Consider the following 144,179-nt stretch of genomic DNA (forward strand, 5'->3'; position numbering starts at 1 on the left):
TTTTAATTCCACAATCTATTTTAGAATAATTATAACACTCAAAAGACTATATCATCTTTTCAAAGCTTGACAAAAAGTAAAAGGAAAAGTCACCATACCACAACAAACACTCAAAATGAAATATTTCAACTCAGAGATATGAATTCTTGATTGTACATGGCATAATGCTTTTTAAGTTGAACTTAATCTCAACTGTTGGATTAAAACATTAGCTTAACCTTGACCATCCGATGACATGATTCGAGCATGATTCATGCTTTATCATGAAAACTTCCATCAACATCTCCTTGGAAGGGAATGCTTACAAGTCTTCTAAAATATTGATCAACAACTCCTTGGCTGCAATATTCTCGAATAGCTCCACTTCCATTGCCTTGGCAAGCAAGTTTCTCTTTACACTTGTAATGATGTGGAGGACTAAACAAGGGCAATATGCAAGAAGTCTTTTACTTCGCTCATGCACTAATCTAGAGGGCTAAACACATGCCAAGAAAAGGATGATATTGCAGTTGTGAGTGCCAATTGACCTTGCTTAACTTGGTTCTAAATTTAGTTAATCATCAATACGTTCCTTCTTGTTCTAGATGTCACCTAGAAGAGTCAGCACTAGATTGATGGCCTCCCTCATGGGACATGATCCCTTGAGCCTATTCCTTATTTAAGATACACAAGAATATGCACCATGATGGCCTCCCTCATGGGACATGATCCCTTGAGCCTATTCCTTCTTTAAGATACACAAGAATATGCACCATGAAAGACGGCTCCACCATGGGACATTCACAAGCATTTCAGCCTATCCCTCTCCTACCTAGCACATCCGCCTGTGTTTTCCTTTTCCTCTCACAAGCTCATTTTCTCTCCTCTTCCTAGATCCACTTCCTTCTCATACTTAAGCTTTACTCCACCCAAGTTTTGATATTTCAGCCAAGAACTTGCTCCTTCATTCAAGATAATCATATGCAAGCTTTGCACACTCACACAAGTCTAAAATCTCAAGCAAATCGATAAACACATGCAAAAACCAACATGATAACAGCTCATAATAGAGCTAGAGCACTCACCAATACCATGGAGCAAGAAATACCAAGAGAGAAGTACCATAAGGAGCACCATAAGGAGAGTATTAAGAAGCACCCCATACAAGAGAGGGAAAGAGAACTGACAAGTTCAAAATAACATGTAAAGTTCCATTGAGTGTTGACTTATATACAACTTATTAAGTTATGGACATTCAAACTCGTCCAATGCTCAAAAACTCACTGAGATTGAATAATGTCTAGCTTTTGATGGCCTTAAAGCAAGTTATGAACCCAATGGTGGTGAGTGCATAACTCTTAGCAAGAAGGCGGCTTAATGCTTGTCTCAAATGAACATGCTAATAGTGTAAGAGACTGCTCAGACAAACGAGGAGCTTAGGTCATTAGTGCGATGCGAGGGATAGTATAGCTTGAGAAATTATATAGTGATGGCTAGATGCAGTAGTAAACCAAGTGTCAATTGAAGCTTTTATGCATTGTCATTCACCTTTTTAATTGACCTTGAATGTATACCTTTGAGAATTTTACTTGGGAGATGGAGGTACACTAGATCACCTATGCCAAAACTGGACATGCTCTTTAGCTTGTATCCTTGAAGCTTATACTTGTCTTGAGTCTACTCTAGAGTTTCGTGCATAATCTGAAGGAGGTCTTGTAGCTACTTGGCAAAATTCTTAGCTCTGTACCGGTCCCTTGAAGCCTAGAATGTTCACATGGGGGCTATGGAGCCATTGGCAATGATGGATGAAAATCAAGGCACACGTCAAAGTGAGGCTTCCAAGTGGAGGAGTGGGGGACTTAGTTATATGCATGCTACATGACATTATAGGGAAGATAGGTGGCCTATTGCTTAAACTTTTGTTGACAATAGATCCAAATGAGCTGGACCATGAATCTGTTGAAATGAGTGACCCCATGTTCCACGGGAACACGGAGTATGGAAGGAGGCCGGAAGCAATTAATGCGCGAGAGCAGGATTGTAGCCATGGGAACATAAAGACGCACATAGTTTTTCCATATTTTTGTGCCGAAGTGCAATGTAAATTGTTTTAGGCCAATGTGGGTTCTAAATGAGAGTTCTAAGTGTATTAAGCAAGGCTCACTTATGGGGTTGTCCGCCCATGTGTGAAAGAGGCCTAGAATAAGGGTTAGTGGCATCTCTATAAAAGAGATGTTAGCTAAAGAAAGGGGACGTTTTTGGCCATTCTCATAAGCTATTGAGTGAAGCTCTTGAGCTCTCAAGCTATGGCAACTCTCTAACTCTCTCTCTATTGTACTCTAATGAGCATCAAGCTCCAATGAGTATAGCTCCACTTCTTTCTCTTAATCTTTTTTAACATCATTGAAGTAGATTAATCTATGATTATTTGAATGCTTCTTTCTTTCTCTTGTGTATGATGCATGCTTGTAGTGTGTGTGTGTGTGTAGTCTCCATTGATGCAAGCTCTTGCCCACTTCATTGGCAATGAGTTATTCATGGATAGACTCTCTCTATCAGCTTGTGGGTTTGTGAATGTTACATTCTATGCTTGCTTAAGCTTGTGGGTTAGTAGATGCACGCTTATGGGTTTGCTAGCATTAGGGAAAGCTAAGCTTGTGGGTTAGTAGATGCACGCTTATGGGTTTGCTGGCATTAGGAAAAGCTAAGATTTCATCAATGTTTGAATGGGATTAAGAGATTGCCATGCATTGCTTGTTCTCTTGATTAGTGTAGTGGATTTAAGAGATTGAGAGATTGATTGAGGTGTTGAATGGTTGAATCGTCAAGTGGTGGTTCGTGTATGTGAGCTCTCCCTCAAGGGATAAGCCTTCATGCACTAATCGGGTCGAGTCCTCGGATTGACATTGTGTTTCTTAACACATTTGTTGATCGGTAGTACTCTATGAGCACTATATTGCACGGTAGAGAGAACCGCTCTACAGTGGTGTCGCTGCCGGGGAGCGAGTGCCTACATTAGTTGAGCACTATACATCCACTACCACTCCTTGTTAAGCTCCAATCGGTTGCAAAACTGTTGGATAGGAGAGCAGGCTTTGGGACTAATTTTGGTACTTATTTAAGACTAATCTGTTGTTAAATTCTCTTTATTTGTCTTGCAATTTGAGTGCGATTGGCTAGCTACGCTTCTCACTTGAGGTCAGGACAAGGATTCAACACACGGGAAGGATTGGAGGTAGGCGCTAAACCTGCCAATTTCAATTTGTGTGCGAAAGAGAGAGGCCTGTTTTTGCATTTCTGTCATTCTGTTTGAGGATAATTTTTACAATTTCAATTTTTTGTGTGTTCGTTTTATTTTTTGTTCTTAGCTTAGTTTAGTTCTCTGCATCTTTAATTTTGTGCATTTTAGTTCTCTGTTAAACCTGCACCTATAGAGAAACTGAAATCTGTACACACACATGAAGATTGAACATTTCGAATTCGTTGCAAATCTCACAGCTGCACACGCATTGAATTCGCTGCAAATCTCACAACTGCATTGAGTTCACTGCACACACACTTCAAAAAAGGAAAAAACTAATAATAATAAAAGAAGACGGTTGTGCGTGAACAGCGCATCGCGTGGAGAGACCCACACACCGCACCATAAAGACCACCACCACACTGGATAAGGGGGTGCAAAAAAAGGAAAAATTTTTCATTTTCTGTCTCGCAAAAAATTGGAGGTTATCTAACTTTTCGAGAGGAGTTAGAAAACACCCATCGTGTCGAAATTTCGGTCCCGAAACCATTTTCCCATAGTATGGGAAACTGGTAAATTTTAGGCGATTTTTTATCCTGAAAAATACGCTATTTTTTTGGCCTAATGTGTTCGAGGGGGTTCAAAATGGGTTCTGGCAAAGTTTGAGCCAACTTGAAAATTTTTGGATTTTTTGAAAAAAAAACCTTAAAATTTGACCTTATGCACTTGCGGTCAGGACGTCATATAGACACTGCCATAGGGTCTAGGACACCTTCTAGAGTACCTACGCAGGAAAGTGGGACCCAATCGGTAGAAAATTTGGCAGATATTACTGAAATCTTTTCCGAATCCCAATCTGATACCCTTTCCAAAACAACTAGCTCATTGTCTATGGACAATCTAGGGCCGTCAAATAGTCATCCCTTAGTCCCAAATAGGACACCCACAATATCTTTTCATCCATTTGAAGCCGACATCATGGGGTTACCACTCAATGTGAGACTTCAATATGTCTACACGAATGCTCAAGGAGCTGAGAAACATGTACATGGGTGGAGATGGTGTTCGCTCTACGAAGTCACCTATCATCCAGAGAATGTAGACAAATTAGGAGGACTCTCTAAGAGTGAGTTCCTAGACTTATCGAAGCCTTCCGGAGCAAGGGAGTCTAGAGATGATTGGCTCATTGAGCCGGACATGCCTGGACCATCCAATGCCCAGTCCTCAAAGCCACCCATAGATAATTTACTTTTTGTAGATCTAAATTTGGAAAGGGACACGAAAGGCAAGAGCAAAATGGGTCAGGGGACTGAGAACCAATGAGAGTTTGTACGACAAATTCCAGTGACAAAGGTCTTTCAAGATGACCCACTTCAAGAGGTCTATAATAAGGACTCTTTAGAAGGATATTATGCCACAACTAGATTGCCAGAGCTAGATCTTCCTCTAGCACTTGTGGTGGCAATCGAGAAGCTTGCAGGATACAAGAACCGAATCGTTGATAAATGGGCCAATGAATACCGAACCTTAGATTGGAAGGAGATTCGTGAGCTCACGTGGAGAGGACAACCATTATTCATGGAAGTGTTCTCAACTAATACAGCTAAACCAGGAGAGACAGCCTTTCTTGGAGAAACTGTTGCTCCTCCCCTACGAGAGTTCACTAGAGAGGGACCCTCAACATCAAAGTGGACCACTGCAAGTAGCCCAACTCTAGCACCAAGATATTATCCTACACCAAAAGTGCGACCACAGATCACACCACAGCAACGTTTATCTCACTACGACAATCGGAGGGTCGGGGAGCCAACTCGACCCTTGAAAACCCTTTAAAACCATTCCAGCCCTCCCCATAAATGCACCTCCTGAAATGCGGGTAATAAGATCTTTAGAGGGGGTTGATGAGGCAGGTAATAGGGGACCCACACCAATTTGGGATGCATGTGGACCATCTTACCAAAGAGAGGAACAGTTCCCACTGAGAGTGAGAGGCCGTAGGCCCGATGATGAGTATTCAAGACGAGTAAGACCATCAACGCTTCAGAAACTGGTAAAGAAGTACGAAGGGTCGGGAGATCCATATGACCATGTAGCAGCATTTAGGCAAGCAGTTCGAGCTGAGCAAGTGACTGACAAGCATACAAAAATTGAAGGGTCTGGGCTCACTCTTGAGGGAAAGGCCCTTGCTTGGTTTCAGGCACTAGAGGCTTCAGACAAGTCTTCTTTACGAGTTTTGGAAGAGAGATTCATTGCTGCTTTTTTCTTGATGGGGATTCAGCATGACACAGCAGCAAACATCTACTCTTTCAAGCAAGGCGAGACTGAGAGTGTTAGAGACTGTGTAAATAGGATGAAGCAGTACATTAATCGTTGCCCAGAAGATGAGAAGCCCACCCAGAGTCGATTAATTTCTCTCTTCTTAAAAGGACTCAAAAGTTCAACACTGCACACACATCTCTATGCAAAGAAGCATACAAATTTCAATGTGTTGCCATGATGCTATGGATTTCACAGATAACTTCAAATTCCAAGATGGTACTGGCCCTGAGGTGCAACCTAGAGATTAGTGGGGTGATAACCAAAGTTCAGGGTCTAGCGCACTAGTAAATCCAGACCACATAGCTAACCTAGTACTAAGGAGATTGGGACAAACCTATCGCCTACCCATGCAGCCACAACAACAACAGCAGGCACCGAATGAGGAGTGTACTACCTACAAGTCCTCATCTTTGTGGAGCATGTGGCGATAACCATAAAACCGAAGAATGTAATACCTTTTCTCCTCTAGTCACACAAACCAACCCACAAAGAAGTGGTGCCATGCCTGTGCTTGGAATTATACCCACACCACACAGGAACGTACTCGCATTGCAAGAATGAGACAAGAATGTGAGCAGCAAAGGGGTGCAGTGGTTCCACAAATGCATCAACAGTACACTAATTTTGAACATAAGCCTCCGATGGCACAAGAGCAAGCACGACCTGTACTTGGAGCTCAACCTCCTGCTCCTGGGATTGCTCCTGTGAGGTTTGTTGACTACTACGACAATTCAAATATGTGTAGAGACTTGGTAAACCCAAGCTATGTGGAGGAGGAATATGCATCATTCATCCAAGGAAAATCTCTTTGAAAGTCCCGCATATGCCAAGCATTGGCCGGGGGAACAAAATTCTTTGATGTTGCTAGGCGGCTACCAACCTAGGACTCCAGGCCCCTCAGGTCAATGGTAGCAAAGGAAAGTAGAAGCCAAACTAATGGGCCCCTGTTATGAGTGCGGAGAACCCCATTGGGCTCGTGATTGTCCACATCACTCAAGGCAAGCAGCTCGATCCAATACAACAGTACCACAGTTTTCACCAATTGAAAGATATTGTCTAGGGTGTTGTGTAGAACACTTTCCAAAGGATTGTTTGCTGAAACCACATGAGGAAGGCACCTCTCAACCAAAGGTCTCACTCAACTTTGTAGAGGCAGTTCCATCGCCACCTTCATCAGAGAATGAGGATGTCGTGCCACTTAGAGTCATGACTAGATCACAGGACACGAAATGCCGAAATGCAGACTGATGAGACGCCTCGAACTAGGGATGCAAAGGCAAATCTAGTGGACAAGACCCTACATTCCAATAGAAAAAGGACCACTAGGAGGAGAACCGCAACAAGCAAACTAAGAGTGCATCCACTAGTTCTCAAGAAGTCTCTAAACAAAACATGAAGGATCAAGCTTTTACATCCCAAGAAGTGCATGCCTCAACCTGGGCCTAGTGCTAAACAATATGAGGCTAGTACAACGGAGGATAGTTCTGGGGGTTCTGTTTTTGTGGATAAGGTGAACGAGAATCTAGATGCCATCATTGATGCTCATAGAAGTCGCATTGCAGCTTTATCTAAGCTACCCAAGAAGCTTCAAGAATACCCAAACCCTCATGGTGAGGAGAAGATCAATCTAGTTGTACATCAGCAACTCATTAGGGAAGCTCAATCAATACTTGAGGGCCCACCTCCACCTATCCCTCGGGGCCCAACCTCTCTTAAGCCAACATTAGAAACCATACCAGAAGTGTCATCAAGTTGGGAAATGAAAAGTGAGTTGATCTCACAAGCTCATAGTAGCGAGAAGTCTACACCAATTGAAAAAGGCATTCTACCACCACCTAGTCTTGCCTTCCCATGCAATGATGAAGTTATTGATGCTAATGAGGGCATGGCAAATGAGATGTGGGCAGCAGTTCATGAGAAAGTTAATGAGAATATGTCCTCTATTATTTCACCTCCATTCTCCGAAGTGGATTTTACCAGGGGCACAAGAAACAACTTTAGACGCCCAAACATCCAGGAGGAAGTTCAAACAATTGTTTCTCCTAGAAGTAAGCATACAATGAAAACCTTACCATCTTATTTGGGATAGTATGAGAACTGTTCTCAAACCTTGAGGATACCCTCCATGCATAGAAGGTTGACAAAGGAGATGGATATGGGCATTGTGCAAGCTATTTTGTCAGCACCAGTGGCTTGTACCTTACCTTTGCTTGATTTGATAAAGCTTCGACCAGAGTTGTGGAATGATATTGCCACATGTTTGTTAGAGCAGGTATTGCTACAAAAGAGTCACCATCAATGTACTATACACCCTGAGACAAAGGGGGGGCCCTTTTTACGAGCGTAAAGTGTCGAGCGTGGCGAGCGAAGGAAAAAAAAAGGGCCATCATCATTGCAATATCCAAACTATGAACCTCAAGGAAGCTTGTATTTCCCTATGAATAAAGATAAAAAGTGCACATCAAAGAAAAAATTGAAATTTAAATCCATTACAAACATGACTTTAAAGAAGATCCCAAAAAGAAATACATTATAAGTTTCATTGCAGTATGAATAAAGACAAAGGAAGCTTATATTTCCCTACCCCTATGAATACAAGTAAAAAGTGCACATCAAAGAAAAATTGAAATTTAAATCTCTTAAAGTAAAAATTACATCGTCAAGCCACTAGCAGCAATGCTTGCTACAACTCATTGCAATTTGCGAACAACACCAAAAATTAAATACATTGAAGGAGTTCCAACATGGACTATGCGCAATACCAAAAAGTAAAAATTACATCATCAAGCAACTAGTCGCAAAGCTTGCTGCAACTCTCTTTTAGTGAGGGCTGCTTGGTGAATAAACTTTTGGTGATCCACATTCAAGTCCAGCTCATGCATATAAATAAAGTAAAGGTGTTTGCAAGGCATGTATCTTTTGCCTTTGCGATCTCGATTTTGAAAGTCATCGCATGTGCAAGAAGGAAAAGCTGAAACAGTAACCAAGTAGTTTTGTCCTTTCTTGATGCTTCCTTTAGTCGATAAAGTGTATTCAACATGCTCCTTTGGCACAACAACCCTACACCCATGAACAGTGCAAATAAGCTCTGCAGCCCTTTTGATTCTATCCCGCATTTCTTTGTTCACCACCCTGGCAACAATCACTAGCTTTCCATTGCGGTTCATGGGTCGCACATCAGCATCATCATGACTTGCAAGAGGAGTCCCTACTTGTTGATGTGCCTCTGCACTAATGTTCTTCAAATCAAAGCCTGCCTTTGACAATGCAGATATTTCTATAGAATCCAATGAAGTTCCAATTGCAACGGGCCACACAGCAGGTCTAGTACTTGGTTTCTCGATTACATTGTGAGAGGGCTCCCAGGTATGGTCAACATTACTTCCACAAAACCATACAAATTGTTTCCTGGTTCTAGAGGGGATTTCAATAAGTCCATCAAAAAATGGTGCTAGCACTCCTAGTAATCCTGCCCTACCTTTTTTATCAATAAGTTCATTACATTTTCGTTTCTCATTTCTCAAGTATCCTTGGCACCGCACCTTACTCCCTGGTGTTGTCCTTCTGATTGCCCACCTTGTTGAATGTATTTCCACCTCTCCCTCATTATGTACTTCCTGCAAAACATTGGCTGCACCGTGATGTTGTGTGTTGTAAGTGACATACTCATACTCTGGTCGGTGTGAATCTCCCTCTTTGATAGGATTCTTTAATACACCTCGTCTTTTTCGCCGAACAGACCTAGAATCACCATCTGCGGAGAGAGACCTATTGGCAGCCTCTAGCTCTACAGCAGCCTCATTTGTGAGATCAACAATTTCTCTTGCCGCAGGTGGGATTGCACTTGTTGAGGCCCGTCTCTTAAGTTTCTCCAATCTAGGACCACATCCAAGGTGGCCACCCTTAGGATAGCTATCATATTTTGACTGTTGGATTAGAGTATTCAAAAGGTCATTATAGCAAGCATGGTATAGGGAAATGTATTTCACCCCATCATTGGATGCCAGCCAACTCCCATGCATAGACTCCGCCAAGTTTGCTCTTGGAACAAGGTACTTTTCATCTCCCTCCATGGCCTGCATATTTGAACAAATTTAAACATAAGATAAATGAATCAAAATTACAATGCAGGAGTCAACTCCATATTAGATTTTCTAACCTTGACCATGTATTCACCCCAGTGAGCTACTCTTGCATGCCACCATATTAACCATGTTTGCAAAGCTAAGATATTGGTTTTGTCAGCATGACCTTCTTGCAACCATGTCCAAAGATTGTCCAATTCCTGCTCAGCAGCCTCCTCCGATGGTGCTGCTTTCCATGCATGACATCGTGACTTGAACTCCTCTTGGCTATGAGAGGGAATGCATTTTTTTGCATGATGCTGCATGCTTTGCTCCCAATGAAAGGAGCAAGACCTCTCTCTTCCAACCATGACATTTTCAGGGCCTCCATTAAAAACTGTCCTAACTGCTCGCCAATTAGCCTGAGCCTCATCAGCCATGAATCCCTTGAAACATGCCTTTTTGTAACCCTTTTTCTCCATAACCATATTCAACAATGTCCAAAATAAAATCTGGGACTCTGTGTCCTCGACCTTAAAATCCCCTATTGCAATGGTCTGCATCTCTCGCACGAATGGATTATATACATGGCAAGCCATGGTCGTCCAGTCATGCATTCTCTTCACAAAGTCAAAGAACACCCAACAGCCACCTAACTCACCTTTAGGCCTCATTTTATTAACCAACTCTACTCCATTACCTGGTCCTTGGGTTGACATTTTAAAGACATGACACCTTTCGAAGCTTGACAACTCTATCTGCCCAGGGAATGCAATACTCTGAAAGTAATTAAACATCAATTTTGATTTGAGCTTTAGCAGAGCCTCAAAGTCACCACATGGATGTCCAAAGTCAACTTGTGTGTCTCTCCTCCAACGTGATAACCTTCTGTTGTCGAGAGCAGGTGCTAGTTTTGCCAGCAAGACAAGTCTCTGTCAGACACTTTAACATCTCCTTCATGTTGTTGAAAAAGACAAGATTCCATGACAATCTCCTTTGCTAGTTTTAGTTGAAAAGATCTGGGTTTACCACCAATGTCTCTAGAAACCATTCTACTAACTCTTTCATGGACATTATCCAGAATTTGTTTAGAAACACCCCCTGCAACTGGATGCATGTGGTGGCCAATATGTATGACACCTCTAGACACCTTTCTACCTGCAATCTCATTGGGAAAACAAAGCACCAGCTTGCATGTACATTGACCGATGCAAGTTGGATATGACGTGCAATAAAAGCACTTAAGGCTTCCGAATCCTTCTGTTGTTGAGTCCTCTGGACAAACTCTTGTTAACCGACCAGTCCAATGCTTCTCATTTTTTACTTTAGATCGTTGCAAGCCAGTGCATAAGTTGTTAAGGCATTGTAAATGGCCACCACACTTTCTGTATCTCACTACTCCCTCAAATCCAGATATGTTGCTTGTCATCTCATTTGTCCAAGTATGCCCATCCAACTTGCTTTCCATGCCAATGGTTCTTGTTGAGGGATTTGCATAGGGCAGCTCGAACATTATATTCCCATCATATCTATTAGGTAGCTCTGACACTTGTTTTATTTCATTAGCTTGCATAAAAGTGTTTCTCAATGAGTTCCTCAATGGAAGATTTCTGAGTAATTGCACTATACTGACTGTAGCATCATCGTCTTCTTGAAATGTGTCACCTGTAATCCTCTTTTCAACTTCAAGATCTGTAAAATCTTCATCTTGAGAAGGGATGCATGGCACCTTATCTCCACGAACAATAAATACCTTTCCAAACTGAAAATCCAGGTGAAACATTACTTCTTGTTCTCTAAGGTAAGATGCAAGATCAAAATACAAGCCATCATCCGGATCACCAGATACTTGGTGAAGGTGGATGGATTCCTCTGTCAGGCCAAAATGTAAAGACAATTCTCTTTTGGACACCTCAACAAATCCAGCCATTGTTACGAACTCCATCTGATTGAGACCATTCTCATCCTGAACAATTGCTTTCTCCATTGTCAAGAACTCGTCGACCTGTTAGAGGCGACACTTCTTTTATAAAGAGTGTCCTTTTTATTTTTTGTTATGAGGCAAGATCTTTAATCAAATAATTATTATAAAAGGTTAAAAATAGCTATTATTTATAATATGTAGCATAAAGAGAATATATAACCGTATAAAACCAGGCAATCATGAATATAAGTTGTGCGTTAAACCCAACAAGTGTGTGTGTGTCATTCAAGCCGCCACCTCCTTTTTAAAGAGAGTTAAAGAGAGATTCTCTAGATCCGCTTACCAGAGGGGGGTTGGGCGAGTGGTTAAAGTGAATGGGTGGGTGAGTAAAGGACCTAGGTGCAACCTAGGTATCGAGGTATCGTCTGCCCTCTGTTGGGGTGGGTCAAGCTCTTGATGATTTGAGCGTTTAATTCGGGTAAATGACAGAACGCTCTAGATGACAGAACGCTCTAGAGAGAGTATGCTTGGGAGAGATGTACAGAGAGAACGAGTGCTCAATAGGGAGCCTACAAAGTATTAAGGCTAAATAATATCTCCGGAGAGACAGAGAGAGAGAGAGCCCATAGAAAGGAATTAAGGCTAGAGATTGATGGACGCGAGTGTGGGAGACCCTGGAAAGTGAACTCGGATTAGAGAGAGAGAGAGTTAGAGAGAGTTAGAGAGCCTTTTATTTGGGTAGGTGTGTGTGAGTTAGAGCGCCTTTTACTCGGGTGAGACCCTGGAAAGTGAACTCGGATTAGAGAGTTAGAGAGAGTTAGAGAGCCTTTAATTTGGGTGTGTGTGAGTTTGTTGACTCTAGTTCGTTGCATCTCCCCCTGAGCAATCTCTTCAGCAAGTTCGTTCATCTGCGCCCGAGCAAGTTCGCTCTCCCGAACATTGCCTTCAGCCTCTGCGCCCGAGCATTGTCTTCCGCCTCTGCGCCCGAGCATTCTCCCGAGCATTGCCTTCAGCCTCTGCGTGGGATGAGGAGATCAGTGGGCAGCACACATGAAGCGTGGGACAAGGAGATCAGTGGGCAGCAGCAAGGTATTTCGAGTCCATTTCGCCAGCGAAATAGTGTGTGTGTGTTTGTGAGCAAGGCGAAGAATATTAGTGTGTGTGTGTGTTTGTGCGCTCGCCTCCTTCTATCATGCCCTACCGCTCATCTATGGCGTAGACAACTCATGTATGGTGGATGTAACTTAGGCGTAGAGATATGGTGGGACAACAATGCGTATAGATATGGTGATCAACCAAAAACACACACCCACACTATTTCGCCAGCGAAATAGTGTTTGTGTGTGTTTTTGTGGTAACCAAAACTCACACACACACTATTTCGCCAGCGAAATAGTGTGTGTGAGTGTGTTTGTGTAGACAACATGCACTTTTGATGCGAGTCTAAACCTTGTGAGCCTAAACTTTGGTCACTTTCCTCTCATCTGATCAAGAATAAGAAAAGAACCTATGAGATAAATCTTGATTCCACCACTCAAGTCACAAAAGCCATAAACTAGGTTAATAAAACTTCATGAGAGGGAAATGTGAGCCATAAGACCATTCGATTGGGCAAGGCATTTGTCAGCAGTTTGTTGGGTGATGAATCGCAGAGCACATGAATTGAGTTTTTATAGACTTATTGGACATGTAGTTACATGGTGTATTTAAGACTCACTAGCATGGAAAGCTAGTCCATGCCTTGGGAATTCAAATACACGGGTAGCCTGTGTAGGGGCTCATTGAATCTATGATACTAGAGACAGACAAGCTAAGGATAGAGTTAACTCTAATCTTCACCTTGTTGGATGATGATGAATGACCATATGAAAGATGGCTCAAGAGGGGTAAAATTGGCAAAGAGAAATCAGAGTGTGCTCAGGCGTGCATGACACAATAAGGACCATACATGTGCTAAAATTAGGCAACCCTACCAAAGGGGGCTTGGCCGAGTGGTTAAAGTGAATGGGTGGGTGAGTAAAGGACCCAGGTTCAACCCCCGGGAGGTATCGTCTGCCCTCTGTCGGGGAGGGTATTGCCAAAAAAAAATTAGGCAAGCTTTCCAAGGTGTTGGGACACATGATCGCCGACATCAGAAGAACTGCCATTATGCCAGCACTGCAGCACCAATAGAAACATGCATGAGCATTGGAGGGATAGCTGATAGCTCATGAGGGCAAGTAGGGGCAAGATATGCCACAAGAGCAGTAAGTAACTGGCTACTACTGGGGAGGCGACTGCCTTCCCTATATTATGAGGGAAGGACTGCCTTATCTACGGACACTCACCAGAGCTATAGGAGTACAATTGTCAGAAAAGTTTGGACAATCAGAACTACACACACACACACACACACACATGCCTTTCCTCCCCTACGTCTACCCTAGAGTGTCCGCCGACTGTGATGATGGGTTCTACTAAGAACAGAAACTGGAGGATATACACTACAGGAAACCAAAAACACACACCCACACTATTTCGCCAGCGAAATAGTGTTTGTGTGTGTTTTTGTGGTAACAAAAACTCACACACCCACACTATTTCGCCAGCGAAATAGTGTGTGTGAGTGTGTTTGTGCGCTCGCATTTTCGTCCCGAGGCGTAGACAGCCTGCACTTTTGATGCAATAGAGGTGTGGCGGATCCAAATTACAGACAATCAAAAACACACACCCACACTATTTCGCCAGCGAAATAGTGTTTGTGTGTGTTTTTGTGGTAACGAAAACTCACACACCCACACTATTTCACCAGCGAAATAGTGTGTGTGAGTGTGTTTGTGCGCTCGCATTTTCGTCCCGAGGCGTAGACAGCCTGCACTTTTGATGCAATAGAGGTGTGGCGGATCCAAATTACAGACAATCAAAAACACACACCCACACTATTTCGCCAGCGAAATAGTGTTTGTGTGTGTTTTTGTAGTAGCCAAAACTCATACACACTATTTCGCCTTTTCATAGTTGCAAGATTATGTCGTGATGGCCAAGCTCAGAAGATTATCAAAAACACACACACACACTCATTGCAGATTATCAAAAACACACACACACACTATTTCGCCAGCGAAATAGTGTTTGTGTGTGTTTTTGTGGTAACTAAAACACACACATACACTATTTCGCCAGCGAAATAGTGTATGTGTGTGTTCTTGTGAGCATACCTATCTATCCTCCACTCAATGCAATGTGGAAACCTTCCCAACTTGGAGTACACATCCATCCTCCACTCAATGCAATGTGGAAAGGTATTTGTGATGAAGACTTTTTTGATTTGAATTGAAGGGCATGTGTAGAGCGGTGATGATGAAGACGAGAGAGGCAAAATATTTGCCTTAGGTAAACACTATTTCGCCAGCGAAATAGTATGTGTGTGTGTGTGTTTGTGAACAGGGCAAACACTATTTCGCATGTATGTGTTATGAAATTTTTCTTATGCCTTGAAATTTCCTCGTTTTGGTTCATTGAGGTGCATGAATGCCTTGAAATTTGTGAATTTGTCTTATGCAACTCTGAATGCATGTAATGTCAAGTGTTTTTCCATCCTTATGTATTTGGCGAAATAGTGTTGCAAAGAACAATGTCTTGTATAATCACTTGCTCTTAATGTCTTTTGTAGTCACCTGCTCTTGGAAAAAGGAAGACATCAACGGCCAAGAATGTGGGAAGAAAGCGAAAATCTCCACCTAGTGATGGCAGTGAAAAGACCATTGAAATGGCAGAGAGTGGTCAAGGGAGTCACATTCAAAAGGAAGTTAGCAAAGAAGCTAGAGACAAAGTTCTAACTGAGCCTTTCATACCGATTCAACAACATGTTGATGCTTCTAGTGACAAGGATGAGAAAGATGTGGATGATCTTATTCCACAATCCATCATCAAGCCACATGGGTCTGAGTTCATAGACAGCTTGGCACTTAATCAGGGTTCCATGCCTCCATTGATCCCTCTGTGTAGATGCTTGGTCAACGAGAGGGTGCGAGAGCTTCGAAAAGATCTCTCATTGTTAAAGAAGGTTTTTGAAGAGGAAGGATATTTGATGATGAAAGGTATGTTTGTTCTCTCCATAAATCTACCAGATGGCAGCACAAAGGATGTGGATGAAGATATCATGAAGACATGGGACAAAAACTGGCAGCTTATCAATGAAGAGTTTGAGGAGGAGATTGCATCTAAAGATGAGTGGTCTATGTTAAGTGGAAAGATGTTTTATGTTTGGGAGGGAAATCACAGGACCGCTTCTTGGCTTGAGAGCATCAAGGAGATGTATCGTAATGATAAGAAGAAACATGTTCGAGTTATGGCGCAATTCATTGTGCCTAATCAACAAGATGAGATGAGGCTTATCGCGCTGCACTTCAAAGAATAAACATGTGAGTATTACACATTTTGTAAATTCAACATTGTATTTATGGTTGTTTTGATTAGTTCTTATGGTTGTTTCTATTTATTTCATGAAGAATGAATGAAGAGGATATTGTAAAGACAAACCTCAAAGATTACTTATTCCATACAAGCACGGTTTGCTCTCTTGATCCATCTAATTTCACTGACTCCTTCACGGAAGAAGATAAGAGGTCGATGGAGAAGGCCAGGTCTAGGGAGGCACAATCTGGAAGGCGAGTTTGGTATCCTCTCACTCAAGCTATTCTTGGACCCATTGTATATGGGGTAAGTACTTAATAAAGGCGGTTAAGAATGTTACTTTGCTATCTTTGTCATTAAGTGTTTTTTTAATGGCTGTTATTTTTTGAAGAATAAATGGAAATCAGATTTAGAATTGGCAATTAAGAAGATTCCCTCAAGCTTGGCAAAGGATGAGCGTATTAAGGCTGAGACACTAGCTAGGAGGAGTGTCGTTAAATCCTATAATAGAAGGATGACACGGGTTTGTATCTTCTGCTTTTGGTTCTTTGGCATCACAAGCATTTCTTCTTCTAGTTCTTTTCTGTTGGTGGCACAAAATCTTTCGGTGGTAAATCCATCTAATTCAGAGGAGTGGTTCAATGTATTATGGAAGCTGCCCTTTGAGGATGAGAAGTTTAAGATCTCAATTGAGAAACTTTATGCCATTTCTAGTGCTGCTTGTTCCCAAAATCTCAAGCTGAAAATGTTAAAGATGTTAGGTGCAGATGAGAATTTTTGGCAGAGCTATGGTATGCCACTTGGAGATCACCACTACATTCCTTGGCTTGCAAAGGAGGTTTGGATGGATCAGGTATTGGAGGATGCCACACGACTTCTACACCAAGTGGTAGATTCTACTCAGGGGGTGAATAAGGTGGAGCTACCTGCCGATGTGCACATAGAGACTTATTTTGCAGATATTGTAAACCCGTTATAGAGGAGTGCTGTTTTATGAACTCCAGAAAGAGATGAGTGTGGCAACTCTGCCGGCCAAGCATGTGGATCTGAAAAACTCCTCAAGACGGTTGGTTTATAGGTAATTCTCTTTTTGCATTGTTTCTTGAAATCTTATGAACCGTGTTTATTTTTTAGTTGATTTATTATATCTCTTTTGTAGGTTTTTAATGCATCTAATAGCCAAGAAAACAATCAATGGTCTGCCTGACATATGCAAGGCTTGGGTTGTGATTTCTCCTCCAACCTATAGTATGTATACCTCTTCCATCTTTCGTGAAGGTAAAGATCCTAATGGAGTCTTTATCTTGACGGATTGGGAGAGAAAGCATTGCCCTTGGTGGATTGACATGAAGAAAGGAGAGTGCCTAGAGGAGGAGAAGGAGAGATACCTTCAACATTTAAAAGGAGAATGCAAATCTGATTCTGGGTCATCAGGCGAGATGTCAGAGGAGCAAAGGAAGAAAATGGAGGCAGAGTTGAAATCTATCAAAGAGAGAGAAGAGCTAGAGATGCATGCTTTGGGAAAAAACAAGGGGCGTCCCTCTCAAAAAAAGGGAGATGTAATAAAAGGTAACATTGGGTTATTCTGGATTGTATTTAAATATTTGTTTTTAATAGTTTTCTAGATTTTATTAATTTGTTTTTTTGTTGGACATACTATCTATAGACACCCGTAATTTGGAGAGTCCTATAGCACACAAGACAAGTACCAAGGGAGCTATGGTGTATGCTCCACTTTCTAGCTTTTTGTTTGTGGAGAAGCATGGAGTCAAAAATCATTCCAAGGTTTGGATTTACGATTACATAGTGCTTGGAAAAGAGTTTGCATCCGGAAACTTCAATGAGGGGTTTGCTTTTATGAGGGAGTTTTATGTGCGTTTGGGTGGAGGTCCAAAGATGAGAAATTCCAAGCCAAGTAGTTGGAGTGTTGACCTTACTTTCATTGATCTTCCTACTGGTAAAACTTTTTTAATGTATACTCCTTTTTTGTGATGGTGTTTGTGTAAAAGGAACTTGCTGACATACATGATTAATATGCAGGTTTGCCTATTCATGGGTTTCAAGGTATTCCACAATGGAATGTCCTTACAGATGACCACATGAAGTTCTCTCTATTGGTGGCATCATGTGTTATGGATGATATGGGATGGGTCTTAGTGTTTTGCTTCAGTTCTTCTCTTGTTTCTGTGGAGCGCTTTGCAAAGCGTACAAGCTTGGAGTTAGGTTTCAGATGGATTATGGAGAGCTGTGAGTCATTATCTCTACTACAAAAGCATGGACATATGCAAAAGATTTAAGACTATTCACTTGAATGTTAATTCTTGCTATTTGTCATCTAATATTGTGTTGTTTTTTCTTTGTTGCCTGTATAGGTGAATGTATTTTATGCTTTCGCATTCCACAAGAGGGGAAAGGATCCTCCTTTCAATAGTGAGAGTGCATTAAAGGTTGAATGACACTTTCAGTACTTATTAGGAGTGCATTGAATTTAAATGATTGGAGGTTACTTTTGAATGTGATCACTTAATACTATGTGTATTTCAATTTGTAGGTGGGAAATATTTTGCACAGCAGGACCTCTCTTGTGAGATTATTGGTCATTACTTACCTTCAAGCAATAGAGCACGACGTGGTGGAAAAAGTGGTAGTTGGCGAGGGATTCTAGAGAGGAGTCCCTCTCATATGCTTATGTTTACTGAGGCTCTTTGCCCACGAACAGGTACAATATTGGAGTTGGGGGTTGGGACAGGGCCTATATTAAAGGCATCTATGCACACCGGTCGTGGTTGCTTGGTCATTGATAATGATGAGGAGATATGCAAGGATTACCTTTCACCATATATAGAGGAGATCTATGGCACAAAAAAGGTGGCAGACCTTGGAGAAAGTGACACATCCTCTGGTGATTATGAAGTGTATGATGCACCATCCGACTAGTAAGTAAAACATGCATGTCTTTCTATTACATTTTTCTTTTCTCTTTTTCTTTGATGTTGTCATGGAAGTTTAAAGTGAGTTACCATGTTATGCAGAGGCAATGGCAATACACATGACAAGCACCATATCGTATGATCGATCATTGGGACGGGAGAAACGTAGGAGAAGGTGTATTTTTCTTTATGATGAAGCAAATGAGAAGTAGTCTTTTGCATAGCGCTATTTTTGGATTATGTGGATTCATGCTTTCCTGTCCCCCCACACAGACTCATAGCTTCATTTTTTGAGCTTGATAGATGATGTATTACTTGACTCTTGTATTAGGTGGATTGTAGGTCTATGTCATAAAGGATTCACAAGCCATTCTCTTGTTTTGTTGGTACTTTTTGTAGCTTGATGATTAATGTTTTTCTGTAGCTTCATAAGATACATGAGTATGTTTGAGGCTAGAGATGTTAGAACCCTGAAATCATGCACATCGCATGAATTTGGTTCTCACTTGAACTAAAGAACAATGAACCTTCTTGTTGGCAACTTAGATGATTTAATATCACATTCATGGACCTTTACTAAAATTGCACATAGTCCTAGACATGATGAAATTTGCCCAATATATCTCTTAAATCCATCTATAATACTTTTGTTGATGATGCGTTTTTCAAAATTTTTCTCTGTATTGACTACAAACATGTAACAAGGACCTAATTGTTTGCCTATTTATTTCCTTTGATGCATCTTCCATGTGCACCTTGGTTGAGGGTGTCACACTTTGCACTAGCTCCATCTTTTCATGCATTGGATCATGTTGCTCTCTTGGACAATCCTATAGCCCCCTCTTCCCCCTTGGACTAGTCCATCACGTAGACTCACAAATTGGACTACCCTCTTTTTGAAGCTTCTTGTTTGTGCCACCTTACACTTTCTTATTGTCTTAAATACATATGACCTTAATTATTGATAGATGATGTCTTCTTCTTAAATTACAACCCTCCTTATCATTCATAGTAAAACTCAGCTTTTATCTTCTCATGAAGGAGCACTTCTTGAGTTTGGATATATGCAAGCTTTATGCATAAGTCTACCTATATGTGTGAGTAAGGTGTATATGTGAGATCCCATGTATCTAAGAATATTTAAAATGATGCTTTGGACAATCTTTAACAAACTAACCTTGTTGCATTCCAGTTCTATGTCATGACATGCCAGTTTGCATTCTTCTTTATTGTTATTAAACAACTCCAAGCAGCCAACCAGTTAAAGCATATTCTTGTGGCTCCTCTTTCAGGAGGTATTGTATTTCATAGGGAAATAAGGTTTTATTATTATCTCAGAATTGTTGCTCATAAAATACCCTTGCTCGCAACGCTCATTGGTTTACGCTCATTGTATTGACGCACCCGAGACAAAGCATGTTATGCCAGTTCCTATCAACAAAGTAGGAAAATTTTGTGAGGACGATCAGGGAAATGCTACCCTCCCATTAGAAGTGCAAAAAGTAGCTTCAACTGCAATACTTGATAGTGGTGCAGGAGTGGGCATTGTGACAAGGTCCATTTGGGAAAAGTGGGGCAAACCAGCTATTAGGAGTACAAGGATGCGCTTGTAGCTAGCAGATGGAAGCTTAGAACATCCCATTGGGCTGCTAGTAGAGAACATATTGGTCACCACATGTGGGATTGAATATGAGCACACCCTTGCAGTAGTGGATTTTGGAAAGCATCCAAACTATGAAGTGATATTGGGTAGACCATTCATGCGACAATTTCAAATGATTCAGGATTGGGGATACAATTATTTGTACCTCCGACATGATTATGTCATCACAAGGGTCAACCTAAAGAATCACTCATATCGTGATGTAACACGGTCTCCAATAGATGAGTTTGATTCTGCTTCATCTGAGGGCTCAAGTTACATTGTCAGATGGGCGAGAAGATCTGTGGATGTGTGGAGCCTCATGTAAGGATTTCAACACTGAAAGACTTAAGGGTAATCAAAGTGTATCAGATGAGGCATACATTCCACAACCCTTCCCTGAGCACTTAATTGATCCCCTAGAATGGAGTCATGTCCTTGCAACATTATCGACATGTGCTTTACCTAAACCAATTCAATTTTGTGACTCAGATGGATATGACATTATTCCTATACGAATGGTACAACCACATGACCTTCTAGATGATTTGTACTATGGGGTTGCATCCACAGCACTGCATGTAGAGGAAGCCTCAGTGGAGGATTTAACACTCAAATCGGCTAATGATGCTGATAAGGAAGACGAATGGGACTCTGATTTTGATGATGATGTGATAATCCCTGGAGGAAGAGTTAGGAAAGGCACGCCTACTCTTGAGAGGAAGGGAGGTTCAAATAGAGATCCCTCGAAGCCGACCAAAACGTAAATGCTGTAAGAGCCATAAGAGAATCCGTAAACAAGATGAGAGGGAACGACATGAGAGAATACAAAAAGAAAACGAGGAGTTTAAGAATGAACACTCTCGACCACCACCTCACTTCTCAGGAAAGAATGGATATCTATACTATGTCCAAGCACAAGATAGTATCAAAGACCAAGTAAAACGATCAGATGGATTCCAACTAGGAGAAAAGCTAAAAATTGTTAGCAAAAATCGCAAAAAAACAAAGAGACCAAAACAAAAACTCAAGTCTCAAACAGATTCAAAAGAGAGTGTCGAAAGTACAAAGATAAAGGTTGAACGAAAAACTTTGATGCAAGATTGCAAAAGAGAGCTCAAAACTGCATGGTCTTCAATTAGTGATGACTCAAGTGGACAAGAACAAGGTCTCAATGTTCCCCCCAACTTCACATAGTACACTCTTCAAGATCGGAAGATTGTTCTTCAACAGCCCATGCGACAAAAGCCAAGCATGCTAGGGGTTTCATATGATGGTCCAGAAGATGAAAAAAAAATTGATATCGCTAAGCCAGGAGAAGAGCCTCGCTATGTGTGGATTGCCACAGACTTGTCCTTAGATGAGGAGAAGTTATTAATTCAAACAATAAAGGAGTATCGTGATGTTTTTGCTTGGAGTTATAAAGACCTCAAAGGAGTTGATCCAAGCATATGTCAGCATACAATTCCATTGAGAGAGGATGCAAAGCCTTCCAAGCAACGTCCTTATACTTACAATGAGAATTTTGCACGAAAGATAAAAGAAGAAATAGACAAACTCTTAGAGGTAAAATTTATCTATGAAATTGAACACACTGAATGGGTATCCCTATTGTAGTGGTGCCCAAGAAAAATGGAAAACTTCGAGTATGTATAAACCTCAAGAAGGTAAATGCAGCTACAGTATGTGATCATTACCCACTTCCAATCACCACGGATCATGTTTTGGAACAAGTTGCAGGGAAAAAGGCATATAGTTTCTTGGATGGATTCTCCGGTTACAATCAAGTGTCAATTGATCCGAAGGATCAACACAAGACAGCCTTTGCTACTGAAGATGGCATCTTTTCCTATCGTGTTATGCCATTTGGTCTAACAAATGCACCTGCAACCTTTCAGCGGTTAATGAGTCATGTATTCAAGGAATACCTTAGGCTATTTCTTGAGATCTTCATGGATGATTTATGTGTTCACTCACAAGAGCGTGATGATCATATAGAACATCTCAGACTTGTGTTTCAAAAGTGTCAAGTTTATCGTATATGCTTGAATCCTGACAAGTGCAAATTCATGGTAAGACAAGGGAAAATTTTGGGCCATATTGTTTCTCGCAATGGGATTTCAACAGATATGGATAAAATTGATGTCATTGTCTCATTACCTCGGCCTATCAACCCTAAAGGGGTACAAATATTCATGGGACATTGTGGCTATTATCGTCGATTCATCTACATGTACGTTGTCCTAGCAAGACCATTATATGCTCTTCTTGTAAAGTTTAATTGGACTGACGAGTGTGAGGAATCCTTTGAAAAGTTGAAGCAAGCATTAGTGTCTGCACCCATCTTATGGGCACCAGATTGGAACCAAATCTTTCATGTCCATATTGATGCTTCAAACTTTGCAATTGGATGTATTTTGACTCAATCAAGAGAACATAATAAGGATTTCCCAATCTCATATGCTAGTCGACAGTTGAACAATGCTGAGAAGAATTACACCACAACCGAAAGAGAAGGTTTGTCCATGATATATGCAGTGAAAAAGTTTCGCCATTACCTTTTGGGGCAAACAAATTTATATTTTTTGTGGACCATCAAGCACTACTATATTTGGTGAATAAGCCTTGTGCAACTGGAAGGATTGTGAGAGGTGGTTTGTCATCCTTCTTGAGTTTGATTTTGAAGTGGCAGTCCGAAAAGGAACAACTCATCTTAGGGCAGATCATTTGTCTCGAATCACCTCTGGAGAAGCTCCTGTGGGTGTGGATGATGATATGTTAGATTCAACACTTTTCCTTGTAGAGACAGCTCCTAAATGGTCTGAACCCATCTTAGAAATTTTGACAAGTGGGCAGATACAACTAGCGGGTCCTAATGTGGACCTATGGCGACCATTCAAGTTAATCTCAGGGAGATTATATCGTCAGGGTAATGATGGAGTGTTGCGGCTTATACCTAACCCTGACCAATATGAGGAGATCTTGGAATGGGCACATGAGAGTATTGGTGGAATCCATGCATCAGCTACTACTTGTGTGCGACGTATAACTCAGGATGGGCAATGGTGGCCTACCATGCATGCGGATACTGAAAAATTTATTCGTAATTGTGCTTCATGCCAAATTCAACAACCAATTCATAATGTCACATTATTCCGAATTTCAACTACACCAAGTTGGAGTAAGTATATTGTGGACTATCTTCAGCATGGTCATACTGATCGAACAATTCCTAAATATCGAAAGCATGCTATTGAAGTTGAAGCGGCCAACTATATGCTGATAGAGGGCCAACTCTACAAGAGAGGAAAGGATGGCAACTTGCGCATGTGTGTATGTGAAGTTGACTACTTGAAAATCTTGACTCATGCACATGCAGGTGTTGGGGGTGGACACTTTTCGGGCAATACCACAGCTAAGTTGATTAGGTGGTCTGGGCTTTGGTGGCCAACCATACAAATGGATGCCGAAGAATATGTAAAACATTGTGACGATTGTCAAAGGACCAAACCTCCCATCACAAAGGACAATATGCCATTGCGGCCGCACACGTGCATTTGCCAAATGGGGTATTGATTTTGTCGATCCCATTAAACCTCCAACTCGTCACACGCATACCGAATATATTATAGTTGCAACTGACTATTTGACCAAATGGGTAGAGACAAAGGCTACAGTCAAAAATGATGCCAGAACGACAGCCAAGTTCTTGTATGAGTACGTGTTTACACGCTATGGCTTACCTATTGAAATCGTTAGTGATCAAGGTGTGCACTTTGTGAATGAGGTCATAGAGTTTTTACTTCAAGAATTTATGGTAATTCACAAGCGTTCTGCACCCTATCATCCCCAAACCAATGGTCAAGCTGAAAGTACAACAAGATTCTCTACACAACACTCACAAAGATTGTTGAGGGACATAGGACTGATTGGGAGCAAAAGTTGCACTCAGTTCTTTGGGCATATCGAACAGCCTATAAAACATCTATGGACACAACCCCATTTGAGCTTGCTTTTGGGCTAGATGCAATTCTTCCCATTGAATTTCTTGTACCTACTCTACGAGTTGCTAAACAATTGGAGTGGACTGGTCCATGAGCTTTCTCAACGCATTGATGAATTGGAAAAGCTTGATGAGACCCGCTTATTGGCGGTAATGGGGATGTATGCCGAGAAGAGGAGACAAAAGCAATGGTATGATCGAAATGTAACAACTAGCCGATTCAAAAAGGGGGACCTTGTGCTCTTGTACACACTTAAGAAGCATAAGTGAAAGCTCAAGAAACGTGGCCTAGGACCGTTTGTGATTAATGAGCTTACTCCAAGTGGTGCAGTGCGTTTAGAGACACTAGAAGGTGAGCAAATGCCTAACTTCATTAATGGAAGTCGTCTCAAGAAACACAATGAACCATTAACTGAAGCCATGCTTCAACAAATGCATGCTGCCCACACACGGAAAGAAGCACATGACCTACTTAAACGTTAGGCTCAAGAAGAAGCTAAAGCTAGAGTTACAAAAGCCAAGGAGCGTCGCAAGGCCTTTGTGTTGATCTTACAGTTGGCTACTGATGAACAATATGTCGATCCTTTCAATATTCATGTATGTCTTCATCTTCATGAGACTACCTACTTTGTCTCTGCCTGAATTGACTCTGGTGCAGATTATAATGTTCTCTCATTTGACACGTGTAGCCTTGGGACAACCAACACTTGTGCACATTCCTATTGACTTACGAAGCTTCTCAGGTGAAGATAACCCTATAGAGGGAAAATGTGTCATTATGATGTCCATTCAGGGTCACCAGATGTCAGTTCCCTTTTTTGTGGCTAGTAAGTCCAAGGCAGTGGTAGAGATTGTTCTTGGTCGATCACGGTTAAGTGCTACCAATTGTTCATTAGATTGAAAGAATAGACAATACAAATTGCAAATTGATTCTGATTGCATCTTGGGATCTGCTGCTCCACGAGTTTTATCATGTCAAAAGGGTGGTAGTTCTACCTTACACAACCCACTTTCAATATCTGCTCTTCAAGCTCCAAGACAAATGATGTGGATAATCGATGAGTCCTCAAGTGAAAGCCATGGCTGGCATGTTCCAACTACTCTAGTCACTGCTCAAAGAAGGCCAAGCAAGAAGAAATCGTCAATTTGGCTACCCAAAGATGCGTACAAACTTGTACCATCTAGCCTAGTTTTGCTAAACCTCCTAAAAAGAATATCTTTTCCAAGCCTAAGTCTCAGATTGTTACTCATTGGGTCCCAAAGCATGTTCTTAAAGCACAAGGCTATTATGAGGGTGCAACAGCACTTTGGCTTCCCAAATGTCATGGTTTGCTAGAGCCAGAAGTCTGTATCAATAAGATTCCCAAAGCCACTCTTGGTTTTTCATATCAGTGGGTGCAAAGGAAATCAACACGCTCTCTTCAAGATAGGATAGGTGGTAGTGATAGAACCTACAAATCTCCTTGTGTTGACCTTCCCCAAACATGTATTGAATCACTAGTTGTCAAAACTTCTCATTGTTACACACTTCCACCATCAACTTGTGTACCTAAGACAAATCCAACTTTACATGAGTCTCCTTTGAGCATAGATTCTAGCACTTCCTTCCCTAAATCCTCTTATCTTGCTCAAATTCCTCGACAATTACTATCCTTCCCACCTCTTAAGAAGGACATACCCAAAACCAAAGGTAAGGCATTAACACTACAATTGAAGCTCTTTGGTAGATCAATGTTTGAATAGTCTCACTTTTACTAATGTGGTTCCTTCTACCATTACAGGATTGTGTTCTTTTTGAGATGATCTTATCTACTTGTTTTTTATAGGGATTGTAATGCTGGATATGAGTATAAATTTTGAAGTTTCTAAATTTCATTGTTCTACGCCCAGATACCTCCTGATGGATACTTGGCGAGATACATGTCCACCATGCAGCATTGACCCTGATAGTACTCAACCTTAATATCGCAGGGGTTATAGTGCTCCTCCTTTTCAAACTCATTCTAGGTACTTTTATGCTCCCTTGGGTGAAATTTGCTGTGGGCATCACTTTGTCACTTTATTCTATCAACAGCATCATCCATTTTCACATTGTCAAGAGTGTGCACGACTCGTATTAGGGGAAGCTTCACACATTTGTTGGCTATGCCGCTCTTACTTTGTGTGTGAACAAGCTTTGGTGCTTGAGTTATTTTTGTAAAGTGAAAAAGCAAAGCCCTATTTTGTATGCATAACTATCCTCGGGCTATATATTGAATTCAATTCTCAAAATACTCATGTAGTGAAAGTAGAGCTACACACATGAGGGGGGAGATTGCACCCAATAGTGTGTCGATGGGGTGATGTTCTCTATTTTTTATGTTTTATGTTATGCTTTAATCCTATCAATTTGATTCAAGTCTATGCTTTGCTACTTTGATGTGTATGTGAGTTTGATTAATTCTTCAAGAAGTACATGAGGTCCCATGACATTATTCTATGTTAAGGAAGGTGATGTTCAACTACATGCTTTTAGTGATTTTGATTAGACTAAAGGTTATGACACATGAGTGTCCACTAGTGGCTTTTGCTTTCACCTTGGTGATTTATATATATCATGGCTTAGCAAAGAAGTAGTCGATATTGGCCACTTCGAGTTGTGAAGCGACTGTGGAGTGTGTATGGCTCATACACCTTTTCAAATCTTGGTGTTAACAGTAGTGCCCCCACCTCCATCTTCATACACCTTTTAGCAAATATTGGTGTTGACAGTAGTGCCCCCACCTCCATCTTCACCGTGATAGCCAAAGTGCATTAGCCATTGGAAAAGGAGCCTAATTTTTTATGCTCACACAAAGCACATTGAGGTGTATTATGTCAGGGAGAGGCTCATTTTTGCAAGAAAGATTAGCTTGGCTTATGCTCTACATACAACAATGTGGTAGATACGTTCACAATGGCTCTCTCATGAGAGAAATTTGAAGCTTTTAATAAAGCTTTGGGCTTATTTAGGGATTGATTAGCCCATCACATCCATTTACGTGTTCACATCACTACAGGGGAGATTTTTAGCCATTTATATGGTAATGATGTGTAGACATGGGCTTATTTGGGGATTAATCAGTCCATCGGATCCATGTACGTGTTCACATCATCCCTACTACAGGGGGGATTTGTAACCATTTATATGGTAATGATGTGTGGACATAGGCCAATAATGTATTGGGGCACTTTTTTCTCTTTAGCAGGTTTTTTCCCTCGAGCATATATATGCACTCTTATGAGTGTGGGTAAGTGACCTTATCATGTCACTTCACTTATACTTCACTCATTCTCATCAATCTACTTTGAGTGTTGTGCTTCCACCTATCTCTCCTTGCTTGCTACATATATGTGTGTGTTGCTACTTTGATCTCCACTCCAACAATTATGAGATTGGAAGTACAATTTCACATGTGGCACTTGTGAACTTAAACCACACCAACCACTAGCGAGCTCACTCTTACTCTCATTTTATCATCATGCAAGAAGCAGTCTTATTCCACTTAAAGAGATTTAATCTACTCTCATAAAGCTTAATCTTTTATGCAGAAGCAATCTCACAAAATTACATTTATGAAGGTTTCTACTACTCCCACAAGCTTAATCTTAATCACAATCTTGAGCTTAGTCTTAGTCTTAGTCTTAGTCACATATAACTCATAAAATGTAGAATCCAAAGACTAGAAAGTTGATCAACCATGGTAATATTCTATGAATCATATCACTCATCAATCTAGATCTTTTCTTAGTAATAAAATATAAACAAGAAAATACCAAATATCACATATAAAAGAAATCTTATTTCTTATCTTTCAATTTATAGTATCTTCCTTTCTTTTATTCTTCATTCCTTGGGATGTGTCTTACATATTGTATTGTGTATAGCACCACCTTTTTTTACATCTTGGCTTTCACATGCAAAATCGAAACAAAATGTAACCGCTTAAGTTTCTCTAGACATTTGCTCTATGCGCTCACGATGACAATTTTGTCAAAATTGGCATTGAGTTTCCAAAAATAATGTTTAATGAAAAAGTACACTATGTTTTTCATAGTGTAACTTGTATGCCATTTATAAGTTTACTTGGGTATTTCTATGCCCATAAATCATTTTTAGCACACAATATATAGTATATGGAATTCTTGCTAATTTCTTCTTTTTAAAAAACTTAAACAAATTTTAGATTCAATATCTCTTCATCCAAAGTTTCTTGAAATTACATCTTTAGTTTAAATATCTTAATCTCTAATGAATAAATTATAGAATTCACTAACAACAAAATGAAAATGAGACGTCACATTGGAGGACCTTTTTTTTGGCTTATGGGAAGGGTCAAATTGATTTATGCATCCCTCAATTTTGAGTCCTTGATCATCTTCTATAGGGAAGCTATATTGCCTCTAACACTTGTTCATAGGATGAATGTAAGAGTATAAATTTAGGCGTGGGGACAATAGCCACAGCTCTACCCGTGCGATGGCGAGCTCGAATTGTTTGAACTCTCTCTCTCTCTCTCTCTCTCTCTCTCTCTCTCTCTCTCTCTCTCTCTTGCAAGAAAGATGGTCTTACACTCTCAATTTTGAGTCCTTGATCATCTTCTATAAGGAAGTTGTATTGCTTCTAACACTTGTTCATAGGATGAATGTAAGGGTGTATAAATTTAGGCGTGGGGACAATAGCCACAGCTCTACCTGTTCAAGATGAATGTAAGGGTGTATAAATTTAGGCACGGGGACAATAGCCACAACTCTACCTATTCGACATGAGTTTGAATAATTCGAATGGAGCTCATCCCTCCCCTTACTCCACCAAGGGGTGGGTAAATAAAAGGGGGGTGAGTAAAAAATCATTGCAAATATGCACCCCAAATATTTTTGTAGGGTGCATTAATTAATAAGGCGAAGGATTTATTAAAATTGCGAAGCTTAATCAATAAGGGGAAGCGAAAGGGGCCGCAAGACACGTGTTGGAAGCTATTTGCATGCAAACGTGGCGTGTAAGCCCTTCGTTTTACACGTCTTCTCTTGTCTTTTTAATTCTGGTCGTGGTTGTCTGTCTTTCCCGTCTTTTGGAACCTGTGCTCGCGTTTGTGGTTGTTCGATATGCTTCGTGGCCATCTTCTGACGATGGTTCTAGCATAGTTGTGTGTTCGTGGCTGTTCGATATGCTTCCTGGCTGTCTTCCGAGGATGGTTCTAGCACAGTCGTGGAACCATGGTCGTGGTCATCTGTCTTTCTGATCTTCTGGAACCGGTGCTCGCGTTTGTGGCTATTCGATATGCTTCGTGGCCGTCTTCCGACGATGGTTCTAGCACAGTCGTGTGTTCGTGGCTGTTCAATATGCTTCCCGGCCGTCTTTCGAGACGATGGTTCTAGCACAGTCGTGTGTTCGTGGGGGCTGTTCGGAATGCTTTTTTGGTTGTAATATCTGCCTGCTATCTGGGTTTCTTGAGGCGTATAGAAAATACTGGACTTTTCTATTTCAGAGCAAGTTATGGTCTCATGCCCTATTTAATCACAGTCTGTCTTTTGTTGTTGTTCATTGTGCATGTTAGTTTAACAGTGTGTCTCTTGGTCTTCGTCATCATGCCTCCTAGAAAAAAAGCCATGCATGATATTAGCAATATCATGAAATTAGACCGTCGTCTGTTGTCTTTTGTTTGTATTGAATCTCTCCCATCATTTTAGTTTTTTAACCTTACATTCTACGATTTTTAAGCCTTACAAATATAATGTCAAAACGAATATACACCACCAAAAAAAATTAATTAATACATTCGTGTAAATATATATACACCACCAAAAAAAAAATTAATTAAAGCATTCCACAAAATGATGGGAGAGGACAATTTTGTCCTCATCACCCTTCATTGTTGGTCTTTGTAACATACTAGAGGTATCCACCACCACCCATATACACTCTCTCTCTCTCTCTCCCTCTCCCCCTATACACGCACACGCGCGAGGGCCTTTGATATTCCAGTCCAGCCTGTGTCTCTCAGCCCTTCGCCCTGAAGGGGTTTGGTGACTCCTGGAACCCTAGAAGAACAATGTCGCCCGCGAAATCTGATCCCGGTGCCAAAGATGGGGTTGTGGGCAAGGCCGCGGGCCTTCTGGTGTTGGGCGTCGTCGTTTGGAGCGCCTCCAAGTCCCTGGGGCCCCTCATCCTGAAGTCCAACCGCAAGTCCGAGGAGCGCTACGAGATCGTCAAAGGGGACACGCTCTTCTCTATCTCACAAAGAAATCAGGTACTCTCTAATCTCCTGATGTGAAACTTCGGTTTTCTTCTGTTTGTGACTGTTTATGCCATTTTTTCCCAGATTTTGATCATGGGTCTTCTTTTGCAAACCTCATTTTTAATGGGTTTGTGTGATTTCCTCCCACATTTTGATCATGGGTCTTCTTCTGCATGTGATTCCCCCCACATTTTTAACATGGGTTTTCTTTTGCAAACTAAACCTCATTGTTTATGGGTTTGTGTGATTTACCCCACATTTTGGTTTTGCAAACCTCTCTTGTTATCTGTTTGTGTGTGATTACCCCCCACATTTTGATCAGGGGTTTTCTTTTACATAGCCCTATCATAGCTCTATGTGCTGCATCCCCACATTTTTGAGCATATGCTTTCTTTTACATAGCCCTATCTATGTGTTATGCATCCCTACATTTTTGAACATATGTTTTCTTTTACATTGCTCTATCTACGTGTTATGCATCCCCACATTTTTGAACATATGTTTTCTTTCTCAGTATATTGATGAGTTTGTGTGATCATAGAATCAAAACCTCCCATTTGATGTGGGTTTTCTTTAGTGGAGTTCATCACACCGGGCCCTGTAGAATGAGCTTCCAAAGGGATGTGCATTGACTGAAGTGAGAGCTTAAGCTGAGAGATGGATTAAGCTTAATCAATGTCTTCATCTCCTTATTTGGACATGCATTTTCATATACACGAACTCCTTGTTAGTGGGTTTGTGTATCCAAAATTTGTCATTTGGTGTATTATTTGGAGTTGATTGCAATACAATCAGATAAGGGCAATTCATGCAATTCCATCCTGATTTTTAACATTGAGTTTTATATGATGGTTACTTTTTTCCGGGTGTAGTGTCACTGTGAAATATATGCAGAAATCCTTACTTTGAATATGGACATTTCCTCACACAGTCTATTGTAATTGGTTTTCTTGGTCTTGTCTCAGTGTGAAGCTGTATTTCAAACTTGTTATTTGGTGTATGATTCTAAAAAAAGCTGAGTTAATTGAATGTGTGTATGTGCTAGTGGGGGGGATGGGTGGGGATGTTCATGAGAACGGGTTTCTGTGCATTAAGCTTTTTGTGAATTTACCTTGTATGGGTTTTGTTGACCAAGGTTTTTGAAACCAATTGGATTTCTTTCATAGGGTGCTTCATGATATTAATATGGTTTTGTTTCTCTTGTTTTACTCTGCTAATTATAGGTTTCAGTGAAGGCTCTGAAAGCTGCTAATGGGTATTATGGAGATGACATTTATGCCGGTGATACAATTATCATACCCAAATGAAGTTGGAGGAGATCAAGCTTTATGTGTCTCCTGTAATTTATTGCATCAATGTACCTTTGCCTGTGTTCGTTAATTTGCTTTGAGCACTGGGGTCTTGTTGTTGGATTGCTTACCTTGTACATTTGGTAAATGCACCGGAGGGATTGCATGTTGTGGCAGAGAACTCAAAATTTAGTATTGGGTTTTTTTCCATAAATTTTTGCACTAGAAATATGCGGGACTCCTTTCTCAAGTACCTTGGAGCTCTTCTTCTGAAAAGTTTGGGTGTGGTTGAACTAACACGGTAGATTTTTGCAATTGTAACAAGGCTGCCATGAGCAATACAAACACCCATGTATGAGCTTGCCAAGCACCTAAGTGAGACGGTGAAAAGAAACATGTTTGTGTAAAATTTAATGAAATAGTTTTGCCTACTGGTAACCTTCCCAACCAAACCTAATTGCTAGAGGCAGTATGTGGGGGATGACATAGCTTCATTGCCTACTGGGAACCTTCCCAACCAAACCTAACCACCAGAGAGGCAGTACGTGGGAGACGATGTAGCTTCATTGAGACCATCTTACCCTTGTATTTTGTGCGACGTGCAGACTCTCCTTGTATATGATAGATGCACCATTGTGATAGGCCTACAGGATACAGCATTTGGGGAGAGAGAGAGAGTTAGTCCCTGTTTGCAACTTGTCTGTGGGTCTTTAGACTTTTTCCCAGCAACACACTTTGAAATAAGTACTCTGCTCTAATTTAAGTCATTGGTTTGTACCTCATTTTATGCAATCAGAACCAGTAGCATTCAAGTCTTTCTGTAATGTCCTTCTGTATTACACACTTTGCACTGGATGCCATACCTTGAATGTGCTTTCTGGAGAGTGCATGAATAAAAATGTAAGGTCTCATGATGTATAATTGGTGTCATGTGACGTGAACAGAACTATAAATAAGATTGTATGAGGAATGTTTTGTGTTTTAGAAGCTTTTGTTTTGAAGAGGCATGTTATGAAAGGTTGCTTTATATTGTGCTTGTTTTCAATGTTGTACCCTCGGCAGCTGTACTTGGCAAAGGGCCTTATATGTTTGTAAAATCTTTGGTCATTCAAAGTGGTGAAGTTTAATGTCTGGATGCTTCCCTATCCACTAGTCCTGATTGGAGAATTGTTGGTTTATGCGGAAAGCCTTATCAAGGAATGGTCACGTTCTCTTTTGGAGAGTAGCTTTTGACCAATCCGAAGGTTAATAAGAAAAATAGCTTCGCATATTGGGCTCCAATGGATGAGCTTGTGAGTAGTCCTGCTCTATTCAATGCTTTTTTCATCGAGTGATGTTATGATGATGCTGATTTCATAGGTGGTTTGAAGATTCGTCAGCAGACCAAGTTTGGAGGATACCTTTATCAATGCTAGTAATGTGTTCCCTAGAAGATCATGAGAGACCAAGATAAGTGATAGGTGGTAGTGAAGATCATGTTGGAAGGGAACCAATTTTTGTCACCCTTTAACCTGTGCTCCTTTGTCATCACTTGTCTTGTAGGTGATATTTAGTCTTTTATTTAGTGTAGGTGTAATTGTGGGTAGTTCATTAGCATGTGATTGCATAAATTGAAAGGAGATGATTATTGTTAACTATACTTGGCAATCTCAAGGAAAAAAGAGTTAGAACTATTCAAACTCGTGTTGGACGGGTAGAGCTCGCATAGAAGATGGCAACCATAGAGAAGGAAGAGATACAACTTGGCTTTGTAGATCTGCATCCTTTGCTTGCATGGCTTCTTTATCTCTTTTAGCTTGTGTGTTGGTAAAATTGGTGACCCATTGGATGTGCTCTTCCTATAGTTGTTCCTGGCCATATAAATCATGCAAGTGTAGAAGGGCTTTCCTCAGATGGCACCTCTCTTTGACCTAGTGTTTTAGGTAGATTTGAATTCTCTCAACTGAGTCACATAAAGAAAGAAGTGGGTAGATGGCATAAGAGTTATAATTCTCTCATTTGAAAGTTGCATAAAGAAAGAAATAGGTAGAGGGGATGAGAGTTGGATTTATCATGCTACCCACAAGAATTTCGTTCCATGAGACTTGATTCAAACACCTCGCTCTTGGTGTTGATACAATAGTTGGTTTTTTCATATAGCTTACCCAAACACCTGCATCAGATAGAGGTAAACAATCTATTTTTCTTCTTAGCCAATGTTTTCCCAAACACTTGTTTGTTAAGTCTTGCTTTCCTTGCAGTCTTTTGCATGAAGTCTTTGAGATTGCGTGCAAGCAGTTGGTAATGGAGATGTAGAAGATATAGAGGGTGTTTTGCAAATTGTCATGCTCAAGGCTTGGGAAAAAAAACGGCATTCTAGTGTATTTGTACGAGCTAAAATTAAGAAAAATTGGCTCAAATTTTAAGTAGCTTTTATTTAAAGGAATGGGTTTCCATATATTTTAGTTATAAAACCCAGCATATTGTAGAGATTTTGAAACAAAACCATATATTTTAGATTTTGAAACAAAACCCGGATAGATTTAAGATTTGTCTTTATTTTGATTGGTTAAAAAATGTTTTGTTTAAAAACATTGGTCATGCTTTTATTGAAATAGAACCGTGCTCATTTTAGAGAGGTTTTTTTGCTTGTTTTTTCAATCAATTACATGATGACAAGTGGCTCAATGCTATTATTTGATGGTTCTGTTGGCTTTCTGAATCAAAAATCACATGAACCGGCAATATTGACTTATTTGGGATTGGACAAGTGACTCAATGGAATTTTTTATTTTTTCAATCAAATCACATGATGACAAGTGGCTCAATGTAATGCCTTGCAATTTTCGGGATCCAAATTGCAAATAATAAAAGAGAATCCAAATGGGTTTCATACCCCTAGTTGAGATTAGGATTTGGAGAGGTCATCAAAGAGAGATTAGTTTCATATCAAGGGCATAAAAGTATAATGTGTCTTTTAAAAAGCATGAACATGTTAAACATGACACCGGAGTATGCTTGCAAGATAAGAATGCTTGGAAAAGGGGGGTTGGCATATGCTGTTTCATGCCTTAATTGCAAACTATCAAGTCCTGCCGGGATATTTTTGCATGCTTTTTGGATGATGTGTGGATACCTTTTCTTGCATCTGACTACAATGGGCATTGATGATTGAAAGAGAATCCAACAAAAACTTTGTTTTTGTTTATTACTATCATTATTATTATTTCTGGGGGGTAGTGGCTTAAAGATGAATTGCATATTTATTAGGTGATTTGTCGTCAAAGTAGGCACTTCTCATATTCATAAAGATGATAGAAATTCAAAATACCACTTTTAAATCTTTCAAAGATAGATTGCAAAGTTTTAATATGCTAACAAAATAACTTTCTATAATGGTGGTCTACAATCATGTCACACTTTCAAACATCAAGGATTCTAGCCAATTTGACAAAGAATTGAATGAGACACTACCAATATCTTCTATCCCATTCTTGAGGAGGGGGAGGGGGGGGGGGTGCACCTTGTAATTTTGAAATAAAAACCTATCCCAAATCTATGCAAGGATGTCACACAGCACTACAAAAAGGCACACACATCACTTACTCTTGTGCATTGAAATCCACTTCGCATGCTTGAGTGGTACCACAAATAAGATTGAAACCTTCTGGTGTTTGCTTTATTTCAAAAAGCTACACGAAAAAACTAGTTTGAATGCATTCCACAAACAATTCTTCACTAGAAACTGTGCAAAGTCCAAAGCATATGGGAAAATCCTAGGTATGAATCAGACTCTTCAATGCTATCCGGACAAAAATTGATGTGTACATCCATGTGAGAGCTTGCATAGATCCCTACTCGCCCCTGCAAATGGATGCTCGTATACAACCATCCAGGCAAGTAACTTTCAGCTATTTAACATTGAAATCAAATTTCTCTTCTAGATGACTAAGTGATGGTGGATACGTTGTTAAGGAGTTGCAGGTTTGCAACTGTGCAGATAACCTGGAGCCAACTTTCTGCTGCCTTGCAGACTCTCTGGCATTCTCAAATGTCAAGGACACACAGACACACACGGACAGGATGGAAGGATACATCAGCATGTTGTGGAAAACCAACAATTATAGAGCACACACCAATATGTTATGCAATGCACTGTGAAAAGGACACTCTTGAGCTTATACGAGGCAAATTACCCATATCCATGGAGCACTACTCTCATCATCAGATTCAATTTCCCTCAGCACCATCTCTATCTTGTCATAATAGCAAAAACTTGCTCAATCTTGTCCTAGCACATAGTTTAAACATGAACATCCATTACTTGAAATACAACTTGCAGGTGCATGGTACAATGGTGTTGCTCTTTCTTGACCTAAGAACTTCATGACTAAACATTCAGACCATTGAGAACACGAGCAAGCATTCACACCACTATTAGTGTTATTTTTAAAACTTTGCATTACAAAAGATCGAAACTGTACAAAGAAGGGAGGATTGCAAGAAGCATTTCCTCTACATATGCAAGTAATTTTTAAATGCAACTGAATCCATATGCAGATAAAAGCCTACAAAGTTTTGGGCAGGCAAGATTGCCCACCCTATCACTAGCCATGGCTGCAAGAATGTTCTTGAATAAGTATATGAAATGTCTTGGATTGCACTAACTTTTCCAGTTGATTATAACCATGGAAATCTTGTCCCAATCCGATTCTCGTCATAGCCATGTGAATTCATAGCTCTGTTCAAGGAACTGAAATGGGGAACATAGCCATTGTATCCAGTGCCAGAACTACCACTTGTTCGATCCCGGTGGATGCCACTACCCCACTCATGGCCAGTAGGAACATGAGAAGGGTAAATTCCAACCCTTCTTGCATTGTGGCCACCGCCTGCTGGGCCAAATCTTGCATCTTGAAATCGGCTGTTCCGAGACTGCTCCAAGTTGCTCATAGAACCTTGTGTTCTGAATTCTGGGAGCAAGTGCATCTGTGAGGGGTTAAGAGCAATCCCTGTGTCACTTGCTCCCCTGTTTGTTGAATACCTACCAGCAGCAGCCCCATGCAGAAAAGTCGAACCATCTCCATCCATCCACTGTCTATAGACTGGCCCCTCACGCATGCGAGAAGTATCTGGTAACATGCTTCCATGATGTGGCCACTCATGTGCCCTAGAGGAAGTTGTTAATGAGTATAAATCCTTGAGGAACCTTTTAACCAATAGAAAAACGTCCAATTGATGATTATAGTCACCACAAAGTTTACCCTCTCACCTGGGCACCATGGGTTGTGAGCTTTGCACATACATTCCTGAGGCATATGGTGGATCCAAATCCGGTGCAAGTGGTCTTGCAACCTCATTTGAAGGAGCACTCCATGGTCCCACTTCACGAGATGCAGCTGCCCACCCTGGATCAGAACCAGGATTTACTGGAGTGACTGTCTCACCAGATAAAAGCCATGGCATCCTTTGATGCTGTCTTTCATGTGTTGTCAAGTGTGGATCTAGATTGAACAATTATGCACATCATGAATATTACTAAAAATAAAACTAAAGCTGTAAATCTGTGTGATTTGCATGGGGGTGATAAATAGCACAATACTCACAGCTGTTTATTGAATAATCAGCCCCCCTGAAAAAGACCAATGTAAACACAAAGATAAGATCTTAGGCGCTAATGCTGTGATTAGAAAAATCATTAACATTCAAATAAAAGGCACCTTATGAAACAAACAAGTGCTACAATCTTAGAAATGTCTAATGATGACTCACCCATGTGAAACTGGGATCTGTTGGTATGAGCCTTGAGAAAGCCGCCTGGATGTTTGACTAAACTGCTAAACAGAGCAGAAAAATTAGTGCTCTCTATACCAACTGTAACTTTCAGTATGGCTAACTTAATTTAAACTAAGATAGTGCTATAAAATGCATCGTGGAAGCTAGGGGTTACTACACACTCTATGTATATCATTTCGGTAGTAAAGTTGAGGCATGCACAGATAATCATGTTACATCATGACAGCAAAGCCACACATCTTGATTTCATGGTTCCAGAAAGGGACATGATTCTCTAAGGAATTGAAGTGGTTGAATAGATTTGCGGTTGGACACGATTCTCTAGATGTCCCATGGAGGTACCCTTAGGGCCACTTTACATGTGTCAGCCTCCACTGGTTCATGTCTACTCACAGTGTTGCAATTATTAGTATTAATTTAGGTTAACACCTTAGGAAGCCAAGGGCCATGCACAGAGGCCCTTTTAAGGTCCCTTTTCACTTGTACCCCAGCCAAGCTCAAGTCTTCTGTAAAGATAAGGTTGTACCGAGGAAATTGGTGTGTGGAGTTAAAGTGCACTTGGACAAGGGATTATATATGATTGTGTGGTAAATGTTAGGACAAGGCATGTTCTTTCCTTGGGCTAGGCAGAGATGTAGAAAGTTTGGATCGTGGTGAATTAGAGACACTTGTGGATTTATTGCCAGCATTTGAGAAGGGGGAGGAGGAGCTCCCACCTCAAGAAGAGGATCCAGAATGTAGCTTGGGGGACCTCTTTGGGGAGGAGAAGCCAGCACAGCAGTTGGGTGTTTTCTCAGAAGAAGAGATGGGCTATTGACCCTGGGAAAGAGGCCTTCCTACCAGCCATTGCGAGAAGCACAAAGGATCATGGCACTGGCCTAGACGAGGCACAGGCAGTAGGCGCAACACATCTACAGTCGTGAGTGCAACCCAGCCCACGGGAGAGGTGCGAAAAGCCACAGGAACAGCGCTCTGTCCCTCATCACCCTGCTGCCATCCTCATTGCCAGCATAACCAATGTTAGGCTAGTTTCACCGTCCTCCTCTGGTTCATGTCTAATCACAGTGTTGTGATTATTAGTACTAACTAAGACTAACACCTTAGGAAGCCAAGGGCCATGCACATAGGCTCTTTTTAAGGTTGTACCCCAAGCTTCGCAAAGATAAGGTTGTACAAAGAAAATGGGTGTGGGTAGTTAAATTGCACTTGGACAGGGGATTATACATGACGATGCTCATGGTGGATGTAGCATTACTTTGAGTCTTCAATTGGATGCGTATGTAGAAATGGATATCTATGTGCATTGCGCCTGGGAAATGTTAGGACAAGGAACTAGAGGTTTTTCAGAATTCCATTGTCTTGTGGTTGTCAATGCTATGTGCTCTCGCTACGGGGCATGACAAGAGTGGATGCCAGGAGTCAATACGATAATGATGGTGTTTGTGGTTATAAGGAGGAGCGAGAATGTATATGGGTATAATTGTACATGATACCGTAGGCCCTCAAGGCCGCAATGTTTAGGGTATTGCACCCAATGCAAAATTTCTTGCACAATACCATTGGTTACAGGTTCCTGCAAGCCTCCTTACACACTAAGCAAGATGATGGAGGAGAAAACGGATAAGCAGACTAGAGAAGCTGTTACAGAGTGGTTTCATTCACCAGAGTCATTCTTCCTTTGTTGCACCAATCATGCACATGTAGCCTCTTTTTAAAAACAAAACACTTGAAATGTTCCTTTTGTGGCTATTAGTCTTCAAAAATTCTAAATGTGTTTCCCTGATTAGCAAGGAGCACTGACATTAGAACTTTCTTTAATGGAGGGTAAGTTTAAACTTTTTTAAGCTTTATGGTTGAGATGCAATATGGAACCATGCAATGATACTAGACCACTAGCACCACTTACCCTTCCATCATGTAGATAGGCCATATTATAATGTCTCCCAGCATAGTTGTCGAGATCTTCATCTAAACTAGCATTTCTCAGCAGATGCTGGTGCAGAAAGCAGCCACTGGCATATAACCACTGTCCTCCCTCCACTTGCCGGCAGTTTGGGCATTGCATGGATCCCTTTGCATTGAAAGCAGAACCAATACAATCTGAAAACCAATAAAACCTCTTGTGAGTTATACAGAAAGACACCAGCTAATATTGAAACGCAATCAAGTAAGGAAAAACAAATTGAAAATGAACTTTTAGAGGACAAAGGCCGACGCAAATCACAAAGCTTTTGAACCATAGGATAGGCATTACCAGAAAGAGGCAGCTTTTCAACAAAGAAAAGCACCCCCACCACAGATCAGCCCCACAACGAGCCGAATCAATGATATGCAGATGGAAGGTTCACCATCAAAACCCTTGTAGGAAGATATACACAGACATCTTTGTAACCTCATTCACACTGTGAGCTCTTGCATGGAAGTATGTGGCCAAACCATCTTCCTGGCAAATTTCACTCGCTTATAACTGTGTGTTCATTTTGCATTATCTTCTGGGAGATGCTGCATGTAAGACTGGTGCTGAAAGAGTGAACAGAAAGAAAGAAAGATATATTAACGTCTCCTGAAGGCCGAAATGGCCCATGAGACCAAAACAAGGTACAACTGATGATGATGATGTCTCATCATAACAAGTCTGAAAGAAAGAAAGAAAATAGTAACATCCTAAGAGAGCTAAGAGCTGAAAGCTGAACCGCTGAATCGTCGCGGTAAACTCCTCCGGTGGCGGGCAATGATGGCTCGAATTTGCCGATGGTGAGGGAGTCGTGGACGCGATCCTTGTGGTTGTGGGCGTCTTGCTCTACAGATGGCAATGGCTCTGTCTAGGGTGATTCCTTTGGAGGGTGGTCTGCTAGGTAAGCTTGTAGATGGGGGAGTAGAGGCTAGTGGAGTGCTGGCTCTGAAAAAATCTGTGTGAGGGCTCTCTGTCTAGGTGGCTTTGGTCCCACTGCCCTCCTGTCCCTCAATAGGCTCTCTCTGTGGCGTCTAAGCTCGAGTATGAAGAGCCCTAAGCACCTTTGGTCCTCAAAGTCCACGATCTGACGCAAAGGTCCAAAGCCTTCACGGAACAGGCAGTGGTACCTCCCTCAGATCTCATAGTTGAAAGTACAACGACATATATAGTGTTCCTCGGACTCCACCTCCTGATGGCAAAGCTGGCATATGCGGTCCTCTAGTGATATATCCTCATATCAACCTGTCTCTATGCTCAGCCGGTGTGTGAAGAGGTGCGAATCTGTCCAATAGCACTCCGAATACCATGTGAGAGGTGTGTGTCCATGTAAGCATGGCGTATAATAAACCCGTCCGAAGAGAGGTGTAGAAAATGACTATGGTAGTGTGCCATTTTCGTGCCCAACGGCTGCGGGGGCCTGACCCATGTCCTCTCTGTATCTAGTCTCACAATTCGATCCTCATCACCCGATTCAGCTCTGAATGGCTGAGATCTAAGAATGGGCAGTCCAGGCTGTAAGCAAAAGGCGGGAGTGCATCAATACTCAAGCCATGCAAGGCCAGCCATGTGCGCATCTGGGCATACCAACACTGGGTGTCTCCCTCATCTGCAAGCTGTTTGGAGGAAGTGAGTGCTAGGCGAGGGTATTTCTGCTGAGGGAGCTCCCATATTCTATGGGGAAAAGTAACTGCACAGAACAAAGCCTCAGTAACCACTGGGGTAGCCCCCATCTCTGCCCTGATGATCTGATGTGGTACAGATGACTTGCTCCGAATCATGCGTGCAATCATCATCACTAATGGCCTCTCCATATGCTGCCATCCCTCGTAATAGTCTCTCTCTGGTCCGTCTTGTCTTGCCAATGGCTTCCTCCTCCTATGGAAAAGACAAGGCCCCCTTATCTCCGCTTCATAGAGAAGTGTCGATGTAACCAGAGTGTCAAATAGCCATAGTGTTGTGCGTGGCGCCTGAAACTGTATGTCTGCGCACTGTCTTTCAAGTGCCCCCAAAGCTGCAAATCCTCGTGCTAGTCTAGCCTCTGCTGCCTCCCTCATAGAAAGCCGCAGCCCTCTGAAGGTCACCCCCAGGTACACATAGGATCTGACATACTCAACTGGATCTCCTCTAAACGTAAACTGCGTCTGTGTTCTAGTCACCCATGCTTGTGTGGTATTAAATGTCATAACCTTGGTTTTCCCAAGGTTCATTGTGAGATCTTTGTCAACACAAAAAGACTGCAATGCATCCAAGTGTCTCTGTAGTCCCTCAGGAGTGTCTGAGATAAGCACAATGTCATCTGCATATAGTAGGATGGGTATCAACACCCCAGCTAGGCTCGCCCCTAGGCCACCCAATCTATCCACACAGTCTCCTGAAATCTAGCGGAAGACTTATGCACACACAATCACACACCAGTGTAGATCTCAAGAACTCAAGCTTAATTATACAATAAAATATGTAATATGCAGTCACGGAAATACTAAATGATCAACTAGCAGGAAGATAAGCCCAAGACGACGGAGAACTCTGCTGTTCCTCAATCACTGACTGTTGCCTGCTGATCCTCACCTTCAAATGCATTGACCTTTCCTTCGGCTGTCCGATTGCTGTAGAAGGCTGAATATCTGATGATTTATGAGGGAGAGGGGCATGCCTATTTATAGGGTTCTTTGTGCTCTCTGTTAAGGGGTCGGCCCGTTCGTCCAATCATCTGATCAGCCCACAGCCTCGCCTGCATGATCCTCTACTGCCCAACCAGCAGGTGACTTGCAGCCCCCAACCAGCCCATCCTGTAGGCAACCAGTTCCTGGCCTGCCCACACTGCTCTTGGCCTGCCTACACTGTTGTGATGACCAGCTCGACCCGTTCAGTACCCCAGGCAGCCTATCCTGACAAAGGCTCTACTGAGTGGGCTCCGCTCTCTCCCCCAATTGCAGATGTCTCAATGTACGGGATCCAAATGGGTGCCACACACAAGAATTGAAAATTTCCAATCAGGTCGCACCCAAGAAACTGGATGTCCTAAGCACTCCCAGCACTTTGTGTCCTGATTTGAAGTTAACATTATGTCCTTGCCTCGTTAACACAACCACCTGTAAAATGCATCCCCAGACAAAACATCCAATTGAGTACCTCCTGATAAAGCGCCTCCCACTTGTCCAACAGTTCCTGATGAAGTATCGGCTGTTCATGAGAATCCTCCTTGGTACCTCGTGTTAAGAATTCTCCTCCAAAAAGTCACTGAAGCAGTTCCATCCACAGGTACGCCTGCTCCTATCGGATCACCAAAACCCTCTTTGATGAATCCAAAACAATTCTGCAGATGAAAAAAATCATCAAGGTATCTGCTATTTGCAAAATGATCAACTGGAACCTGTATCCCTTCCATGGCAATGCATTCTCAGACCAACATCCATCAATGCCATGCCGGATGTTGATGCGTGGTCTTCCCTATGGACACCCTCATGTGGAACATGCTTAAGGAAATAAGCTCCATGATACAAAGAGGAAAATGTTGCAGCCATTACTTCCAAGAAACCTGCTTTTGTATTTGGTGAAGACAACTGTCATGTCCTCTTGTGGTGCCATAGCAGCTGAAGAAACCACCAACGAAAGTGGAGACTCTCCACCTAACTCCTATGTTGGTTGTGAAGATTCCTCCCCACCAACATGGCTGGAAACTTTATTCTCCTGCAATTGTGGTCGAGGGGTACCCCTACCGGAAACTCCCACAGCTCTGCAAACTTTTGCATACACTGAGCACAAACTGGCACATGGTTCTCTGGATTACATATTGTGTGGTAGACTTGTGTCTATGAAGTGCAGTGAACAATAGAGGGAAAAAAGGACGTAAGTAATATTAACGTCTACAAAAAACCCTCTTCAAGTCAAGAGCTTGCCTTAGTGTCGTTTGGTCTTGCCTTACAGCTGCAAATGCAACTTCCTGATGTGGGTGCCCTAGCTTGTCTGTCGTGTCCTTGCTCTGTTGTCATACTAGAATGCTTCCTTTGCTAAGGGGGTGAAGGTAGCGCTTCCTTTGCCTAGATGGATGCAGGAGATAGCCTTCGCCATCATTTTCCCTCGCAAGAGGTGGTAGAGAAGAAGCTCAAGAGAGGGGGAAGCCTACACTCAATCCAACTTCCTAATGTGGGTGCCCTAGCTTGTCTGTCGCGTCCTTGCTCTGTTGTCATACCGGAATGCTAGCCTTCGCCATCATTCTCTCTCGCAAGAGGTGGTAGAGAAGAAGCTCAAGAGAGGGAGAAGCCTACATTCAATCCTATCTAGCAAGCAAACCATCAAGCTATGCAAAGATCCAACACAATACAAGAAAGCAAGAGTAGAGAGAAGAAGGAGAGCTCACAAGTATTCTATTGCAAGGGAATGAATTTGTATTGCTTCATGTCAAAATACAAATGAATAGATTTCACACAAAATAGTCCACTGGCACTAGTTCCAGTCTCTTAAGAAACTACGTACATGAAGTTGTCACTTTCCCATTTGGCACTAAGCTCACGCTACGGCTGCTTCTATAAAGTCCAACATCATCTTACAAAAAATGGGTTTCCACTACACGCAGGTAAGACGGCCAAGCACCTTATGGTGGATCGGGTGAGTGAAACCATGTTAACCAACGAAGTGGTTAACATACCCACATACTCGCGTCACCAAGATCGGGTAATACAAATGACTATCTTAAACACTAGGCCAGACACGTTAAATAGTCCATTGGCATTAGTTCTAGTCTTAAGCAACTATGTACATGAAGTTTTTCACTTCCCTATTTGGCATTATGCTCAAGGTAATAAAGTCTAGTGCCGTCTTACAGAAGATGGGTTTCTGCTACATGCGGGTAAGACGACCAAGCGCCTTACCATAGGTTGGGCAGGTGAAACCATGTTAAGCAACGAAGTGGTTAACATAGCCCCCTTCCTAATGGTGACCGTGTCTTTGCATCACCAAGCTCGGGTGGTGCAGATGCTATTGGTTCTAGAGTGGTGTGAATGGTCAAATGATATAGTCAATGAAGAGACTAGTCCCTTTGGGGCCTGTTAGAGAGAGAGTTTGGTTGGCCCTTGAGGTAGGAAGCATGTTGAGGCTGCATGCGGTGTAATGTGGATGTGAAAATGCATGATGCAAGGCCTCATCTCCGAGGTTGTGAGTTATTTGGGCCTGGACATTGAAAAGAGGGCCCGTGGTTTTAGTTTGCAGATTTAGGTGCCAAGACCATCTTCATTTGATTGGCAATGCTGTATGGGGATCCAGAATGGTGTGGCCTGGCGAGGTATAATTCCCAGATCTCATGGTGAAACTAGAGACTAGGGTGCTTTGTTGTTGCTTGTTGCACTTTGGTGGCAAGGTTCTTGTAAAGCTGGTTAAGGCAGTCAAAGAAGAGGCAAATAGTCCAATGGAGATCAGGAAATATTTGTTTACTTTGAAGATCATTAGAGGTTCCTCCAGATTCGAAGAGGATCCAGGCTGTCACATGAACTCTGCACTGTAGTGCATGGTGACAAGATGGCTCAGCATCAGTGCATCATTGTACATCAGTAGGACCCTTTTGGATATGATTTTGTCGTATGTCGTGGCCCCATTGTGAGCCCCAGTCTGGGACATGTCAAGCATGAGCTACGTAGGTCTTAGTGTGTGTCAATCAGTTAGTCAGTCAAGTCCCTTAACCCACTTGAAGAGAATCATTCATGCATGTAGAAGTCAGTTTAGAAGCCTTACGGTTTGCATTAGGTCATAGTCTACATTGCATATGATTCATCTCAGGTGCATATCCTTCCATTAGTATCTCTATCCCCTTTAGCCATAGCATTATAGCCCAGTCAGTAGCATTATAAACATTATATTCAGCATTATTAACCTATTTATCAAGTCGTGTAGCAAGTAGAGCTAGCCGACTTGCTCGAGCAAACCGACCAGCTCTACTCTTGCATATAAATACCTAACGATTTCATTCTTCATTCATTCATTCAAGCATTCAGCAATCAAATCATCAATCGATCAACATCCATGCTGAAGCGCATCATCCCTCTGCTCCTCTCTTGCAGAACATGCAACACATCTCAACCTGCATGATTAGGCCATCAAGTGATCAACATCCATGCTGAAGCACATCATCCCTCTGCTCCTCTCTTGCAGAAAACGCAACACATCTCAGCCTGCATCAAGCGATCAACATCCATGCTGAAGCGCATCATCCCTCTGCTCCTCTCTTTTAAGCTGGCCCCGTTTAGGCTGGAGTAAAGGAGGGTAGCATCTCATCGTTTTCTTCTCCATCCTTCCGGGTGAAGGAAAACGCATGCATAAACAGTCCCTCACAGCCATAGAACACTCCTCCAATTCAGTCCCTTCTCTCAGCCTCAGATTGGAGTCCTCCTATAGCCCCTTGGAAGAGTGCATCGGCATCGAGATTGGTCATCATTGGTGCTTCTACAGCACGATGCCTTTTATGCTGCTTTCCCATGCAACGAGATTGTTTCTACAGTGTTAACATTGTCACTTTCTCACACGTGATGTTTAGTGGGAGTGCCTTCTACACACTTGGCCAGTGTTGGCTTGTCCTCATGGTTTTGACATGTCACATGTACATTAGTTATTGTGGGATTATGCATCTTTACACTTGCCATACATGCCATTGATCATGGCATCGCTAAGAGTTTACCCATGCTCTCATAGCACTAGCTGATGCCCGCCTTGAGCTCCCACTTTTTCTCTTGATTTTCAGCTTTCCCCCATTGCTGAATTTTTATTTTTATCAGCCCTACCATTGCTGATTTTTCCTCATCGGACCCTCCATTGATGAGTTTACCTCTTGCAGCTTACATTGCATGTCTCACACACATGACTTCTAGATCTTGTTGCCTTTACACATGCGTATATCTGCTCCATATTCTTATGCTTATCACTGGTGCCGCTACAGAGCTATGCTTTGCTCCCTTGTTGTCATTGATGTGGATTACATGCAGTTCAATTTGGCATTTGGATGCTTACCTTGAGGGGGGGTATTATATTTACTTTCCTTACTGGAGGATTTTATAACACACCTTCTCCTATTGCAGCTTATGCGATGCCTCTTGATTTGATGCGATGTCCACACGATCTTTGACATGCATTTCCAGTGATGCATTTATGTACTACTGTGCGCTAGCTTTAGCACTATGACATTGGGGTTTTTCATCTTCCCCATCATATAGTGCTTGCTTTTTCCATTGGCACTGGAGTTCATCTTTGCCATCGTGATCTCTCTTGATCACTCTTACTGTGGAGCATACTGCAGGGTAGCATTCATAGCTTTATCACCCTGCTATGCGTTCACACCGTTCACTTGAGGGATGTTTGTTGGTCATGGTCATGTGCTCGGCCACTCCCGGCTAGTTTAGGTGTGAATGTAGATTACTCACGGGCATTTTTTCCCTGTGGTTGGACACAGATTGTTTTCCCTTGTGAACACACTTTTGTGTGTTGGGCACTTCGCCCTAGGCCTTTAGTACTTCATTCATGTACTTTCATTATGATTATCAAGTACGTTTTTCCAGTATCAAGTACGTTTTTCCAGCAGATCATCTCTCTCTCATGTTTGCTGTTCGAGGTTGTGTGTGTGTCTGTGTGCAGGCAAGCTACTCCCATACCCAACAATGGTTTCAGCTATTTGGTCAAGGAAAACTCTGGGCTCTTTCTTTGAAGCAAGAGGCTACTGACATTTGTGGTGTATTTGAGCTTGGTGGTGGCGGGTGCTTCTAAGTGGATCCTCATTGAGAGTCATTCTTCATTGTGACCCATCTAGCATCTCTACCGCCCTCGATTCACTGTTATAGTCGGGCTTGATAAAGTGTGGGATGAGAGGGAAATTCGGGCCCCATGGTTGTGATCAGAAGGCTTGGAGCCCAACCATGTCTAGAAAGGGTACTACTGGTAGTGACCTCGATATACTGTGCGCGCCAAGAAATATGCGTGGTGGGTTTTTGGATTGTCCAGTTAGATGCATTTGGACTTTCCGGGTGTATGTCTTTGGACTTTTCGGATGGGTCCTTGTAAGAAAACCCAGTCGTACCTGCTCTATCCACTCAATGGGGAGCCAAATAAGTAGTAAAAAAAGGGTTAAGAAAGTTACCTCACAAACCTATTCATCGCAGACCCATCAAGTTTATCGATGATGTCATCTTTGCACGGGGTTGGAAACCGGTTCTTGATAGTAAGCTTATTTAAAGCCCGGTAATCCACACACATACGGAAGGAACCATTCTTCTTTTGCACTAGCAAGACTAGTGAGCAATATGGCGAAGAGCTTGGCTGAACCAAACCTCGGTCCAAAAGCTCTATCACTTGTTTCATAATCTCCTCTTGTTGTGCTCTGCTTACCCTATATGGAGGTCTATTTGGCGGGGAGCTACATGGCACCAAATCAATGCGACGATCCTCGGGTCTCTTAGGAGGTAGCTCTCTTGGTAATGCATCTGCAAAGAAATCCTTGTATGCATTAAAAAATTTCAACCTTTCGCTTGTGAGAGTATCTACACATACAACATTACATTCAATCTTATCACAAATAAAAACAAGTACGCGAAAACACTCTTAGAAAACCACATGAGAAGCTTTTACCCTCCTTGGTATATTGCTCCCTTTGCTCAGGAGTGAGGCTAAACTTGTGCTTTTTCTGAGAGGCATCCTTTGACTATATATTTTCAGCCCTCCCACCACTCTTTACATCTTTCACAAAAGGTTTAGCATGCTATCCGCTCTTTTGTTGGTTATGACCAGCCCTCTCTTTGCCCTTGAACGCATGCTCTACTTTACCGGAACACTGCAATTTATGTTCCAATTACTCGGTGGCAAGAGCAGCTACTATATGGTCCTGCAAGGTAGCATTGTGGTGAATATCAAGACCGGACTTGTAGACCGGTTGAAGTCCAGACTTGAATTCCTTTTCTTTTTGGGCTCCCCCACAAACAAGAATGGCGAGACCTCCAAGTAGATCTTCCAAAACTTGTTTACATATGCCTACACGGACTCATTGTCCTTTTGCTCAATCTTATTGTAACATGTGGAAGCTTCGGGGGAGATTGATAACTTCAATGCTCAGAAATCAGCACACGTTTCACAACGAGAATAACGCACAAAACTGAAATAGATGTGCAGAAAAATAGAGAGAGAGAGGGAGAAGAGGACACAGTATTGGGTCCCAAATACCCTCTGTAGGGCCCCCACCATGGATGGTGTATTTGCTTTAATTAGAATGATGCAAAATCTGAAATAAAAGACTGAACCTGAACCTTCTTGGCTGAGGATAATCCTGAGGGTATTCGGGCCCCCACCATGGATGGTATATTTGCTTTTATTAGAATGATGCAAAATCTGAAATAAAAGACTGAACCTGAACCTTCTTGGCTGAGGATAATCCTCTGCCCTTGACTTGCAGAATCCACCCTTGCGTTAGCCTCTCTTTGGCTGTCCTGGTCCCTTGAGTGGCTTTAGCACTTGGTGAAATATGAGATGAATAGGACTAATTTATGCCTTGGGTTTATATACCCCTTCTAGGAGCAGGTCGGCTAGTTTTATCAGGGTTGGTGGACTTCTTTTCCCTCCACGACTTGCAAAAATAGCATTTAATGCTATTAAAATCCCACGTGTTCACACTACACTACTGGACTCGCCTGGCCGCCTTGTGGGCTGCTGTCCAGGCCAATGCAGGCTACTGGGCAGCCCCTGAGCACTGGCCGCCCACAGTCTTGGTTGCCCTACGGGCTAGCCGATCGGCTAGGCTGGCCCAAAGGCTAGTCGGCTGCTTGGCCAAGCCCTCTTGGGCTGGCCGACAGCCTGCCCAACCCCCCCTTGGGCTGGTGGGCAAGTCTTGGAGCCTTCCTGGCCCCCTTGGGGTGGCCCATAGCCTTCCCCGTGCCCATACCTTATGCATACCTACATCTACACAGCTGTCTGACATCTGGTCGCAGACCAAACATACAAAGCAACTGACATCATTCCAGAGGGAGACTTACAGTGCGGACTGGCACTACTTCATGTGCAGGACAATGCACACCTCACCTTGGACGCATGTGCAGGACAATGCACACTTGACCTTGGACGAATGGAGTGGAACCCCAGCTAACTCGTCCTGCACTGGGCTCACATGGGACCAGTTTTCCACCCCAGGTCGTCTTTCACTTCTGAAGGGATCGGGACCTGCAAATGGTTTTAACCAACTGACATGGAACACATCATGCATTGTTGAACTCGGAGGTAGCTTCAACTTCATTGAAACCTCGTTAATCTTTCTCTGGATGGGAAAAGGTTCGAAGCTCTTGAATGACAACCTTGGGCATCGCTTGCCCACTTGTTTCAACCTTTGCTTTAATCCGAAGAACCTTCCGAAAACTTCATATCCCTTTGGTCTTTGTTGGCCTGTCGAGTGTAGACCTCCTGCGCTTTAGCCAACCTGCCTTTTATTGACTCCAAAATCTCCTGGTAAGACTCCATCAATCTGTTCGCTTCAGGTACTGAAGACGAGGTTCTGGTCAAGAGCGACTCGAATGGTCTTCCAAATGCTGCCTCATATGGAGTCTTGCGAATAGCTGAAGAAAAAGAATCATTCAAAACATCTTGAACTAAAGGCAAATAAGATTCCCACTTACCTTGTTGATCATGGACATAACACTTCAGCACATCAAAGGCCAACTGGTTGTAGATTTCTATCTAACTGTCCGTCTGTCTGTGGGTGAAATGCACTGGAAAAATTCAATTTAGTATCAAAGTTATCAAACAATGCCCTCCAAAAATGACTGGTAAACTTGGCATCTCGGTCTGACACCGCATTGGTCGAGTTCTTGGAGCCAGAGGCTCCCGTGCTCTGTCCTAGAGAAGACCCCGTCTGGTTCTGGCCTTTTCTCCCCGAGGTCTTGGGAGTAGCGGGCTGGGAAGTTTTGGGCTTTCCGCCATTGTGCTTCATTTCCGCACTCTGTGCAAGCAAGAGTGCGTCTTCGAAGGTGGCTGGCCTAAACATACGCACCTCCCACTGGATTTGCGTGTCAAGGCCATACAGGAATTGCCCTTTCTTGTCCGTATTAGATAAGCCTAATTGCAAACATAATTTTGAAATTTTATTGGCAAACTGAAGGACTCGTTGTGCGTTCTGACACGCTCCCCTAAACTGGTCGCTCAAGGTAATGGGACAGTAGAAACCGTTGCTTAAGTTCACGGACAAACTTGTCCCAAACACAAGCTGCCATACCTAATCTGGTGTGGGCATGAGCCCAGTGGGTCCACCAAGGAATGGCCTCACCTTCCAAGTACCAACTAGCTAAGATCACCCTATCAGTATCATTTTTTCTAACTGCGGCAAAGTAAGCTTCAAATTGATACAATCATGAATAAAGAGTTGTGGAGTCGAGTTTACCATTATACTTACTGAAATTCATTTTCTCAGGAAAATGATTTGAGGAAGCCGTTGGTGTCAGTCTTGTGTCCAAAGCCGCAAGGTATCGCTCATGTTCCACGCGTCGCATGGCATCGTCTTCACGTTGTCGGATCTCCAATGCACGCATCTGCAACTCAAGCATCAAACTCAGCTGCGGTCGTGACCCTTCAAAAGGGTCCCTGTGTCAAGGATCTGGAATCTGGGAAACGGAGTGAGAGGGAGGAGGAGACGGAAAATGCGGAGCTGGAGAACGGGTGCGCTCTTCCAGAGCCAGTATCTGTGCCTTCTGCTCTTCCAACTTGGTACTCTGGTCTGCGATTGCTTGCATCATCTATTGGAACATCTCTTTTCCACTCATGCCTGATGCCGTAGCTGGACTGCCTGGTGCACTTTGGTCCCAAGGTTCTTAGTCTCTCTTGCCATTGTAGCTCGCCATAGCAGGAAAATGCAACTCCTTTCCAGAGCGCAATCTAACCATCCATTGTGTGTGGGGGAGACTTTCGAAGGCTGAAAACCAACCGTCCTTTGAGGGACAGGAGTCACTCCGAAAGGGGTGGTCCACCGGGGTGGTCCACCGGAGTCTGAAAACCAACCACCCGAGTGAGAAAAAAAATTTGGTTTCTTGCTGAATCTTTACACTTGAAGTAGGCTCTAATGCCACTATAACATGCGGAAGCTTCGGGGGAGATCGGTAACTTAAATGCTCAGAAATCAGCACACATTTCACGACGAGAATAACGCACAAAATTGAAATAGATGTGCAGAAAAATAGAGAGAAAGAAAGAAAGAAGAAAGAAACCTGTATTAACGTCTACTAGAGGCCCAACTCGACCTATGAGACAAATCAATGTACAACTGTCATCGTCCTCTGGATGTCCAGGGGAAAAAAAAAAAAAGAACAAAAAGAACATGAAATAAACTATGAAAGTACTGAACTAGTGGGGAGGGGTGTGATGGATGGAGCACTACTGCTAGAGGCTCAGTATGCAACCTATATGCATAGGGTATACAAGAATGCAATGTAGATCTGTCTAGCTCCAACCAGTACCATAATGGGGGTGTAATATGTGATACATAGGCAATGGCGAGGCAAAAATCCCTCGGAGCATGATCTCCGGGTGTGAGTGTAAGTGATCTAGTCGCTCTTGGATATGGTGCTGATGTCGAGCCCGTATCTCTGTGATCTCCCTCTGATGTAGTCTGGTAGCCTGGTGCTCTTGGTCTCCGTCTGGCTCGGAGGTCCTCTGCGCGTTGAAGTGTAACCCCCTCTTGTGTCCGGGTAGGCATTGGGATAGATCTCTGGAAGAAATCAGTGAGCTAGAGCTGTCGCCCACCTCTCTCTGTGGTATGAGTCCGTAGTAGTGCCTCTCTGTGGCGCTGTGTCTCTAGCAAGAACTGGCCAAATCTGCGCTGGTCTGCGGATTCCATGATCTGGCGGAGTGAGGGATGTCCCACTGAAGATGGTGGTGTATCTCTCTCTAATGTCACTATATGCTCTGCATCTGCATACATAATGCTCCTCACCCTCAACCTTCTCCTGGCATAGTCTGCATATCCTCTTTGCTCTAGGGATCCGTGCTACCCTGCCTGCCTCAATCTGAAGCTAGTGTGATGACACTCTGAGCTGGCCAATCGCCACTCGGGCCCGTTGAGATACCCATAAACTGATCTCTGTGGTATAGCATCTTCGGCGGTAGAGTCTGATTGGGTGTAATCCAAGTCTCCTGAGTGTATCGCTGCCATAAATCTTGTCGAAGGACTCTGTTCCTCTCACTGTGAGAGAGTTGGATGTGTGGTGCATGTATATCATACTGGAAAGGTGGCAGGGATCTATGTTAAGACCATGCTGAGTGAGCCACTGTATCATCTGTGAGTACCATGATCTCCTATCTCCACTCTTTGCAAGCTGCCTAGACGCCTCAAAAGCTCTATGTGTGAGTCGATCTGATGGCATATCTCTGATCCTCTGTATGAAGCAGATCGTCTGGAAGAGGGCCTCTACTAGCATAGGAGGTGCGGAAAACTCCGCTCGGACAATGTCATATGGGACGGAGGGTTTACTATGGATCATCCGTGAGAGCATGAGAATCAGAGGCCTCTCTATCTGAGACCATGTGGAGGTGGCGAGCCCAGGTGCCCATACTGTTGCAGCATACATCAAAGCAGGGTGACTAGTGTGTCAAACAACCACTCCTTCGTGCGGGGCTCTTGGAAGTGTGCCTGGTGACATTGTATCTCTAGCATGGCCAGAGCTGCATATCCTCGTGTGAGTCTATCCCTGGCTGCCTGTGTCATAGTAAATCTTCTTGGCGGAGTCGCAAATGTAATCCCCAAGTACACATATGAGTCTACCACCTCTACCTGTCCTCCTGCTAGTGTGAAGATGGCCTGTCGTCGAACCCGTGTCCTGAGGTGTGGAAAATCATGACCTTGGTTTTCCCAAGGTTCACTGTAAGTCCCCTCTGTGTGTGCAGAAGTCATCGAGTGCATGGAGATGATGCTGTAGTCCCATTTGCGACTCAGAGACCAAAATAATATCATCTGCATATAGCATAAAGTGGACTGTGGTACTTGAGAGTCTACCCCGTCCCCACCACCGTGAACAATGAAGTTAGCCACCTCATCAATGTATAACGCAAATAGTGTAGGAGAGAGTGGGCATCCTTGCTTCACACCTATGGTGCTAGCAATAACATCACATAGCCCCCCGGGACATTGTATGCGCCTGAGGACCTGCTCATATAAAGCATAGATGCCCCAAACCATCTCTGATGGGATCCCCAATGACTAGAGGTGCTGGAAGAGTCTCTCCCGTGGCACTGTGTCAAATGCTTTGCGAAAATCCACAAAGCAGCAGTATAATCTCCTCTCCCGTGCCCTAGCTTGATCAATCAGACATCTCAGAGTGAAAATATGGTCAATAGTGGAGAAAGCTCGTCAGAATCTAGCCTGCCTTGGTGCTCACAGTCCCTCCTTCTCTGCATATGAGCTCAACTCTGCCTCGAGCACTGCACCATAAAGTTTGGCCAATGTATGACCAATCATGATAGTCCTGTAGTTGCTGGGGTCTAGCATGTCTCCGGCTTTGTGGAGAGGCACGATGGTGTGCATAGTCCACTCAGCTGGTAGGCCCTCCACTAGTGCCCTATTAAAGAGGTGAGCAACAAAGGGTGCCAGTGTGTCAGCTGCATAAATAAGATGCTCACTCTGTATACCTGTGCGGTCAGCCGATCTCCCATGTTGTAACCAACGGATAGCTCTCTCTACCATCGAGGCGGTAAAGAAAGTAGAGATGGTGGTAGGACGGGACTCTTGTGGCTGTGGTATGGGCGGTTGCTGAGGGATATGGTAGAGGCTCTTTGCATGTGTGTGGATCCTCAATCGGGGCGGTAAAGAAAGTAGAGATGGTGGTAGGACGGGACTCTTGTGGCTGTGGTATGGGCGGTTGCTGAGGGATATGGTAGAGGCTCTTTGCATGTGTGTGGATCCTCAATCAGGGTACGAGGGCGAGGCTCTCTCATCCTGCGCCATTCGGTGGCTGTATCTCTGCTCATGAGTAGGTGGTATATATCCCAGTACTGTGCCTCCTCATATGCACGCCTCTTACTGCATGTGAGGGTTCTTATCTGTCGGCTCACCTGTCTCTGTGTAATGGTCCCCAGTGCTCTCTTGGCATGGAGGTGTCTGTATAGCTCTCTGCACTCATCATCATACCACCGATTCTGGGGCATGCTCCCAAGTCTATCTTTGTGTGCAATGTGTGTATGATGGGGGAAGCTGCGGGTGGCGGCCGTATGTAGTAGAGATGACAACTAAGTCGTGAGTGTGTCTAGAGGTGACAGGGGATCCATCTGGAGTAGCCCGTCATATACATGATGCTCATATATGTATGCCAGGTCATGGGTGAAGAAAGTGGTATGCGATGCCTGTGTGGACTGTGTGTGCTGGTGTGGAGCTCGCTAGTGACAGCAAGAGGTACATGTGATCCGCACCGATAGGACGGGGGGATGGTGAAAGATGTCACTGCTTGTGTGGTCTCCATGGACCCCATGATGTAGTCCACTGTGCTACCTCCCCCTGACCGTGGAAAGCATGTCAGTGCTCCTGAATCCTGCCACTATCTCATCCCATTATAAATAACGAGATGGTGTCGGGCTCCCAACTCAAGTAAGTGATGACCATATCTGGTGTTATCCGGCCCCATGTCCTCTGACACCCTGCAAGCTCCTGTGTCCACCTCTAGTGTGTGCATCACTTGGGGGTGCTCGAAATTATAAATGTCGCACTGTTGACTCTGTGTCCGTGCACTAAAGTTCCCCATAAGGAGAAAGAGGGAGAAGAGAACACAAGTATTGGGTCCAGAATACCCTCTGTAGGGCCCCCACCATGGATGGTGTATTTGCTTTTATTAGAATGATGCAAAATCTGAAATAAAAGATTGAACCTGAAACTTCTTGGCTGAGGATAATCCTCTACCCTTGACCTGCAGAATCCACCCTTGCGTTAGCTTCTCCTTGGCTGTCCTGGCCCCTTGAGTGGCTTCAGCACTTGGTGAAATATGAGATGAATAGGACTGATTTATGCCTTGGGTTTATATACCCCTTCTAGGAGCAGGTTGGCTGGTTTTATTAGGGTCGGTTGACGCTATTAAAATCCCACGTGTTCACACTACACTGCTGGAATGGCCTGGCCGCCTTGTGGGCTGCTGTCCAGGCCAACGCAGGCTGCTGGGCACAGCCCCTGGGCACTGGCTACCCTATGGGCTAGCCGACTGGCTGGGATGGCCCAAAAGCTAGTCAGCTGCCTGGCCAAGCCCTCTTGGGCTGGCCGACAGCCTGCCCAGTCCCTCCTTGGGCTGGTGGGCAAGTCCTCGGGCCTTCCTGGCCTCCTTGGGGTCGCCCATAGCCTTCCTCGTGCCCATACCTTATGCATACCTACATCTACACAGCTATCTGACATCTGGTCACAGACCAAACATACAGAGCAACTGACATCATTCCATACCCAATTCCTTCGCCATAGAATCCATAGTGTGTGCCACCATAGACTCCACCTTTGTGGCCTCCATAAGCTTGTGAACCTGCAGGTTATTATAGAGCATCTTGAGCTCTTCTTCCTCGGCATACAACTGCCTTTTGACATACTCAATCTCTACTTTCATTAATGATGTGTGAAAACATTGACTTATAAGAATTATAAGTCACTTTGATGAATAAATTTCCATGCTGCTCATGCTCTATAGCCATCTTTGAGGCCAAACTTTGCCAGTAAATGCTTCAGCTTTCTTTTGTGAAAAATCCCCGTTCTCACCTTGGTTTTGCTCTATGTATGGGCTTGCCCCAAAACATTGATAAAAATTGGTGAAGGGACCAAAATGGTGACATCCCCTCCGTCTTACAAAGCACTTGTCCGCAACTATATAAGCCTGATACCATTGAAATGTTCATCAAGTGTAGTAGATCCATTGCAAATCTATAATATTCCATAATCTGGGCATTGAAAGCATAAGTCCAGATCTAGGATCCGAAGTCAGATACGGGCACAAGAGCCAACCGTATTGAGAAAGAAACTTTAGCCATATCCCGATTCAACAACTTTGATAATAAGTAGACACAGGAACAAGAGCCAACTATGTTGAAAACATCCATAAATCCATAAGCAGCTTTGAGGCCTTGCAAAAACAAAATAAGCACAATACATAGCCACAAAAATATGTTGCCATGCAATTGCACCACTCCTATGATCCATACGCATGCCCAAGCCAAACATGCTTCACATGTCCATATGGTTCACCAAGGCAACGATCCTTCCATGAAACCATAGATGGTCGCCAAAAGGTTCCTCTTTCCTCTAGATTTTACTCACTAGGGTCACCAACCCTTCCATGAGTCCAGATACTAACTCACTAGAGTCACGAACTCTTGCATGAGTTCATAGGGTCACCAACCCTTAGTCACTTACTAGGGTCAACAACCCTTTGATGAGTCCATGAAATACCCACTGGACAAAGTCACCAACTCTTCCATGATTCCATGAGTTCAGATAGTGAGTAATCAGAGTCACCAACTCCTCTCACTAAATAGAGTCACCAACTCCTCTCACTAGACAGAGTCACCAACTCTTCCATGAGTCCAGATTCTCACTCACGAGAGTTACCAACTCTTCCATGAGTGCAGTATAACATAAGATAAGAATGAATCACAGGCATAAAGATCCTAAAACATGTCTGCAATAGATAGTTTTATAAGCATTTCGGCCGATAATAGAAATCCATAGAGAAATCATCGATCCATAAGATATCCATAAATCCACTACTGTATCCCGAATAAAAGGGAGGCAAAAACATACTCCTCCCAGTAGAGGGAGCCAAAGAGCTGTATATAAAGCCCAAGAATCCCCGAGCCAATGATAACCATATAGATGCACCAAACCATCGTATATGTATAAATCCTCTAGCAAAGATGTGCCATAAATATAGTCCATAGTCCTTGGACATATCCGTATAAAAAACCATATAAACTAGGCTTTTCAACCATTAGCAGTGTTTACCTGAAACAGTTCAAGGCAAACAACACACAATTCTCCTTGTACGGGTATACAAGGGTTAAGTGTCCAAAAACTCTTTCAACAAATTTCAAAAAGAAGCAACTTTGCAAAACTCGAAGTATACTTGGCTTTTTCTTTGTCAAGTTCGTCATGAAGCCAAAAGAAATATCTCCTTAGCATACACATAAGATATCTTGAGAGAGAGCTCCATGTAGTTACTTTATAATCCACAATAATCCATATGAAAAGAGTGTTGAACATGACCACATAAAGCCAACTCCATACTTCCAAGATAAATACTATGAGTCCATAAATCCTTAAACCAAGCTCTCTACTGCTCATGCTCTTGACACACGACTGCTTCCATAAGCTGAATAGCAAAACTATTGAAACTGGCCTTTGGTAGAAACCAAAGTGCTGTAGACTATAAGTCACCCAAACACAATTGTAATCCAGCAAATTAGATAGATAGAAAGGGAGCTAGAGTGCTCCTACACAAAAAGAACAATACCTGTTGGCCCCAAAGCTTGGCGCCCCTTTCGGTATTTCTTTATTCACATTCCATGGAAGAGTTTAACTAAATACATCATGGCCACTCATGGCTTTTACACATGCATGTCCAATCTGCCAATCCTTTGGTGTAATATGCAGCGCAAGTCTTTGTATTGGAAGATCCTGTCACACAAATGCTCACACCGTCTTCTGTATCCTGAGTTTCGTGAGTTTAGCAATCCACTTTAATACTTTAAACTTTAAAGAGATGAGAGAGCGATATATGATAATTGTACACCAGATAAGGTCCCAAATTGCCCACTGAAGGGCCCCCTATCCCGATAACGAGATAGTATTTGCTTTATTACTTTAGAGAGAATGACCGTGGACTAGATAAGCCAAACGCAAGATCTCGGAGGATCGGAAGCCTGGCTGAACTCTACACAGCTGTAGAAACATCTCAATGAACTGATCTCGAGCCTATGCACTCTTCCCAAGGGCATGAGGAAGGGATGCACACATGAGGCTGAGAAAAGAAGGTGGTGGACTATGCTATTTTGGGCCTGTGGATGTATTGTATGGCTGCGCCTATGGCTGTAGGGACTAGTGAACTGCTACGTTGGAGAACCAGGGTTGGCTGAAGCAAAACGCAAGTACTCCAAGGGCTGGATGAGACTAGTCTAGGGCTGAAGGCAAGGGTACTCCTAGGGCTGAGGAGGAAACTCTTAGCACACTGAAGACTGAATCCTGAACTAAGCCTTATGCAAGCCTATTTATACTAACTAGGGGCTGGTCAAGTTGGCTGGTCATAATTTAATAAACTTTATGTTTATAAATGACAATAAATGCTTAAATAAATACCATAAAATATGGAAAAAATACCAGATAAATCCTAGTAAATTCCCTAAGGCTTCTGGGATGTTCTAAATGATGCACAGGCATATGAATGCATATTTTATGCAAGATGCAGAGTGCTTTCTGATGCAAACCCTAAGACTTCTACTGACTCTATATGCATGAATGATTCTTTCCGAGTGGGTTAAGGGACTTGACTGACTGACTGACCCACTAAGGCTGAGGAATGACCTACGTAGCTCATGCTTGACTTATCCTAGACTGAGGGTGTACAATGGGGTCATGATGTACGACAAAGATCATCCTACTAGGTTCTAATAATGTACAAATGTTGCACTGCTGATGATGAGTCAGTTCGTCACCATGCACTAAGTGCAAAGTGCTCCCTCCAGCTTAGCTTGGTGGCAGGTTCATGGCTTCCAAGTAGTCCGCCAACAACTGGGGGTACTCCTGGAAGAACTCCTCGTCTAGCCATACGGCTTGTCCCCTTGTCCCCTCCACACATGGGGTTGTTTAAATAAAACCCTTGCCCCAAGTATGAACCTTAAACATATGTCTTGCTCACCGACCACCATGCTCACACTTATGCTGCACAAATTCACAGGGTCATGTGACATACCCCCCTCTTGAAAAATGGCATTGCATTTTGGTGATACAGCAAGACATCCAAAGCGGAATTACATTGATAACGAAGGTTGCCCAATACAGTTAGATATCAGCCATGTGATCCAACTAAAAGTGAAAAGTACACTATGGTACGATCAGCGTCCCAATCTCTCTGAGCCATGCATATGTAGCAACATTCATTGCAAACCAATGGTGTCCAAGTTGTATACCACTGTGAACCATACATAACCATAACATCCAATGTGACTAGTACACATATATCATAGAAGTCACATAAGCAGATGTACTGTCAGCTGCCAGTACCTTCGGGTGAGACAAAAGCTGCACCAAGCGACCTCTAGATGACATCTGAGCCTGTCTGTATCAAGGGAGCGGAGGTGCTACCCCCCTCTTGAGCATCAAGCAACGCTCCAGCCTATGCTCTGTTGAACCTGAATGAGCCGTAGCAAGAGTCGGCTCCAACTCAAAGGCATCAAGATAAAGCTGCAAAACCTGCGGTGAATCTGCTAAGTCACCCTCCTCCATCCACTTCACATCCATCGGTGAATAGTTCTTGAACTTCACAAGATAGCGATAGGAAACTTTACCTCATACCTTTCTTTCCTTATGTGCCAGTATTTGCTCGGGAATAAGAACCTCATCAAGTTCCTCCACTTCCGGCTGAGCCTCATCTGATACATCCTTAAGCACATCCCCATGGAAAGGTCTAAGTAGACTCACATGAAATGCATTGTGAATCCTCCAGTGATCTGGTAGCTTCAAACGATAGGCCACCTCACCGATCTTTTTCGATACCTGAAAAGGTCCATAATAGCGCATGCTCAACTTAGGGAATAAGCGCTCTTTACCCTTCATCTTTTTGAGCCTAGCTTTCTCAAATTGCAAAAGAACCTAGTCACCTAATGCAAACTCTATTGCACGCCTATGACGGTCTGTTGCCTTCTTTTGCTTTTGTTGAGTTTTTTGGAGTGCCAACTTAACTCTCCTATAAGCTTCATCCATGTTCTCCACACACTGGTCAGCTTGAAAGATCGTATCCTTTGTGTGCAAAATGGGTGGTACCTTCTTCTCTCCTTCAACAATCTCAAAAGGCACCTTGTCTGTCGAGGTATGGATGGTGTTGTTATAAGCGAACTCCACCGAAGGAAGATACTTTTCCCATTGTTGCTTGTGCTATGACACATAGCATTTGAGAGAATCTAACACTGTGGAATTAGCTTCTTCCGACTGCCCATCTATCTGTGGATGAAACGATGATGAAAACTTGAGAGTTGTACCCATGTTGTCAAACAACCCTCTCCAAAATAAACTTGCCATTCGTGGATCATGGTCACTAATGATAGACAAAGGCATGCCATGATACTTGAAGAGATTCGCCATGAAAACTGCACCATGTGATCAACTTTGATCTTCTTATGCACGGGAATGAAATGAGCCTGCTTTCTGAACCTACATATGATAGTCCAAATGTCATCATTCCCCGTTTGTGTCCTCGGAAGATCAAATATAAAATCCATGGCAATGCTCTCCCATGGTCTATTTGGAATAGGTAAAGGATGAAGTAACCCTGGTGTCTTCTAATAGTCAAACTTCACCTTCTGACATACGATGCATTGCCTAACAAAAGCATCAACATCTCTTCTCAAGATCGACCAATAAAAGAAAGCCTCAACTACTTTTATCATGACCTCAATGCCCCTATGACATGCATACGGTGGAGCATGACTTTCAATCATAACCCTGAGTCGTAACTACCTCGTAACACAGTCTACCATGCATCAACAAGAAGCCATCCCTGAGAGTATAATGATCATGCCGCTAACCCTCATACGTTTGATCATAGACCCTGCCAAAATCCTCATCCTGGGTATACTGCTCTTTCATCTCATCAAGCTCATGATGATAAGCAAGCGAAACTGCTGCCTGTGGCTTGCGTGACAAAGCATCTGCCACAACATTCTTTTTGCCTTCCGCATGTACAATTTGAAAGTGGAACATAGACAAAAAGTTGGCCCATCTCATATGCTTCTCAGAAAGTTTAGTTTTCGTGAGGAAATAACGCAAGGTCTGATGATCTGTCTTCACAGTGAAATCAGCCCCAAGCAAATAGTGTTTCCATGAAAGAGCATGAATTACATCCAACATCTCTTTCTCAAAGACCTTAAAATATTTCTCGGCATTCTGTAATATACACATGGTTGTTTCCATACAACGCATGATGGCATATCGTACGGAATACCGTACGATACGATACCGTACGTACTTGTACGGTTTTTTTTGGGGGGGGGGGGGGGGGGATAAGTAATGGTCTTTCTTTTGCTTATCTATGGCTATTTGAGCTTCCTCTGTACTATGATGCTTCCCCCCTTTCTAAAATACTCCATATATGGACTTGGAAATACCTAGGTTTATAAGTATTTTTTTAAAACACCGTATTTTATCGTACGATAAGAAATTTTTTAATATCGTACCGTATTTTTCCGTACGGTATCGTACCTAACAACTATGAATATATGCTGGTTATTTCCGCACGACGTACGACGGCATATCGTACAGAATACCATACATACTCATACAGATTTTTCTAGGAAAAAGTTCCCCTCCAAAAAAAAAAGTAAATTTTTTGGTAGGTAATGGTCTTTCTTTTGCTTATCTATGGCTGTTTGAGCTTCCTCTGTACTATGATGCTTCCCTCCTTTCTAAAATACTCCATATCTGGACTTGGAAATACCTAACTTTATAAGTATTTTTTTAAAACACCGTATTTTGTCATACGATAAGAAATTTTTTCATATCGCACCGTATTTTCCCATACGGTATCGTATCGTACGAACCGTACGGTATCGTACCTGACAACTATGAATATACGACTCTCATAGGCTATCACATGTCCTTCCTCCATGAGAACTGCCCCAATGCTGTTCCCACATGCATCACACTGGACAACAAAAGCCTTTCCGAGATCCGGTAGTACTAATACGGGATCCGAAGTAAGCTTTTCTTTAAGCTTCTTAAAGGCTGCAATTTTCCGATCAGCCCATCGAAACGGAGTTCCCTTCTTTGTTAAAGCATGAAGGGGCGAAGCAATCTCAGCAAAATACCGTATGTACTGCCTGTAATAGAAACACAATCCAAAAAAGCTGCGCACATCATGCACGGTCCTCAAATCTGGCCAATTGAGAATTACTTCTACTTTCGAAGGATCCATACGGACTCCATCTTTAGACACGATGTGTCCCGAGAAGTGTATTTCTTCCAAGAAGAACTCACTCTTCTTGCCATTTATGACCAACCTATGCTTCCCGAGTTCTTCAAACATTGTGGCCAAACGCTCCCTATGCTCCTCCTTTGAGCGTGAATGCACAATCATGTCATCAAAGAATGTGCCCACAAATGCTCTATGAGGCCTGCTTTTGTACTGGAGCTCTCCGAGGCTCTCCTTAGCTGGTCGAGTGGTGGAGAACCAGGTCCTTGCCACCATGTGGTACATTACTTCGTGTTGGGCCTTCTCCCGAGCATGTATTGGTTAGGTACAGCGGTTGATCCAGAACTTCTTGTGGGCCAGCAGTGATAGGAGGCCCGCCAGGGCCAAGGCGGCCTAGAGAGTGATCATTTAGCCACGATGTAGAGGGAGCGTTGGCATCATTGATCCCGCCATTTAGAGCCGTGCCTTGTTGGGCAAGCTGATTGTTAGAGGACTCCTTCCCCCGGTGGTGAGCCTTGGAAGGACTTTCTCTTGGCCCGGATTTCAGCCCGTACCCCGAGCCTAGGGGGCCCTAGCCGCAGAGCACTAGATGGATCTTCACTGAGACGAGGACCCGCGGATTTAGCCCAGCTTTTGAGGACAGATTAGCAACCAACCTACTCCAACCTTGGGATCTCACCTTAGGCTGGCCCTTAGGCAATTAGCTCGAATGGCCTCAAAGAAGCGTCTTTGGTAGCCCCTGATCTAGAACCCCTTGATCCGTTCACCCAGTGGCCATATGTTGGGGGGCAGACCTCATGTATCATGGGAAGCATTGAGCATAGGACCCGCTAGGTCCCTTGGAGATTGGCTTACACACGAGCACCTACCCCCGGAGGCACAAGAGACAGGCCTAGCAAGGATCAAGGGTAGAGACAAACTCAGCCTCAACATCGACTTTGCCATTCCCCAGGAGTGGCTGACACCTATCCCAGACCCGACCCCCCCACAGTGGCTAGGCATGTTGACTAGGTATGATATTCTCTCGGCTGTTCATGGCGCCGATGAGGGATGTGGTTTGCTTACTTTTTCTATTGGTCCCCATGTGGCAGATTAGAGAGATTAGAGTGCCCTTTGGAGGATTTCATTGGTTGTACCTTATAGAGGGTGAGAGTGATCGGATTTCATGCACATGAGTGGCACACATAGACCCCCCCACCGGCCAAGGTAGCCAGGGAGAGCCTCTAGCGGTTATGGATTTGGGAGAACCGGCCCTCACGCGCCTCCAGTGGGACCCGGGGGAGTGGACTTGGCATGATCCTGCTGATCGAGAGGAGACTGTGGATACCCCCTTTTTTGAAAAAAAAAATTTTGTCCAAAAGCTGGCCAACCAACATCCTCAGCATTATATATAAGCATGTAGTCATAATTCAGCAGATCATCAAGTTCATTCAGCAGTTAAGCACTTCATTCATTAGTAGAGCATATGTGGGGCCAACGGTCAACCCTTTTGGGGCTGACCATGTTAGCAGTCATCTCATGTCTGTACACTATGTCAGGGCCTCTGTCGTGGGTGTGCCCGCCCGTTTTAGTGTCTTCCCATCTTTCCTCACTCTCCGTGTATTTTTCCCTATTTTTTGGAGGTATGTTTGGGCTATCGGCTGCCTTCAGGTGCTGCCCGACATCTCTGGTGCTACCTGACCTATCCCTCAGTGCTGGCCGACTGCATGTTCTATGGCCGACTAACCTTTTTGCTGGCCATAAGCAGTCAGGGCTGTTGTCGGTTGTTTATGGGCTGGCCGACCAACAGCCTGGGGCCACATAAAATGGCCCCTTGCCCCCACACTCCACATTATATATTTCCGGGATTTCCTTTGGTGTATATAGCAGAGTTACAGAGCTTCTCTCTCTCTCTTTCATATGTGTCTTGCTCTCTATAGCAGTTGTCTTCGTTTTCACTGTGCATTCTGACATGGTATCAGAGCCCCAGGTGGCTTGAAGCTTGGAAACAGTGGGACGTCAAGGGTTTGCTGATTTGAGGTGCTGATTGGAGATTGTTCATAGTGGTTGAGTACTTTAGGTACAGTGCGGTATGGTACGTGTACGTAAAGTACACATCAAGATAAGTACTTTAAGTACGTTCATGTTTTTTACTATATGGGTGAAAGCATGAATAGGTGGAATAGTATTTGAGTTATATAGCTCCATCTCATAGCATAACTAAGGTGAGAATTGAAAAGTATCTTTTATTTTAAAATAATCTTTTAAGACTTAAAATATATTCAAATTTGGGACTGGTAAAATTATTTCTAGGAGTGGTGTCTTTTGCGCACGAACGACTCTCCCCTTTCCCTCGCCAAAGTTTCCCTCTCTTTTGTCTCATTCTCCTTGTCCTCCATAGCCAAGCTGCCATTCCTTCTCAACAGTGCTGTAATTCCCTGTCCTGCTCGGCTTCACGCTTGACGTCCAGGGCTCCAAGTTGTCAGGTAACTTACATGCATGTCCACAGAGGGCACTTTCATGGGTAGAGAGAAATGAAATGAAATGATATATTAACGTCTCTAAGAGGCCATAGTGGCCTATGAGACCAAAACTGAGAGTACATCTGAAGTTGGTGTCTCATCAAAGAGAACAACTAAATGAGACTAAAAAGTACAATAAACTGATTGTCCTATAGTTATAAAAACAGAACACAGAGAGAGAGAGAGAGACAGAGAGAGAGAGAGAGAGGGAGAGAGAGAGAGAGAAAGAAGAAACAAAGAAAGAAAAATATATTAACGTCTACGAGAGGCCAAAGTCGGCCTATGAGACAAAAAACAATACAACTGTGTTCTTCCAGTCATCGGAAGAAAAGAAAGAAAATAAAAAGTGTGCATGTGTCTGGATACAACTGTGAATCATCATGGATCGGTGGAGCCCATATACAAACAATATAAGGGGGGGTGGGGATGTGGATGGAGTGCTAAGGCAAGATGCATCTCTATATGCTGAAGGGGTAGTACAAGCATGCTATGCAAATCTATGTCTAACTCCATCCAGTGCCATAAGAGGGATATAAGATATCATACATCGCCGATGCTGAGGCTGTGAATGGCGTGAACATGTACGGTTGTACCCTGAGTCTGAATGAAAGCGACCTGTGTCTCCATCTGGTGTCTCATTCGGATAGCTGCTATCTCTCGGTGACGGAGTCGGGGTGCTCTATGTCCAGTCTGTCTAGGTCTCCTCCTGGCTCTCAATTCCTCTGCTCTCTGTGCGGTCACCCCACGTGGTACATCAGCTGGCACTGGCATAGCTCTCTAGAAGAAATCTGTGAGCTGGGACTGTCTCCCACCCCTAGTGGGAGCGGGTGTCTGGAGCAGTCTCTCTCGAGAACTATGAAGCTCTAGTAGTAGTCTGCCAAGCTGCCGCCGCTGGTCCGAGGCCTCCATCAACTGATGTAATGAAGAGTGCTCCTCAAACAATCCTGCATATCTATCTCTGACCCCCTGGTGGGCTCTACATCTACATACAAAGTGATCCTCAGTCTCCACCTCCTCGCGGCACAATCTGCATATCCGCTCAGCTCTGGGAACCCGTGCCGCTCTCCCAGCCTCCATCTCTAGCTGATGTGATGAGACTCGTAGCTGTCCAATAGCAACGCGAGAGCTGTGTGGCATGTATACATCCATGTACCGCGGTCGATGTATAAACCCATCCCCTGAGATGCTCATAAAGTGGTCTCTGTAATACAGCATCTTCGGTGGTAGTGGGCTCTCTGGTGCTGTCCATGTCTCCTGTATGTAGTGCTGCCATATGTCCTGTCTCATCACTCTGTTCCTCTCATTGAGAGAGAGGTAACCCCGTGGAGCAGACTGATCATACTGAAAAGGTGGCAACCGCTCGATGTCTATACCATGATGTGAGAACCACTGTAGCATCTGTGCATACCAAGATCCAGTGTGTCCAGCCTCGGCCAGCTGTCTGGATGCCTCAAAAGCTCGGCGGGATAATCTCTCCGTGGGCATCTCCCTCATCCTGTATATAAAGGAGATCGTCTGGAACAATGCCTCCACTGCCATAGGTGGTGCAGCGAACTCAGCTCGAACAATGTCGTGCGGGACGGATGGTTTGCTGCGTATCATCCTCGAGAGCATCAAGATCTGTGGTCTCTCCAGCTGTACCCATGTGGAGGCTGCAAGCCCTGGTGCCCAAACCGCTGCTGCATACATCAAGGCTGGTGTCACTAATGTATCAAAGAGCAACCCCTTCGTGCGGGGTTCCTGAAAATGTGCCTGATGACACTCACGCTCAAGGCCAGCAAGAGCTGCATATCCCCTAGTCACTCTGTCTCGGACTGCCTGAGCCATGGAGAAGCGTCCAGCTGAGCTAGTAAATGTGATGCCAAGGTAAACATAAGAGCTCACCACCTCGACCCGCTCTCCTGCTAATGTGAGAGTAGTGTGGCTCCTGACTGCGGGTGAAGTGTGGAAGATCATAACCTTGGTTTTCCCAAAGGTTCACGTGACCCCCTGCTGTGCGCAGAAGTCATCAAGAGCCACAAGGTGTCTTTGAAGCCCAACCTGCGTGTCGGATAACAAGACAATGTCATCAGCATAAAGCATAACATGGACAGTAATACCTGATAGCTCAACCCCAGAGCCTCCTCCCTGTGTGATGTAATCTACCACCTCATCAATATAGAGCCCAAAGAGCGTGGGGGAGAGCGGGCACCCCTGCTTCACACCAATGGTGCTAGCAACTGTGTCAGACAAGCCTCCTGGGCATCGAACTCTCCCAAAGACTTGCTCATATAGCCTGTATATGCCCCACATCATGTCGGAAGGTATGCCTAGTGTCTGTAGTCGCCGAAAGAGGCGCTCTCTGGGCACAATATCAAATGCCTTGCGGAAATCCACAAAGCAACAATAGAGCCGTTGCCTCCGTGCCTTGGCCTCATCAATCAGGCACCTCAATGTAAAAATGTGGTCGATGGTCGAGAAGGCTCGACGGAAGCCTGCCTAGCCTGCTTCTCTCAATCCCCCAACCTCTGCATGAGTGCTCAACTCTGCCTCCAAAACTGCCCCGTATAGTTTGGCCAATATATGGCCAATCATGATGGTCCTGTAGTTCCCAGGGTCTAGTACATCTCCCGCTTTATGGATTGGCACAATAGTGTGCATCGTCCACTCAGCCGGAAACCCCTCTGACACAGCTCTGTTGAAGAGATGAGCAAGAAATGGTGCCAATGTATCAACAGCATAGATGAGATGCTCTCCCTGTAATCCTGTATGATCTGTCGCCCGTCCATGTTGGAGTCGGCATATGGCCCTCCTAACCATAGGTGGGGTGAAGAAGGTGGAGACTGTGGAGCATGGCTCTGTGGGCTGTGGTATAGGGGGCTGTGCAGGCACATCATAAAGTCTCTCTGCATATGTCTGCCAGGTAGACATATGCAGAGAGACACACACACACACAGAGAGAGAGAGAGAGAGAGAGAGAGAGAGAGAGAGAGAGAGAGAGAGAGAGAGAGAGAGAAATGAAATGAAATGAAATGTTATATTAAGGTCTTTGAAAAGGCCAAAGTGACCTATGAGACTAAAGTTACAACCATGTGACATCTGATACACTGTCTGGAAAAGAAAAGAAAGAACTGAAGGTAAGTATCTAGCCCCACAATACATCAGTAGGGGACATCCGGAAGCAGCAACTAGGGAGAGAGAGAAGCATTTCTAGCCTCCATAAGCATTTCTAGCTCTTCAACATCAAAGTGCAGAGAGAGAGAGAGAGAGAGAGAGAGAGAGAGAGAGAGAGAAATGAAATGAAATGAAATGTTATATTAACGTCTTCAAAAGGCCAGAGAGAGAGAGAGAGAGAGAGAGAGAAAGAAAGAAAGAAAGATTTTATTAACGTCTTCCAAAAGACCGAACTCGGCCTATGAGACAAATCGGAGTACCTGTATGGGGTATCCTCTGTCATCCCAACAAAATGAAAAAGTACTGAACTAGAAAAAGCTGAATCTGGGTGTGCAATAAGTACAATGAGTGGTGAAGGGGATGGAGCTCTACTACTAGGAGAATGCAAAGCTATATGCATGGAGTATACAATCATGATATGCAACCTAGCTAGCTCCATCCTGTACCATACTGGGGGTATAAAATGGTATACATCAATGAAGGGGGTGTCCACAGCTCCCTGAAGAACATGCCTGGGTGTGCTCTGAAGCGAGCCAGTCGCTCCGCACCCTCTCTGTGAAACTGAGCTCTGATCTCTGTCATCTCTCTCTGGTATAGGTGTGGTGTCCGAAAGCCAGGTGTCCTCTGTCTCCTGCGAGCTCTAATCTCTGTCATCTCTCTCTGGTATAGGCGTGGTGTCCGAAAGCTAGGTGTCCATTGTCTCCTGCGGGCTCTGAGTGTCTCTGCTCTTTGGAGAGTAATTCCCTGCCGTGTAGGGGCTGGGAGTGGGGTGGATCTCTGAAAAAATGTAGTAATCTGTGTCTGTCGTCCCCCCTCTGGAGCTGTCTGAGCCTGTAATGATGTCTCTCTGTGGCGCTGTATGTCTAGAATGAATCTCCCCAGTATGCGCTGGTCTGCTGCCTCAAAGATCTGGCGTAGGGAATGTGGCTCTCTGAATAAAATGGGATATCTCTCTCTGATGGCTGTATATGCTCTGCATCTGCGTAGATAATGCTCCTCACTCTCCACCTCCTCTCTGCACAATCTGCATACCCTCTCCTCTCGGGGGATCCGTGCTGCTCTGCCAGTCTCAATCTCCAATCGGTGTGATGAAACTCTAAGCTGACCAATAGCCACTCGGGAGCCGTGTGGTAAAAAGCCCTCCATGTATCTAGGCCTCTCTATAAATCCATCATTAGTGATACTCATGAAGTGATCTCTGTAGTATAGCATCTTCGGTGGAAAAGGCTGTGTAGGCGATATCCATGTCTCTCATGTATAGAGCTGCCATAGATCCTGTCTCAATGTGGAGGTCATGGTTGCTTTGTGTAGGATGGTGAAAGCTTCTTCATCAAGGCTGGTGTCTCACAACTCCATCATCAAGAAAGTTGTGCCTCCTAAACAAATGAAGTTTTGTCACTATGCTGATGAGTTCCATCACGAGCGCGGGCTATCACTCAGCGGTATAGATCCCCGTACATTGTCTGGAAACAAAGCATTCTGGAGAAGGAGTGGGATGCAATGTTTACATGCCCAATGCCACTTCCAGGGAGCAATAAGAAGGTTAAGGCTTACCACGTTAGACCATAGTTTGCAGAGAAGCTCGTGCATCGTCACAAGGATGTCTATCAAGAGGGTCCATTTAGGTATGAAGTGGGCCAACTATTTGCAAAGGCCTTTGCGGGGTGGAGAATTGCCCCGCTGCCAGGATAGGTCCAACGAAGGAGATTTACACTATTGCATGGGCTCCATTTGCAGAACATGCCATGAAAAGCTCAGAGGAAAGGCACAATATTGAGAACAAGCGTAAGAGATGGGAAGATCAAATGAGTGGGAGAACAAGACAATCTCAATTGGAAGATGGAAGTACATGCTCCACCAAAACAGACAATGTAAGTGCAGGTGTACAAGCAGGGCATGTGACACTATTTGAAGATGAAGAGAAGCAACAGATACACAGCATGAAGAGATTTGTACAAGAGAGGTTACAGGTGGCAAGGTCAGCTGTTGAAGATGCGAGATCTCGAGTTGACATTGCCGTGCGCGACCTCCATAGGGTTGAGGGTGCCCAGCAGTCAAGTCTTCAGGGGGAGATTAGTTCCATGGAAGATCAGGCAACCCGTGACCGACTACTTGCTTTGATGTCTCAACTCCAGGCCAACCCTCTCAACAACATTGAGCAGTTAGAAGAAACTGTTCTCGAGGCAAAGGTAAGCCACTTGTCACCCAGTATCTGATAATGGGCTTTACATAGCGCAGAGCATAACACAACTTCAGTTGCTATTGTCTGTTACTATGTGTTATGTAATGCATCCCACTTGCATCTGTGCTATTGCATGCAGAATAGCAATCAAAAGCATATGTGCTATTTTGTGCTATATAGCACCAAGCTTCTATTTGCTTTTTTCTGCATGTTTGTGTTAACTAATGTATAGCACTTGTATGTCTACTATAGTCCTCAATGTGTGCTATATACTGCATTTCAGTAGAATGGAGTAACTGTCTGTTATTGTGTGCTAGCTAGCATTCTATAGCAGATTATTCACAAGCACTGTACTAGCATGTTTTCTATTGTCCGCTATTATAGTGCTATATAGCATAGAAGATCATACTAGTTATTGCATAGCATACTAGTATGTGCTATTAAGTGCTATCCTATGCTATATAGCATAGATGAGCATGTTTGCTATTGTCCACTAGCATGTGCTATCTAATGCTGTGCACTGGCATGTGTGTTATTGACTGCTATTATGTGCTATATAGCAGTCAGGAGATTTACAAGGTGATGCATATGTGCTATGGTGTGCTATGGGGTGCTATTCTTTGCTGCTGTCCACATGCATCTGTGCTATGGTGTATAGCAATTATTGCATAGCAATTGCATCTATGCTATTGCTTGCCATTCTGTGCTATGTAGCAACCAAGAGCATCCGTGTGATTATCCACTATTGTGTGCTATATAATGCATTGCACTGGCATGTGTGGTATTGCATGCTATTGTTTGCTATATAGCAGACATGAGTATACCAGTTATTGCATAGCACTTGCATCTGAGCTATTGCTTGCTATTCTATGCTATGTAGCAATCAAAAGCATATGTGATATTATCAACTTTTGTACAGGCATGTGTGGCATTGGCTGCTATTGTGTGTTATGTAGCAGCCACATTGCACTAGAATGTGGGTTTTTGGTTAGCTATTGTGTGCTATATACTGCATAGCACATTGAGTGCTTGTTGTACTTGTGTAAGATGCATTGACATAAATGTGCTATTATGAGCTATATTGCACATTCCACGTGGGATTGTCAAGCATTGCACTACTCCCATGCACTATACTAGCATGTTTGTCATTGTCTGCTATTGTGTGCTATTGAAGAGCTTTTGTGCTATTGGTTTGTGCTATGTGCTATATAATACATAGCACTAGCATGTACACTAATTGATTGTTCTTTCTTGTTTTTATAGACACTACTTGCTAAAACTGAGATGGAGTATGAAAGAGAGATCGGCTACCTAAACTTTTGTGGCAGCATGGATATGACATGTAAGACAAGAGTGCCGACTACAATCATGCCTCTCCCTCCATCTATTGTTGAGGGCAACCAACAAAGCACCATAGTTGGAGTGTGCACAGGGTGTGGGTGTCCATTTGATGATACTGCACTAGATGCCTTCTCACTGCCCTGTTGCCATGTCTACCACATGTTATGCTTTGCTCATGTCTGCAGAGAGTATGGTGCTTGTGTTGCAAGGGACTGCAACCAAGAAGTTTCTGCCAGGGCAAAGAGGATGATGGGCCAAAAGTAGACAATTGTAAAAAAAGAGCATAGTTCTGGTAAGTTAAAACATGGGTTTTATTGCATCATATTTTAAGATGTTGCATGCATTTTATATATCACATTGGATTTCCACGTACAGAGAAGGAAAAATTTGGGTTTGCACATGAAGTGACTGGGGAATGGACAAAGCACCTCTCCACTCAAGTCACTGTAAGCTCATTGACATCTTCAGATGAACATGTTGACCTGTAGAGTAATTCTCACATGCTGGCAAGGATAAGGTGGTTGGCTCGACAACTGTGGATGACCCGTTTACGCCACGTATGCAGCGGGCAAGTGAAGCTGAATCTACAATGGGCAACGATGCGGTCGATCAGTTGGTAGAGGACAGATGTGAGCCGAAGAGAAGAGTGACCCCGAAGCCAGCGAAGCCTACCCCAAAGCGGCAACGGTTAACCCCAAAGCCCCTAGGTGGTGATGAACTTGATGTCCCTCTTATCAACTATCTAAAGAAAAAAAAGCCCTCTGCAGAGCAGAAGTTGTATTCTAATGAGATGTCAAATGAGGCTCCTTAGCCATTTGACATCCATTTGTCTTCTTGTAGCCCAAAGGCATTGCCATAATTTGAATGAGTTTGTTTGATTTGGTATTCCATTTTTTTGCACAAGTGTATATTCCTTTGATGTTTTTTGCTCCTCCTTGCAACTTGCAATTTAAGTATTTGAGTAGAATGCAGTGATGTGTGTGTGTATGCTTACCTTCTGTGCATGTTGCAGGTGTTCCCCCTATTCCTAAATATGGGCAAAGATCCCGTTCAAGTGGCTCCAATGTCACGGCTACTCCTGTAAAAGCCACCGACAAGAAGGCTACTTTGAAAGATGCCTCCAAGGAGGCCATACCTGCAAGTCCTAAGGTTCCAAGTAGTAAAGTTAATGTGTTAGATGCAAGTAGTAAAGTTAATGTTCCCATGCAAGCAAACGCCTCCAAGGAGGCTATACTAGCTGATGACACAGGTGACAGTGTAGGATGTCAAAATGCACAGAATGCAGGCAGCAAATCCATTGACGACATCAAGTTTGATGCATATGTGTGTGATGGTGTTGATATGGCTACTGCTTTTTTGCATGTTGATGCACTTGTGGATGCTCTTATAGGTAAAATAACTGATGCATAGTCCGATGCATGTATGAATGGTTCTGTGGATGCGGCTGTGGCCAAGGATGTCATTGATATGAATGTGGATGCTGGTATTGGCAAGGATGCCATTGACCTCAATGTGGATTACAGTGTGAAGGACACCCCTGACTTGAATGAGGATTGCCATGTGGAGCCTGCTGACTCTAATGTTCAGATGCTAGCACATGCTACGACTTCCCCGCGAGCCCATGTCATTGGAGAGGCTATTGTGCAGGATGATATCTCAAAGGTTAGTGACTAGTTCGATGAGCAAGAGCATGTCGAGGCTATTGTGCAAGATGATATGTCACATGTTAGTGACCAGGTGGATGAGCAAGAGCATGTAGAGGCTACTATGAAGGACACCCCTGACTTGAATGAGGATTGCCATATGGAGCCTGCTGACTCTAATGTTCAGATGCAACATGTAACGACTTCCTCACAGGCCCATGTCATTGGAGAGGCTATTGTGCAGGATGATATCTCAAAGGTTAGTGACCAGTTTGATGAGCAAGAGCATGTCCAGGCTACTGTGCAAGATGATATCTCACATGTTAGTGACCAGGTGGATGAGCAAGGGCATGTAGAGGCTACTGTGCATGAGCAGCAAGATGACCAAGTGAATGACACACAACAGACTGATGACACTGTGCATGAGCAGCAACATGACCTTATAGTGCCTCCTCTGCGTACAAAGACCTGCTTGATATATTTATTGATAGGATCGTGCAGGACAGGTGCAAGACGGCTGACTTCAGCCTGAAGGACATCCCAGGTGTGCCTAGGTCTCCTGACAAAGAGAAACCAGTGTTCTTCAAGGACCTAGTGTTCTTCAAGGACCTGCATGATCTATGGCGCTATTACGGAGAATGGAATGAAGACAATACACTCATTGACGATAGACGATACAAAAGTTTACTAAATCCAGAAAATTGTTTTATTTGTCTGCCGACCTTTGAGCTAGAGGACACGGATGATAACCCCTTCTACCTCACTAGGACCCTTTTCCCGTGGCTGCTGAAATGGAGGCAAAGTGGGAGCCCACGGGAGTATACACGTACTCACTTGATTACTAATCCTAAGGACACCCTGTCTGCCTTCGTGATTAGGCACTTTAGTCGACAATAAGTAGATGATCTTTTTGTACAATGGCACTCCCGTACCTTTTTGTAATAGGATACCCTTATACGATATTGTGTACTCTGAAACCCTTTGTAATACAATTATCCGAATACTACAGTAATTTAAGTTTAATGCCTTGTTGCTTTTTTGAAGATCAGTCTAATATGTGCTATGATAGGTAGTGCTATATAGCACTATCCAGGTTCTATTGGCTCTGTTGTTTCTATGTAGTGGTACCAATTGTTCCTTAACTGGCTGCCTATGTCAAGTACAAGCACACAAGCTGTCACAGATGTGTGCTATACTGCAGTCCTATCTGACAACCATGTCAAACATCTAAGTGGTGACTACACCTATGTTGGCACTTGTGACAAAGACATGTATGCCATACATCACCTGTATGTGACAAAAATCACCTGCATGTCAAACTTCTCATCTGTGCTATATAGCACACATGTGTGTGCTATATTGCAGTCCTGTCTGACAACCATGTCAAACATCTAAGTGGTGACTACACCTATGTTGGCACTTGTGACAAAGACACGTGTGCCATACATCACTTGTATGTGACAAACATCACCTGCATGTCCACTAACTCATCTGTGCTATATAGCACAAATGTGTGCTATATTGCAATCATGTCTGACAACCATGTCAAACATCTAAGTGGTGACTACACCTATGTTGGCACTTGTGACAAAGACATGTGTGCCATAAATCACATGTATGTGATAGACATCACTTGCATGTCCACTAACTCATCTATGCTATATAGCACAGATGTGTGCTATATTGGAGTCCTGTCTGACAACCATGTCAAACATCTAACTGATGACTACACCTATGTTGGCACTTGTGACAAAGACATGTGTGCCATAAAGCACTTGGTGTCCCAACACAAGAAGGCAAAATAGGGTAGAATGCCATACTAGCATATGTCCACAAGAGTCACAAGGAGTAGCAATACCATAAAAACCTGCAGGATCGTCAGTATAGGGTAGAAAGGACAAGGAATTAAAAATTCAATTAACTCCCATTGCCACACGTAATAAGGCAATATTCAATAGAAAAGAGACAACCAGACCTCTTACTTCAAAAAGAGATCAATGTAGTAAGGTACAACATCTAACAACATGCTGCACATCAGGGAGCAAATCCAAATAGACGACAGGGGTTCTATAAGACTAAGCAAAAATTTGCACACCACCACCACTATACTAATCCAGTTATAGCATGGATAATGAAAAGGTAGCCAGTACCCAATGATGACCAACTCAACTTTATAATGAAAACTTTACAAAAACAAAACAAGTAAGCTGTCAAGATTAGTATTTTCAAAGATACCAAGCCTGCATACAACATTTCGCCTATACCTCATAAGGCATGGCATGGTATATAGACTCATGGATCGATGGGGACAAGTAGTAAGTCCTAGAGACAACATCCACCAAAGGCATGTCAAACTTGATCGCTCTAACAAGATGGGAGTACATGTGGCTGACACCCATGTTGTCAAGCAAGGTATAGTGTTGGGGATTGTCTTTGTTTTGTTCGTAATAGTACCTTGTAATCACATAAGTGCCTCTCGCAAATCTGTTCCCCCATGCATCTCTGAGAGATTTCTCAGTCAAATACCTTGTCTTAACACATTTAAGAATATAGAAGTCCACACCTTCACCATTCTGCTCCTCTACATTCATAGCATAATTGTCTCCCTCAAGGATGAGCTGATTGAGCATATCCTGTCCTCCTTCGAACATAGCAGTATCAGCTGTGGTTTAAGTGTAATGTGTTCCCATTTTTTAACATAGGCCTTGTTGTAGCAAGACCTCCACTTCCTTCTAGCTTTGTGAATTCTCCGACAACCAGATGCTTGATGGACAACACCTTTCGTTTCCTTGTTTCACCATTCTTGTTTTGAACTTGAACATCTTCAAAGACTTGAACTGCAACTATTTTTGTTGTCGCTTGATGTTCACATGGACAAAAGGGAATATTCTTCACACCACATTTATCACATTTGCCCATAAGACATTCGTACCTGTGAAATGCTGAATCCTGATTCTTTGCACATACACATCATTCCCATAGTTTTGTTATCCTAGACAATGAGTGCTTTGAAGCCGCACATTTGCCACAAAGCACAGCTTTTCTGCAAATGTCACAGGCACATGAACATGACCTCCCATGAAAACCAGTAGCATCGGAACGTAGTTGATTGTTGTTCCGATCTTTTAGCTTTCTTACAAACCATGGTTTGAGCTTCTCAAAAGACCTCTGCCCAATCTTCACTATTGGGTGGGTCTCTCTGAACTGTAGGAAATACTCTGTTTGTTGATAACACATATGCATTAGTTGTCAATGTCCTAAAGTAACTCAAAACTGTAAGCTATATAGCATACTAGCATATGATAATACTGTGTGATATGCATTGTATAGTGCAATAGCAAAGAAATGCTTCTGCTATGCATTATATACCACATAGTAGAGACAAATAACACAGAATCTTTTCAATAGCACACAACAGCTGACAATGACAAACATGCTATGCAGTATATAGCACACAATAGCTGGAAAAAAAAACACATTGTAGTGCAATACCTTACATAGCGCACATTAAAAACATGTGCAAGTGCTATGGACTATGTATCACATACTAGCAAACAATAGTAGATATATTCTTGGCTGCTATATAGCACACAATAGAAGACAATGACAAACATGCTAGTATAGTGCATGGGAGTAGTGCAATACTTGACAATCAATCCCACATGGAATGTGCAATATAGCTCATAATAGCACATTTATGTCAATGCATCTTACACAAGTACAACAAGCACTCAATGTGCTATGCAGTATATAGGACACAATAGCTGACCAAAAACACACATTCTAGTACAACAAGCACTCAATGTGCTATGCAGTATATAGCACACAATAGCTGACCAAAAACACACATTCTAGTGCAATGCATTACATAGCACACATATGAAGACAACAGCACATGTGCAAGTGCTATGGCTTATGTAACACATACTAGTAGACAATAGCAGATGTATTCTTGGCTGCTATATAACACAATAGCAGTCATGCTAGTACAAAAGTTGATAATAGCACATATGCTTTTGATTGTTGCTATATAGCATAGAATAGCAAGCAATAGCACAGATGCAAGTGCTATGCAATAACTGGTATACTCTTGGATGCTATATAGCAAACAATAGCAATCAATACCACACATGCCAGTGCAATGCATTATACAGCACACAATGGTGGATAATAGCACAGATGCTCTTGGTTGCTACATAGCACATAATGGCACATAATGGCAAGCAATAGCACAGATGCAACTGCTATGCAATAACTCGTATACACCATAGCACAAATGCATGTGGACTGCAACAAAGAATAGCACCCCATAGCACACCATAGCACAGATGCATCACCTTGTGAATCTCCTAACTGCTATATAGCACACAATAGCAGTCAATAACACACATGCCAATGCACAGCATTAGATAGCACATGCTAGTGGACAATAGCAAACATGCTTATTGTGCCATATAGCATAGGATAGCACTTAATAGCACATACTAGTACGCTATGCAATAACTAGTATGATCTTCTATGCTATATAGCACCATAATAGCAGACAATAGCAAACATGCTACTAGAGTGCTTGTGAATAATTTGCTATAGAATGCTGGTTAGCACACAATAGCAGAGAGTTACCCCATTCTACTGAAATGCAGTATATAGTACACATTGAGGACTATAGCAGACATACAAGTGCTATAAATTAGTTAACACAAACAAGCAGAAAAAAGCAAATAAAAGCCTAGTGCTTTATAGCACAAAATAGCACATCTGCTTTTGATTGCTATTTTGAATGCAATAGCACAGATGCAAGTGGGATGCATTACATAACACATAGGAACAGACGATAGCAACGGAAGTTAAGACTGTGACTCCTTATTACCTGAGATTCATCTAGCAAGTGCACTGGATGCTCAATGTATTGCTTGCGGCCAATACGTCGTTGAACGATGTCTTTCTTGTTTGGAGAAACCCTGGTCTACTCTGTCCAAAACTTGACAACTATCTCCTTCACCTCATCATCTAACTTGCCATTCATTGATTGTCTCTTACATAAGTCCAATGGTAGCATGCTTGAAGCGCCAACCACACGAGCGAGAAAAAATTTCTGGTTTCTTGCTGAATCTTTACACTTGAAGTAGGCTCTGATACCACTGTAACATGCAGAAGCTTTGGGGGAGATCGGTAACTTCAATGCTCAGAAATCAGTAAACTTGTCATGACGAAATTAACGCACAAAACTGAATGTAGATGTGCAGAAAAATAGAGAGAGAGAGAGAGAGAGAGCGAGAGAGAGAGAGAGAGAAAGAAAGAAAGAAAGATATATTAACGTCTACGAGAGGCCAAAGTCGGCCTATGAGACAAAAAATAATACAACTGTGTTCTTCCGGTCATTGGAAGAAAAGAAACAAAAGAAAAAGTGTGCATGTGTCTGGATACAACTGTGAATCATCATGGATCGGTGGAGCCCATATACAAACAATATAAGGGGGGTGGGGATGTGGATGGAGTGCTAAGGCAAGATGCATCTCTATATGCTGAAGGGGTAGTACAAGCATGCTATGCAAATCTATGTCTAACTCCATCCAGTGCCATAAGAGGGATATAAGATATCATACATCGCCGATGCTGAGGCTGTGAATGGCATGAACATGTACCCTGAGTCTGAATGAAAGCGAGCTCGCTTCTCCTGTGTCTCCATCTCGTGTCTCATTCGGATAGCTGCTATCTCTCGGTGACGGAGTCGGGGTGCTCTATGTCCAGTCTGTCTAGGTCTCCTCCTGGCTCTCAGTTCCTCTGCTCTCTGTGCGGTCACCCCACGTGGTACATCAGCTGGCACAGGCATAGCTCTCTAGAAGAAATCTGTGAGCTGGGACTGTCTCCCACCCCTAGTGGGAGCGGGTGTCTGGAGCAGTCTCTCTCGAGAACTATGAAGCTCTAGTAGTAGTCTGCCAAGCTGTCGCTGGTCCGAGGCCTCCATCAACTGATGTAGTGAAGAGTGCTCCTCAAACAATTATCTCTGACCCCCTGGTGGGCTCTACATCTACATACAAAGTGATCCTCAGTCTCCACCTCCTCGCGGCACAATCTGCATATCCGCTCAGCTCTAGGAACCCGTGCCGCTCTCCCAGCCTCTATCTCTAGCTGATGTGATGAGACTCACAGCTGTCCAATAGCAACACGAGAGCTGTGTGGCATGTATACATCCATGTACCGCGGTCGATGTATAAACCCATCCCCTGAGATGCTCATAAAGTGGTCTCTGTAATACAGCATCTTCGGTGGTAGTGGGCTCTCTGGTGCTGTCCATGTCTCCTGTATGTAGTGCTGCCATATGTCTTGTCTCATCACTCTGTTCCTCTCATTGAGAGAGAGGTAACCCCGTGGAGCAGACTGATCATACTGAAAAGGTGGCAACCGCTCAATGTCTATACCATGATGTGAGAACCACTGTAGCATCTGTGCATACCAAGATCCAGTGTGTCCAGCCTCGGCCAGCTGTCTGGATGCCTCAAAAGCTCGGCGGGATAATCTCTCTGTGGGCATCTCCCTCATCCTGTATATAAAGGAGATCGTCTGGAACAATGCCTCCACTGCCATAGGTGGTGTAGCAAACTCAGCTCGAACAATGTCGTGCGGGACGGATGGTTTGCTACGTATCATCCTCGAGAGCATCAAGATCTGTGGTCTCTCCAGCTGTACCCATGTGGAGGCTGCAAGTCCTGGTGCCCAAACCGCTGCTGCATACATCAAGGCTGGTGTCACTAATGTATCAAAGAGCAACCCCTTCGTGCGGGGTTCCTGAAAATGTGCCTGATGACACTCACGCTCAAGGCCAGCAAGAGCTGCATATCCCCTAGTCACTCTGTCTCGGACTGCCTGAGCCATGGAGAAGCGTCCAACTGAGCTAGTAAATGTGATGCCAAGGTAAACATAAGAGCTCACCACCTCGACCCGCCCTCCTGCTAATGTGAGAGTAGTGTGGCTCCTGACTGCGGGTGAAGTGTGGAAGATCATAACCTTGGTTTTTTCCCAAAGGTTCACCTGACCCCCTGCTGTGCGCAGAAGTCATCAAGAGCCACAAGGTGTCTTTGAAGCCCAACCTGCGTGTCGGATACCAAGACGATGTCATCAGCATAAAGCATAACATGGACAGTAATACCTGATAGCTCAACCCCAGAGCCTCCTCCCTGTGTGATGTAATCGACCACCTCATCAATATAGAGCCCAAAGAGCGTGGGGGAGAGCGGGCACCCCTGCTTCACTCCAATGGTGCTAGCAACTGTGTCGGACAAGCCTCCTGGGCATCGGACTCTCCCAAAGACCTGCTCATATAGCCTGTATATGCCCCACATCATGTCTGAAGGTATGCCTAGTGTCTGTAGTCGCCGAAAGAGGCGCTCTCTGGGCACAGTATCAAATGCCTTGCGAAAATCCACAAAGCAACAATAGAGCCGTTGCCTCCGTGCCTTGGCCTCATCAATCAGGCACCTCAATGTAAAAATGTGGTCGATGGTCGAGAAGGCTCGACGGAAGCCTGCCTGGCCTGCTGCTCTCAATCCCCCAACCTCTGCATGAGTGCTCAGCTCTGCCTCCAAAACTGCCCCGTATACTTTGGCCAATATATGGCCAATCATGATGGTCCTATAGTTCCCGGGGTCTAGTACATCTCCCGCTTTATGGATCGGCACAATAGTGTGCATCGTCCACTCAGCCGGAAACCCCTCTGACACAGCTCTATTGAAGAGATGAGCAAGAAATGGTGCCAATGTATCAATAGCATAGATGAGATGCTCTCCCTGTAATCCTGTATGATCTGTCGCCCGTCCATGTTGGAGTCGGCATATGGCCCTCCTAAGGCATGGCTCTGTGGGCTGTGGTATAGGGGGCTGTGTAGGCACATCATAAAGTCTCTCTACATATGTCTGCCAAGTCTGAGGATCGGCAATAGGTGTGGGAGGACGGGGCTCTCTGAGTCTCCTCCAAGCAGCAGAGCAGCATCTCTGCTCATGAGCATGTGATATGTGTCCCAGTACTGAGCCTCCTCATAAGCTCGCCGCTTACGGCGGGTGAGAGTGTGCATCCTCCTGCCTGCCTGCCTCCGGGTGATCTCCCCGCGAGCCCTCTGCACTCGGAGACTACGGTAAAGGTTTCTGCATTCATCATCATACCATCGGTTCTGGGGCATGCTCCCAGATGTAGGTGGCCGTCCTGTCTGTATGTGGTATGGGAAACTCCTCACGGCTGCGGAGTGCAGTACATGTGAGAGCTGGGAGGTGAGCATGGCCATGGGTGCCGATGGATCTAAGGCAAATAGCTGATCATGAACATGATAGTCGTACACCTCGGCTAGGTCCTGAGTGAAGTGAAAAATAGTGCGTGGTGGCTGTATGATGGGTGGGTGGGTCTCCAATAAGCTCCTGAAAGTGAGGGATAGGTATGTATGATCCGCCCCAATGGGGCATGGTGGTACGGTGAAGTGAGACACCATATCTGCTGCCTCCCGGGATCCCATCACATAATCCACTGTACTACTACCGCCTCCCACTGGAAAGCAAGTCAACCCACCTGAATCGGGCCACCGAGTCATCCCGTTATAAATAACGAGATGGTGTCGGGCCCCAAGCTCCAGCAAATGTTGCCCATATCCAGTGCTGTCAGCTCCTCCATCAGCGGAGATCCGAGTGGTCCCTGTATCCTCTGTAGCTAGCGGCTCTAGTCTCGGGGGATCCTCAAAGTCATAGATCTCGCACTGCCTGCTCTGAGTCCGTGCATTGAAGTCCCCCATCAAGAAGACTTCTCCCAGTGTCGAATAGTGTAAGATCTCCTCAGATAAGACAGAGTATGGAGACTCACTAGCCTCTCCTCCACCTGGCTCCTCGGTGGTGGCAAACCGCGACCCCTTCGGAGGAAAGTAGCAAAGGGCGATATAAATCCATCTGGTCTCCGAGAGGCGTAAGCTAATCCACATGTATCTCGCCTCCGAGTCTCGTGCTACGACTCGAACATGCTCATGTAACCCATGCCTGAAAAGCACTGCAATACCTCCTAAACCTCGGAAGGTGGCCTGTCTCATCCCCTATCGGTGAGCTGACTCGCACTGATAACCCTCAACCCGTGGTAAGCCCCTCTCCGGGCTTTCATGTGTCTCTGTCATCAAGATGATATCCCGGCCCTCCATCACCTCCTCAAGTCTCCCTAGATGTGTCCATAGGACTCCATTACAGTTCCAAATTGCTATGTGAATCTCTTTGTCTTCATGTTGTTTCCTCCGTGTCTCATAGGCCAGATGGCGCTATTCGACCCTCTTCCCATCAATGGAGATGTGACCGATGCAACTGGAGCACAGAAGATTATGCATGCCGAAGATCAAGGCGGCACGCAAAGAAGGGAAGAAGGCACATTATAGGGCATGTGAGGTCATCATCGAAGTAGATGGGGTCCCCTGGCAAGCTCCTCAAGATAGCCCGTCTTCTCATAAAGCTCATCCTACTCTCCTCGTCCGGGAACTGTAGCACTAAGGCCTTGCCTTTGGTGGAGTCCTTTGGGGTTGTCCTCCATACTCTAGTGAATGGGAGCGGCTCATCCTCCTTTAGTCCTACCTTGGTACATAGGTTCCGCCCGTCAATCTCGGGCGTGGAGGTAGTGCTCTCTGGTATCCCTGTGACTCGGATGTTGAGGCGCCGGATCCGTCGCATCTTCTCTTCATCAAGAGTAGAGTGCATCATGTGTACATCTTCTTGTACCTCCTTCTTGATGTTCTTCTTCATCACTTGTACATCTTCTTGCACCTCCTTTTTGATGTTCTTCTTCATCACTTCTACCCATCCTTCGCGGGCCGCCTCCATTTTCCCCTCGATTGTGTGGGTAAGGGTTTTGGTGACCTCTTCTTTGATTACCTCTTTGTCCACCTCAAGAGTCTCTCCTTCCTCCCGTGGAGAGAGAGAGAGGGAGAAGAGGACACAGTATTGGGTCCCGAATAACCTTTGTAGGGCCCCCACCACGGATGGTGTATTTGCTTTTATTAGAATGATGCAAAACTGAAACAAAAGACTAAACCTGAACCTTGTTGGCTAAGGAGAATCCTCTGCCCTTGAAGAAAGTGCAAGACCACTTCTTGCTACCCCCCTTTCCAAATGCTGCATTCTTGGTCACGTATTTCCATAGAGGCTCAGGAGCATGAGGTGCTTTTGGCTCGAAAGGTGTGATAAGAGGGACTGCAGATGAAGAGGGAGAAGAGAACATGGTTGCAAGAAAGAAGTTAGGAAAAGAGAGGGGCTCTTTTTCTTGTAAGCTTTAAATTTTGCTCTGATTCAAGTTGCTTGGAACAGAGGCACTCAGGGACAGAGGCTACCTTGATGCATTTGCATTTCAAAGCTCTATGGCGAAAAGCATCTGGGAGAGAGAGATGGTATTTAGGATTGAGGGGGCACTTGCAAAAGGCTCAAAAATGACACTCCTAGGTACACAGTTAAAGCAAAGGCAAGGAGGCTGGGGAGCACAATTCAAGCAAAGGCAAGGAGTCACTCCAAAAAAAAAAACGGTTTTTGACACTCCTTTAGGAGTCTCCTCAGGTTGCATGGAGGACGAAGGCAGAGATAGAGTAGAGAGAACATTGAGATAGAGGGAACACAAACTGTGTACTTGTGTATTGTGTACAAAGGATTTGAGAAATCATTTTTCTTAAAAAAAAGGCACCCAAAAAAAAATTAATGGACCTTGGAAAAAAAAAGCCAAAAAAAGGCCCCTGTTGAAAAACAAGCTCGTTTTTTTTTTTTAATTCTTTTCATAAACTACAACAAAAACGGGCCACTTTATAAGTGGCCCTTGTTTTTTCTTTTAATGCACTGCAACAAAACGGGCCACGCCCAAGGTCAAAAACCGGTTTTTTTTTTTTTGGGAGTAAAAATTTGCCATTTCCTAAGCATTTCCCATGCCACGAAACATAGCCCTTCCACAGAAACGCCGAAACGGCGTTTCCTATTCCAACACACACGTTCCCTGCAACCCAGATTGTCAGTGCATGAGGTTTGCAAGACTGGCTTCCGGGTGGAGTTTGAGGAGCGTTCTGTTGCTCTACGAGACCGAGAGACTGGCCAAGTTGTTTGGGAAGGCAGAGTGGAGAATGGTATATACAAACTCTCAGCACTCTCCTCATTGACAAGCTCTCAAATTGGTGACTTGTGGCACTTTCGGTTTGGCCACTTGAATGTGGATGCGTTGCGACGAGCTTTCCGAGACCAGATAGTGGTTGGCTTGCCAAATGCTAGCAGTAGGTAGGGATGCCGTAGTTCTTGCATTCGTGTAAGCAGCACAGGGAATCTTTTCTGAAGCAGGCTTCTAGGCGGGCTTCAAAACCTTTGGAGTTGGTACACACTGACTTGTGTGGACCTATGCAGACGCCATCCTTGGGAGGTTCTTTGTATTTCATGCTGCTTGATGATTGCAGTAGATTCACTTTCTTTCACAGAAGGACCAAGCTTTTGCTCGGTTCAAGGAGTGGCATGTGATGGTGGAGAAAGAGTCTGGCTTGCAGATAAAGCCTCTTAGGGCTGACAAAGGAGGAGAGTTTTCTTCCAATGCATTCATGCGGTTTTGTGCAAAACATGGCATCAAGCGGGAGCTAGCCAATACAGGTTTGCCTTCAGAGAATGGAGTAGTTGAGCGTAAGAACAGGACTCTGGTGGAGATGGCGAGGACGAAGCTAAAGCATTGTGATCTTCCTTGTCCACTTTGGGGAGAGGCTGTGGCTACGGCTATCCATATTCTCAACCGTTCTCCGACGACTTCAGTACTTCCTAACATGACTCCCTTTGAGGTGTATTTTGGCAAGAAACCAGATGTTTCCCATTTCCGTGTCTTTAGGAGTGATACATATGTTCACATTCCAAAGAAGCAGAGGGGGAAGCTTGAGTCAAAGTCCCAAAAGCTTATTTTTGTGAGATATAACTCTCTTTCCAAGGGATACAGGTTGTATGATCTAGAGAGGAACGAGGTCGTCGTCAGCAGAGATGTGGTTTTTGATGAGCATGTTCAAATTTCCACTATTGATGAGCCGCCACTTCTTGGAGACCCAGATAATTTTGATGATGATTCCCAGTCAATTATTCCAACTGGACAGCCACAGTCAGTTGAGGAGGTTGAACCCGCAACTGGAGTTGAGCCTCCGCAGCAGTAGGAGACTCCGCGTTCTGTCCGGGTACCCAAGTGGTGGTTAGACACCCTTCGGGAGTCGAGGTTACAGAGCTTCCCTCCGAATGGACCACAGAGGACGGACCTCGAAGATTGCATAGAGTTCGAGACAAAAGTCATTCAGCGGAGCTCTTACAAGTAAACTATGCTTTGATGTCTCGTATCATGCAGGACAAAGAGCCCACTTCCGTCAAGGAAGCCCTTGCACAGGATACTTGAAGGAAAGCCATGCAGGTGGAATTGGATGCCATAGAGAAGAATAAAACTTGGGAGTTGGTTCAGAGGCCATCAAAACGATCTGTCATTGGTGTCAAGTGGGTCTTTAAGACCAAGTATACCTCAGATGGGTCGGTGGACAAACACAAAGCCAAACTTGTGGCTAAGGGTTATGCTCAGCGGCCAGGCATCGGCTATGAGGATACCTTTGCATCGACAGCAAGGATGACCATGATTCGGACCGTTCTTGCCCTTGCTTCTTCTCAGTGGTGACCCGTATTTCAAATGGATGTGAAATTTGCATTCCTTAATGGTGACCTGCAGGAGGAGGTGTATGTTGAGCAGCCTCCAGGCTTTGAGGTTCTAGGATCAAAGGGGATGGTTTACAGGTTGCAAAAGACCTTGTATGGTCTTAAGCAGGCTCCCAGGGCTTGGAATCAGAAGATTGGTTCCTTCTTTCTACGGACTAGATTTCAGAGATCAATTGTAGATCCTAACTTGTATCTCTTTCGGGAATGCGGCATGGTTACGTTGATCATCCTTTGTGGATGACATCATTCTCACTGGCGGTCATGTGGAGCACATTGCAGTGACGAAGGCTGCCTTGTCAAAGGAGTTTGAGATGACCGATTTAGGCTTACTCCACTTCTTCTTGGGATTGGAGATCTGGCAGACCCAGAGGGGGTTCTTTGTCTCTCAGCAATGGTGGTTGGAGTGACTCAGATTGGGGAGGAGATCCAGACACGAGGAGATCTACATCAGGCTACAGTTTTACCCTCGGCTCAGGAGCTGTTTCATGGAGCAGCAAGAGGCAGCCAACTATTGCCTTGTCGTCTACAGAGGCAGAGTACCGGGCTGCTTGTGGTGCTACTTGCAAGGTTGTGTGGCTGCGGAGGCTGATTGGCGAGATTGGGTTTCCACACAAGGAGCCCACGATCATCCAGTGCAATTGCCAGAGCTGTATGGCTATTGCTCGGAACCCGGTCTTCCATGCCCGGACCAAGCACATAGAGTTAGTGATTGGTGGAGACATTGGGAGAGTGATGGAATCCTCCCCACTGTCACTTCGGCCCTCGCTCGGGTGGCCGAGATTCCATCCCTTCGCATTTATATTGCCTCGTCAGAGACAGTGCCTCAAGTCATATCCCTTCCTTGCCTCTGCGGAGACCCCGTTCTACAGAGTAGTCTCAAGCCACCTAGGCCAATGCTTCATATGCAGGCAAATGGGACATCTCACTAGAGCCTGTCCTCATCGCCAATTCAGGAGATCACATCCGGTGGTGTCCCCCCCCCCCGGTGGGGTCCCAGCTCAGATCATCCTTAGGGGGCCGGGAGAGATGCAGGCCCTTAGGCAGCAAAGCACCAAGACCCGACTGCACAGCAGCAGACCGCGGACAACTCCGCTGCCAAAGAGTGGCAGACCGTTGGCCTGCGCCAAGGCCGCCAGCAGACTTCCACAGCTAAGTGCACTCCAGGCTGGCAAATTACAAGAGGATTTGGCTTTGTCAGAGAACCGTTTCGAGCATTTATCACAGCATCCACCCGTTGGCGATGCCCCCCCAAGTCACTTCGAGGGTCCCACCTTGGGCCCCCGCCGGTCTGAGGCCGTTACCCTCTCGAGATTCCACCTTAGCTTCTTAGATTCCAGTGAGGCCAACTGGCCCCACTGAGCCCCTGGCAAGCCCCTCCCCTCACCCTCCCTCTCTGGTGGAACACTCCTTGTAAGCCAAATTTGCCATAAACAAGAAAAATGAAAGCATGTATCAAACAATATATCTAATGATGATGTCATCTCAACATAGAGCCTTTCCAACAACTCCCTACCTCTCACTGAAGTGAAGCGATCTCGAAACTGGTGTTCCGGTTCCACGCGCGTCACTGGTGTGCTTGGACTAGCACCTCGATTGTAGCCTCACGGTGATGGAAATGCTGAAAACGAAGAACTGGCACTGGAGGTCACTCTAGGGCACAAAACCAAGCAAGGCAACAGTAGAGTCGTAGATGAATTCCTATCACGTAAACATCAATGGAATGTCATGGGCACAAACAAGTATTAAGTGTCACAAGCACTCTGCACTGTAGTGCATGGTGTGACAAGATGGCTCATCATCAGTGAAACAATGTACAGCAGTAGAATCCTTTAGGATTTGATATTTGTTGTACACTGTGACCCATTGTAATCCTCAATCCAAGATATGTCAAGCACAAGCTACGTAGGTCATTCCTCAGTCTTAGTCCATCAGTCAATCAGTCAAGTCCCTTAACCCACTTGGAGAGAATCATTCATTCCTATAGACTCAGTAGAAGCCTTAGGGTTCGCATCAGAGCATGGTTACATATTCCATATCATTCATCCCATATGCACATAGACCACCTAAACCATTGCAGAAGCCTTACAATATCATCCAATATTTTTACCATATTTTATAGCATTTTTTACATTATTTTTCCAGCATTTATTACCATTATTCCATTTATCAAGTCGTGTAGCTTTATTGAGCCAGTCGGCCAGCTTCACAGACAGACGACCAGCCCCTAAAATGCATATAAATAGCATTGATTCACATCATTCCAACATCATCCCTTAAGCGTTTCAGTCTTCAGCCTCGTGGAGCTTCATCGCTTGAGCATATAGAGCATACATCAACAAAACGCATCAGCCCATATTCAACCAAGGAAGGAAGTGCTTCAGCACCTGCGTTTTAAGCCTTCATGTAGAAGCATCCATACATATCATCGTTTTGCCACAGCCCTTGCATTCATTCATTCATTTTCAGCATATACACACAGCCTAGAACAGTCCCAATCAGCCCCTTCTCTCAGCCTCAGATTTGCAGCCTTCCTACATTCAATTGGAAGAGTGCATAGGCTTGAGATCGGTCATCATTGGTGCTTCTATAGCCGTGTATAGTTCAGCCCGACTCTTGGTCTTTCAAAGGTCTTGTGTTTGGCTTACCTACAATCCCAAGTCAGCCCTTGATTCATTCTCTTCAAAGATAATAAAGCAAATACTCCTAGCAATAGGAGGGGCCCTTGAGGGGGTGATTTGGGACCCGATAAGGTGTATAGATCTCTCTCTCTCTCTCTCTCTCTCTCTCTCTCTCTCTCTCTCTCTCTCTCTTAAAGTTTGAAGTGATAAAAGTGGATTACTAAAGACTCCCAAAACTCTGGATAAAGAAGGCGGTGTGAGACTTTGTGTGATAGGATCCTTCATTACACATAATTCTGCTCCATGTTACATCGGTATCAGATTCAGCTTGTCCACACACACCGCATCCTAGCGTGAGAGCATCCTTTGATGGTCATAATTTGCTCCGACGCGACCATCGACTTCAATAACATGTCTACAGAGGAGAGTACACATCAACAAGAAGACGTCTCCCCCGAAGGAGACCTTGGCTCTTCCGCCTACTACAGATACCATAGCTCTACTCCGAGCATAGAACCAGCTTCTTATGGAGCTTCTCCTTACTCTTGGAGGCAACCACAGCAAAACCCACTCCTTCAGTTACCCCCGACTTCATCACCCTCTTCTTTTAGATAGAACAACAACGACGAGAGGATGAAGCCAGACGGCGAGAAGAAAAAGCAGATAGACAAGACTATGATTAAGCCCAACGCAAGCTTGAAGAAGACTGGCTCGATTGAGAGCGCATGTTACTCGAACACCAATGGAAAAAGGAGGCCTTGCATCTGAAGTATCAACACCTCTCTTCAGTTTCCCCACCCATAGGTGCCACTAGCTAGAATCCCGCGACATCGACAATTGTCATCCGAACTCAACCGAATTTTAGTAAGTATGATGGTAAGTGTGATCATTTAGCTGTCAATCAATTTATTCATCAATTTAATGCTTATTTTCCGGGAATAGAAGCATTCTTGGCATCCCATTGATTTCTCATCTCTAGGCCCAACGAGCTATCCGCAAGGGAGCAGAAGCAGCATTGATTTATGTTCGTGCTCAAACAGCCTCTACCTCATCGGTAGCGGCCATCTCATCTTCATCTCCAATCCCACAGTTAGCAGACCTCCTGTCTAGACACCAGGACATTATGCTTAGGGACGATCTCCTGCCCAGTCTCCCCCCATCCCATCCTGAGGACCATCATATCAATTTGGTCCTTGGATCAGAACCTCCTAGCAAGTTCCCCTATCGTCTTTCCAAGACTTTAGAGGGCGAGCTAGAAAAGCAGTTATCTGAGCTCCTCTGAGCCGGATTCGTTCGGCCATCTTCCTCACCATTTGTTGCACCCATCCTATTTGTCCAAAAGGAGGACATGTCTACACGCCTTTGTGTAGACTATATGGCATTAAACAAACTCACCATTAAGAATAAGTTTCCTATGCCAAGGATTGAGTACATTTTGGAGTGTTTAGACGGTGCAAATTTAATCACTAAGATCAACCTCAAGAGTGGTTACTATCAAGTCCGCATTTTTAAAGTTGACATTACAAAAACAGCTTTCTAGACAGAGCGTGGTCACTACAAGTTCGTAGTCATGCCCTTTGGGTTACCAATGCACCCGCCACATTCAATAAAATGCTTGCTAGGATTTTCGCAATCCTCATTGGTAAGTATGTTTTCATATTTCTTGATGACATACTTATATTCTAAGCCACTGCAAAGCGGCATGAGAAAGATGTGGAGAAAGTCTTGCAACTTTTGCGAGATAATGGGCTTTACATAAATGCCAAAAAGTCTATCTTACAAAGGTTCAATACTTGGGCTATATTATCGGTTTTGCTGGGATTCGATTAGACCTCTCAAAGGTTCATGAGATCTTAGATTGGGACATCCCTTAAACCGCCCAAGAGATCCGTTCTTTCGTAGGTCTTTGCCAAGCCTACAGCACCCATGTTCACCAGTTTTTCAACCTTGGAGCACCTCTCACCGACTTGCTCAAGGGGGTGAAAACTCGTAGACAAAAAGTCACAGTCACAATCAAGGCGCTTGATGCATTTCGTGCACTCCAGAAAGTAGCCTCAGAAGCGCATGTTCTCAAGTTAGCATCTTGGGATGAACCTTCTGAAGTTATTACCAATGCCAGCAATGTTACCATAGGTGCACTTCTTCAGCAAGACAATAGACCCGTGGCCTACTATAGTAGAAAGTTGGATGTCGCCGAAAAGAATTATTCGGTTTATGAGAAAGATCTTTTGGATGTGATCACAACGCTCAAACATTGGAAGCCTTTTCTTTATGGATAAGTTTTCACAGTCAAAACAGACCACCAAGCACTTAAGTGGCTTCAGACCATGCCAAGTGCCCAATGGAGTGATCGGCAAGCCAGATGAGATGGAATCAGATCTTCCAACAATTTGGAGAAATGATGGAGTACATCCCTGGTAAGCATAACCCAATCGCAGATGCTCTTAGTCGAAAGACCAACATCCAGACCATGCAAGAGTCTACAATTCTTGAAATCACTGGGAAAGACTTAGATAGCATGAAAGATCAGTATCTCAATTCCAATACAGTTTGGCTCTCACTTCTGAGCCTGGCCATTACTCAATGCAGAACGGTTGGTTGTTCTACAAGAACCGCCTCTGTGTCATTCGGAAAAAGCGAGCAGCTCTTCTCCATGATGCCCACAACTCCTTGGTTGGAGACCATAGAGATATCAACAGTACTCTTGAGAAATTGGAACGGTCCTTTTATTGGCCAAAAATGAGACATGATGTTTATTCACATGTTCAAGCCTGTAAGATTGTCAAAAAGTTAAGATTCCACATACGAGAAAGGTTGGGTTACTTCAACCTTTGTCTATCCCTAACGGACCTTTCATCGACATTTCTATGGGCTTTGTAGGGCCTCTACCAGCATCCATTGGATCTCGTAACACTCAATGTTTTACCATTGTGGATCGCTTTAGTAAATTCTGCATGCTCATCCCATGCAAGCATACCGCCATAGTTGAGGATGTAGCCCACCTTTTTCTCAAGCATTGGTCCCCCCTTTGTGGTTTACCTAGCACCATTACATCAGACAGGGATTCCAAGTTCACCTCGCATTTCTAGAGGACATTATTCGAGAACTTTGGGACCAAGTTACATTTGTCTCGTGCATTTCATCCACAGCTATACGGCCAGACAGAAATCTATAACCAGTTGGCCTTTGATGTTCTCAAGTCATACTGTCATGACCAGTAATCCAAATGGGAACATTATCTTCCATTGGTCCAAGCCATCTTGAACCCCGTATGAGGTAGCCTTTGGTCGCCATTTCTCTTCTCTTTTGATGAGAATGGTGTCTCTATCTCTTGAGGCTAACAAAACAACGGAAGCATTTTCCGAAATCATTGAGTCAATTAAAGACTGCTTGACCAAAGCCCAGGAAGCTTATAGCAGACAGGCAAATAAGTCTAGACGAGATATCCACTTCAAGGAAGGAGATTGGGTCTATTTGCGCATAATGAAATAGAGATTGAAACAAGTGACCAAACGTTATCCCAAGCTTTCTTTTCGTAGTTTTGGACCCTCTTCTATAGTTGAAAAGATAAGTGACTTCTCCATGAAATTGAAGTTGCCTGACAATTCGACAATGCATGATGTTTTCCATGCTTCTTGGCTAAAACCATATGTTAGACTAGAAGTGTTTGATGTTTCAGATGAACAGCAGCCAGACGTGGTAGACGAACCAGAAGTCATTGAGCCTGAGCAGATCGTTGAAAGCATGGTTCCGATCGAAGACTCCGCCAATTCTATACGAAGTTCCAAGATCGAGGTATCCACGAAGCAATTTGGCTAGACAAAGAGTTCTTTCAAGAGTACCCAAATGAACAGCAGCCAGATGTGGTAGACGAATCAGAAGTCATTGAGCCTGAGCAGATCTTTCTTCACCATTGGAAGCATGGTTCCGAACGAAGACTCCGTCAGTTCCATACGAAGTTCCGAGATCAAGGTACCCACGAAGCAGTTTGGCTAGACAAAGAGTTCTTTCAAGAGTACTTCCAGTTGTTGGCGGACTACTTGGAAGCCATGAACCTGTCGCCAAGCTAAGCAGGAGGGAATGTCACATGATCTCTGTACTGTAATGCATGGTGACAAGATGGCTCATCATAAGTGCAACACTGTACAGTAGTAAAACCCTTTAGAATTTGATATTTGTCGTACACCGTGACCCCATTGTAATCCTTAATCCAGGATATGTCAAGTGCAAGCTACGTAGGTCATTCCTCAGTCTTAGAGAGTCAGTCAGTCAGTCAAGTCCCTTAACCCACTTAGAGAGAATCATTCATTCATATAGACTCAGTAGAAGCCTTAGGGTTTTGCATCAGAGCATGACCGCATATTGCATATCATTCATCCCATATGCGCATAGACCACCTAAACCATTGTAGAAGCCTTAGAATATCATCAAGTATTTTTACCATATTTTATAGCATTTTTTACATTATTTTTCCAGCATTTATTACCATTATTCCATTTATTGAGCCAGTCGGCCAGCTTCACAGACAGCCGACCAGCCCCTAAAGTGCATATAAATAGCATTGATTCACATCATTCCATGTTCATCCCTTAAGCATTTCAATCTTCAGCCTCTTGAAGCTTCATCACTTGAGCACATAGAGCATACATCAACAAAACGCATCAGCCCATATTCAGCCACGGAAGGAAGCGCTTCAGTACCTGCGTTTTCAGCCTTCATGCAGAATTCAGCATCCATACATATCATCGTTTTGCTACAGCCTATTGGTGAAGGTAAAACGCATTCATTCCTTCATTTTTAGCATATACACAGCCTAGAACAGTCCCAATCAGCCCCTTCTCTCAACCTCAGATTTGCAGCCTTCCTACATTCCATTGGAAGAGTGCATAGGCTTGAGATCGGTCATCATTGGTGCTTCTACAACCGTGTGCAGTTCAGTCCGACTCTTGGTCTTTCAAAGGTCTTGCATTTGGCTTATCTACAATCCCAAGTAAGTCCAGTCCTTGATTCATTCTCTTCAAAGATAATAAAGCAAATACTCCTAGCAATAGGAGGGGGCCCTTCAGTGGGTAATTTGGGACCCAATAAGATGTCCAGATCTCTCTCTCTCTCTCTCTCTCTCTCTCTTAGAGTATGAAGTGATAAAAAGTGGATTGCTAAAGACTTGTGAAACTCAGGATAAAGAAGGCGGTGTGAGACTTTGTGTGATAGGATCCTTCATTACGCATAATTCCGCTCCATGTTACATTAAGGATGCCCGGAACAGCCCTAAAACAGCTTGACCAGCTCTCAAAAGGGGGTTGACCAACTCAAAACAAGCCGTCCACCAGCAAGGGCTCATCAGGGGCAGCACAAGGAGGTCGTACAGTAGCCAGCTAATGATGTGGCAGCCAGGTTGCCCTTTTGATAAGGATCACGGATATGTGCTCTATTTTACAAATGGATGAGTGCAGCGGCATAGCCTCGTATATGAGCAAAAACGTTGGAGAGCTTGTGTAGAGAAGATAGTGACCAAGCTTGCAAAGCAAGAGAAAGGAATCATGCATGCTCACTTGAGTGCCCACACCCCAACTTTGCCACTTGAAACCCTAAAAATATGAAAGGGCTTGCTTTCTTCTTCGCCTCATATTACCAATGCTCGCCATCTTGCCAATTACTCTTCTAAGGTACAAACCCCTTTGGGACTTTCACCTTAATCCTTCAATTAATGCCTCTAAGCATCCCCTTAGGCCTTTCTAATTAACATTGGCCACCCTACGCATTAACTAAGCTCTCTACACTCCCAATTACATGCCTGCCCTAGCTGAATTCCATCAATACAAAACGTGTAAATTGTAATAGATTTCTAGACCCTTAGAGGTGTGCCCCATAGCAAAGGCAAGGGCCACAACCATGATATGTACTTGACTTCATCAGCCCTTAGGAGGGGCGTTTAAAAAAACACTTCAAACTTTATTTTACCACTTGTGTAGCCTTCTTCAAACTAGCTAGCCAACAAAGAAAGACGCCCCATGAGAATCACCATTTCCTTTATTAGATTGGCTATTGAACTCCTCTTTAATAATTAATATTTCAATCATTTAATAATAGCCTCTTAAAATCTAGCCATCTCCAACTTTACCATGAAGAACAAATTAGAAAATCCATGAAAATGCTTGCTTAATGTATTCTAGAAAATCACTAGTTTTGACATCCTAGTAGTCATTGACCAAGGTTTATGAAATGTGATGTTTCATGTTATACATGTAAAAGAAAAACAACCTTGATTTTCATGTAAATTTACTTGACAAATGCAACACTCTATTAAACCAATTCATTTTGAATTTGTTGCCCTTGAATTTTAGCATACTAACCACATCTTGACAAACAAATATAATGAAGAACTAATCATTAAAATTTGATGTGAATAAGCACCACACCAAAATATACGCTTCAATGTATAAAAAAGGTTTAATCTCAATTTCTTTACAAATTTCTATACATGTAATAACTTGAAAGTACACAGAGGTCCCTAACGTTGGTAAAGTTAGGAACTCAACTAGCTTATACTCACGTATATCTCCTCAACACATCATATGTTGCCTAGATACCAAACTAATAATACGTAGGGCCCCAAATCCTTGATCTTGAAGTACTTGTGAAACTATTCATTTGCAAAAGAATCCACAAAAAAAGTGAGGTCCAAGAAGTTTGTAAACGACCACATTAGCATATGCCATAGTCCCTCGTGGTAGCAAAGCATGATCCAAGTTGTTGGCCTCCACACGGACATGAGAAACGATCTCTTGAAAGAAAACCTGGAAGCTCACTTGGAGGTTTGACTGCGTGCAAGCATTTCTTTAAGTTCTTCAATTGTTGTCGAAGTTGACACTCGTAAAGAACATAGGATCTTTCAAGATGTGTGACGTTTGAGGTGCTCTCATAGAAGCTTGTGTGCCTTGAAACTCCTCAAGTCGCCATTCCCTTGAAACAATGATTAAATGAGACCTTGAAAATCCCCGACGCCACATTCAACTCACTCTATTCCAACCCCTGCAAACAAACACTTCCAGTTACTTACGCTTCCTGATAATTTCCATAAATGATTCGCTTTTTCAATCTTGTATAAATTGTCGCTCTATAATCAACCACATAGATAGAATAGGGTTATTATAGTCAAGCAAACCTAAAAAAGAGATCAATCTTCAAGAAATCAAGGAACTAAGGAACCAATGGCTACGGTCTCCGAGAGTAAATGCCACCAATCCAAGGAAACTGAACATGCCTCTACCAAAGAGTGGCCATTGCAAACATAAGCAGCATACAATTGGGCTATAAACATCGAGCAAATGTGCTCTCTTTCAAGAAATCAAGCAATTCCATAAATAAAATCATGATTGTGCACTCAAAGAGGACACATTATCAGTCCAAGTAAAATGGACTTGCCTCTACCAAATAGTGGCTACTCCGTACATGAGAAAGAAGCAAGCGGAAAATAAAGTGATGGACCACTAAAAGGACAATAAAAGGATTGCCTTCTACGTATATGTACATCTAGAGGTCCAAAATACTCCTTGATGGAAATCTTCAAGGATTGTAACTTAAAGACACCATGCATGAAAGTGAAAAGCTTCTCCAAAGAGGTCAGTGCCCTAAGCAACCATGGAGCCACATTTACAAATTCGAAAATGAGCTAGAATACCTAAAGTCAAATTATACAAGCACACATTTCAAAAGAGTTGCAAGAGAATTCAAAATTCCTTGTGTTGTTCCTTGAAATTCATCTCACACCCACCTCTACGTTTTCCTCATAGCTTTTTGTGGGACATGACAGCTCCAAAGACTTCAACAACTTTTGAAACAAACCCAAAGATTTGAATGCATATCTTATTGCAAGACCTACACTATTCATTCCAATTAAAAGAGAGGAAGCATGGAGGCGTATAGCATGGACCTCCTAGTTTCTCTCTTCCTTCAATTTGTTGTTTCTTGGATATCAGTATGCATCTCAAGTATAGAGGACATAACTAGGTTAAAACACAAGCCTTAATTAGACTAGATCACAAGAATGTCTAATTCAAGTGTGTGATTTCAACAATCAAATGCATACAATTAAGTAGAGTACTTAAAGCACAAAGAAGTAAGTAAAAATCCCAACAAATTTCTTAGGAATTCCATGCAATCTAGTTGCCCTAGCCAATAGAAGTGCAAGTCCTTAACAATTCCCACGAAATGCAGTGGCACTTCAAGCATGAAGAAGTGCAAAGTCCCAACAAATGATTATCCACACACACCAAAATAGAAACCTTCTTAATTTAAAAAAAAACAAGGCTAAGTCACTTAAGATCTTAGCAAAACAACAAATTCTTCTCCTCCGGCTCTAGTATGATCACATATCTATATGATATTGAGATTTTTCTCAACGAGATATGAAACTTACCAGTGAAAAGTTCATGTTATTTTCGAAACTAAACAAAAACCAAAGTGCGATCTCGACTCCATGAGAGCTACTCGTCACAATACTCAAAACGTCAAATCATCAACTCCATCATGCATGGCATACACTATGTGCTATGACATCCCCACTTACGTGATATGCACCCAAGGTTCATGCATAAAGATACGTCATCATAGTAAACCATCAAACTGAGTTTCTATCACTTCTCTGAAAAGGTGAAGGGCATGATGAAGACTAACACTACACATGCGCACGTACACACAACCACACACATTCACACATTAGCTAGTTGGGCAATTGCACTGCTTTACATAGAAAAAATGATGCAAACCAACTAGCCGCAACTTGAACAAAAACTTCAACAAAAATATACATATCTGTTAAAAACGCAAAAAGATATACCAAGAAAGTACTATCCAAGCTAAGCCACTATAAATAATTTGAAGCAAAAGCCATATTGCAAAATGGCCCTTTATCTTAAAACCTTTGTGAAAGGTTTCAAAAAACTTAGCACCTACCACTAAAATGATTGCAATTGCAAGGCATTCAGCATGAGTTTCAATGAAATAAGCTTTAGTTTTCTCCTTGTTGGTAAATCTAGCTTTACATAGTTTTCTCCTTGTTGGTAAATCTAGCTTTACGCATGCATTATCAAAAAGTTTCACTCACATTAAAAGCTTCTCTACCAAGCTTCCTAACAAGTGTACTTTTGGAGCCAATTCTACATCACTATTTTCCAAAAAGTTCACAATTTGGTTTTAGGCCCAATAAAGCAAGGCATGTTGTCCGAGAAACACAATCAAGTTTCCATGATACCCAAGCTCAAAAATAAAACAGAATTCCTATGGATACACTAGCTGATTCACATCAGCTACACTCCTAGCTTGTTGGGCACAGCAAAGACATACAGATTGTAATAGGACAGAAATCTTTAAGGTGCGTGTGAAGTTTACGTGCCTAAGCTTTGTTACAAGAAGTCTTCAACAAAATCATCCTCCATCTTCCAACAGCTTGAGCATTTGTTGGGAGAATGATGTGGACTCCCCCAAGTGAGAGGGTTCGAATTGGGCAAATTTATCTTGCAGTACACCTCGGGACAGCAGCCCTCTCTGCATCCATCACATCAGCGTTTTTTCTCCTACAGCACACCTCGGGACAGCAGCCCTCTCTGCATCCATCGCATCTGCGTTTTTCTCTTGCAGCACACCTCAGGACAGCAGCCACTCTCTGCTCATCATCATTCTCCATCGACTTGGGACAGCAGCCCTCTCTACTCGTCATCATTCTCCATCGACCTGGGACAGCAGCCATCTCTGCTCATCATCCATCGACATCAGGACAGCAGCCCTCTCTGCTCATCATCCATCGACTTGGGACAGCAGCCCTCTCTGCTCATCATCACCTGACGACATCAGGACAGCAGCCCTCTCTGCTCTTCACCACCCCTCAGGTACCACAGCACCCTTGTCATCAAAGCCTACACCACTACATTTCCACTACCCACTACAGACATCTACCACCTCGGAGTGCCTCTGCATCCACCGACACAAGCTTTCAACACCGACCACCTCTCGAAGTGCCTTCGCCTAAGATCGACGCAAGCCTTTGTCACCGACCGTGCTTCGGCTCCAACCTCGTCTCTGCTTCTTCACCGGTCTACTACTCAGTCAACTCACATCTGAGGGCCACTTATACAAGATTACATATTCACCATCATACATACAATCATTCATCCATTTCATGCTGTGTTGATTTGCTCTGATCTCTTGTACATATGGTTCTTTTGTCCTTTTTCCCTCACAACATGTACCAACATATAAACTAGGTCTTTCCCTCTCATTTCCCTTGTAGATGGTGTCCTTTCACACCAAATCTCCAAGGGGGAAAACCCAAAGGGAAAAAGTGTCCTTGGTTAGCCCATGTTCACATGTGTCACTACTCATATCATATATGCCAATAAATCCCCCTTGTAGTGCTAATGTGAACCTGTACAAGGTGGATAGCAAATCACTCTTTGTAGGAGAGTAAGCTCAAATCTTTGCGGAAAGCTTTAAACTTCTCTTGAGGCAACGCCTTCATGAACAGATCTACAACATTGTCCTGTGTAGCGCAGTAAGATAATGTGATCTCCCCTGCATGTATCCTCTCTCTGACATAATGATAATGAATCTCGATGTACTTAGTACGTGCATGAAACATTGGGTTTTGTGCCACGGCTATAGAACTATGACTACTGACTGTCAGGAAGTATGGTAGTGGGTGTCTGTTGACATTCACGAAGATCAACCATCAATCTCCTCAGCCATACACAATCTACTGTGGCTATAAAGACTGGCCTGTATTCAGCCTCACAAGTAGATGTGGCAACAGTGGGTTGCTTTTTGCTCAACCATGATATGCAAAAATGCCCCAAAAAGAAACAATTCCCATTGGTGGATTGTCGTGTATCATAGTCACACTTTCCATCCATGATGGACAGCCAATGCAACAACACATCTAATTGTCGCCATACGAGAAGTAGATGCGTAATCAATGCCCTTTTTTGGGCATACCCTTTGGCCACAAGCCTAGCCTTGTACTTGTCGATGGTGCAATCAGACTTTCTTTTCAACTTGTACACCCACTTTGTGCCAATTGACTTCTTGCCAGCAGGCAAGTCTACTAAATCCCCAGTGTTGTTTTTGTGGATAGAATCCATCTCATTTTGCATGGCTTTTACCCAATGCTCATCTTCATGAGCCTCTTCAAATGAATCTGGATCATCTACATCACAAAGTGTACTCATGCAACAAGCAACATCTGCATCACAAAGTATACTCATGCAAGCAACATCTGCATGTTCTCTTGCATTATGTGAACCAACTTGTGTCCTGCTACCAAACCCTCTTGTAAGGTACGGGGCAGCAAATGAGGCACAACTCTAGCCCCTTCCATTGCTGTCCGCTCTTCCTCTGCTGCTTCGTCTACATTTTGAGGTGTAATGAGCTCTTCCTCTGCTGCTTTGTCTACATTTTGAGGTGTAATGAGCTCATTTATGGGCTGATTTTGAGCACCCAGATGCTGTCCATTAGGCAAAGTTGATGGCTGATCTGATGTGCCATCAATTCCCAACGGGAGAAGTCCTTCAAACATGTTATGCGGACCTGAAGGTGGCTGTCCAAAAAATTCAGCCAATGGTCGGTCTGAATTTTCAGCAAACACAACGCCTCTGCTGTCCAAAATCCTGTGTGTGAAAGGACTAAAGAGACGGTAGTCCCAAAATAGTACAAAAATTTAAGAGTACTACTATCCTACGTAAGAATATTGCTTTAAGAATTTTCTTTCACAAAACATTGCATCCAACGTAGACAAAGCTAAAAAGTACTCTAGTTTGACATGCAAAAAATTCAAAGTACTCACAAGTATAAAATAGTACCAATTTTTCCTTGGTCAAAAGGAGTACTTTTTTAGACACCCTTCATCCTACTACCACTACTATAACCCACAAATCTGCACTTAAAAGGCTTTATCATCAAGCTTACCTCGCAATTGCTGAGGTACACGTGCATAAGCAATACATCCAAAAACTCTAAAGTGATCAACTTTAGATTTCCTCTCGTGCCAGCCTCATATGGCATTATGGTTTTCAATGCTCTGGTAGGACATCTACTCACAACACGTGTGGCACACATGATTGCCTCCATCCAAAATTTGTGAGGCAACCCTTTCCTTTTAACCATGCATCTAGCCATTTCCATCAATGACCTTGTCACCACAGTGCATGTTTTGCCTCGGTAGAAACCCTAACCCTAATTTTCAAGATTGTCAAAATGAAGATATGTTCGCGTTATCGGAAAGAGCTCATTGAGAGGAGCATTTTTGTGTCTTACAGCATCTTCAAATTAAAAGTGGTTTGAGAGATTTTTAGGAGGATAACTTTTTGCATAAAAAGTCAATAAAGTTGCTTTTTGGTTGCTTTTTAAAAGTGCTTTTTAAAAGCGAAACTTGCTTTAAAGCAAGGGAGCTGCCAAAACCTACATAAGCAAGGCTTGGGGAGGTCTTTGGACATAACAAATCACATGGATTCATAGAGTGAAGGCCAAAGAAGCTCTCGCTCTTGGATCTTGGGCGTGTGTGTGTGGGAGTGCTCTGGCTATTTGCTGTGGAAGTTCAGGCTGAAGTTGTAACGGCAGATCAACTTCTGGAATAGAAAGAAATACCCCAAGGGGCACCAATAGTTTTGGGATCAATGCAGTGTCTTGTGTAGGAGCCCTTTCTCTCTATTTTCTCTCTCGCTTCAAGTTTAAGTGATTTAAACTGTCTTTAAGCGCTTGTGTGGTGAAGTTTTTGTCTACCCCCCTTCAGTTTTATTGAAGGTTGGTTTCAAGGTTCTATTGTTGGGATCATGTCAACTTTCTCAAGGGGGCAAGCTCGTGATGGTCTGCACGCAAGCATGATGGGAAGAGATGAGAAAGAAGCCTAAGAAGAGAATTGGTTTCTCTTGGGAAAAAGCAAAGAGAATTCACATGGACCAAAGACACATGAAGATGCATAGTGAAGGCTTGTGAAGGCATGTGTAGATCAACCATGAGTATTCGAGTGGATAAATGTCAAAAAGCAAGGCTATTTTGACCAAAAGTTTCAGTTTAACAAAGTCAAAAAGTGGATCAAAGTGTATGGAAAGGTCGACTACATCAAGGTAATGGTGTGCATGTGGTTTGGAACAACTTGGGGCATGAGCACATGCAAAGGCAAGCATGTTTGACCAAGGTTGATCGGGAGTTGACCACGCTTCGACCGAGGGTTAACTAGTGTTTAACTCGATCGACAAGGGTGTCCAAGGGTGGACCAATGTTGTGTTGGTATCTTTTTACTTGGGTATGGTTGGAAAAAGATTGGGACGCTATCTTTACCATATGGTCTTGGATGTACTCATATTTGTGAATGGAAATATTTGTACATATGGAGCATCTTGCATATATATGTCCGCGATGATACTACTAATCATGGGTCTTGAGGGATGGCCATATTTTGGAGCAGTTCAGACATCACCTAGAAACATGTATATTGCATGGAGTGGATGCTTGGTTTTTGATGACACTTGTTATGTGTGTATCTTTCTTTGTGGTGTTCTGTTTCAAGTTAGCAGAACTTAAACATTCCGATTGCACTATGGAAAGCAATCGAGAACGACGCATTCTTTCAAGAAGGAGGTATGTCATCACAGTGCATGTTTTGCCTCGGTGAAAACCCTAACCCTAATTTTCAAGATTGTCAGAATGAAGATCTGTTCATGACATCGCGAAGAGCTCGTTGAGAGGAGCAACTTTGTCTCTTACATCATCTTCAAATTCAAAGTGATTTGAGAGATTTTTAGGAGGATGACTTTTTGTATAAAAAGTTGATAAAGTTGCTTTTCAGTTGCTTTTTAAAAGCAAGTTACTTTTTAAAAGGGCTTTTTAAAAGCAAAACTTGCTTTAAAGCAAGGGGATCGCCAAAACCTATATAAGCAAGGCTTGGGGAGGGCTTTGGGCATAACATATCACGTGGATTCATTGAGTGAAGGCCAGAGAAGCTATCACTCTTGGATCTTGAAAGTGTGTGTGTGTGTGTGTGTGTGTGTGTGGGAGCGCTCTAGCTACTTGCCGTGGAGATTCGGGCTGAAGTTGAAACAGCAGATCAACTTCTGGAATAGAAAGAAATACCGCAAGGAGTGCTAGTGGTTTTGGGACCAATGGAGCGTCTTGTGTAGGAGTGCTCTAGCTCCCTTTTGCTCTATTTTCTCTCTCTCTTCAAGTTTTGTGATCTAAACTATCTTTAAGCGCTTGTGTGTGGTAAAGTTTTTGTCTACCGCCCGTCAATTTTATTGAAGGCCGGTTTCAAACCTGTTCTTTCTTTCAGCAACACTATTTTGCTGAGGTGAATATGGCATCATGCATTGATGCTTTATGCCTTTTTCTGCCATAAAAGCTTTGAAAGCAATGGACATGTATTCCCTCCCTCAATCCGTAAGGAGGGTCTGCACTTTGCAACCTGTTTGATTTTCAGCTTGGCCACAAAATGTTGAAAACATGCAAATACAACAGATTTAGCTTTCAAGGGATACACCTAGGTCCCAAGCACATATGGAGTAGTCATTTATACATGCTTTCCGATAGATGGGTATCCGCATACGACCACACACATCAGTGAACAAGCTGTAATTTCCGGATAGTCCTTATTGATCCATATTTTGGAATGCATTTATGTCCATCTTACCCAATATGCACACTTCACATACATGTTTTGGTGGCAATTCTACATGAGGCATGTCCTGCACCATTTGATGCCTTTGCAATAGCATCAAACTGCCATAATTCACATGCCCAAACCTAGCATGCCACAATTTTGCCTCTTGCATGGAAGGTGTAAGAGTGGTAACCACATGAGCATCATGCTCTCTCCTGTCAAACCTATCAAGCTGATATAACCCATAGTTCAATGTGCCGGATGTGACTAATGCATAGCCACCTTCACGGTCTTTGGCTAAGTACCTGTTGTCCTCAAAGTTCACTGCATATCCTCTTTTAGCAAAAGAGGAGACGGACAACAAGTTCTTAATCCCACGCACATACAATACATCTAGAAGACATAAGTCTACACCATCTGCTGTTATGAGGATCACCTCACCAACACCCTGAACTGGATAAGAAGAATTGTTTGCACATGTTACCCATTTGCCTTCAAGGGCAGCCATAAGCTTCTTAAACAAATTCCTCTATGAGGTAACGTGTGTAGAAGCACCACTGTCAAAGTACCATGTGTCGTGTCTTTCATTGACACTGAGAGACATATGCTCTAATGATGCATCATAACTGCAAGTAAGAAAAGTCCACTCATCTTACACAAGATTTATTGACACATCATCTTTCACTGCAGGTGATGAAGAAGAATCTACAGCCATGCCACTTTCTTTTTTCTTCTCCTTTGCAAGCCGCTTTCTACACTCATTTAAATAGTGACTCCACTTTTTGCAGTAGCGACACTTGCCCTTTTTCTTGGGCTTGCCTCCATCATTTTTAGCCGTTTGTGAAGGCTGTCCTAAATCAACCTTTAGCTGAAAATTGCTTTTGGCTTTTCCTTTGCCCGTGCCTTGGGCAACAAAAGCCCCATCACTGCCACACATGACGGAAGATTCGGTCTTCCGATTCTGCTCCTCCTGTAGCAACAAACCAACCAGCTCTTCAAACCGGGTTTCCCCGCATAGATAGAGTGAGCAATGTGTGGAAGTTCAAGTAAGTTGTTGGCAGTGATATTTAAGTACGCATCTTTTAATTCCTTACCTAGGGAGAGAGTATGAATTAAAAGATGCTTCAATAGGTGCACCACAAAAAATTCAAGCAACCCAACAACCTTCTATATATATTAATTTTACATATAATGAAAAATTCCGGTTATTTCCCGAACTTAATAAAAACCAAAATGTGATCTTGACTCCACGAGAGTCTACTCACAAAACTCCATCACGCATAGCATAGACTGCATGCTGGAAGTGTAAGAGCAAACTCAACCATGATGAAGACTAACACAAAATAGAACACACACACACACACGTGCGTGCGCACTCATGGTAGCTAGTTGGGCAATTGCACCACTTTGGAAAGAAAGAATTAATATAAACTCGAGACAAACATACAGACGGAAAGCAGGTAATTTTGATACTTAATTGTATCATATGTGCTCTTGGACTTTACATGACTTTTCTTCCCCAAAAAATGAAGAACAACCTTTTTTAAATTGTAAAGAAAGAGATTACCTAGATGAAACAGGTGGCCACATTTGAGCCTGGCGACTGATCTATCACCAATGCTTTCAACAGCCTCCAAGCAAATTGAACACGATACACCGCCAGGAGAAGGAAAATGCTGCTTCTCTTTTGAAGTAGCCATCTCGCTCTGCTTCTCTTTTGAAGTAGCCATCTCTCTCTCTCTCTCTCTCTCTCTCTCTCTCTCACACACACACAGCGAAGACTCGAAGACCCAGGATTTGTGAAAACCTGTCTGTGATAAAGTTTTCCTGTCCCGTCCTGTATTCTGGGGTAATGCGTCCGTGCAAGAACTACAGAAAGTTCTGTAGGGTTTCCCTAGGGTAAGCCTCAGAAGTTCTCTTAGTCAGGCTTTGTCGCAGAAACTCTCTGTGTCAGAGTTAATCCATCCTGTCAGAAACTAGGATTTGCCCAGTCAATAAAACTCAAGAAGCACAGGTTTTTGAAACTCTGCTAGGGCTCGCAGAATTACAATGAAACGAAGTTTAGCAATCCTTGCAGAAGCTCGCTGCCATCGCTAGGGTTTCTGATCGTTTCCCAGATGTTAATGGCGTTATAGCCGTCATATACATATACATAATAAGAAGATTTCAAGAGATGCTACCGTGGCCCTCACGACCGACAAAATATGGAAATTTTACATAATTTTGATCCGACAAAATATGGAAATTTTACATAATTTTGATCCGACAAAACATGGAAAATTTACAAAAACCTTGAAATATAAAATTTTGGCATAATTGAAAGATTTTGTGTTCGTGATGTTAGACAGGAACGTGTGTTAGACTTCAAAAGAAGTCACTAGTTTGGCCATCTAGATGCTCCGTAGGAAGCAGTGTAGGGTTCACAAGAAGGATGAGCAAAAGAGCTACAAAACATTCAATTGTAGTGCAAGAACTTGACCAATGAGCACCCACCACATCTTGCAATTTTTGACATTAATGGTGCTTCAAAAATATTGTGCTAGCTTTACTTGTAGATTAATTTGAAACTACTAGCCCTAGCCTCTAAACCGGGGATAGTAACGCGCTACAACTCTAGTGAGGTTTCGCGGGTGCTCTCCTTTTAGCTCCATTATTTCCTAATTGCACATGTCTTTATACACTCTTGGAGAGCATGTCATTGAAGCATGCCATTGCTATAGAGTGGATAATGACAATCACATACACAAGTGGTTAGAGCTTAATCTATGATATTGATGCCATAGTTGTTTCAAACCCTTTATGGGAAGGAGGGAGCACCCAATGTATCATCCTGGGATAAAGCACATTGAGGTGCATTACCATTTCGTGAAGGAGAAGGTTCTAGCAACAAGTGATGGGGATTTGGTGTATGTTAGCACAGAGGATCATGCAGCTGATACCTTCACAAAGGCATTGGGTATAAAGAGGCTTCGTAGGTTCAGGAGCTTACTTGGAATGAAAAGTATGGAGTTGGCTCAAGAAGGAGTGTTGATATATCGAGCTCAACTAGTGTGGAATATGGGTGACATGCCAGGATGACAACTCCACACTTATACCACTAGCATAGGTTGGTGAGATTATGGGTGATATATCGCTAGTGGTTTACAAGCTATGTGATAGCCACTTTGGTTCATTAGAGTTATACCATAGTAAAGCGCTTTATGATCTCAACAATAAAACTAGCAAACTGACATTGGCCTCTCCAGCTTTCCACCTAGACAAGTCCCTCACTATAGACCCTATCCCTCACAAAACACACAAATATATACACCTGCTGCAACTAACCTCATCAAGGCCAACCCTCTAGATACATCTCAAGATGAAGGGACAATGGTGGGTGCAAGCTTGGCCCATCGTATGACCCATTTCGTGGAGAGTCCTCGACCTTGCAAGTACCTCCCTTGAGCTTTCCATGCCTACATCCTCCTTGGCTTTGACTCTAATACCTACATCCTCATGGCTTTGACTCCAATTCCACACCATAACCTCGCCCTGGCTAATGTATTTATCAACAAGCATCCCATCTCTAGGCATCACGCTATAAGATCTGGGAATAATACCCTATCATGCCAAGATATCCCGGACCTCCATCTACCCATGCTCATTTTTCCATAGAGCCATGGCACTCGTTCCACAAAACACAGGGTATGGTCTGCTTCTACCAACTCCCGCATGTTGAAGGATCCACACCACTTTTGTATAACCAATGGAGGCTCGACATGAAGAACCTCTACATCACCTATCACTTTCCATGTTGCCTTTGACAAGCTGCCTGCCATTAGGGCTACCCAAAGCTTCACATCTAGATGTGGATTGGTCCTAAACTAACCACTTAACCTTGTCATCACTGAAAGAAAGGTGCATCTAGATTAACCTAGATTAGCCTAGGATTATCTTAATTAGGTTGGATTAAGGAAAGCTAGAGAGATTAACACTAAGCAATATGGAAAGTGTAATGAGTATCACAATTTGTCAAAGGTCAAAATGTTCAAAGGTACCATACTCCTAGAGCACATTATTGGAAGCTCACGGTTAGCCCTCTATTAAAAATCAACTTGAAAGAAATACTCAAGCTTAAAAGAGAAGTAAGCTATGCACGCGACACAAGAATGGGTTAAATCTCCCCCACCATGAGAGTGGCTCACGTCCCCTTCATGGTGTATTTAAATATATTTCCTTGTACAAAAAGCAAGAGCCAAAAATATATGTAGCCAAAAATATGGATCTCCACATTGGGCTTGCATAAGCCTAAATACGAAAATGTGAACACTCTAAGGTTCACTCATAAAATAGAACTAATGTACATCAAAATGTTGTAGATAAAATATCACTGCCAATGTAGAATAAATAATAAATAATCGCCACGCGCCATGCGTCAATAGATTTCCGTCGAAGCAAGCCCAATGGATCCATGCACATCCCACATAGTAACCCTGCCCCACTGATCTGCACTGACATTCACAATATAAGCTCAAAATATGTGACAAGTTAGAGGTGATCAGTATCGCTTGCACATAAAATAAATATCCATCAAATAAATCCATAAATTACAAATAATGTGAATAATTCCAATATTCCTCCCTGGTGAAAAGCAACTATCCTCAGTTTAGTAACTATCCTCAGTTGCTAAACATGCAAAACCTCAAAGTCGGTACCTTTGCATATTTAAACAACTACGTGCAATACCTCAATTTGGTGACCTTTGCACGAAAGGAAATAGAAATTCAAAATATCCATCACAGAAATCCATAATATCAAAACCTCGTACAATACCTCAATTCGGCGACCTTTGCAGCATGGAAAAAATAACCATGTGTGATACCTCAAATCGGTGACCTTTACACATACCATTGCCAAATACCAAAAGAAACTGAGAATTGTGTGATACCTCAAATCGGTGACCTTTACACACATCAATATCAAATACCAAAGTAAACTGCCATCGTGTGATACCTCAAATTGGTGACCTTTACACGATTACACTGGTCTCAGTACCAAGAGTAAAATTCACTGCAACTATCTGTGAAAGGAGTTGATCAGGGGGCAGAGTGTGTAGCAAGGGCCTGGTCTGGAATCCACTGAGATTCTTCTACAGAATGATTTTTGTACTTAACCAAATATCTGACATAAACATTTCCATTGCGAGTTGTAGTTTGCTCACGATTAAGAATTGCTTTTAGAACTAAAAATTTTGTATCAGCCTCTAGGAGAGGTGGGTCATCATAAATGGGGGTAGAAGGTGGTGTACCTTTAAAGAGTCTGATTAGACTAATGTGAAAGGAATTATGAATATTCCAATGGTCAAGAAGAGACAAACGATAAGCATTGTCATTGATCTTAGCTGTTATTTGAAAAGGCCCATAAAATTGTGGAGATAATTTAATGATGTTTCTCAACAGACTTTAGTCTTCGCTTTTCTATGCGAAGCCAAATTATATCATTTTATTCAAAAGTCTTTGGTCTTCTATACGTATTAGCGTGTTTAGTGTAAGCTTGTTGAGTCTTAAGAATAGACTCATGAGCTTTAGCCAAAATTCGGTTATGAGTCACGGCAAAATCATCGGCCCCGCCGCCGCCGCTGGAACTTCATGAGAAAGTCTAGTAATTGGAGTTGGAAGTTTCTTACCAACCATAGACAATCGCAAAAGGAGATTTGCTAGTGGTTGTATGAGGTGTGTTATTATATGCAAATTGCAAAAGATGCAAATACTAATCCCAATTTGCAGGAGATGAGATAGTGTAAGACCTCAAAAGATCTAGAATAGTGCTGTTTGTGGCCTCAGTTTGTCCATTGCTTTTTGGATGATATGTAGAACTAAAATCAATCTTTGTGCCTAAGTTTGAAAACAATGCCATCCAAAAATGATTACAAAATCGAGAATCACGATCTGAAATAATGACTTTAGGTAATCCATGATTTGTGAAGACAGTTTTGATAAACAATTGTGCAGCATGTGAAGCATTCAATGTTTTACGACATGCAATGAAATACTCTTGCTTACTAAACCTGTCCACAATTATCCATATCATATCATTTCGAGAAGATGTGGTAGGTAAACTAGTTATAAAGTCCATAGAAATTTCTTTCCATGGTGCCGCCGGAAATAGGTAAAGGCATGAGTAGCCCATACTGTTTCCTTTAGTGTCTTTTAACTCATTGTTGACATATCACACATTCCGATACAAAAGAAGCAACATCATGTTTTAAGTGTGGCCACCAATAAAAATATTCTTCTATGGTGCGAAGAGTAGTGAGAATGCCACGATGACCAACATATGGGGGACGATGCATCTCTTCAAGAATAAAAGATCTATAATGAAGTGTAATGCATAAACACTTTTGAAAGAAAATGAAACCATAATTATATGTATAATAATGAAGAGACAACTAATTATTAGTTTCTAACTTATGCCAAACATCAGAAAAATGAGGATCTATAACATATGAATCACGCATACCATGCAAAGAATGAATGTCAAGCACTGAAATGTTAGAAATAGAAGGTTGTCGACTAAGTGCATCAGCCACTACATTCTCTTTACCATGTTGATATTGGATAAGAGGATGAAAACTCTGAATAAAAGATACCCATTTAATATGATGGTCTGAGATAAGAGGTTGATTAAGAAGATATCTAATACTTTGTCTGTCGGTCTTAATCATAAACTCAGAACCCATAAGATAATGTTTCCACATGCGTAAGGCATGGATAACTGCTAATAATTCCTTGTCGTATGTACTATATGAAAGTTCAGAAGGTGTCAATTTCCTATTCTCATAAGCCAAAGGATGTCCATCCTACATGAGGACTGCATCGATTCCTAAGCCACTAGCATCAATGATTGACTACTAGGAATAACGTTCGAATAAAGTCTAGAAGTTGGAGGATAGGGGCATGACTCAACAAATATTTGAGTCTATTAAATGATTTTTGTTGGCTTTCACCCCATTGAAAAGCTAGACCTTTCGTAAGCAACATTGTCGAAGGAAGTGCTATCAATGAGAAATTACGAACAAACTTTCTATAAAAACCAGCCAAACCAAGAAAAGATCTAACTTCTTTAACACATGTTGGAGTAGGCCAAGTCTTAATGACTTTTACCTTTTTTGGATCAACTTTGATACCTTCGACTTAAACAATGTGGCCTAAGTATTCAATTTCATCTTGGAAAAAGAGACTTTTATTCAGATTAGCATAAGGTTGATTTTCTTTAAGAAGATTAAACACTAATGCAAGATGCTCTTCATGTTCAGCATGATTCTTACTAAAGACAAGAAAATCATCAAAGAAAATAATGACGCAATTATGATGGTCAAGAAATATACGATTCATCATGCGTGCAAAAGTAGCAGGTGCATTGGTTAGAACGAAAGGCAAAACCAAAAATTCATAATGTGATCAGTTTGAGTTCTATAAATATCAGAACTAGTCATTCTAACTTGATGATATCTAGATTTCAAATCAATTTTACTAAAGACAGATGCAACTTTAAGCTTGTCTAGAAAATCATCAACTTCATTGTGACCTTATTAAGAGCTCTATAATCAATACACATGTGGTAAGTCTTATTTTTCTTTTCAAGAAGAAGAACAAGTGCACCAAAAGGAGAACTACTAGGTCGAATAAGTTTCTTATCTAATAATGATCAAATTTGGTGTTCTATTTCTTTTTGTTGAAGAGGATTTGTACGATAAGGAGCTCTATGAGGTGGTTGGCTACCCAGAATAATCTCTATAGCATGGTCTTCAAGACATGAAAGAGGTAAGGTAGGAGGTTAATCATCTACAAAATAATCTTAAAACTTAGCCCCATGAATGTTTGTTGAGAGGAAGTGAGATTATTTTCATATGCTTGCACTTCATTAACTAAAATCATGCATGTATGTGATTGTTTCCGAAGTGCACATTTAGCTTGGGTATGGGATAGTAATGGATACATCTCAAGAGAACAATCACCAATGAATTGCATGAGAGTACCATTATGTGTGAAATCCATAGTATGCATGGAATAATCAATATGTATAACAAGAAGGATGAATCTCCAAATGCAACCTACCAACTGCCTTTTCATACCATCGTGCAAAATAGTGATATCATTGCCATTAATAGATCCTTTCATACTTACGAAGCAAAGAGTGAGGAGTGATTGAAGTACCTGGTGCCAATTCGCTTTGCGTACCCACTTCTTCATTGTTAAGTTGTTCTTCCGTCTAATCCGAAGCCGTATAAGTTGTTCTTCCGTCTAATCCGAAGCCGTATCACCATCACCATCGTAGTATGTGTCGTCTTCGATATTGTGAAGTTGTGCCACTTGAGTAGAACAAAAGGTACACTTGTCGGCTCAATGTCCCACTCGATGACACTTGAAGCATGTAGGCACATTATTGCCCTAACAAGGTTGGGCAGGGTGAGGAGTGGAGGGCGAGGAGTGGGTGCATTACTATTGTGACTAGAATTGGGTTTAGGGTGTACATTGCTTGGGTTGGTAGTATTAAAATTGTTCTTTACATTTGAATTGGAAAAAGTGCATGCATTATTACTACCATTACCATTATTACCATTCCATGGACGTCGTCGTTGTGATGAAGGAGATTGATAAATTGGAGGGCGTCGAAAAGAAGATCTAAAACTTTGATTCCCCACAAAAGAAGATTCTCAATTGGGTGGAGAAGTATCCTGACCCTGCAAGGTAATTGACGAGGCAAACCTTTCTTGCACTCGGAATCATGAGCAAGAGAGATTGCATCATCAAGAGAAGTTGGCTTGAACATGTTCACATCCGCTTGAATAGTTGTCTCAAGACCATCTTCATACTTTTGTTGGAGTGACTCTTCAGGAACATCCTCGAGCATACAAAGCATAAGAAGTGATTGCCAAAATCTCTCCGTGTATTGAGAAACTATATCCTGATCTGTCATGCGGAGAAGATTCCATGCGTGGAATTGTGGAGGAAGAAAAGCAGACTTGAATTTGTCTTGGAATTGATCCCAAGTGAGAGGCTTGGTAGGACCCATGCGAAGTGTGTTCCACCACAAAGAAGCTCGATCACTCAAATGATTAGTAGCACACTTTATTTTATCTTCCTCGAAAAACCATTCACTAGTAAAATAATCATCAAATCGAGTCAACCAAGAAAGAACTAGATGACCATCCTTTTTATCATCAAATTTGGAGAACGTGGATGTGTGAATGCTGATCTTGGAGTCCTTGTGATTCCATTGCGAGTCGAAAACAGATTTGAGAATATTGCTCAAGCGATCATCTTCAGGAGGCATGACATCAGGAGATTCCTCACATGACCACATTGGCGTTTGCGTTGTTCTTCAAGTTGCATCTCGTGTAGAAGAATGCGCTCCTCCATATAGTAGGAACGGGAAGAGGTGACACATTTGATATGGTTGGTGGTTGAGGCCATCATCAAAATCTATGACTGTAGATGCTTGGTAGAAATCAGGGATGGAGCGGGAAGAGGTGACACATTTGATATGGTTTGTGGTTGAGGCCATCATCAAAATCTATGGCTGTAGATGCTTGGTAGAAATCAAGGATGGAGCGGAAACAAAGATTGGAAAAAATATACCCCCTTTCAAAAGATATATATATATATATATATATATATATATATATATATATATATATGTTTTTTAAAATTACTTCTTCTTTTTCTTTTTCTTTTTCTTCTTCTTCTTCTTCTTCTTCTTCTGTTTTTCTACTTCTTCTCTCTCCTTCTTCTTCTTTTTCCCTCTTCTCTTCTCTCTCTACTTCTTCTTTTTCCCTCTTCTCTTCTTCTCTCTCCTTCTTCTTCTCTTCTCTCTTAGTTTTTTTATTCTTCTCATCATCACTGGCTCACCACAAAGCGCTAAGCAACCCTTAAATAATCCCACATAGCGTCGAGTGGAGAGAAGGAGTCAGGTATAAAGGCAAGAATAATCACCTCTTTGTCTTTTTCTCTTATGAGACACCCACATTGGTGTGTGGGGAGGTGGAGTTCGTCAGTGCGCGTTTGCTCGTCCGTCCACCGGAGTCTGAATCGCATTGCCACTCATCGCTGTTGCCGTTGCTTCTTGTCGGTGTTATTGCCAGTGATTGGGCTTGCTGGTGCCAGCGCTTCTTGTCGGTGTTGTTATTGGTGGTCGCTCGCTGTCGACCCTTGCGGCGGCGGCCGGTTGGCTGTATTAGCTACCTCTTATGCTCGCTTGTATCTGGTGTGGTCGGTAGCCCGTGTGATCGCTAGTGATGACTGGTGCTCTGTCCACTGTGTGGCAGCGCATACTGTAGACAAAGAGTTAGGCAGTTGTTATATGTACATTATGTGTGCTATGTTATATACACATTATGTGTGCATATACTAGGAGGCTAACCCACATTAGGCTTGTGAGCATGGGAGCATGGGAACAAGCTCTAGTGGAGCATGGGTTAGGACTAACCTTAAGGGTTAAGGTTAGGGTCAGGCATCCAGGGGTCACACATGAGAAATGGAAAGTCAAGAGTCACTTGAGGGCCCTCCTATATAATAGGGGCATGGGGCACACTCAAGGGAGCTTGGGGAGCTTGGAGGCTTGTAGGCTTATGCTATGGTCTCTTGTGTAGAGGTCCATATCTATTCATCTACCATTTCACACTTTAGCTACATGCTATTAGATTGGAGTTATACCTCTTAATGGTATGGGACATCAAGGTAGAGGTATGATGTATTTCATTTATTATTCATGTGTGCATCCCTTGGGCTCGGGGGTGGTTGGGTGGTTGAGTTTATGCCTGATTTATGCATGTTTATGCATAACAATTATCTAGAGAGATCTTAGGGTTTTAACAGTGGTATTAGAGTAATCTCTATTTAATTGTTGTTGATTTCTTTTAGTAAATTTTAATATTTACTAATAAAATGTTATTTTTTGTTGATTTGTATTGATTAATTGCACGTGGATCATCTATTTGGTGATTGGAACGTGTGTTACTACAATTCAATGGACGAATCGACGTTGCGGGGGAATACCGTGAGTTAATGCTATTTTTTCTTATTTTTTTATGGTTAAAATCAAGCATTAATGGATTTTTTTTTCAAAAATACCATAAAGTTTATGGTGGATATTTTTATTAGAATGGATTCCTTGAATTTCTAGATTTTTTAAGAAATTTTTCCTAATTTTTTAGGAATTTTTTGAGCTTTTTTTGATTTAAAATGTATTTTTATACATTTTTTACGGGTTTTTTCGCGGGAATGCGATCAAATTTCTATCAATTTTCTATTGAAATTCAGTGGGGACAGCGTGTTGATGCATGAAATGCTCTCCCGTGTGCGTGGGACTCTCTCCGCCTCTCAAATCTGATTTTTCCTTCTTTTTTCGGTGAGAATCTCTTAAAGATGATTTTTTTAAACAATAATCATAATTAATGTTAATTATGATTAAAAAGTTTAATTAAAAACTTAATCATGGATTAAGTTAATCTCTTTGATTAAGAGAGAGAGAGAGAGAAGAGATTGGAGGTGAAGGATTGAAATGGAGAGGAAAGGGAGGAGAGAAATGAGAAGAGAGAGTCCCTCTCTCTCTCACAGTCTTATGTGCAGGCGACGGGAGGGGGGGCTGCGCATAGCCGGCGGAAAAAAACACCCCCCCTAAAAAATCAAAATCCTATATAAGCTAATAAAGCTTATTTTTTTTATTTTTTTAAAAATAAGTTTTTTAATTAAAAAAAAGCTTTTTGATAATATTTTAGAAAAAAGCTTAGAAAAAGCCTGAAAAATTCAAAAAATTTGGAATTTGAGATTAAAAAATCTCTGAAAATTTTTTGGAAATTTTTTATTGTAAATTTTTGGCTTTTCATCTTCCAGAAAACCTTTGGCTTTCCATTTTCCCGAAACCTTTTGGCTTTCCGAATTCCGGAAAAACTTTTGACCTTTCGTATTCCGGAAACTTTTGACCTTTCACATTCCGATTTTTTTTGTCTTTTCATTTTCCCAAAACTTTTGGCTTTCCGTATTCTGGGAAAACCGTTGGAATTTCGAATTTTTTTGACCGTTCATATTCTAAATGCGTTCTGGGTAATTTAAAAATTTTAAAAAATTCCTAAAAATTAGTAAAAAATTAGACAAAGGTTATTTTTAATTTCGAAAAAATGTGGGGTTGGTGTTTGGCATGTGGTGTGCCCATTCGGGTGCCTGTGACCATTCAAATTCCTTTAAAAATATATTTTTTGATCCAAAAAATTAGAAAAATCCATTAAAATTGTAAATTTTCATTGGATTTGAGAATTGTCGACCGAAATTGGAAATTTCGTGAACGATGGGATTCTCAGGAAAAATTAGGAATATTCTGAAATTAATTTTTAAAAATCCTAAAAATTGGTATTTTTTAAAATATCAATGGTATTTTGGCAAATTAAATTGCTAAAAATTTTCTGGAAAAATATAGGTTTGGAATGCCATAAGATAGGTTTGGTGGAATTCAAAATTATTATATTTTGAGGCCCTATAAAATTAGAAAAAATTAAGAAAAAATCATGATAATTATTTTTCTCGAGAATTTAATATTTTTGAATGTTGAAGTATGTTTTCTCGTGTGCTGACATTAGATAGATGCGGGTTATTTGCATATTATTAATACGATTATACCTCGTATTAATAGATATTTATGTTTGGATTAATTCTAAACGATGTATTCATGATTTTTTACCATTGTTTAGCCATTCTTTTTGGACATGTTCCTTAATTTCTTTTGATGGCTATAATTTTCGTTCAAAGTGTGTTTCACCTTTGACACTTTTTCATGATAATTTATTTTGCACTTATTTAAGTGTGGATTGTGCTTAATTTCTTATGCCTAAGACAAATTCTATCATGGGTTAATTGATCGGTTTGTTTGGTGGATGTTTGGATGTTTTCCAAGTTTTATATAGACTCATCAGGTTCTACCTAGATCACTTGTGTCTAAGGGTTTTTTATTGAGTGTTACACACATGTGTTTCACTTTCTTACTTTGGAGTTTTATTTGAACAACACAATGTTCATATACTCCGGATTGATGAGTTGGCCACCAATTTTAATGCTTCTTTTGGCATGATTTATGTCCATTAGATGGTATGCATTAATTTTTATGATCAACTATGGTTTTCATGGATTCGAGAAGCTTCTATGCTTTTATCCATGGTTTATAAGGATCTTTTGATCTTTTGAATAATTACATGTGCTTTGAAGGTAGCATTTGCCTTTGTTTTTTGCACATAATTTTGGAGAATATTTCTTATACTCTTGTATACATTCCAACTCGGATATCTAGTTGCTTATGTATCTAGGTGAGTTATTTTTCTACCCTAACTTTATTGTGTTTTGGGTAGTTATCATTAGAAAGGCGCCAATAATTCAAAATTCTTTTCTAATGATGTACTCGATAAGGGTTATTGCTTGATGTAGTCTCAGGTATATAGAGACAGGTTTTAGTATGTGAAAGTCTGGATAAGGCCATCTTATTCCTTTTATACAGGATTTTATTCATATTTTCCTAGACGGCATACTAGGGAGTTTCAAATTATTAAGGTATGTATGGGTGGTATCATGGTGGTATGGGACGCTAGTGATCCCTCACATATATTATCTTATGGGATAATTTGGGCTCAAGATTGTTGCTTTGCTTACATCACTTAGCATGTTGTCCTCAACATTCAAAGACAATCTTATTTTCTAAATTCACTAGAAGTTATAGTGTGGGCATTCTCTAGATAAATTTCTTTTATATATAGCCTGCATGTTTTGATGAGGGTAATCTCGTCGGCATTTTCACTTGTTAAAATCTCTTTCTTTAGAGTTCAAACAAGTTTATCTTGTTGTGTTCGGATAAGGAAATTTGGATTCTTCCTTTGTTGGCATTTCTTTCTCTAGTTTTGTACTTTAGGTGATTTATATAGTCAACCTGATTGTTTAACGGATGGACATATGTAACTCATCAAGACGTTGATGACTCTCTATGTTGATATGGGTAACTTGAAACGTCGATTATTCCGTATGTAGATGTGGGTATGTCGGGGCGCCGATGAATCCCTGGTTTTTGCTGTTATAATGCCATGCTTTCCTACTTTATTCCGAAAGGTTTACAACAAGGAAGTTACTTTGAATGTGAATTTCTCTGATCATCCGCAGTCTGATGGGCAAACAGAGTGCATGAATCAGATTATAGTGTATATGCTTCGTGCATATGTCTCTAGAAAATTATCATATTAGGAAATATTTCGATGATGGAATTTGCCTATAACAGTTTTAAATATACGGCTATTGGTTTTAGTCCGTATATACTTATGTATGGGTATTAACCCAGGGCACCTATTGATGTCGGTCTTAAGGACATCGAGCTTGATGCATTGAGGGATTTCTTGCGAGATATGCAGGAAATGCTGATCGAAGCTTGGGATTCTATCAGGAGTGCTCATGATAGGGCATGGTTTTATGCTGATAGGGGACGCTCATCTCGGTCTTTTGAACTAGGAACGTTGGTTTATTTTAATGTTCCTAAAGATTTTCAGACTTTGTCAATGGGAAAATGCTCGGATTTATCTCCTAGATATTGTGGTCCATTTCGAGTTATGCATCGGATTGGCACGATTGCGTAAGAACTAAAACTACCTCCAATTGTTAGAGTTCATCCAGTCTTTCATATCAATCGATTGAAAGGGAAACTGGGAGGTGAGGATAACAGAGTTACTCCTCAAGAACTTGTTGAAGTCGAAGATTTATCCTATGTTCCACATGAACCTGATATGGTACATGAATTCAGGGAAAGGAAACTTTGTAGAGTTGACTTATCCTTGAGGTTAAAATTAGGTGGAAAGATAGGGAAATTGAAGATTCGACTTGGGAGTCGGTTGAGATTGTTCAGTGTAGTTCTCCTTCTTTTCATTGCAAGAGTGCAATGTTTTGAGAGAGGGGAAGTATGTTATATTTACATTATGTGTGCTATGTTATATACACATTATGTGTGCATATACTAGGAGGCTAACCCACATTAGGCTTGTGAGCATGGGAGCATGGGAACAAGCTCTAGTGGAGCATGGGTTAGGACTAACCTTAAGGGTTAAGGTTAGGGTTAGGCATCCAAGGGTCACACATAAGAAATGGAAAGTCAAGAGTCACTTGAGGGCCCTTTTATATAATAGGGGCATGGGGCACACTCAAGGGAGCTTGGGGAGCTTGGAGGCTTGTAGGCTTATGCTATGGTCTCTTGTGTAGAGGTCCATATCTATTCATCTACCATTTCACACTTTAGCTACATGCTATTGGATTGGAGTTATACCTCTTGATGGTATGGTACATCAAGGTAGAGGTATGATGTATTTCATTTATTATTCATGTGTGCATCCCTTGGGCTCGGGGGTGGTTGGGAGTTTATGCCTGATTTATGCATGTTTATGCATAACAATTATCTAGAGAGATCTTAGGGTTTTAACAGCAGTGCTCTGACAACTTGTGTCACCCACAGGTTTCGTGCTAGCGGCTCTCACCTTCACGTAAAGGACAGTAGTCCTAGGGCCGTCTAAGTGCCCAATACACAACTTTTTTCTTATTTTTGACAAGAAAGTACGCGGCATAATTCGATGTGTTTCCTGGCTCTCTGGCTCTTATACCAATATTGGAAGCTCACGGTTGGCCCTTTATTAAAATCAACTTGAAAGAAATACTCAAGCTCAAAATAGAAGAAAGCTATGCACGCGACACAAGAATGAGTTAAATCTCCCTCACCACATGAGAGTGGCTCACATCCCCTTCATGGTGTATTTAAATATATTTCCTTGTACAAAAAGCAAGAGCCAAAAATATGAATCTCCACATTGGGTTTGCATAAGCCTAAATATAAGAATGCGAACACTCTCTAAGGTTCACTCATAAAATAGAACTAATGTATATCAAAATGTTGCACACTAATGTGCACATAAAATATCACTGCCACTGTCAAATAAATAATCGCCACGCGCTATGTGTCAATAGATTTCCGTCAAAGCAAGCCCAATGGATCCATGCACATCCTGCATAGTAACCCTGCCATTGATCTGTTGACATTCACAGTATAAGCTCAAAATATGTGACAAGTTAGAGGTGATCAGTCTCGCTTGCACATAAAATAAATATCCATCAAATAAATCCATAAATTCCAAATAATGTGAATAATTCCAACACACATGCCTTTTATAGTTCCAAGGCCCATGTGCCCTAATCCCATATGTAAATGACCCTACGCCCATATGCCTAGGCTCATCCCATGTGCATGTGCATCCTAAGAACACTTTGTTACAAACCATTCCCTCCTAACATGATTTCATCCTCGAAATAAAAGGGTGGTCATGCACAAAACAAATGCAAAAGCTATATACAATGAACTAAATACATGACCAAGTGTCACCATCGCAGAGCACCAACCAACACATATATCTCATGACCCCTGGGATCAAATGGAAAAGATAAAGGACTCCTGTCGATGATGAGGCTATCTATGCAACCGCATGGATCGAAAGGAAATCTAAGGCGTGCAAAATCCAAGGCAATGGTCCCACGATAATCTGGTGTAAGTGGAAAGGATAAGGAACCATTGTCGATGACGAAGCTAGTCAAGTATCCTCCAGGATTAAATGGAAAAGACAATAGTGTCGCCCCGAAGATGAGGTAATCCACACAAGTGTGATGACATAGATGGAATGTAAATCCAAACTGGGTAGACTCCAAAGCAATGGCTCTCGAATTGCCTGGATCGAATGGAAAATGTAGAGAGCCAATGTCAGTGTCGTGATCCTGGATCAAACGGATAGGTACCCATGTTGTTGATGAACTCGCTATAACTCCTCCTCGGTCAAATGGATACCCGAAGTGTAGACCATCTAACCATGGAACAAATGTGTGACCACCTAGATCGAGAAGGAAGTATCTAAGATCCTCGTCCAAAGTAAAATGTCCACCAGAAATATCATCAAATTTCATGGTCCAAATAGCCTTTCAGGTGAGAATCTGGATGTGATGCATGTAAAACCACATAATGCACCATATAATCAGATACCATGCATCCCAAAATCCAAAAGTAAATGCCCTGGCTCCAAATAAAATAGGATCGTGTCGACATTCGTAGAAGCCAAAAGAACACATCTCAAGGTTGGCATCATGTGAGGGTAAGAGTGAACCAATGCTGTCATCCCACTCAAAATGTCAAAAACATGATCCACTACATCAATAGGTATATGGACATGAGCCAAAACATGCACTGCCTCCTCATGTGCAAAACCTCTATGTGTGTATAATGATCTAAGGTATCAATATACTCATCAACATCATCATAATCATCACTAATGAAAAATGAAGAGGTATCCTCACATGAAAGATAAATGGTATCATCCCCTAAAACATCATCTATGACATCTCCAAGGTATTTTATTGTGCAAACACTGAGTACTTGCTTGAGTCTTTTTAGGACCTCATATGAGTAAGATGGCAATGGTGACACATTAAGGTTTTCATAGATTTATGGGGTTATTCCATTTGCATGTCGTGCTTGCTCTAAACTACTTTTCAGCATCTCTTGCTTGCTTGTTGAGCCCCACAAAGCTTTGATGCTTTTGTTGCACTCCAGTGGTGTTACAAACCATTATCTGAGAGTTGTTATAGCTCAATGAAGAGACTATGTGAGAGCTTGTTTGCTGCTGTCTCACAAGAGCTCAATTAGCTCAATGATGCATGCTGGTGTTGAGTAGACTGCTCAGTCTTGTGCATGATGATGTTCTACAAAGTTGGCCACTTAAAGCTCAATGATGCCACAAGATCCAAGTTGCAAATTGTTTGCCTTCTCAATGAATCTTTGTACTATTTCTTATACACCAAGTTTGAAGATTGAAGATCTGTAATAATTTTCAAGAGATCTTTACACTCAAGAAACCTTGTATGCAAGTTAAGAGAACCTTGTGGTGTATGGAGCACACTGGCTCATACTTGTGGACTGGGTTCAATTCCCAGCAAGGCCATACTTTGCAAACACACTGTTAATCAACAAATGTTCTGAATTTTTGCACTCGAAATTGTAAAGCTTGTACACTTTTGTATCAACTATTCATCAACATACTCTTTGTATAATATTGGTGCTCAAATCTCTAATAGAACAACATGCTATACATTTCTTGATGAAAATGTGTTAGAATGTTGTAATCCAAGATATGTGCTTGCAAACATTGTCTTCTCGACACTTATCTTGATGTCTTTACTTGTAATACATCAAGATTTATACTAATATGTGTAGATTTGTATTACTACAATAGATTTATAATCTTTGTCCAACTTCTTTGCAAGAAAGTGACAAGATTTGAAAGATTTGTTCAAAAATCACTTAATGTTCTGTTTTGCATCAAGATTTGATTTTAGCACAATAAACTTTGCATAATCTGTAAATTGCTCTGTTCTGCATTGTAGATTTGTAATACAATTATATTTGCAGTATAATCTTCAACTCTGTTCTTGAATCTACACAGTAAACTATATTCTATACACTTCTTGAAATTGCACCAAGCTTTTGCACACTTTCTTGAGACTGCACCAATCTTGCACACTTTCTTGAAAATCTATACCAAACTGCATACATAAAATCTTGAAATTTGCAGCAGTTTTGCATAACTCTACACTATAACCTTGATTCTCTGCACAACAATCTTCTTCTTGCAATCTTTCTCTAAGAATTTGAAGATTTGACAATCTAGGGTTTGATCTTGAAGAAATAAGGGCTTAAAAGGATTGATATTTGAAACTGTAGGCTCTCTTAGCAAGATAATGTAAGAAAATCCCTCAATATTGGTTACTAAAATCTATGTAAACCCTAATTTTGAAATTTCAAAAAATCAAGATCAAGAAGGTCAAGAAGTTTAAGAAATTAAACAGTAAAGTGGATCAGGGTTCTGAAAATAGTGATTAATACAAATTTAAAATTGATTAACACAAATTTCATTGCTAATCTTTGTCAAAACAAGAAATTAGCAAATATAAAAACTGTGTAAAAATCAATTCATGATCAAGATAATGTATTCTGAAAAACTAGATTAACAGTAATCCAAAAATGATTATTACTAATCAAGATCAAGAAAATATATTCTAAAAATTAGATTAAGTATAATCTAAAAATGATTATCGCTAATCACTCTCTAACCAAGGATCTAAGCCAAGAGCTCTGATACCAATGAAAGAAAGGTACATCTAGATCAACTTGGATTAGCCTAGGATTATCATAATTAGATTAGATTAAGAAAATCTAGAGAGATTAACACTAAGCAATATAGAAAGTGTAATGAGTATCACAAGTTGTCAGAGGTCAAAAGGTTCAAAAGATACCATACTCTTAGAGCACATGCCTTTTATAGTCCCAAGGCCCATGTGCCCTAATCCCACATGTAAATGATCCTAAGCCCATCCCATGTGCATGTGCATCCTAAGAACACTTTGTTATAATCGCCAACTCCATGGCATATCTCCCAAAAGATCCACACTATCCACTTCTCGACAGTAGTTTCACGATCGACTTGGGTGACACAAGGACGTGGTCATCATTTTAGGAAGGGGGGTATGTTAACCTTGCTTGTATGCTTTTGAATTCATGCTTGCTAGATGGATGTATGCTTGAATCGGTTTGATTGTATGCTTTGCTCTTTGGTTAACTTTTTCTTCCAGCCTTTTGTGAGAGAGAACTATCACTGTGAAGGATCATCTCTCCTCCATCTAGGCATTAAGAGCTCTCCCTTCACCCTCTTTGATTAGCTTCTTCTTCCTCTACCTTTTGTGTGGAAAAGCTATGCTATTTATGGCTCCAAGGGCTAAATTTATTAATATGATTTAAATACCGCGTGTAGGAGGGGAGTTACACACTTCAGGGGGGAGATTGCACCCAGTCTTGTGTTCTTGATCTTTCATGCTTTTGATTCATGCTCTTGATTTATGCCATGATGTTATGGTTTAATTTCTTTTATTATTGAATTTGTGGAATAATTTAATCTCCATGTACCATGGTCCTGTAAAGTAAGAGTGGTATTAGAGCATGGCAAATTCAAGAATTGAATTTGGGTCATGGAGAGTTGAAGAAAAATCAAGAAATTGATTTTTTATCAAAGGCTATTGGCTTGAAGCAATTTGAAGGCTTTTCAACAAATTCAAATATACTTGCACGGGAAGAGTAGAATATGCAAAAATAGTGTAGAAAGAGTACAAGGTTTGGACAAGGACAAAATTCATCGAAAAATCCAAGAGGTAAAGAAGAGAAGGTATGGAAAACCTTTGGGCAAAAGAAGTTATGTTTATGTGAATTTTGTGAGCCATTAAATCAGAATTTGGAGCCCAAAGAAGTTATGTTTATGTGAATTTTGTGAGCCATTAGATCAGAATTTGGATCAATCCAAGAGGTAAAGAAGAAAAGGTATGGAAAACCTTTGGGCAAAAGAAGTTATGTTTATGTGAATTTTGTGAGCCATTAGATCAGAATTTGGATCGAGCTAGGAAGAAAGCCACCTTTTTGAGGAAAACCACTCTTCTTTTCCCAAAACCACTCTTCTTCTCCCAAAACCACCGTTCTCAAATCAAATCCTTTCCCTAATCCAACAGTACGGATGAAATCAGCAAGAGGAGAAGCAATTGAACCTACAATGGGATTGTTAAACCAGTAAGAGTGTTTGAATTCCATAATCAAGGTGGAGGTTATTAATTTTTGTTATTTGCTTTCAATTAATAAAAGTGTGAAGCTTGCAGACACAAATCCAAAACCCATATATATATATATATATAATTTCAATTGATTTAAAATTTTCCTCTCTTTCCAATTCAAGAAGGCGACAGCAAATTAATCCTCCCTTCACTCCACGACTCGGTAGGCCCGGTGGACTTTTCCTTCTGCACTCCAGCGCATTTTTTAAAAATAAACTTAATATTAAAAGTTTTATGACATAAACCTTAGATAGTTATATATATATATATATATATATAAATTATCTCCTCATTCACCACAATAAGCTCGGCGGATAGTAAAATTTCAGATTTCACTTTATTCTTTTATTATTTATTTATTATTTATTTTTCCTGGCAATTGCACCCTAAGCTCGAATTCTTTCATAACAGCCGGTTTCGAGAAGCTTTATAAAGCTTAGTATAAGCTTTATAAAGTCATAGTATTAAAAGCCTTAAAGCTTAAAGCTTTAATAGTTATATATATTTATAAGTTTAATTAATAAGCTTATATATACAAGCTTAATTTAAAAAAAAAAAGCTTGAAAATATTTTTGAACGACGGGCAGCATTGAACTTCAAGGCTGACATTATTTTAGGCCATAAGATCATTTCACCTCACTAGTGTATAGACTTGAGTTTGTACATGTATGTGCGTGTAAGCTTGATATCTACTATTGCTGTTTAGAGATTAAATTAAGGATTTCAACACAAGCAACATGAGACTTTAAATTTTTTTCTCGAGATTTACTTCTTACAAATTTCATCAAGGATTATTATTTTTCATGAGTCAATCATGAGGACGACAACTTCTCTTTCGATCAAGAGCTTGACTTCGACAAGTTTTGAGTTAAGTTTTTGTATCCGCATTCTAGATTAATTATAAGATTAATTAAAATATGGCATGCATATTTTATGTCGTCCAAATCAATTATTTTTGCAGCTCGGCGAATCAAATTCATGCGAAATAAGTCCTTCACTACTCTCTCTATTTATCTTTATAATTTCAAGTATTTAATTTGATGATCATAATAATTAAATTTTGATTTATTGTTTCTTCAAATTAATAATTCATTAAAAATTATTAGATCACATCCTTTTAAAACCAAATAAATTTCGTTAGTCATTGTTTAGATTGTCACTCTTTCTTTGGATGATTAATTCATTTACATGTGCAAAATTAATTATCTGAATGTTTATTTCCTAGTTTTAATTTAAAAATGTTTGAAAAATTATAGTTGCATGCTAGAAAAATTCATAAAAAATAAATTTTATTTTCTAAATATTCTCGATTAATTTTTAGATTTTAAAGGTATTTTTCAATTAATTTTTATAGTTTATTTCATTGTATAATGCATTAGTAGATTAAATTATAATAAAATTACTAAAAAATAGTATAAAAATTTCAAAGAAATTTTCAGTAAATGTTTAAATGTTTTTAGATTTTTTATAAAATTTTAGAAATTAATTTCTATAAATTTAGTTATTTAAATTAATTATTTACTGTTTTTTCTTTAGAATTGTATGAAAATTCATTTTTACTGCTAGGAAATTATAGAAAAAAATTTTAAGTTACAATTTTAATCTCTTTAACCCTTTTTAATTTTAAAATTAGTTGTTGATTAATTTTTACTATTTCAAATTAATTACTTTATTCAAGTTTCATTATAAATGATTTAAATTTCATTTTCGATGTTAGGAAAATTTATAAGCATTTAATTTACTATATTTTATATCTTTAAGTTTTAAGAATTAATCATTAATCGTTTCTAAAGTCGAATTAATTATTTATTTCATTTCTTTCGAATAATTCTCTTGATTCTAAAAATTTAAAAATTAAGTATTTATTTGCTCCTGTATTATTAGCCATTCATTGAGACCTAGGAAGAAAACTTTAGAGCACCCTAGTTTCTAGAAACCAATTCCAGATGACAAGAAAACACTCAATTCATAATATCAAGAATAAGGAAAACTTGTACTAGTAGATCACTTGGAATGATTATTACGACGACTAAGAGAAGATATGCTAAATTTAAAGACATAGCTAGTTGGTCTCCAGCAAGTATTAGTTCAAGTGATGAGTAATTGCTAGTAGATCACTTGGATTGATTATTACGACGACTAAGAGAAGATATGCTAAATTTAATGACATAGCTAGTTGGTCTCCAGCAAGTATTAGTTCAAGTGATGAGTAATTGCTAGTAGATAAAGACAAGTTGTATCACTCGATCGTATCGTGGTGGATGATAAGGTAAGATTAAAAGTAACCAGATTACGAATCAAAGTATCAATCACAAGAGAATATAGTCTAAATTTTTCACAAGATACAAGTACAAGATGTATTCAAGCTCAAGAGGAAGTTTTATTTTAGTACAAGAGACGTTCAAGCCAAAACTTTAATCAAGTACAAGATTCCTAAATATTACAGATTTCTTATTCAAAAACAGAGATTTGTTCAAGTCTACAAACAGCAATTGTAAACAAGACCTCTTTCAAGATTTAAAATCCCTGAAAACCATATTAGACCGAGGAGTTTAGTATGTTATGTGTAGAAAATCTAAGTTTAATACAGTATCATACCAAGATCAGTAATAATTATTAAACTTTCATCTTTTTCTTATAGACAAGTTAGTAATAATTTGATGATCCAGGTGGCTTTCATGACACCATCTTCAAGATCGAACAGGAAACCGAGATTCCTACCTTAAACACATGCTTATTGAAATCATCATTGGAATAAGATGGCAGGTGTGAGGGTACCGAACGAGGTGTCACACGAGAGAGATGTGTGTGAGCGAATGAGGTGTCACACCAGTGAAAGATTGTGTGAGGGTACCGAACGAGGTGTCACACGAGAGAGATGCGTGTGAGGGTACCGAATGAGGTCTTGCACCAATGATGAAAGATTGTGTGAGGGTACCGAACGAGGTGTCACAGGAGAGGGTACCGAATGAGGTGTCGCACCAATGAAAGACTGTGTGAGGGTACCGAACGAGGTGTCATGGGAGAGAGATATGTGCGAGGATACCAAATAAGGTGTCGCACATGTGAGGATTAGTGTGAAGGTCACCGAACGAGGTATCACACTATGCGAGGGTCACCGACGGAGGTGTCACACCATACGAGGGTACTGAATAAGGTGTCATATGGGTCCTCACGAGTCATACCATACTAGTGATTGCGTATGGTGGGTGACTCCACAATAAATACTAATCATCTAGTGTTATTAATGTATGTATTATTGCCAGGGAATGGTGATTGAACCATGTTTAATTATTTGAGTTAACCTTGTTAGGTTGTTGATCATTTGACGTAATTGAGGACAATTGGTTTCCCAAACGAAGAACTATCATGGGAGTGAGATTTTTCAGAATATTTTATCGTGGGAGTAAATCTAATTAATTATGTGTGATGCATGGTAGTGAATGATTTTCATTTGTTATAATTATTTTGTGAGTGATTCCAAAGTAATTATGATTTAACATTGTGGATTATGTTTATAGATCATGGGTTTCGAGACAACCAAGGTGGACATTGGACGAGATTATCTAGCCAAGCACGTGTGCTAAATATTTAACTTTGTATGGTTTGGCCCATTGTACATATGTTGGGCAAGGATTATTTTTTATGAGATGCTTTAAAAGCATTGGACTAAGGTTCAATTTTGTAAAAGCCCAATTTTGGAAAAGCTATGCTATTTATGGCTCCAAGGGCTAAATTTATTAATATGATTTAAATATTGCGTGGGAGGAGAGCCACACACGTCGGGGGGGAGATTGCACCCAGTCTTGCGTTCTTGATCTTTCATGCTCTTGATTTATGCTATGATGTTATGGTTTAATTTCTTTTATTATTGAATTTATGGAATAATAATCTCCATATACCATGGTCCTGTAGCATTGACCTTGGCTTTTGGAGAAGTATGAGGTATAGTAGATGCTGGAATAATTGAGACTTTTGGTATCCATAATTGCCTTGGGTATTGGTGGTGACATGGAGACAACAAAGATTATTATGTCTTTGGGTATTATATATATATATTTTTTTTCTATTTCTCCTTGGTTTTAGCATGGGCTTCACTACCTTAGTTCCAAATTTTGGCTTGTAAGTCCCTATTTAGAAATTTGAAAAGGGTTATGGTTGTGGTTATTTGAATGAGGCTTGGAGTCTATAGATAATTGAACTTACCCACTCGATACCTACTAGTAATTGAGTGAGCAATTTGTGGATCTCTTTGTTGTCCTTTTACAAGAAGAACATTCATTGTTCTTTGCTTGAATTTGATGGTTGTGGTCCTAGTTCTCCAGCTAATGCTGAAGTCATGTTTGGCAATCCACCCTCTTCCAAGGAAGTTTTTCTTGGCATAGTTTGTATAGTCATTACAAATTAACTACCTTCCACACACGGGATAAGAATTTATGTGGAATTTAAGCTTTACAGTAACTTCACATTCATTATATAGTCCCAAAATAGTTTGCACTAAGGCCGTTGTAGGCTCAAAGGATTGGATTGCTTGTTGATAAGATTTTTGTCTCGTATGATATTAGGTTTCTTCCTACTCAACTCATGTGTTCCACTTCTTTGGTTTTAATTGAAAAGAAAAACTAATTACGGCGTCAAAATTTATTGAACTTAGTGTGTATGTGGCTTTGGATGGTAACCATGGAAAACTATTTTCTGTCTCCCAATGTGCAAAGAAAAGGGTTGGTTTCAAGCTTTGAAGAGACCAAGCGTGTGAACAACCTCTTATAGAAGACCATTTACATCATGATTTTTGAAAACCTTATGTTCTTGATTGAATGGTGGTTGTTAGTATAAGGATTTTTTTGAAAGTCTGCACTGCCTGCTGCTCTACTCCCTTCGTGACAAGCTAAGCTTCTATAGAAGCTCACTTTCATGCGTTGTTGGGGCAACTTGTGATTGCAAACACCTACACGCAAATGGTTGTAAACGAGCAATCACTACAGTGTTATGCTGCAGTGCTTGCCCTTTCTTCCATGATTTCAACCATCTTTTCCCACATCAAGCCAACAAACTACACCCTAATCACGTCTTGTTTAAAGCTTAGAATCCTTTGCCAAAGAAGTTAGTGCCTCTTCTGAATATTTGTCTTGAAGCTATGACAAAAGCATTTCTCTGTTCGAGTCTTAGAACAAGCTTGTTCGTTTCTGACCCTGGCTTGAAAAACAAAATCCTCCACTTGTGTATACTAATCCTCAAGGTGCAATCCAAGGGCCATTCCTTGGAGTAGAGATTATTAATTGGTTTGAAGCAAGGGTATTATGGCATAGATTTGCCAATTCGCCCTACCAATGCTTCACATAACACCCGTTTTATGGCACTAGGGGATATGGTGCCATATCTGAAACCAAAGCCTCGAGTATCACCTAGTTTCAATGATGTTAAGTAGCTCGAGGATGGCATATAAAAACTAAACTTGCAGCATCGCCTTCCAAGTCATGGTTCTACCACACTTGGGTATTTAGGACAAGAACCTAGTGAGCATGGGGTTAAAGTTGATGCTAGTCTTAGGAGAAATCTTTTGCTTCAGCCTAGGATGCTAGGATAAGCTTTTGCAGACTCACAAGCTTTGAAAGGCATTGCTCTTTAGCATTATCCTCCATTGTGTGTACTTGTACTTCTCCTAAAGAAGGCCGTTGAGAAAGCTAGATGCTATATGTTAACCCATTCCTAGGGTTAACAAGAGCTACCACCATTATATTACATCAAGGAGCCAAGTAGATACACCAAAGGGTCATACATTCAAGATATGAAGCAATGGTGTCCAAAGCTACAACTTGGACGCGCGCCTGTAATGGTGTGATGGAGTATTTATGGCAAATCCCATATCAAGAGCATGTTGTAGAATGTAGGATGAAGTCCCAAGTGATGTACTTCATGTAGGATGAAGTCCCAAAAAGTGATGTACTTCATGTAGGATGAAGTCCCAAGTGATGTACTTCATGTAGGATGAAGTCCCAAGTGATGTACTTAATGGATATACTATGAGAGTAGTCATTGTAATAGCATTAGGCCTCTTATGAGCCTAAAGTGCCCGGTCGGCCACAGTTTAAGTGAGTGTGAACACTTATGGCCATGTATATAAGTGAACTTCTCTCATAATATAACATACTCTCCTATTGTGCAATTGAGTCTTGCTCTTGCTAGTCCTCTTACTAATCTCTCTCCCTAATGCATGCAAGTAAGTGTGTGTGAGTACCCGTAGTAGTACAACGCGGCGATGTGACAACGCTCATAGGAGGCACAGTGGAATTGCTTCTCAAGGAGTTATAGAGCTTGGAGACCTCAAGGGTTGCGAGCTCGGCCATTGGAAAGATCACGATAGTTGCGGTTCACCACCAGGTAATCTCTTGTTGGATGTGTTTCAAAGGGGGTTAGGTGAGCCATAACATATGCTGGGGAGCTATCCCCTGGCTTTTTCCATTATTTTTTCTCTAATCTATGTATTACCCATTGCCTATTATCTTGATTAATGGTTTCCCATGAAAAAGATGTGGATTTGATGGTGATTTGGTGTAGAATAGCTCTTTTTTTTAAATTTTTGTAAAGAATGTTTTTTGCTTAATTTGTTGTTTTTATTGTTATTAATGTGATTTTTAAACATAGTTTGTATTAGGATTAGTTTGCATCAATTGCATCAAACAATGGTATAGAATGCAATTTTTAGTGAATGTTATCTCTCTTTAGTGTGAAACATAGAACTAAAATCACTAATTTTAACTTAATTGTGTGTTTTTTGTTGAAATTATTTGCATTAGACTGTTAGCAAGCATTAGGAGTAGCTTAATCTTTCAAAAAATTTCTTAAAACTATCAAAAAATCTTTAAACTCGACTAATTTCTCTTAATGGAGTGGTTTTTGTCATTAAGAGTTATTAATCTTATTCAAGAGATAAAAAATTTAGAAAATGTGTTAATTGGGGTCTAAATTGATCATATAAGTAGTCAAAATTAGTGTTTTTGAGTGTTTTGAGAGCATCTAGATACATCAAAACACCTAATTACATCAATTTCTTCATCAATTGAAAGAATTTGACTCTCTTTGCTTAATTTTGCGATTTTGCGTAAAAGAGGAGACCAAAAATTAGGAGCCTAATTAATCTTCTATTTTATATTAATTTACACATTTGTTGACGAACATAGATTAGCACTCCCTTGCTCTATCCAATGATATGCTTAATTGTGTGAATTAATCAAAGATTAGTGGTTAATTAGAGTCTTTGATTAGTGTAAACGAGAGAAAGATTAGTGAAAGGATTAATCTTTGATTAATTCTTAATCATTTTTTCCAAGATCTATGGTGCCACTCAAGTAGCGAAAGATGCGTTTAACTGCCTTCCAATGCTGAGACCCTGGGCTATGCATAAACCTGCTCACCTGTGAGACTGCAAACTGAATGTCCGGCCTCGTAATGCATACATAAATGAGGATAGAGTGTGACATCAAAGTGATCTCCAACATCATGAAGACTCAACTTCAAACCTGTCTCCATTGGAGTAGCAATAGGCTTGGAGTCTTCAAGGCCAAATCTTCGCAAAACAATGTCTCAATATACTTTGTCTGACACAAAGCAATACCTCCATCACACTGCTTAAATTGTATCCCCAAATAATGATGCAAATGCTCCAAATCTGACATCTCAAAAGAGGCATTCAAATCAGCCTTAAAATCTGTAATATGACTCTCATTTGGTCCTATGAGCAACATGTCATCGACATAGAGAGCAATGATTAGATGTACATTATCCACACATTTAACATACAAAGTGCTTTTTGTTGGACTATTCTGAAAACCATGTGCAGTCAAATATGCATGTATCTTTTCATACCAAGCTCGTGGAGCTTGCTTTAAACCATATAAAGCCTTTTTCAACCTACACACTTTGTTTTCCTGCCCTCTTTGAACAAAACCACGAGGTTGCGATACATACACCCCCTCATGCAAATCTCCATTCAAGAACGCAGTCTTTATGTCCAACTGATATACATTCCAACCATTATGAGCTGCCAATGCACAAATGCTACAAATGATAGTCATACGACAAGTGGGAGCAAAGGTCTCATCAAAATCAATGCCCTTTTCTTAAGCATAACCCTTTGCAACAAGTCTAGCCTTATAGCTATCAACACTGCCATTTGGCTTTCGTTTCAACTTAAAAACCCACTTCATCTTATGGCATTCCAAACCTATATTTTTTCAAAAAAAATTTAGCAATTAAATTTATCAAAATACCATTAATATTTTAAAAATACCATTTTTTACGATTTCTAAAAATAATTTCTAGAATATTTCTTATTTCTTCTGAGAATCCCATTGTTCATGAAATCAATTCCGCTTAACAATTCTCATATCCAATGAAAATTTATAATTTTAATAGATTTTCTAATTTTTTGGGTCAAAAAATATATTTTTAAAGGAATTGGAATGGTCATGGGCACTCGAATGGACACACCACATGCCAAACACCAACCCCACATTTTTTAGAAATTTTAAAATAACCTTTATCTAATTTTTCACTAATTTTCAAGATTTTTTAAAAATTTTTAATTTACCCCGAATGTATTTAGAATACGAACGGTCAAAAAATTTCGAAATCCCAACGGTTTTCTCGGAATATGGAAAGCCAACAGTTTTAGGAAAATGAAAAGACAAAAAAATCGAAATGTTAAAGGTCAAAAGTTTTTCCAGAATTCGGAAAGCCAAAAGGTTTTGGGAAAGCAAAAAGCCAAAAGGTTTCGGGAAAGCGGAAAGCCAAAAGGTTTTCCAGAAGATGAAAAGCCAAAAGGCACCAAGAAAAAAATTTCTAGAAATTTTCAAAGAATTCTTTTCTCAGATTTCAAATTTTCTCTTTTTTTAGGCTTTTTCTCCAAGCTTTTTTGAGATGCCCTTTTTTGGATTTTTTTAAAAACTCTTGTTTTATATATTTTTATTTTTTTTAAAAAAACTTTTTTAACTAAGGTTTTTTTAAACCTTATAAAACTGAATTTTTTTTGGGGGGTGGCGATTTTCACCGGCCGCCTGCACCAGCAGCGATCCCCCCTCCGTGCGCCAAAAACTGAGAGAGAGGGATCATCTCTCCTCTCCATCTCCACTCCTTCTCTCCTCCATCTTCTCCACTCAATTCCCCCTCCTTCTCTCTCTGTTAACAGAGAGTTTAACTTTAATCTTTTGATTAAAGTTTTTAATTAAACCTTTACTTAATCATAATTAATATTAATTATGATTAATGTTTAATTAAAAAATCATTTTTAAGTTAAATTCACACGGGCAGGAGGAAAATAAACGAGAAAAATCAGATTTGAGAGACAAAGAGGGTCCCACATACACGGGAGAGCATTTCATGCATCAACATGCTACCCCCTACTGCATTTCAGCATAAAATCGGTAGAACTTTGATCGCATACCCACGGAAAAATTCGTAAAAATATATTAAAAATATATTTTTCACTATAAAAATGCTCTAAAATTTTCTTTGAAATTAAGAAAAAATTCCTAAAAATTCTAAAAATTTAAGGAATCCATTCTACCAAAAATATCCACAATAAAATATGTGGTATTTTTGTAAAAATTTCCATTAATGCTTATTTTAAACCATAAAAAAAGAAAAAAATAGCATTAAACTCACAAAATTCCCTCGCAATGTCGATTCGTCCATTGAATAGTAGTAACACATGTTCCAATGGCCATATCGATGATCCACATGCAAATCACCACCAACACAAATTAGCAAAATAACATTTTTTTATTAGTAAATATTAAAATTTACTTTAAAAAAAAGCCAAAAATTGCAATAAGAAAGAAAAATCACAACAATTAACTAGAGATTGCTCTGATACCACTGTTAAAACCCTAAGATCTCTCTAAATAATTGTTATGCATAAACATGCATAAATCAGGCATAAACTCATCCACCCGACCACCCCCGAGCCTAAGGGATACACACATGAATAATGAAATACATCATACCTTTACCTTGATGTCCCATACCATCGAGAGGTATAACTCCAATCCAATAGCATGTAGCTATAGTATGAAATGGTAATTGAGTAGATATGATTATCTACACAAGAGAGCATAACATAGCCTTGGCCTCAAGCCCTAAGCCTCCAAGCCTCCCTTGAGTGTGCCCCATGCCCCTATTATATAGGAGGGCCCTCAAGTGACTCTTGACTCTCCATTTCCCATGTGTGACCTTTGGATGCATGACGCTAACCTTAACCCTTAAGGTTAGTCCTAACCCATGCTCCACTAGAGCTTGTTCCCATGCTCCCATGCTCTCACAAGCCTAATCTGGGTTAGCCGCCTAGTATATGCACACATAATGTGCATATAACAGAACCCATGGCTCAAGAATTGAGTAATTTCATAGCTCCATCTTGGTGATTTAGAATAAAGGAGCATCTAGATGATGGTCCTCAACTGTCATTGGCAATTCTCCACTCAACATTCTTTTGACAAAGTCAACAATTATATGTGTTAACCCTTTTCTCACTAAGACCATAAAATCAAACTCATGAGAAGGAGCAATAGCCACCACTTGTGATCTACCCCATGGTGTACAATTTGATCATTAGATAAAGTAAGTAATCAGAAGCAAGCTAAACAATGTAAATGAAAATAGCAAGTGGAGAAGTTCTTTTCACATGCTATGAGGCAGATGCTTCAAATCTCATTAGATGGAAACTAGACCAAATGTAAGTTCAGAATCTTACCCTTGGGTGTGTATGATAGGATTCTTGGTATGGATTAGCTTATGTAGAACTAATCTGGTATTTATTGTCACAAGGGGACCATTTCCTTCATGGATCTTCACAAGAACAAGATGCAAGGGATTGGGGTAATTGGAGCTCCCATCCTATAACTTGTAAAGGCATCTAAGTTACCTAAGGAACTCAAGAAGAAGTAAGCAATTTACATTGTGGAGCTTAACCCTACAAGCAAAGAGTCATATGAAAGAACTAGAATGGTTGAGTTATAAATCCTAAATATTTAGCTAAAATTCCCACGATAGGATGAACTATAATGTCTATGATCTAGAGTTGCTAGTAGTAGTGCACACCTTGAAGCTTACGACATTATCTTCTCAGACTGAAGTTTAGTTACAAACCATAAGAGCTTAAAGTGGATTTTCACCAAGAATAATCTTAACAAAAGGCAAACAAGGTGGATGCAGACATTAGAAGACTTTGATTTTGAAACTAAGTATAGATCACGTAAAGATAATGTAGGTGCAAATATGCTTCTTTACTCATGGGTTACAGTAATTTCAAATTCTCTATCACTGAGATCAAGGAAAAAAAGAGTTCTTTGCCCCTCTTATTGCACTGCTTAAGTAAGAAAATAAAACTACTCAAGAAGTGAAAAAAGTTCAAGGATTCAAATTAGAAGATGGATGTATGTAATTCATTAATCGGTTGTGTGTTCCTAAGAATACAGATCTTAAGAGAAAAATTTTAAATGAAGCTCATGATAGCCTTAAAGCAGGACACCCTAGCTATGTGAAGATTTTCATGGTAGCAAAGATGAGTTTATTTTGGGTAGACTTAAGAAAAATCTGATGTAGCATGTTTGTTAATGCTTAGGCTACTAGAAGTTAAAGACCAAAATGATAAAAATGTCAGGAACGTTATATCCCTTTTATAAGACAATGTTCTAGATGAAGTGGGAGTGCATAAGCATTTGGTTAATGCATGATATGATTCCATCTTAGCTGTGGTAGATTGCATTGAAAATTGCTCTCAATGTTGCCAAAGTTTTTTGAAAGAAATATTTAAACTCCATGGATTGCCCAGAAGGGTGTGATTGGACTGCATTCTTCAAAGTTGCGATAGTATTACCTATCATCTAGAGAGTACAAAGAGAATAAACTATGTAATTGAAGATATTCTTCAAGAATTCTATGGATGAGAGCCCAAAAGATGGATGAATTAGTAGAATTTGCTTATAATGCATCGCATCATTAAAGTATAGGGATGAGTCCCTTCAAGGAACTTTATGGACAAGATTGTGTAATGCCAATTGAATTGATCCGATCCATTGATCAGAGTGAAAGTGTCGTAAATAATAGATAAAATGGATTATGAGATACATCAATAAAGAACAATATTAAAGCTTCTCATGATGGTTTGGCCAAAAAAGGTGGATTCAAGTTGGTAGGTCTGGTAGTTAAATTACCCATGGTATTTTATTAGTGGTATGACAAAATAACCCATGGTTATACAAAACAAGAGTCCTCCATTATTTATTAGAACTCACTTTAGATCAAGTGCATGCATGTAATTCTAAGTTGAGTTTAGTCCCCAGATTGTATGGTAGGCATGTCTTAACATTAATTCAAGTAAACTATGTGCATGTAGAGGTTTCCATCCACCTAGGCATGGTAGGCATGTCTTAACATTAATTCAAGTAAACTATGTGCATGTAGAGGTTTCCATCCACCCTTTTCAAGTATAAATTCTCCCTCCTTCCATGTAGAAATTCATGAATTTTTCTTGAGATATTGGAGAGTTTACTTTGCCCAAAAATCAATGTAGTACACCCCTAGGCTTCATTATGAAGTGATAGAGTAGTCAATTGTAGTGTAAGAAATGGAAAACTTTGAGTTATACACCTTGGGAAGAGCAGAGGAAAACACGTGGAGTTATTAAGGATGAAGAGACTTTTTCTTTTACTCAATGGTCACTAGATAAGAGAACCCTTAAACTTATCATTTACCCAAGGCACAATATTCAAAAGCTCATAAATTGTCGTTTCCTTATTATTTTACAACTAAAATTAGAAGTTTTGAACTAAATTAAATCAAGAATGCAATGAAATAATTTTTGCATTATTTTCTACTCTGTCTAGTCTAATTTTCTACTCTAAGGTCTAGTCTTTATCTCATTGTGGCATTAATTTAATGCTCATACCTTAGTAAAACCTTCAAAATTAAGAAAAAACCATTTTTATTTATCTTGACCTTGGAGAGAATAGGTGTTAGATAGCCCAATCATAACCATAGAATAATTTATTAAATTATCAAAGATCTAATGGTGATAATATTGAAAAATAATTTGAGGATATCCAAAATACCAAGAATAGAGGTGGGGTTCAAGCTCATGTGTGTTTCCTCCTGAAGAAGTATAGTTTGATTATTTATGTAGGTTTGATTTGTAAAAAGGTCAGGGCATTGATATCTATACTATTAATCATGTCCATTGTGTCACCTTCAGAAACAAGAGACAACACCTTGCCTATCCCACTCGTCCTGTTCCCATCAAAGAAGAGAGCCACCCATGGTGCCAAATCCTAAAGAGAACCATGCACACACTTCTGTGGCTCACATGTACATATGTACCATAACCTTCCCCACACAATTATACAGTCACTACCTTCACATGTATATATGTAACGTAGCCCTCCCCACACACAATTATAACGTAACCCTTCCTACACAATTGTACACTCACTACCTTTAGGAGAATGATAAAGAACTCATGAACCCAAAAACATATGCACATTAAAAAAAACAAATCAGTGATCTCAAAAGTTCAGTTCACCCGATTGTTGTTCTACAGTTGACTCGCCATGGCACTGCCTATGGTGGTAGCCACATGGACTAGTTTTAAGCGTATCTTACTAGTTACACTATGTATACTACTAGGTTAACCCAACATTTTAACGATTGCATGATGTTTTTAGGAATTGATGAATTAGACAGTTTCAAGTGTATCTTACTAGTTACACCATGTATACTACTGGGTTAACCCAACATTTTAATGATAGCATGGTTTTTTTAAGAATTAATGAATTAGATAGTTTCAAAGGATTTGGCTTGAAGATTTTGCCAATGGAATAGCTACTAAAAAAACACCATGACCAATAGAAGGAAAAGTTGAGAAAAACAAGATTCATTATCAGTTGGTTTGCACTAGTAGGCGCTTGAAGGAGAGACCATAAGCACTAGTTTTTTCAACTCAGCTTAGTTCATTGCTCAACAGATCTCTAAATCAGCCTCCTTTCTCCCATTTGATGTAATATTCATAGAATAAGGTTAATGATGAGAGGCCATGCTATCCTAAGTTTCACGCTGCAACTAACTCAAAGGGAACAAGAAATTGTGAGAGAAGCCTTTGTTGACCAATTCTAATTTTAGAGATAGAAATTGGTATAAATGCTAGATTACCCTTAGGTTATATTATCAATAAAGGGATATAATAAAAAGGTTTAGAATTGATATTAGCCCCAGGCCCAGAGAGAGAAAATGAAATTAGGATTATAGAGAGAGAAAATAGCTTTATAATGGAAGAAAAACACCATAAAATAATATAAATAGAGAGAAAGATTTCACAAGAAGAATTCTAGAGAGAGAAAGAGAGAAATGACCTTCTAAAAACAAGTAGGATCAAGGTCAAGTATAGGTTTAAAAATCTAAATATTAATTCTAGAGAGTCAAGTTGATTCAATTATGATTACATTAAGTCAGTTTCTCTTGAAGAAAGCATAGTTTTAGAGCGAGAGAAAGTCTTGTGTGATTAACCCTTAAATCTAGAGAAAAGTGAATCACCCTAGTGGCAAGAGCATTAGCCACTTCGACGAGCCTTAACTTATAAAGTTTACAAGAAGGAATTATTCATACAATCCCCCTTAATGCTATCACAAGGCTCCAAACCAATTCAAGGGAAATTGCTAAGGAGACATCCAAGGTAGCATAGAAGAAGAAAGCTCAAGCTTCAACCTCAAAGCTAGTAGCCCAAGAGCCAAAGGCGTAAGTCGCCCAAAGGCTACATCAGTCCCCCTAAAAAGGCTAATGAACCAAACCTAGAGGTCCAAAATAATAATACCTAAAAGAGCATGCGAAACACAATGCACGATCAAGGGTAACAACATCATGACCATTGACAATGATTCGAATAATATCTCTAAAGCAACCTCCCTCACAGACAACAAGGAATCTCCTACTCAAACTCGCTCTTCCCAAAGAAAGGAAACCCATAGACTATGAAAACCTTTTGAAGAAACTTAAGGAGTACCCAAACCCTGTGTTGGAGAAAAAGAGAATAAAACAAGCCGAAGAGCTTGTCAGGAAGGTACATACTAAACTAGAGCCAATGTTAGAGCAAGTGGTCGAGTAGCACAAGTGGCTAACCCCACCTAAGCCTATCGTCCCTAACCCCACCCTAAATCTAATCACATAGAACTAATAAGGGAGCCTCAGAGTTTTCCCAAGGCCTCACGCATACATGTATCCATTCTTTAGATGCCACTAACAAAATCAATTTCTAGAGTTTCTACCTCTGGAACCAATTTAACCAAGTTCCAAATTGCTAGATGTAATGAGGGAGGACTCAAAGGGAGCTGAAAGTTGGCCTTTCATGGGTCATAATTATCTAACACAACATCTTTTATGAGGTGATGACTTATCTCAAATTGCTAGATGTAGTGAGGGAGGACTCAGTGGGAGCTAAAAGTTGGCCTTTCATGGGTCATAATTATCCAACACATCTTTTATGAGGTGATCATAGTGATGACTTATCTCATTAAATACCTTATACATTAGTAGGTCCTAGCCCATCTCAGAGAGAGAGTGTAAATATCACCTACTACAGGACATAGCAGACTTCATAGTAGTAGGCCTCGTAACCTTCTTGTCCTCATAGCTTTGAGTTTTGGTAAGTTCTCTTTTACAAGGAAATTCTCAACTTTGGAAAGACTTATCAAACTAGATGAATAGGAATTTAAGAGCCCACACATCTAAACCTGAGCCAGAGGAGGAAGAAGATGAACCATGCCCCATTGAGCACCCTCCCTTCATAAAGTGTCCATGGACAAGTTGGGGCATTACTTTGAAAGCAATGAAATGAATGTGATGTTACTTGTCGCTCATGAAGGATTGATGGTCTCTACAATCTTAGATGGTGCTACTATGCAAGCATAATCACCAAGGATTGCTGAGAGGTGTGGGAAGCCGCCCACCACTCATCATAAGCACAAGTCTCATGGCCAAACTTGCTAATGGTGGCAACATAGCTAATCCTTTAGGCATCCTGTAGGATGTAAAGATTAAGACATTCGAGCTATGTTCCACCACACATTTGTGGTGATGGATTTTTTGAGAAGAGGCCTAGGAAGCCCACCACTCATAAGCACAAGTCTCATGGTCAAACTTGCTAATGGTGGTAACATATCTAATCCTTTAGGCATCCTGTGTAGGATGTAAATATTAAGACCTTTGGGCTAGATTCCACCACACATTTGTGGTGATGGATTTTTGAGAAGAGGGTCATACACAATGATCCTCGAAAAAACCTACATGAGAGATGTAAGATTGGTTCATGATTGGGAAACCAATCACATTTATATACAAAAGGGTAAACCAATCCTTGAAAATAAGCTTGAAAATAGGGAAGACTCATTCCATGGGGTGAGGTAATCTTGCCAATGAGTCAGATATAATCGCTTGGACTACTTTAATCGATATTTATAGAGCAATATTTGTAGAGCATGTAATGTAGAATCTCATGCTATGTCGATGATTGACATCTTTATAGCTTGTAACAAGATATCAGATGGTGAAGATGAGGACCAAGAATATGAGCCTCTTTCGAAGCCTACCGACTCCAAGAAATAGATTCAATTTCTTACAACCACGGACACTCTTCCACAGAAGCTTGTGACAAGGTATACATGATTAGACAGTGCCAAAATCACATCATTGTTCGTGCTTGATGAATTTGAGACAGAACCAATAGTGGAATTGGCTTGCAAGTTAGAGTTCCCCTAAAAAGACCACCTAGCAACATGGCATGCCTTGGTTGATATCAGGGCTAGCTACAACATGTTGTCTTGGGAGATGTGGACCTCATTAGGGTAGTCACCCCTAGCACCATTTGTAGATTATCACGGTAAATAATTCCCAATCTATGATGATAGGTTATTTTGAGATAGAGTTTCTAATTAGATCTAAACCTTTCTTATGCGTGTAAGTTCTATGTGACCCCCACCACAGGTACATTGAAGGAGAGCATCATCCTCAGAAGGGGATGGATCACAACCCATGGATTGCATTGTGAGATTGCAAAAGAAGAATTGCGATGTTTGAGCTCCCCTTCATATTGGTTAACTATACCCATTGTGATGCTCGAGCTTCCTTGTAGATTGATGGATGAGGGAACCTCAAATGTCTGAATATCCCAAGCCTCATCCTCCAATTACTTTGTGGCCATTCCGTAGAGGCCAACCCCCTAATGCTATACCTCATTCTTGCCTTGCTGCATCGACCACCCCCTTAAAGAAGATGAAGACCACCTCCCAAACAAGAGACAACACCTTGCCTATCCCACTCGTCCTGTTCCCATCAAAGAAGAGAGCCACCCATGGTGCCAAATCCTAAAGAGAACCATGCACACACTTCTGTGGCAAACCACAAGTAACTCAAGGGATCAAAAAGATCACCACAACTCCACAACACCTATGTGTGTCATGCCACAACATTAACTCAACATGAAAGGCTAAAGTTTAGACAAGCAGACCAGCCAAGTTGGTTGTCAATGGCATCCAAGATTTTGTCGTTTTTGGATGGACAAATGATTCTCTACCCCATTGCCCACACTGAGTGTGTATGGTAAGCATTAAACCCTAGCTCACATGTACATATGTAACATAACCTTCCCCACACAATTATACAGTCACTACCTTCACATGTATATATGTAACGTAGCCCTGCCCACACACAATTATAACATAACCCTTCCTGCACAATTGTACACTCACTACCTTTAGGAGAATGATAAAGAACTCATGAACCCAAAAACATATGCACATTAAAAAAAACAAATCAGTGATCTCAAAAGTTCAGTTCACCCGATTGTTGTTCTACAGTTGACTCGCCATGGCACTGCCTATGGTGGTAGCCACATGGACTAGTTTTAAGCGTATCTTACTAGTTACACTATGTATACTACTAGGTTAACCCAACATTTTAACGATTGCATGATGTTTTTAGGAATTGATGAATTAGACAGTTTCAAGTGTATCTTACTAGTTACACCATGTATACTACTGGGTTAACCCAACATTTTAATGATAGCATGGTTTTTTTAAGAATTAATGAATTAGATAGTTTCAAAGGATTTGGCTTGAAGATTTTGCCAATGGAATAGCTACTAAAAAAACACCATGACCAATAGAAGGAAAAGTTGAGAAAAACAAGATTCATTATCAGTTGGTTTGCACTAGTAGGCGCTTGAAGGAGAGACCATAAGCACTAGTTTTTTCAACTCAGCTTAGTTCGTTGCTTAACACATCTCTAAATCAGCCTCCTTTCTCCCATTTGATGTAATATTCATAGAATAAGGTTAATGATGAGAGGCCATGCTATCCTAAGTTTCACGCTGCCTATAATATTGAGGGGCTTGACATCCCTTTTGTGACTAATTTTTGGAGCTACAATGTTGGGACATAGTTACTATGAAGAGGACATGCTATCCTAAGTATCACGCTCCCTATAATATTAAGGGGGTAGACATCCCTTTTGCAACTAATTTTTGGAGCTACAATGTTGGGATATAGTTACAATTTTACTCCAGAATTACAACCAACATTCATCAACATTGTTCATCAACAGAAGGGCCAACCTATGCCATCACATGCAGTGTCTCATCCCTAATGGCATACCCATTGGATAGAGCACTTGTGGGTGAGAGAGTCTTTGAGAACGAGACATTGAGATCATAAGAGAGCGGATAAGCTATGTGTTCTTCTCATGCTTTACCCCATTAAATGCCATTCATTACATAGCTTACTTACTTATCCTATTTTATGAATGGGCATGTGTGTGTTTGAGAGAGAGAGAGTGGGAGAGAGAGAAAGCATGTCTTCACTACTACCCTAACAAGAGCCACAAGACCCCGACCACTCTGGAACCCTTCACCAACATAAACCCCGACCACTTTGGAACCCTTCACCAACATAAACCCTTACCTCTTTAACTTCAATGCATTGGCACACCCACCATCATTGGTACATCTGTCAAAGCCTTTGGCAAATCTAGAAGCCGCGTAAAGAGATTGAGATGTTAGCCCATCAGCCTTAATGTTGGTTGGTGCCACTGCAAGCCACCACCTAACAATGCACCAAGGCTACATTACCATGGGAAAAAATGCACAAACGATTTCATTCAGTCGTTATCGACATTCTCATAAGTGATAAACATGTGTGAGCCTTCGTGGAAAAATGGTATGTACAAGTAACCCCTTTTCACCCTCCTTTTATTGCTTATATTTGGCTTCACACTAAGTGGGTAGAGAATGCTTCCCATGGAGGGTAGAGTTGGTACATCTGGCTATTTGTAGGTACTCTCCTAGAAAGTCCAAATGCATCTTCCTAGAAAGTCCAAACACACACTCACCACACAAGGAACTTGCACTTACCAAAAACCTAAGGACTTAATCCATTGTGTACACCTCACGTCAACAGACAATTGTGCACACCTCACGGTGGTGGGATAATTGTGCACACCTCACGATGAAGGATGCCACATCCTTTTTCCATGGGCTCTTATATATGTGGGCTTGGATAGTCCTCCCTACCTTGTGGTCTTTTTGGCCCTAATCCTTGCACCCATGTATTCTACCCATCTCACACACTCCAATGGTCTAAACCTCACCTTATCAATTCTCTCCAACACTGGCATCCATTCTTGCATGCCAACATCCATGCTCCATG

At 41.6% G+C, this 144,179-nt stretch overlaps 2 protein-coding genes across 8 annotated transcripts; one reads left to right on the forward strand and one right to left on the reverse strand.

The window, feature by feature from the left end:
• The first annotated feature begins 30,439 nt into the window (after positions 1 to 30,439).
• Positions 30,440 to 32,293, forward strand: LOC147619476 (uncharacterized). The gene is made up of 2 exons (XM_086773148.1): positions 30,440 to 30,766; positions 31,978 to 32,293. Exons 1-2 carry the CDS (start codon positions 30,569 to 30,571, stop codon positions 32,059 to 32,061), a joined length of 282 nt encoding a protein of 93 aa, XP_086629274.1. The 5' UTR covers positions 30,440 to 30,568; the 3' UTR covers positions 32,062 to 32,293.
• A 4,166-nt stretch (positions 32,294 to 36,459) lies between these two features.
• On the reverse strand, positions 36,460 to 105,901 carry LOC147619477 (uncharacterized). 7 transcript variants are annotated; one of them, XM_086773155.1, is made up of 7 exons: positions 105,267 to 105,405; positions 95,757 to 96,087; positions 39,725 to 39,918; positions 37,795 to 37,859; positions 37,629 to 37,654; positions 37,295 to 37,526; positions 36,460 to 37,192 (listed from the first exon to the last, which is right to left on the reverse strand). In XM_086773155.1, the coding sequence occupies exons 3-7, from the start codon at positions 39,881 to 39,883 to the stop codon at positions 36,703 to 36,705; spliced, it is 972 nt and encodes a 323-aa protein (XP_086629281.1). In that variant the 5' UTR covers positions 39,884 to 39,918; positions 95,757 to 96,087; positions 105,267 to 105,405; the 3' UTR covers positions 36,460 to 36,702. The 7 variants fall into 7 exon arrangements, with proteins under 7 accessions (XP_086629281.1, XP_086629282.1, XP_086629280.1 ...); XM_086773156.1 differs by lacking the exons at positions 95,757 to 96,087; positions 105,267 to 105,405 and adding exons at positions 40,073 to 40,338; positions 40,512 to 49,645; XM_086773154.1 differs by lacking the exon at positions 95,757 to 96,087 and having other exon boundaries at positions 37,295 to 37,430; positions 37,795 to 37,856; positions 105,267 to 105,901.
• Between the last annotated feature and the right edge of the window lie 38,278 nt (positions 105,902 to 144,179).

The sequence above is a fragment of the Cibotium barometz genome, chromosome 33, assembly GCF_041138505.1.
Source record: "Cibotium barometz isolate CiBa-2024 chromosome 33, ASM4113850v1, whole genome shotgun sequence".
Taxonomy (NCBI): Eukaryota; Viridiplantae; Streptophyta; class Polypodiopsida; order Cyatheales; family Cibotiaceae; genus Cibotium; species Cibotium barometz.

Coding starts and splice junctions, on each gene's coding strand:
- LOC147619476 (XM_086773148.1), top strand. CDS start 30,569: ATGTCGCCCGCGAAATCTGATCCCGGTGCCAAAGATGGGGTTGTGGGC. Junction 30,767..31,977: donor CTATCTCACAAAGAAATCAG/GTACTCTCTAAT, acceptor TGCTAATTATAG/GTTTCAGTGAAGGCTCTGAA.
- LOC147619477 (XM_086773149.1), bottom strand. CDS start 105,429: ATGGCTACTTCAAAAGAGAAGCAGAGCGAGATGGCTACTTCAAAAGAG. Junction 37,860..39,724: donor CCTATCTACATGATGGAAGG/GTAAGTGGTGCT, acceptor TGCTCTGTTTAG/CAGTTTAGTCAAACATCCAG. Junction 37,655..37,794: donor CAGATCCCAGTTTCACATGG/GTGAGTCATCAT, acceptor GGTCTTTTTCAG/GGGGGCTGATTATTCAATAA.